At 37.9% G+C, this 133,141-nt stretch overlaps 1 pseudogene; it reads left to right on the forward strand.

Moving 5' to 3' along the window:
* The first annotated feature begins 21,557 nt into the window (after positions 1 to 21,557).
* Positions 21,558 to 119,593, forward strand: LOC114900453 (annotated as a pseudogene).
* Positions 119,594 to 133,141: the final 13,548 nt, after the last annotated feature.

Below are 133,141 nucleotides of genomic sequence, written 5' to 3' on the forward strand. Positions count from 1 at the left end.
GTATGAAAACTTGATCCAGTTAAAAATTGGTTTCCCGTCCACTTATATTTTGCCAAAGTTTCCTACGTCATGGAGCTGGGGTTTTCTTGAGAGGGGCATAAAGGGGGTTGTGAGGAGGAGAGGGCTGGAGAGAGCTTGGAAATTAGGCTAGATTTTAGGCCTCTGGGCTGATGTCCTCTTAACATGGCCCACGTTCTGCTGCGGCAGAAAATGGTGCACTGAAGGGTTGGCAATGGGGCTTGAGCAAGCTCACTTTTCACGCTCAACAAAGCCTAACGTCATTTCCCTATACAATCTGAGTTATGTGTGTGCTTTTAATAAACCGATCTTCACAAAAAATAAATAGATTTGTTCTGCTTAAACTGGCATCCAGAGGGCTTGGGGGAAAAAAATGTCTTTAACACCTCCTGGGGATTGGAAGGGAACTTCACACGCCAGCTTCACGTGGGGAACGTGGGATAACAATTTGACAGGAAAGGGGTGGATCCCTTCTAAGGCCCTGGAAGGAGACTTGACCCTGAGCAGAGTGGCTTGAGTCTCAAGGCCTGAGCTTCCCGCCCAGCAGGGGGTAGCCAAGCTCCGGCAACTGGGAAGGAATTCCACTCACAGGACCCTCTCGTCAGCCAGCAGCGCAGCCCCGGGACTCTAGAAGCTGGCGCTACTTGCCTGGGCTTCGGTTATTTACTCCAAAAGGGGCCGCTCACCCGGGGCCTTGGCCCCAGAGCTCGGACCCCAGCGACAGGTTCTGGCAAACAGGATCCCAGTAAAGGGGTGAGAGGGTGCCTTGAGCTGCCTGAGGCTTGGGATGAAAATTGGTGGATGGGGAGGCAGGTTTGACTTTTCCTTCTGACTCTTTCTCCTTCTCTCCCAGAGGGCAGAAGCCCAGAGCTCCCTAAGGAAGGATGGAGAGAGACCAAGCAGTCGGGTCAGAGTGTGTGTGTGTGTGTGTGTGTGTGTGTGTGTGTGTGTGTGTGAGTGTGTGAATACATGGGTTGGGGGTGGGGTATGTGTGTGGTATGTGAGTGTGTGTATGTGTGTGTGAGTGTGTGAATACATGGGGTGGGGTATATGTGTGGTATGTGTGTATGTGAGTGTGTGTATGCGAGTGTGTGAATACATGGGTTGGGGGTGGGGTATGTGTGTAGTATGTGAGTGTATGTGAGTGTGAATACATGGGTTGGGGGTGGGGTGTGTGGGGTGTGTGTATGTGTGTGAATACATATGTTGGGTGTGTCTGTGTGTGTGTGTATGTGGTGTGGAGGGAGCCTATGGACAGAATCCCCGTAACCTCCCCTGAGAAAACCTGAGGTCCGGCAGGTGAGGCCAGGGACGGCTGGTGAAGACGCGTGGCCTGGGTGGAGGAGAGTCAGTGATAAACTGCTGGGCAGCTGGGGAGAGAGACTCGCCAAGCTGAACTTGCCCGTAGGGAGGAGGAGGGAGGCGGGAGGGTGACAAGGTCACTACAGAAAAAATATTTTGAAGGAAGCCCGTGTTCCTCACTGTCTGCGTTAGAAGGAGCTGCAGCCTGCAGTACTGCTGGCTCCAGGCGAGAACATTCCAGCCCCAGGTCTCCCCAGCCTGCTTCACCTTGTTGCTTCCTGCTCAGGCCATTTTCAGTTGATGCTGCTTTTCTTTGTTCTGTTTTCTCCCAGTGCAATGAACCCTTACATTATGGGCTTCTGTTGTAGTTCTAACCTCTAATACACAACCATTACATCCTAGCTCGTCTTCTAAATTACTCTAAAATCCAATTATAAACGCCCCTCTCCTTCAAGAGCACACAACTTGCCACATTACTGAAATGCTGGGCTGCTCTTTTGTTTTCCTAAATTAATAATAACCACCATTTTCCATCTGCTCTTAGCATGGGAGTCTTTTATATCACCACACAGCTTTCCAAAATGCATATTATGATTCTTTTTGCATCTTTGCTGGGTTACAAAAGAGCTAAGGATGATTTTCCAAATATTCATAAAAGATCTGTCAGTTGGTTTTTAGTACCGAAGCATTTGAAACTCTGCAATCCTTAAAAGAGAAAGCATTTTCAAATTTATCAGTTAAAATTGCACTATTGCCCTGTTTTGTGACAGTGAAACGCAAGTCCACCACTTTAAAGGTTTTAAGAGGTTAGAATGGATTTTGTTTGTTAACATTTTTATGGATTGAAAACCCTTAGTCCTACTAAGGTTTCAAAAGCACAAGTGATTTTTTCAATCCAACACACATTGGGAGTTTCTAGAATCTACGGGAGGGAAGTGACTATCTTAAAGACAGATTCAACTTCTGTTTATTATAGAATGTTTCAGTAAAAGTGAGCATGCCAAGAACATTTTCAGGAAAACTTTACCTAGAGTATCCTCAATTACTTTTTCTCATGGAGGGGCAATTGTGATTTCTAATAGAAAATTGTTCTTAAGGAAAATATGGTAAATTCAGATCTGATATTACAAGAAGAAATCTGACTTATTTTAGTGTTTATAATCACAGGCATGTAATTGAACTGTAACTGCTTTTTTTTACTTGCAAATTCTTACTTTAGTCTTGGGAAGAAAGTACATTGGACATACCTAAGCCATCTGATTATATAACAACAAAATATGCTTGATGTGCAATTATTAAAAATATGTGTGTGGCTAGTCAACCACTATACTTTTCACTTCACAAGCTTGAGCAATGTTCAGTGGAGGTTTTCAATGTAAAGTCTGTACTTGTGAATCCTTTCTTATGCTCAGTCTTTAGCTGCTTAGGATAAAATATTATAAAGTCTTGGGGAGATTAGAAAAGTTCTAAAATGCATGTTAAATTTCAATCAAACATTTAAATAATAACATCTCTAGTTAGATAGTTGGTATATTTGTTGTGCCCTGAAGTTAAATCTTTATCCCCTTAAATATTAAATACATGAAAGGCTGCTTACTCTTCTTTAATAAATTGACTCTAGTTAGGCGTTTTCAGAGGCCAAGGTGAAAGCCAAGGGAGAATTCAACAGGGTGCAACTGATGGGGCACCACTTGGAATTTATAGGCTAAGTGAGATGAACCAGAAGGACATGCTAATCACTAAATAACATCATCAAATACAGAATATAGGAACCTGACTGCTGTCATGAGCAAAACGCGGGGAAAATGGAGATCAGGGAAAAGAAAATCATAAACTTATGTAAAAAACACAAACATTATAGTTTTTTAGTCATATTAATTATATATTATGTATACAATAATTATACATATGCAAATATTTATTATATATTGTATGTTTTTTTAATTGTCTTGAACAAATAAATGCCATAATCTTAATTTAATTATGATGGAAGCATCATACTGTCACTTAACATTTTAACAGTACTAGTAAAGTTTCTTTCCTTCCTTCCTTCCTTCCTTCCTTCCTTCCTTCCTTCCTTCTTTCCTTCCTTCCTTCCTGTTTTTCTATCTTTAGAATTTTCCAGTAAAAATAAAACATAGACAAGTTTATTTTTCCCTTATACTTCTAAATTCTGAATATTATCTTCTAGTTTCAGTGTAGCCTAAACACCATCTACTCGTTTTGTTGGACAGAATCTAGTACAACTTACAATTTCTTTAACGTTCATATATTTTAAGCATTGACATTATCTATGTTTTGCTTAGAAATACATGTACTGAAGCATTCTACTAATATGTTCTTTAAGTCTCTCTGAACTTTTCTTGCATTCCTAATTTTTAATGAGTTTTAAACCATCTGGACGAAGCAGATTCAATTCAAACAATTCAGGTATCTGGGTAGCCCTTGTAAAAATTATTTTTTAAATATCAAGAGTGCATTTCCTAGCATGTATGACTACTGAGTAGCAAACTTAAAAAGAAACATTTAAACTTATAATTTTATTATTTTGCATGCATCGTAGGTTTTCATTTTTTTATTTTAAATGAAGATTGGGGGACTTGTTGTCAGGTTAATACATGGACTATACAGTCTCTAAGCTCTTTAAAATAATCTGTTATTTATACTTTAAACAAATCAAAAGTGACTGTAATTTGTGACATTTAAAAAATAGTATCTAGAAGATAAACCATATTTTCCTAATTTATAAGCCACCTCTAGCAGGTCTTTGAGGCTTTGTGTCGATTTGGAGATAGACCAGGCCTTGGGCTGCAGGAGCACCATTTGGGGTGATGTAGCAGTAAATTACTCTGCAGGACCCCGGGGGCCCAGAAGGGTTAATGCAGCTTCCAGCAAAACGGAACACCTGGCCAGTAACTCAGGCAGGAGGACGGCCTGATTGAATCTGTCACAAGCATGTCTCAATTGTGATTTTTTAAACAGTGCGATGCAACAGTGCAGCCGAACTTTTCCCCTCTTCCTTCCCATCCTCTGTTTCTAGGGGACTGAGCATTGGTGTCCCTCCCTGCAGTGTTGCAGCACTGGGAGATTATGATGGTCTTAAAAGTGAAAGCCTATAATTTAAAGTAATAATTCCACCTTTAAAATGGAGATTGAAACACAGTAATATAAAATACATAAGGCATCAAGATGGAGCAAATGTCTTCTCCCATTAGATTTCTCTATTTACAAGGTGGACAGTAATATGAAGTGTATTTTCCATGAGATTGTGTAGCTTCTCCATGCAAAACTGAGCAAGTGTTTTCCGCTAGACCCAAATTTCTTTCAATGCCTACTAAATGAAATTTCCTGGCCCTAAAATAAGATCAAATACAATAAAATTTAAAAGCCCAGAAAAGGAGCCTCCAATTTTCTAAGATGTGAAATATTTCTTAGAAAACAGTATCTTGAAAAGTTGGATGTAAATGAACATACAAATTTTATTTCCCTATGCCAATAGTTTACCAAAATATATAAAATGCTAAGTGTAGAAAGGATGCCCATTGACTTCGGAAACAAAGGAACTCAAGACATTCAGCAAACCCAAAATATCTTCTCCCCTGCCTTTTATAATCGTGTTTATGTCTTTATTTCTACAACACTTCAAAGCCTTTTCAGGATGCTGTGTACTGATTTGAAAACACCAGTTTTGAATACTAAATAACAGTGAAATGAAAAATTTTCTAAGAATCAATTTTTCAGCCACATGAGAAAAAAATACTATATAGAAAATGACTCTGCTTCATAGGGAAGGAAATGTCATGGGCCTCTGAATTGGGGGGGAAGAAAATCTTTGCAGTGGTACCTATTCGAAATTACACTCAGAATAAGCATCTTTTCTTTTTTCCCTTGAAATAAAGTTCAAGGTAACATTTAAATGAATAATTATTTACCATTTTGTTACATGCTGGCATGTATGGCAGGAATCATCTATTAGTACAAATGCTTTTTCTGCTTAGAATGGCTCATTAGTTTCTTTGTAGGCTGCACTGGTTTTAAGATTCAAATTCAAAATCTCCTCTGATTTTGCTGTTCCATTTCTGGCAGCTGGCCAGCGGCAAATATGCATAATATTTCACTGTTAGACCTTGCAAACATTATATCCTGCTGTGCTAAAGAAAACATTGTGTTTCTTACCACATGAAAATAATCCATCACTTTTCAATCAGCACACACACAAAAAGCTCTACCTGTTTTTTCCATCAGACTCAAGAAAAATTAATGGCCCCAATGTGAAAGGTGGACCCTCCATACATGATCCATTAAAGTACAAACTAATCAAAATATATCTAGCATCTGATTTGCTAAGCAAGATGGAACAAAAGAGGTGTGATGAAAAAATAGATCCTTCTAAGACCCATACAAACTTGTTCTATCAGTACTAACCTTATTTATTTTAAATGTGGGAAGACAGAAATATAAGATCATGAAGTGGATCTGCTGAATTCCATCAATTCAAATAGATACTCTGTATTTATCTGGAAAAAATGGCTATAGACACCTACTGTGGAATGGAGGAAATTTTATAATAAAAAAGTGTTTTGAAAACTAAAGAATGATAAATTATAAGTACTCCCCAAGTTGGTAACTAGACCACATAATATATTAAAGTTTTCTTTGAGAGTAAAAATATCAGGGCTCATGCTTTTAAAAATAATTTCATGCCTTTAGCAATGCTGATGTTATAGCTAGTTTTGAGTGAGGCATGAGGACTTTTCTCTCTAAGGCCATATGACTTTTGCTACAATATTGTAATCAGCAAGAGAGCAGCCATCTCAAAGGAGTGTTAATTAAAAAACAATCTATTTTAAAACTTTTTAACAGTTCCACTGGAATTTCTTGGATTTCTTTGCTACCACTGGGTTTTTGTTAGATTTTTTTTCAATCTTTCTCTCTTTCATTGTCACTCTCTTTTGGTATGACCTTCTCTTATAGTTTAATGTATTAATAAAAGTATATTAAGAAAAATGCAATATAATGCTAATACTAAGAAGGTATGCATACTGGTAAATACTTTTACACATAAAGTATTTTTTCTTTCGTATTCTTCTTATAACTTTGCGTTTAAAATACCACTGATGGGGAGGAAGGAAGAAATTTTCCTCTACCCTTCTAGGTTCTTCTGGCTGGTCCAAGAATTAAATTGACATGAGACCAGTTAACAGGAGAAAATCAAACAAAAGTTTAATAACATGTATATATAGAAGATACACAGGAAAACTGAGGAACTTGCCAAAATGTCTGAAGCCCTCACCTTAAATGCCATCTTCAGCTCAAGACAAAAGAGGATGTTGGGGATAGTGGTTTGGGACTTCAAAGGAGAGGAAGGCAATTCACATGGAGACAGAAAAGCAAATGTTTGGTAAACAAATGTTTGCTTGGCTATACAGAGACAGCGGGACACAGAGTGGACTCTGCTCTCCAGACTCTGTCGAGTTTCCTCCACCACACTTAGCCCATGTTCTCTGAAGATATATCTAGTGATAGCTCAATTCTGGGAACAGGCTCTTTATCAAATTGTATAGGCAGCTAAGGGAAAAGTAAAAAGAGAAAAAAAAAAAAGACTTACTGAGTCTTCCATTTCTTGAAAGTAATCAGCCTAAATTAATCCACATGCCAAAGAGATACATTTTGGGGTGACAGGTTTTGCCAACATATAATCCTGGCTTCTGCAATCCAGAAGCTGAGTTGGTAGATTGCTTTATGCCTCATTGAGTCTGTCTCTTACTCCTGACAAAAGGTAGTTCAGTTAACTCTTTTCAGGAGGCAGTGATGCAGGTGGGATCACAAAGTTAGGCTTATAAGGTACAAGCAATCAGGTATTTGATAAGAGGTATTTCTATGGAGGCAAAGGAAAACAAAGGTTAATGGTTGGAGTAAACTAGAAACCCAGTGTCTGAGTCCTGAGAGCTCCCAGTCAAGAATATTTCTGGGTGTCAGGTTCAAAGCATCTTCAGATGGACTGAGGGCAAGTAGTGACAATCTGATGAATTTTCCTGGTCTGTAGTTTGAATATCTCTGATGATGTCATCAAGTGATCAGGTAAACTTTCTGAGTGGCTCACACAGCAACGGGCATGAGAATTCTGTAAACATGGGCTATTGTAGTGATGTCTCAAGTTTATAACAAGTTGTTCACCTTCCATTTGGAGGGCTTCAGGAAAAGAGCAGCTTTAGTTCCATATGATCCCAAGTCAAAAGTGGGAGAAAAACTGGAAATGTTAGTTTGGAGAGTCGTAGCCAAATATTTGAAGAAACCCATAAGAATTCAGGATCCAGTCCAGTTCACAGATGGAAAAAAAAACCTTCAAAGACAATTAACAGAACTAGAATCTAATATCCACAACTGTGTATAATAGTTTCTATTGAAACATAATTTTTCTCTCAAAAATCATCCTCATTTTTATCAAAAATAGCCAAAATAAGGCTAACTTGTTCACAAAATAAGGCTAGTTTCCATAAAATTAGCTTGATTATTTACATAAGTCCAGCAAGAATAGCGATTGACAATATAGGCTCTTTTAAGTCTGCTTTGCTAGAACTTTTCATAAGGAATCTCCAGATTGAATTTTTAAATGCCTCTTGAGACCAAGAAGCCAAGCCAAAAAAGTACCATCAGACTTGCTTATAATATCTTTAGATTTGGGTGAACACCTCTCCTCTTGAGGGCCCCAAAATATCCTGAGGTTCCTGAACCTGCCAGGAAGTGGCCTTCCTTACTCACCTGGTAAGGCTGCTGGAAACCCTGTAAGCAAGGCACCAGTCTGTTTTTCCAAGGGGCTTCATGGCTCCATAAAGTCAGTCTTAGATCCTTACAGCTACCTGGTCATATCTGATTTGATACACCTTCTCAAATATGATATTCTAATCAAAGCCTTGGTAATATAACTGATATTTCCAATTGTGTCCGGTTACAAGGAGAACAGATTCTTAGTGAACTACTGTAAAACTATATTGCCATGAAAATAAGAATACTCTCTAAGGGTTTCCAAATTCTGGAGTGATTAGGTAGGGAGAAAATGGTAAATTGTTCAATACTGATACAAAGATATAATTTAAGAAATTGCCATAAATCATAATTAGCTTAAGATAAAAGCTTTCCTTATACCTGGAAAGAAAAGATTAAAGAGCCAGTAATATTTCAGACAAAAAATCATAAGAATTATAATTATGTTCATCAGTTCATTCATTTCAATGTAATTAATTCCTGTTGATCTTTTGTTAGCAGCTTTATGAAGCCATCAGGTTTTCCATTAGAGTTCTGTAATTTCTTATTCAGTTCAGTGGTATGATCTGAAAGTTAGCAGAAACCTGTATCTGTCAAAAAGTCTTTTCTATGAATGTTTTTGAAGATGAAGCATTTTTGTAAAAAATCTGATTCATTATAGTGAAATTGACAAAGAAATTTCATTATTTCTGTGACACATAAAATTTTAAGATAACCTGAATTATGACTAGTAACATTTTACCAGGAAACATCAAATTTTTAGGAATTTTATATAAATTTTAGAACACATATTAATAACATTCATCCATGCAATATAATCTAAGGCTTATCACCACTTACTTCACAATGCTTCCCATATAAATTAACATACCAAATAAGCCTAATTAGTTTAATGTATCTCTTTGAGATGTTTTATGGGCCTCCTGAAAAATCTCAAAGTTAGCTAGAAGGACTTCGTTTAGAATTTCATTTGGGGAAGTCTGTCAGATATCAAATGGTATAAAAAATTCTTGATCAGGATGAGGCCTTCAAGATGGCAGAGGAGTAAGACGTGGAGATCACCTTCCTCCCTACAAATACATTAAAAATACATCTACATGTGGAACAACTCCTACAGAACACCTACTGAACACTGGCAGAAGACCTCAGAATTCCCAAAAGGGTCTTGGTGCTCTGGCCAGGTGTCAGGCCTGAGCCTCTGAGGTGGGAGAGCCAAGTTCAGGACATTGGTCTACCAGAGACCTCCTGGCCCCAAGTAAAATCAAATGGCAAAAGCTTACCAGAGATCTCCATGTTAATGCTAAGACCCAGCTCCACTCAATGACCAGCAAGATAGAGTGCTGAACACCCTATGCCAAACAACTAGCAAGACAGGAACACAACCCCACCCATTTAGCAGAGAGGCTGCCTAAAATCATAATAAGTTCACAGGCACCCCAAAACACACCACCAGACGTGGTCCTGCCCACCAGAAAGACAAGATCCAGCCTCATCCACTAGAACATAGGCACCAGTCCCCTCCACTAGAAAGCCTACACAACCCACTGAACCAACCTTATCCACTGGGAGCAGACACCAAAAACAACAGGAATGACAAACCTGCAGCCTGAGAAAAGGAGACCCCAAACACAGTAAGTTAAGCAAAATGAGAAGACAGAGAAATACACAGCAGATGAAGGAGCAATGTAAAGACCCACCAGACCTAACAAATGAAGAGGAAATAGGCAGTCTACCTGAAAAAGAATTCAGAGCTATGAGAGTAAAGATGATCCAAAATCTTGGAAATAGACTGGAGAAAATACAAGAAATGTTTAACAAAGACCTAGAAGAACTAAAGAGAAACAAACCATGATGAATGACACAATAAGTGAAATTAAAACTGCTCTAGAAGGAATCAATAGTGGAATAACTGAGGCAGAAGAATGGATAAGTGACCTAGAAGATAAAATAGTGGAAATAACTACTGCAGAGCAGAATAAAGAAAAAAATAATGAAAAGAATTAAGGACAATCTCAGAGACCTCTGGGACAGCATTAAACTCACCAACATTCTAATTATAGGGGTCCCAGAAGAAGGAGAGAAAAAGAAAGGGACTGAGAAAATATTTGAAGAGTTTACAGTTGAAAACTTCCCTAATATGGGTAAGGAAATCATCAATCAAGTCCAGGAAGAGCAGAGAGTCCATACAGGACAAGTCCAAGGAGAAACACGCCAATGTTTCTCCTTGGATTTATCAAATGACAATGAAAACACGATGACCCAAGACCTATGGGATGCAGCAGAAGCAGTTCTAAGAGGGAAGTTTATAGCAATACAATCCTACCTCAAGAAACAAGAAACATCTCAAATAAACAACCTAACCTTACACCTAAAGCAATTAGAGAAAGAAGAACAAACCCCCCCCAAAGTTAGCAGAAGGAAAGAAATCATAAAGATCAGATCAGAAATAAATGAAAAGAAATGAAGGAAATGATAGCAAAGATAAATAAAACTAAAAGCTGGTTCTTTGAGAAGTTAAACAAAATTAATAAACCATTAGCCAGATTCATCAAGAAAAAAAGGGAGAAGACTCAAGTCAATAGAATTAGAAATGAAAAAGGAGAAGTAACGACTGACATTTCAGAAATACAAAGGATCATGAGAGATTACTAAAAGCAACTATATGCCTATAAAGTGGACAACCTAGAAGAAATGAACAAATTCTTAGAAAAGCACAACCTTCCGAGACTGAACCAGGAAAATATAGAAAATATGAACAGACCAATCACAAGCACTGAAATTGAAACTGTGAGTAAAAATCTTCCAACAAACAAAAGCCCAGGACCAGATGGCTTCACAGCCAAATTTTATCAAACATTTAGAGAAGAGTTAACACCTGTCCGTCTCAAACTCTTCCAAAATACAGCAGAGGGAGGAAAACTCCCAAACTCATTCTAGGAGGCCACCATCACCCTGATACCAAAACCAGACAAAGATGTCACAAAGAAAGAAAACTAGAGGCCAATATCACTGATGAACATAGATGCAAAAATTCCTTAAAAAAATACTAGCAAACAGAATCCAACAGCACATTAAAAGGATCATACACCATGATCAAGTGGGGTTTACCCCAGGAATGCAAGGATTCTTCAATATATGCAAAGCAATCAATGTCATAAACCATAGTAACAAATTGAAGGAGAAAAACCATATGATCATCTCAACAGATGCAGAAAAAGCTTTTGACAAAATTCAACAGCCACTATGATAAAAACTCTCCAGAAAGTAAGCATAGAGGGAACTTGCTTCAACATAGTAAAGGCCATATATGACAAACCCACAGCCAACATCATTCTCAATGGTGAAAACCTGAAACCATTTCCACTAAAATCAGGAACAAGACAAGGTTGCCCACTCTCACCACTATTATTCAACATAGTTTTGGAATTTTTAGCCACAGCAAACAGAAGAAAAAGAAATAAAAGGAATTCAAATTGGAAAAGAAGAACTAAAACTGTCACCGTTTGCAGATGACATGATACTATACCTAGAGAATCCTAAAGATGCTACCAGAAAATACTAGACCTAATCAATGAATTTGGTAAAGTAGAAAGATACAAAATTAATGCACAGAAAAAACTTGCATTCCTATACAATAATGATGAAAAATCTGAAAGAGAAATTAAGGAAACACTCCCATTTACCACTGCAACAAAAAGAATAAAATACCTAGGAATAGACCTACATAAGGAGACAAAATACCTATATGCAGAAAACTATAAGACACTGATGAAAGAAGTTAAAGATGATACAAACAGATGGAGAGATATACCATGTTCTTGGATTGGAAGAATCAACATTGTGAAAATGACTATACTACCCAAAGCAATGTACAGATTCAGTGCAATCCTGATCAAATTACCACTGGCATTTTTCACAGAACTAGAACAATAATTTTCACAATTCGTATGAAAACTGAAAAGACCCCAAAGAGCCAAAGCAATCTTGAGAAAGAAAACCAGAGCTGTAGGAATCAGGCTCCCTGACTTCAGACTGTACTACAAAGCTACAGTAATCCAGACAGTACGGTACTGGCACAAAAACAAAAGTATAGATCAATGGAACAGGATAGAAAGCCCAGAGATAAACCCACACACATATGGTCAATTAATCTATGACAAAGGAGGCAAGGATGTACAATGGAGAAAAGACAATGTCTTCAATAACTGGCAAATGGAAAACTGGACAGCTACATGTAAAGAATGAAATTAGAGCACTCCCTAACACCATACACAAAAATAAACTCAAAATGGATTAAAGGCCTAAATGTAAGGCCAGACACTATCAAACTCTTAGAGGAAAACATAGGAAAAACATTCCATGACATAAATCACAGCAAGATCCTTTTCGAGCCACCTCATAGAGAAAGGGAAATAAAGACAAAAATAAACAAATGCGACCTAATGAGACTTAAAAGCTTTTGCACAGCAGAGGAACCCATAAACAAGACAAAAAGACAACCCTCAGATGAGAGAAAATATTCTCAAATGAAGCAGCTGACAAAGGATTAATCTCCAGAATTTACAAGCAGTTCATGCAGCTCAATATCAAAAAACAAACAACCCAATCCAAAAATGGGCAGAAGACCTAAATAGACATTTCTCCAAAGAAGATATACAGATTGCCAACAAACACATGAAAGAATGCCCAATATCACTAATCATTAGAGAAATGCAAATCAAAACTACAATGACACCAGTCAGAATGGCCATCATCAAAAAATCTATAAAAAATTAATGCTGGAGAGGGTGTGGAGAAAAGGGAACCCTCTTGCACTGTTGGTGGGAATGTAAATTGATACAGCTACTATGGAGAACAGTATGGAGGTTCCTTAAAAAACTAAAAATAGAACTACCATATGACCCAGCAATTCCACTACTGGGCATATACCCTGAGAAAACCATAATTCAAAAAGAGTCATATACCACAATGTTCATTGCAGGTCTATTTACAATAGCCAGGACCTGGAAGAAACCTAAGTGTCCATCGACAGATGAATGGGTAAAGAAGATGTGGCACATATATACAATGGAATATTACTCAGCCATAAAATGAAACAAAATTGAATTATTTGTAGTGAGGTGGATGGACCTAGAGACTGTCATACAGAGTGAAGTAAGTCAGAAAGAGGAAAACAAATACCGTATGCTAACACATATATATGGAATCAAAAAAAATAAAAGAAAAAAATGGTTCTGAAGAACCTGGGACAGGACAGGAATAAAGACGCAGACATAGAGAATGGACTTGAAGACATGGGGAGAGGGAAGTGTAAGCTGGGACGAAGTGAGTGAGTGGCATGTACATATATACACTACTAATGTAAAACTTGGTAAAGTAGAAAGATACAAAATTAATGCACAGAAAAAACTTGCATTCCTATACAATAATGATGAAGAATCTGAAAGAGAAATTAAGGAAACACTCCCATTTACCACTGCAACAAAAAGAATAAAATACCTAGGAATAGACCTACATAAGGAGACAAAATACCTATATGCAGAAAACTATAAGACACTGATGAAAGAAGTTAAAGATGATACAAACAGCAGAAACTAACACCACTGTAAAGCAATTATTCTCCAATAAGGATGTAAAAAAAATTAAAAATTAGAAAACAAAAACAAAAACCACTTGGTGAAATAGGACCACAGATCACTGCAAAACAATACTTAGTTATCCACTTAACCAGTGACAAGAAAAGATTTCAAAGGCAAATACAAAAAGTTAACAGCAGAATACTTATAATTTGTTATAAAAAGCAGATCAATAGTCCAAGAAAAGTTTATTATCTTAACAGAGAGAGAAAATCAAATTCTAGGTTTGCACTAGCTTACTTTTGGTATTAAATTTCATTTACTCAATTAAATTCAATCTAATCTTAGTCAGTTGTGACCATGGCTCCTTTTCCACAAACTTTCTATAGCTTCCTTTTTTAGTATGCAGATTTTGTTCTATGTTTAACCTCTCTTTAGGACAAAATTACTTTTTTTCCCCTTAACAATATGCCTTTCTTTTCCTTATCCAGTTTAAAAAATTTTTCTTCCATACAAAGATGTTTTCCTTATTAATTTAGTAGTTTTAATTACATAAATTAGAATTCTTAACCCTTATAAACCTTAATTTCTAGTGAAAAGTAAGAAGTAAGCAATTGTAAACTGTTTGTTATACCACTATTTTTGATTGGCAAACATATACATTTCATAATTTCTACACACATGTATTTACTTATAGCATAATTTTTAAATGTGGTACAGGATTTGTTTATTAATAGGCCCAAACCTCTTTAGTTTTTGTATAATAAGAAAAATGCAGGTAACTTAGACTTATTTAGCAATTAATGTTCCAGTATTTTATCTTATTTGAAAATGATATAGATATTCAATGAATTTCCATCATTTAAATTAGGAAAACTCTAAAGTTTCAAGTTACCAAAAGATTTTGGAAGATATTTTTAAGTCTTATCCCACTCGCATCTATTTAAATCACTTGTTCCCAACAACTGTTTTGATTACCCATGAAAACTTCATGGGATATGAGACAAAGTCAGCCATCATCCCAAGCTATTTTTCTTGCTGACCAATTTTGTAGCAGAGATAACATAAACTTTTCTGACTTTTGGTAAACCTAAGTAGAGTACAAATTTTATATTTCATGCTGATAACTCTAAAGACTCACCTATTTTAATGAAACCAACAGCTTTAAATTTACTAAAGATTAATCCTAGATCACATGAACTTGAAAAATATTATGGTTAGGTTCTACTGTGTATTTGAGAATTTTTATATAAGTACTTGTTCATTTTAGCCAATTAAACATAGCTCTTCATATAAATTAATTTTTGCAATACCATATGAAGGTAGAAAAATACCATATCTATAGTATACACAGAGACATACAGACAGACACAGAGATCTCATAGCTTTCTTTTTAAAATTTTAGTCGTGAATCAGGAATAACAATACAAATCTTACTGATTTATAAATAACAGTTAGTTTAAGTTAAGTTTATTTGCTTAGGTGGGTAAAGTCTTTTTACTATTCATGGAGAAGACTTTTAAGATCTACATTTGCCTTAGACAAGTAATATTTAAGGAGACTGTTAATTAGATTTTGGGTGAGGAAGCCTTTCCAGCAGTTTATATTTTTAAAAGGCCACTTGCCCTCTTTTTTTTTCTTTCCTTTGGTTTCAGGCTTTAACAGTTGAATTAAATGGGCTCAGTTTCAGATGACTGTGGGCTGTGTTTACATCTCTGATTTTGTAGAGATTTGCAAGCCAAAGACAATTGCTTCTGTTAGCCCTTGAATATTGGCTTCCAGCTTTTACCTTACACTGTGTGGTCTCAGGCTACCATATTTGCTCCCTTTAGCATGTTCAATTAACATTGCCTGCAGGGTGGATTTACATGCCCTGTTTTACAGTACCAGGTAAGGGGAAAGGTCCCCAGTGAGATACAGTGTCCATCCCTACAGTGCATTCAGTAAAAGAGATGTAACCACTTTACATAAAACCTGTTCACCAGTGTTTCTACAAACTTTCACCTCAGTTCCATCAACTATTAAACCTCTAACCATAGTCTCCACTAGGATCCCATCAACAAGACTTGGTCTTAGTATTTCTCCAAAGAAGACATATAGATGGCCAACAGGCACAGGAAAAGATGCTCAACATCGCTAATCATTAGAGAAATGTGAATCAAAACTACAATGAGGTATCACCTCACACCAGTCAGAATGGCCATTATAAAAAGTCTACAAATAATAAGTACTGAAGAGGGTCTGGAGAAAAGGGAGCCTCCTACACAGTTGGAGTGAGGCCCGTTTATCTAATAAGCTCCAGAGTATGGCACATGACATGATCCATGTGCCAGACCTTTACAGTATGATAGAAGTTGGAAAACTGAGTTGGGAGATAAGTGACACATGATTTACATGGTTGTCCATAAAAGATGATTTTATGGAAAAATTAATCAGATTCCTTGCTTTGCCCAGTACATCTCCTCACTGGCCTGACCCAATTTCTCAAATTTTTTTCCCATTACAGTTATTTAAGCTGTAATTAATAAGGTTCAATACATGATTCAATAAGTCCTTCTCTTTCTTGGTTTAGAATATAATATTTGGGCACCATCTATGATAAGGATTGGAAAACTACTATAGGCATGCCAAATTTGTCTGGTACCTTTTTAAAAAAATTAATTTATTTATTTTTGGCTGTGTTGGGTCTTCGTTGCTGTGCTAGGGCTTTCTTTAGTTGCAGTGAGCAGGGGCTACTCTTCGTTGCGGTGCACGGGCTTCTCATTGTGGTGGCTTCTCTTGCTGCGGACCATGGGCTCTAGGTGCACAGCCTTCTGTAGTTGTGGCTTATGGGCTCCAGAGCACAGGCTCAGTAGTTGTGGGGCACAGTCTTATTTGCTCCGCAGCATGTGGCATCTTCTCGGACCGGGGCTCGAACCCGTGTCTCCTACATTGGCGACGGATTCTTAACGACTGTGCCACCAGGGAAGCCCTCTGGTGCCTTTTTTTTAAAATAAATAAAGTATCATTGAACACTACCATGTCCGTTTATTTGTATGTTGTCAATGCCTGCTTTCCTGCTACAATGGCAGAATTGAGTAGTTGTCATAGAGACCACAAAGCCTAAAATACTTAATATTTGGAACTTCAAGAAAAAATTTGATGACTCTTGACCCATGACAATCCACAACCTTCCAGTCTTTGTTTTCTGCAATGGGCCTAGACATATTGTCATAATTAGATGTAGTAAAAGAAAAGGATGAAAATCTTTTATTAATTCTGAGATTTTCCACAGAAATTTGTTTCCCTTTCCTTCTGTAACTTAACGTACCTCATTCTCTCTGCTGCTATGTTGTTTACTCATACATTTGTTTTGTTCTTCTGTCCAATAAAGTTTTTACATAGACTTAATTAGCTCCCAAGGAGTTATAGAGATGATCAGAGGAAAGAACAATCATTTTATATTTGATCACAAGGAAGTCTGCATGGAGAAGTCGAGATTTAAGTTTGTTATTAAAAAAAAAAAAAAGTAGACATTTAATTGCAAGAAGCAAAGAGAGGTAGAGGGAATGAATAAAGAGATTGAAGTTTAAACACTCAAAAGGTATTCAGTAAGTATAAACTAGATTGGAGGGTTCATATAGACTAAGGGAAAATAGGACTAGACTTCAAAGGACCTTGAGGGCTGGTCTAAGAATTTGACAAAGTTCTTCAATTCTTGCTGCTCCAGTGCAATCTCCAAACCAGCATCAGGATGCTCTGGAACCTTGTTAGAAATGCAGATTTTCTGCCCAATTGACAAAAGGGCCTGGGTGCCTTGGCTCAACCCCTCACCGGAGAGCCAAGAAATCTTACACAGGAATGGGTAAAAGGGCTAGGGGATGGAGAGAAGTTTCTGGGACTCCTTGATGTGAGAATTCCATGAGCTGTGGTACCAAAATCCATTGGTGGAACCCTGACATGGGCTACAATTAGATTGAGAAAACATAAAAGTACCAGGGTTAATAGGACTATAACTTTTGGAAAGTTTGAGAGGATGTTATGTGAAGAGGTTATGTCAATGTTGCCTCTGTGTTTTATGGGAATGGATGTTATGTCTGGCCAGGAATGCTTCCCCTACCCAGTATTGTAAGACCAAGTCTTTTTTTTTTTAAGTTATTTTAAAAATATATTTTATTTATTTAATTTTTTAATTGAAGTATAATTGATTTACAATGTTGTGTTAGTTTCAGGAGTACAGCAAAGTGACCAAGTTATACATATGTCAATAAAATGGTATGATGACTATTTTATAATCTTAGCAGTTGGTGGGAAGGTTCCTCTTGTGGATATCATTGAGGCTGTTTGGGAGAAGCTTTTGATAAGTCACTTGAGTGCAGAAGATTGCAAAGGCAAGCTCAAATAACAACGTGGGGATTAAAATGTTTTCTAAGGGTGGAGAGACATATTAACTGCGTGGCCTTTTGTTTTTGTCTGTGAGTATACAGGTTTGGGGTTGAAGTGAGTTGCTCTGTAAAACAAAGGTGACAGGAGCCAGCATTGTTTGAAAGAAAAGTAGAAACAAAAAACCCTCAGTTGCAGTAGGGGACACAGTGCCTTGAAGGAAGGCAAGTGTCACCTGATCTGGGGGGGGTGATATAAAGTACTTTGTCTGACTCCCTGAAATATCATCAGCTATCTCCCCTGCTTACTCTGATTTCTTTTTCTTATTGCATTTTATTTAGAAGTAGGGAGTGGAGTGGGAAAAGAACCAGAGGGATGCCAAAGGTGAGTCTGTGTTGATGTGGTAGAAAAAATGGCAAGGGAATGAGAGGTCACCTGACTTCAAGGTTATATCAATATCTGAAGAGAAGATTAGGGCTTCCCCAACACTTCTGTTATCAATTTTTCACATTTAATTTTTTAGTCCTGTCCTTTTAAGACAGGGTTTTCAAATTCCTCTCTGCACTGAAATCACTAGTCTCTGGCACTACTCTCAGAAATTCTTATTTAGTTGGTCTGGAGGGAGACCCAGACATTAAAAAGTTTTTCAAGATCCCATGTGAACCTGAAATATGCAACCAAGATTGAGAACTAAAGTAGAGAATATAAACGTATCCAAATAGTGCATGTAGTGTGAAAAAGCATATACAGGTAAGATTTCTTTTTCTTCTCTCTCTTAACATTCCCTTCCTTCCTTCCTTCCTTCCTTCCTTCCTTCCTTCCTTCCTTCCTGCCTGCCTGCCTGCCTGCCTTTCTTCCTTCCTTCCTTCCCTCCCTCCTTCCTTCTTTCTCTCTCTTTCTTTTTTCTTTTTCTTTCTTTCTTTCTTTCTTTTTCTTTCTTTCTATTTTTATCTCTCTTTCCCTCTCTATTTCATCACTGAGATAATTTTAAACTATTGTTTTGATAGTTTTTATTATGTAAGCACTCAGTACCTGTGTTGAATTCCTAACAAAGAGAATAACATTAAACTAATCAATCAGTACAGACAGATGCATCTACATTATTATAATCTACATAGTTCCTGATTATTAAAGAGCATCCATGGATAATATAAATTTAGTAGTAATATATTATAAATATATGTACATCTGATTTGACAGTTATATGAATATATATCAGTGAAAGTAAACTACGTGAAGAAGGGATCCATTGGTAATAAAGGATTCATTAATGGATTGGCTCACTGAAATCAGTCTATGATTAATTGACTTTGTTCTGCTAAGGCATTGGTCAGGGGATGATAGGTAAGGCATTAAAGTTGGATTCTCCAGAAAAATCTCTCTTCATAGGCTCTTCTCAAATTGGAGAAAATAATTAGAAAAATAATCTAAGTCCTTAATTTAGCATGAAATTACTGGCTAGTTATTCAAAAGAACCAAAACAGTTAAGAGTTTACCACAAGCATATTTATACAGCTATATTTCTATTACTATGGTTGTTTATTAAAGACAAGTCTTCTCAGTATACTTAATCATGTCTATATGTACATAAGGGCATTGGTTTTTTTGAGCCCGTCTCTTTACATAAGATTAAGCCTTTAATAGAAAAAAGTTTGAATCTCATCTGAGATTAATACATTATGCTGGGACTATTTCAGAGACAAATCCATTCCAATCAGTAGTCCCATTAGCACAGATATTATGCTCAAAAATTTTCAGCTGATTTGTTTATTTCTTTATTAAAGCTTTATTAAGGTATAATCTATATTCAACAATCTGTATATATTTAAAGTCTGTGATTTGATAAGTTTCCATATGTATACACCCCTGAAGCCATCACCTCATTCAAGATACTGAATACATGCATCACCTCTGAAAGTTTCCTCATGCCCCTTTGTTATCTCTTTTGCCTCCTACTCCTCTGCAGCAACGACTGTATGTCATAGTTTTGTCTGGCTTCTTTCACTGAGCATAATTATTTTGAGATTCATCTCCGTTGCTGCATGTATCCATAGTACATTCTCCCCTCTTGCTGAGAAGTATTCCACTTTAGGAGGAATGCACAACAATTTGTTTATTTGTTTCCCTCTTGAGGGGCATTTTGGTTTCCAAGTTTTGGCTATCGCGAAGAACCTTCAACGAATATTTTTTATATGTCTTTGTATGGACATATGCTTCCATTTGTCAGGTTAATGCCTCTGAGTAGAACGCTGGATGTGTAGTAGTTGCATGTTTAACTTTTGAAGAACGCACAGACTGTTTTCCAAAGAGGTACCATTTTACACCTTTAAAATGTAATATACATTACAGTACATTGCGTGAGAATTTCAGTTCCTTCACATCTTCAACGACACTTCATATGGTCAGTATTTCTCATGTTCTCCATTCTAATGAGTGTGTAGTTATATGTCAGTGGAACTTCAGGTAAATTATCTTAAAGATTTCCTTGCTAGGGAAATGGGAAGGTAACCACATAATTTAGTTTTCTTTTGCTTTCTGCCCTGTGCTAGATATTTCAAATGGAGCATCTATTTTAAAATCTTTCTCTCTGCCCTACCATGGTCAAAAAAGTTCATTTACCTTTCCCCTTTGATTCTTGGAGACAACTGTGTGCCCTTAAAGAGTTACAACAAGAATTAGAACTGCCCTGGAGGCAAAGTACAATTTGGCCTATGTAATCAATCATATCTGCTTCACTGAACTGTAATGACTCTGTGTACCAGAAACATCTTCAGAGTCACAGACTTGTTTCCATAAAGTCCTTAACATTTGGGGGGATAGAAAGCATTTTCTACATTTAGCTCCTACCTGGCTCAGTCATATCTGCTCTTCTCTTCTTGGGCATATAGTGAATTGTACTGGTGCCCAGTTATGGCAGCATATCAAAATATAAGGATAAGTAGATCAGAAGATCACCTAACCTGTTTCTGTAAATACTATCATTAATAATTCAAGCTAAGGAAAGGGATCACTTGTGTAATATCCAATGTCACAACAGCCATTTACAAATAGTGAATAGTGGCAGCTGCCCTGGGTTGCATCAAGATTCATTCCCCCCAAATCAAGTAAATAAATGACTTGGATATAGAGACATGACCTTGAGGAACAATTTCCAAGAGACACAAAGGAAAACAATTTACTAGTGCCAGCATTAGGAAAAGTAGCTATAATGTTGTAAAGACTCACCCAGTAATAATAGTGGCCAATAAAGCTATTATTAATCCCAAGCACATACAGCTTTATGGGGGAAGTCACTTTATAATCCAGTTTTCTGGTTTCTGTTTTCATTGAAGTTCAGATACCAACCTAGGATTTTATTTAGCTACTGAGGAGCTGCGATTAAGCCTTTAAGATACGTGAGTTTCTTTGTGCACATTTCCCATAAGTCATTCCAGACTATTCTCATACTACATAAAGGAGAAATGGGGAAAATCTCTGGCCAGCCTTCACACTTCAGAACATTATTCCTGAGTTAGATGTGATAGAGTGCGCATCATGCCCGCTAAGAGACTAATCTACTTCTACTCTAAGTGTCTAATTTTGACCAAGATGATGGTTGTGGTGCGAGTGATGACGTTGATGATGAGGATGAAGTTAATGATGGTAACGGGAACCCTACTAATGATAACGGCGGCTAGCACTTTCAGAGAACTTACTCTGGACCAGCACTCAGCTAAGTGCATTGCATGCACTGTCTCAATCTTCGCAAAACCCTGCCAAGTCGGTACTATTATTACCACCCTTTTACAAAGAAGTTAGTGAAATAAATTACATGGACTGTACACCACTCTGTAAGCTCTCTCCATTCTAGTCTTGTCTTCCTGTTACTACAAAACAATGGGACTTTGCTCTTATAGCTGTTATTAGCAGAAGAATTGGGGGACAGACAATGTACAGCTTGGTTGGAGGAAGAGCTTGATAATGTTCAACCTGGGTAACAATCAGTTAATGGATATAGATATCAGGAATGAGGGAGAGGGCTCCTCAAGCAGCAGATCAGTATGCAGCAGCCCAGCGTGTTTATTAATCATCGTGCACAATTAAAATGCCATTTCATCCCTCTAATTAAAACAAGTAGTTCCCTGAGGCTAGCACCTGAACTAATGAAGCCTGGTTGCCTCAGGATCTCACTCAGAGAAGGGAATTAAACAATGGAGGAGCAGTATGTTTACCAAGTTGCCCAGACAACGTCAAACTGTATATGACATCACGAGGTAGTGGACCAGTTGAGACGGGGATTTTAAAGAGCTAGAGATGCTTCTGTTTCTGAGCAAGGGCTGGGTTTAAATTTTGAAATGATTCCAGCTTTTGAATTCATCACATCCCATCTTTTGTCATCTTGTATATGTGACAATTAAGTTTGAATTACCTTCCTTCTTGGTATGTGGAATGGGAGTCTTGATGATCAGAGGAAAGAGTGCCAGGGGTTGTATGTTGCCATCTAGGTATTTGGGGGACTGCAGGGATTTCTGGAATTGGTTGATTCTGCAAATCAAAGGGAATATAGACAGATCATGGAATCACAATCTAAAACCCTGGAAAGATGAATGGGCCAGAAGAAGGAAAACCTAAGATTCAATCCAAGCATTGTCACCTCAACTCAACGACCCTGAACAAGGCACTAATTTCTTTACTGTAAAATGAGAAGACTGGGACAGGTGATTATCAAAGATTCTTCTAGCTCTAAAATTCTATGGCTTTGGAAGAATTTGTGATAAACAAAGAATCTCGAAGGGTTTTCATCGTGTCTAATGCCCTTACAAATTTGGCTGAATCAAGGCTTGCTTATTCTTCTAATTTCTGTTTAATTTACTACGCATCTTTTGTGTCTGGTATTAGATCTTGCATAGAGCAATTGTTCAATTAAATATCTGTAGAAGACACAAATCAGGGTAAATCCACAGATCACAGGAACTTAGTGGTTTCAGTGCTCTGCTCCTAAATATTCGGTACCACAAAGAGCCGCCTTACATAGGGTTCTGCATGACTCATCTGGGGAATGGCAACTCTGAGGATTATGAGAGTTGCTTCCATTCCAGCCAACCTGCCAATTCAGTTTCCTACAATTCTGTGCTTGAAGGTTATGGTCCATGTTGCCTTTATTTGCAGTAGGCAAAAAGTCAGGGTTCATGCTTCTTCTGCTTTATCTGTTACCCTTCTGGTCCTTACAGTTTCCTGGTGTCCCAGAAAAATATCCATGCCTAGAAGTTTGAAGAACGTAAAAGTATTTGTTCTTTTACTTTTTTTATGGGCCACGGAGCTCTGTGAGACTGATAGATCTTACGGAACCTCTCACCAGAAAAATGCAAAAACAATTTTGCAAACAATTATAGTATAAGTCCACTGACTTCCTAAAATTTATCTATGGAACTTATATTAAAAATCCTATTGTAAACAATCACATAGGAATTTTCAATAGTTCAATAGGAGGCCTGTGTCTAACTAACCGCCTCTCTTGACTCCCTCCAGAAACTGAATTAAGGTAGCCATCTAACATATGAGTTGGTATTTTTTTGGTAGAGAGAGAACCAGTAATGCCAATGCTTGCCAATGATGAGTTGTCTTTTACAGTGTGACTAGCAGGCCCCAGAATAAGATATCGTGATTTCAGTTATTACCTCTTCTACTCTCTTTACTTGTAACCAGGCAGCTGGCATCTATGTCTTTATTTTAAACAAAATAAAAAGACAACAACGAGGTGGTAGGAGCCACACTAGTAGAAAACAAGTCAATTATCGAAAAATGTTAGGGCCTTAATTTTCTCATACTATCTATCCTGTTCTTAGGGCCTGGAGGAAATTGGTAGCTGGAAATTATAAACTCTGATGTTATGATCTAAGAATCTAAGAGTTTAATCTTTCTGATTTGGGGCAATTATTCATATGTTGACCCTAAATTTTTCTTTCAAAACAAACTTAGTCTCTCTTGTACGTCATAGTAGGAAATATAATTTTGGTCAATAAGATATCCAGAAACTAGCAGAAATCAGCCAGTAAGTCAAATTAAGTGGCATGATAATTGGGTTTCCTAAGCATTTTTGAGTATTCAAACAAGTTAATCAACCATAAAACACAAACTCATCAGAATCCAAGGTCTTATTCAATTAACTTCTGGCCTCAGATACTTAAGTGTTGTTTTTTTTTTTCTCTTTCTCTCAAACCATTATGTCATATTTCGCCAAGACAGAAAGGATTTCTGGGTTGGGAAATTCCAAAGATGGAATGAGAGCCAATTCTTTTAAAGTATATCATTTTACCCATAATTATTATTTTTAGTAAAAATGAAAACGAAAGTTTTCTTCTTGCCCAGAAGGGAGATAAAATCTTGAACTTACAAGTCCAAGCAGAGAGACTTGTATAGATTTTTGTTTGAAGTGACCCTTCTATTCTTATATGATATTTACTCAAAACATTGGATAAACTAGAAACTTGGGAGGCAAAATAACTATTAATATAATACCACCAACACATGGTTTTTTGCCTAGATGCTTTGTTTTAAATTGATTTACAACTTTTTAACATCTATTCTTGAGAGTAAGGTCACAGATTCATAGTCAAACTAGGCAAGTGTAAACCTTTACTGGGTCCCAAATCATAGCTGTAGCTTTAGCTTTTCTGAATGTGAGGCTTTTGAAAGGAAGCTTGAGCCCGTATGCTGCCAAACTATTGCGGTAGAGTTAAAAGAGCAGAGCAGCTTCCTTTTCTGGTCAGACAAAACAGGTTAATATCCCATATGTCACATATTTATCTATGTGATGCTAAGTTGTTTAATCTATGTGATTTATAGTTTCTAACTGTATTTGAGAGGAAAACATTTCTTTCATAAGTTCTATGGTAGGCACACCCACAAAAAATCAGTCCTTCCACCATTCCCTGGATCATCACCACGTTTGGGTAGTGTCACTATAACTTCAAGGGTAGTAGGAAAGACGCAGATGGAGTAGGAAACAATCAGAGATCAGGAAACACAGTGGCTCAAAATTTTGGTCGGTTACCTGAGGGTAAAGATGTAAGTAACTGGCTTTCAGATGTGAGAATGGACCACCGGTCAAGAACACAAGTAGTTTGGTCTATAGTCAGGATTGGCAAAGGGAAATCCAGGGGGCTGAATACAGTGAGTGAAGTATCAGAGCATCATCTGGCCAACCAGGGAAGGGACAAAGGAATCAAATTTTCATCATTTCTTTGCTCAAAACTATATACTGAGAACTTGCGGTTTCTGGTACTGGAGTAGCTCATTGTCTAGTTGGGGAGACAGACAACATACACATAATAATTATAAGTGCTAGTGATATTAACACAGTCCTTTGGGAATAAAGAAGTAGAGCAATTAACATTGGAGGAGTCGAGAAATCTTGGTTCACTAAATGTTTGTGGAATGAGGAAGGAATATTTGATGTGGGTACTAAAAGATGAGTAGAAGTTCGTCAAGGTGAAGATGCAGGATAAGAACATTCTGGTTTGAGGGAAATAGAATGGATCTATCCTGAAATCATGAAGGTCTGATATACAAAGAGGATAATCAAAATTCAATGGAGTCAAGGAGGTTGCATAGGGAGGGAAATGTGCTCAGTTTGGGGAGTCTTCAGATGCTGATTCTACTTTTATTGTGTAAGCAAATGGAGAGCTGTCAGAGATTTACTGAAGTGTGGAATGACATGACAGTTTTGTTTTTTAAGGGAAATAATTCTAACAGCACTTTGAGGACGGACTTAGACTGAGGGTAGTCAAGTCACAAAAATATCAGGAAGTTCACTGATTTAACAAATACTTTAATAATTGTTAAGGGATGGAGACTAGTCATATTAAGCATGTACATCTCTAAATACCTTGAATTTTATAGCATTTCCAGTTTACAGAATATTCTTATGTCCAGTATTTCATTATTCTCTGAAGAGCTCTTGTGAGGTAGGTATTATTCGTAGTATTATTCACATTTCATAGAAGAAGAAAGTGAAACTTTGAGAAGATGAAAGATTTACCCATCTTCCAGTTACTAAGTGAATGTTAGGTTTAAATCAGGTATTCGATCTTCAAGGTTAATGTTTTTTGCCTACCATGCAGATGCTCAGTAGTCAACTACATTTTCAGCTGAGCATGGACATTATATTGTTGCAAAAATAGCGGCAATAATTAACCTTCCTGAATCAACACACTTGGGTAGTTCCCTCCCACCTTAACTCGGGACTTAGCTATTTGACTTCCTTTGGCCAATGGGACAATACAAACATTACCAAACTGGAGACTTGAAAAATATGTGTGCAGTGGGGCTTTCCATCTCTTGCTGCTCTTTGGAACCCTGACCCTGCCACGTGGAGAAGCCTTGGCTTCCCTTCTGTGTAAGAAACATGTGTCCCAATCATCCCTGCTGCCCTAGCTGACTTCAAGGCAACCACAACACGTAAGAGTAAGGCCACTGTAGGTTATCCAGCCTCAGCCGAGCCAACCCAGCCCAGAAGACCCACCAGGTGACTCACAGACTTGGTTTATTGTTATAAGGAGTTAACTTTTGGAGCTTTTATGCAGCAAGTGCTAATCAGTAGTCTAGTATAGGGTATTTCTGTAAATACTCTTCGATACTTATAGATACTTATAGATATCTTGGCAAAGCAACAAAACAGTATAGCTTTTTGTATCAATTACAGCAATGATTTTCATACTTTATCATATAAGAGTTACCTGGACAACTTGTTAAAAAACTCAGACTTGGGATCACTGCAGATCTATTAAGTTAGTATTTCTGTTGCAAAAGCATAGAAGGTTGCATTTTTAACAAGCTACCCTGTGATTCTTACATTCACTAAAATTTAAAATAAACTAGCATATTATTTCCCTTATGTTCTCAAATACTCTCACATAAGTATCTTTTAATTGTTTGACAAGTTACAAGAAATTAACTTTTAAACTGCTATAAAGTAACAGGAATCTCTGAAAGTTCTTTTTTTTTACTTTATTTTTACATAGTGTCATTCTCTGTAGAGTGTCTACGGATTTATTGTATAAGAAGAAACCAAGCACTTAAATAATATAGATAGTGACTGAACATCAAATGTTACTAAAAACTGGCAACATGTGTAAGTTCAATATTTACCAGAGGAAAGAAAAGGGGAAAAAATGAAGAGGGAAATGGTAGGTATGAATGCTCCGCAAGAGAAGGGGAAAGTTAATCATTGAGGTGTATATAGTTTCCCAAAGTAGAGGGCAGACAGAGAGAAATAGAGGGGAGAAGTGTCAACAAGAAAAATAGGATAGATGTGTTAAGACTTGACCCCCATATAATTTAAGGTGAACACCCACTGTAGCCATCTCAAGTTTCTTCTGTGAGTTTATACAGTATCATAGAGACAGCAAGATGCATGAAACAAAAAACAATGCCTGCTAAAGTACTGGTGTCTCCTAACCAAAGGAAAGGGGAGCTAAGAGCCAACTCCCAGTAAATGAGGGGATCCAGTTACACTATGAGCTCAGTTAAGAGAAAATCAACCAGCTCATTATTATGCACAAGGACATTCATTCTTCTGAGCGAGGAGGATGATTCCAACTTGAATAGGAAAGCCACAGACCACTAATCAGGGTATCTCAGGTTTGACCTATTCAAGTATATTCCAAATTATCCAATTAGCTGGATGGCCAATAAGTTCCTTGTAGCAGTTATATTGGCTCTGATGATACCACAATCAGTTGTCTTAATCAAACCTTTGAAAATAAAAATGATGGGCTGAATATACTCATAACTAGGACTGAGAAATCAAAGCCACCAGGTCACTGCTGCTGGGTCACTCAGCATTCTGTTCTGGCAACTGCTCTCAGAAGACTGTGTGAATTTTATTCGGTTTGGATTAGCACCCACCCACTCATCCTCAGGCTATACACCTATTTCCTAATCTTCCAGCCTCCCTTGAAGGGGCACCATTGCTACTTGGGTGACCCTTATAGCCCTTTTCCTGGTCCTGAATCCACTGGACTTCTTGAGCCGTATCTTAGTAGCCTGGATTCGTATCCTACCTGTTTGCTACCCGCCAGCCTATACCTAAACTGCAGAGGTTGGAAAATGAGGGCCCCTCCTCACCCCAGGCTTTTCTGATGACGACAGAGTACCTCATATTTTTTGGACGCAATACTTGTTTGAGGGCAGGGACAGTTCATCGCTGTAGCTCCAGAATACGTCCCTGACACATAGTATATATTTACAAATGTGTGATGAATAAGTCAGTAAATAAACGGGAAAAAATTAAATTAGTCATAACACTGCTCCAACAGAGGTAGGGCATAGCATTTAAAATAAGTCTGACCGGGCTTCCCTGGTGGTGCAGTGGTTGAGCGTCCGCCTGCCGATGCATGGGACATGGGTTCGTGCCCCAGTCCGGGAAGATCCCACATGCCGCGGAGCGGCTGGGCCCGTGGGCCATGGCCGCTGAGCCTGTGCGTCTGGAGCCTGTGCTCCGCAATGGGAGAGGCCACAGCAGTGAGGGGCCTGCGTACCTCAAAAAAAAAAAAATAAATAAGTCTGACCACAGGAACCTGTCAGTCTTACTCATTTTCTGCAGAACCTCTTACGATGTCTCAAACAGCATTTATCTTCAAGAATAATAATTTTGAATGAATGAATATCAGTGGTGCTTTTTTTCCCTTTCTGGTGGAAATCATGTAACTGGTCTGAGTTCCAGATATGGGTTAAGGCCAGGGTAGAGATAAAGGAACAGCCACAAACAATTCAGCCTTCACTGGAACTTGGAGTCAGAGATTGTAAAATTATAAACCCCCTGGAAATCAAGGTAGCCTTGGGGAAATCAATGGCCTTTCTACTGCATAAGGAATGGGGGATGGAATCAGTCCTGTCAAGAGGTTAACAAACAGGGGCACTACAATGGCCAACTGGGTTACCCAATTAAGATAACAGTAATTGCCACAACAAAGTGCAACACTGTAGAAACAAATGGTTGAACAATTAACTGTGGGAATGTTGAGGAAAGATCCAAAGAGTTTACATTTAGGCTGTTCTTTTTAAACATTATTGGTGAATATGGACGCAAAAGTTCAAGAAATGCTTCCTGTGCTGGTTTGGGTTCCTCTGAGATAAGCATTCAAGTATGAGTGGTTTCTTTGGAAGGTGGTCCTAGGAAACCTGGTAGGACAGTGGGGAAGTGAGTTGGAGAAGGGAAGGAAGCTAGTAAAAGTGATGTATCAAGTCATTTACCCAACAACAACTGGAGGTCAGCCTCCTGAAAAATTGGTGGACAATATAGTACATTCCTCAGAGTCATTCCAACTAAAGTGTCGAGAAGCTGGGACATTTTTCACCAACTCCGTGCCACTGGTTAAAGGCCTGCTTCTAGGGACATTAACTCTTCCCCTGTCCTGCAGGTAGGTCAAGCATGCTTCCTGGGCAGAAAAGATCCCTGAACAGATGATCATGTCGTCGCTATGGCCTCTGATTACAATGCAATCAAACTAAAGTCAGTTCAGCATCAGCATAACTTGATTCTGTTTTTGCCTTTGTAACTGCTTCCCTTTCCCTGTCCTCTAACCAGGGCTCTATAATAACAAAGCATAGTTTAAAAGAAGGCATTGTCCCTTTTTGTTCTTGCGCAACTAAGACCTGAAGCAGAGTTGGATGACTTCCACAGAGTGGGGTGGTTGGATTTCACACACCAGGCCAACTGGCAAAGTTTCCTTGAGGCAACACCTTCACTGATGCCCCCTGCATCTTCCTTCTTCCCATCACCTGTACAGAAGAACAGACACCAGAGAGTTCAATTCTCTAGACCCTTGGGTCCTTGGTTTATTCTCTTTGGAGTCTTCTGCCATTTCTTAAACTTCTTCTATATCCTGGACTCTAATTTCTCTGCCCAATTTGCTGGAAGCAATGTCATTACATTGTGAACTACTTAAGTTCAAAGTCTGATTTCTTAGTATCACTTTGCATTCTTTCTTGCCTCTAGCATTGCACCTGGGACATAAAATGTGCATACAAATATTGTTGGGTGGTTAGATAGATAAATGATAAATGAGTGAAGAAGTGAATGATTGATCCATGTCTCCTATAATATTCTGTTGACTAGCATTGGGTGTCAGTTTGCATCACCATCCTGATCCTTGTTCAATTTTTCAAGTAATTCAACTTTTCCCCAAATAAGGTGCCTTCTCTTTCCAAAGACGTTCTAAGGTGTTACTGTTCAGGAAACTGGCGTTGGCAGAACTGTGTCTTGAACCCCAACTTCCACCCTTCTCCTTTCCACATCTCACCCTCCCAGCTCTTCATTTGTTCATTTGCTTTCCCTTCCCCTTTGGTACACAGGTCCTTTCAGGGAGGCAGGGCACTCATTCACAATAAGCTTTAGTAAACTATTATGATAACCACTTTAGGAATATTTTCATTTAAAAAGATGATGCTAGGATTTACTTAAAATATGCTATTGCCAAGTTCTCAAATAAGCAGGACATCTACTTTAGAGCTAGACCCCTGACTATGCCCTAATTCTGCTGTATCATCACCTCCCTCCCTCTTCCACTGGCAAAGATGGGACACAGCGATATTGTTTTCCTGCCCTATCAACTGAGAGTAAATTATATTTTTCAATAACTATTACCTATCTTATTCCCATATTTCCTAACAAGAAAACCTAACAAGGACCTAGTTTGGGGATTTCAACGCTCAAGCTAAAATCTTGAGTAAAAAATAATGTATTAATGAAATCTGCACATTTAAATTGAAAAGCAAATTCCAGTGAAAGCTGAGAAATGATGCAGAGGAATATTAAGAAGTAAGATATTGGATCAGGAAAAAGAATAAAAGTTAGATGGAAATAAAATAAAAGTTAGAAGATATATGTACATATATATATGTGTGTGTATATATATGTATATATAGAGAGAGAGTTTATCTTCTAAAACCACCATAAACAAAACAAATATATTCTTTTAGAAGAAAATCTAGAAGGCAGTATATGGAGCAATATTGGAAAAGATTTTACAAGAGCATGGAGCAGGAATTGCCTTTAAGGGGCGCATGGCCTAGGATGGTCACATAGAGCAATAAAACATCCATTTGGTAGGGAACTTGGGAAATCTATTTTTTCCCTGTCCCAACCCTTCCAGTCTCATCTCTCTGTCCTTCACACACACACACACACACACACACACACACACACACACACACACACGTGCATTTCCTGCAGGGAAAGAACAATTTTTTTAAGGGTTGGGCATTTTTTGATCAACTTGTATTTTTACCAGTTACTGCTACTGTTGGAAAAAAAAATGTTTTCTACGTTTACACTAGCTATAGTCTTTAGAAGTAAAGTCTAGGGAATTTGATTCAATATAGAACAAGTCAAAATTAAATTTCTCAAATGAACTAAGAATGCTACCAAACATACTACATTTTCTTGAATCTTCCCCTTTCTATATAAGCCAGTCTTTCTCAAACTTTTTCATCTCAAGACCCCTTACACTCTTAAAATTACAGAGAACCCTGAGGATCTTTGATTTATGTGGGCTAATAGAGCTATCAATATTTACCATATTCGAAATAAAAACTGAGAAAATTTAAAAATTTATGTTATTTTACTTAAAATAGCAATAAACAGTATATCACATAACATATTTTATGAAAAATAATTACATTTCCCAAATGAAATAATTAATGGCATTGTTTCACACTTTTACAAATCTCTTCAATATTTGGCTTAATAGAAGACCACTGAATTCTCATATCAGCTTCAACAGTCAGTCTGATGAATATGTTGTCTTTGTTGAAATATACGAAGAAAATCCAGCCTTGCACAGATATGTAGCTGGAAGAGAAAGGATGATGCAGAGCCTCTGAAAGAGTCTTAAGGAACCCAGGACTGGGGTCTTGATTTCAAACTTTGAGAGTCCTACTCTAGGTCAAAGATTAATTATAACACTCAGAGTCTATATGTGCTGAGATGAACACTCTTAGTTAATAAATAAATCACATTTTTTATCTCCAATTTGCATGGAATAAACCTTTGATAGCATGGAAAGATTTAAGTGCTTGGGATATGCAGTGAGGTACTAAGAACACTAGCAGATAGATGTAACATAAACAATTTAACAAAGACACAATTGCATGAGGTCAGACCAGAGAGAATTTTCAAAAATCAGCTACAACTAGAAAAAGCTCTTGGTTTTTCCAGCTTACCAGCTTGTTTGCATATGTTTTACAGAGTCACTTGCATCATTACCAATAGAAGTGGAAGCATACCATTTCCAATGTTGAATGCTTCATTTTAGTTAACGCCAATATGGAGGCTACAAAACCTGAAGGTCACCCAAGTATAATCTCTGGAACGTAAACCACCAAAACTTGAAGACTGAGTTGTGTCACTGAAGGAAGTCCAAAAGCACACAATAACACTATTCTGTAGAATTATAAGCTCAAAGAAACACTTTAAAATTGTTCGAAGTCAGACCGTTGGGTCACCTTTCAGACTGAACTGGCCAATAAGTTTGGCAAATATTTTTACTGCTCTGATAAGTAGTTTTAATGACTTGACCAAATAGTTGTTTTGGCATTCACTATAATATTACCAAAGTATTCAACATGAAATTCTGATTATGTAACTACTTTGTTTGCTCAGATTTCTTCTAAAGATTTCACTTGTGCTGTGGTCCAAAAATCACATAGAGGGATTTTTTTTTTTTTAATGCAGAATCCCAGTGCCCACCTCAGGCTACTGAACTAGAATTTGGGGGGAAGTCGGTTCTGGAAATACATATTTTAATTTTCTCCCCAAGTGAGTCTTCTGGTGTTCAACTTACAGATGAAACTCTAGTCTTTGTAGGATTAAGTACAACATTCTTTATGATCAGTCTCTAAACTTCCTAGCTTAATTTAATATTGCTCAACTCATAGACTATCCACACCAACTACTTATAATTCCCCACATGTGCCCCATTTTCTTTTATCTCTTTGCCTTTGGCCCAGCTGCTTCCTTAGCAATGTCTTCACCTGCAGTCTTGTGTCTATTTGGCCAACTCGTATTCCTCTTTCAAAAATCACGTCAGTATCACTGTGAAGTCTTCCCTGACTTACCCAAGGAGTGAGGCTTCCTCTTTTTGTGCATTGCACCTCAACTCAGCCTTATATGATTTATCCCATTGTAGAATAAGTGTCCATTTTCTTAACTACATCTCTGTTGAAATGTTAGCTCTTCAGCAGCATAAGCTATAATTTTTTCACCCACAGATTCCCAAACACTTGGCCTAGTGACTAGAACTCTGTTCATGCTAAATAAAAATGTTTGATAATGAACATAGTACTTCCTAGAAAATATAATGATAAGGTGAAAATTCTGAGAGCATGCTTTCAATTTTTTTTTTAAATGTTCTTTAGTTGTAGAGGCAGAAAGTTAAAAACACAAGGAGAGAGAAAGAGAGAGAGAGAGAGAGAAGTCATTGTATACAAAATCAGCTAATATAAACCACCTTTATACAACTAACATTGGAAAAATAGGGGAGTGCCACACAACTTTGAGGCAGAAAGCCTCATTAGTATGCAATGGAATAAACAATGGATTCCAAATTTAACTCAAAACAGTAACAAATCAAAGCAATAAGGTGAAAAGTGATGGTATCAGCAACAGCAGTGGCTATTAGCATGTGTACCTGCTGTGAGACAAAGCAACACAGGGAGATGCTTGGGAAAAAATTCCGATGTTAGACCAAAAGCAAAGATGTAATTTTGAAATGGGTGAGAGATGAAGCATAGGTTCTGGATATTTTAACATTTTTGCAAGGTCAGGATGGAAAACTGAACTGCCCAGGAAGACAAATGAACTCCAGGTAGTATTTTTAAAGGCAAGTTGGTCAGTATCTTCTGAGGATTTCTAATGGAGTGGGCTACTGTTTGACTGCTCCTCTTGGTTTTGTTGCTATCTGGTGATTCAGGAGAGTTAAGGTAATAGAATTACCCCTGGAGATTCTTTTGACAAAAGAGTTAATAAAATGTAGATTGTGGTTCTAATAAATATTGGGACATTAAATTATTGGCTATTTGTCACCAATAAGGTTTGGCTTTAAATAACATGGTGAAATATTTGTAAAATATTCAATTTTCCAGTACCCCCCACACACTAAAATCAGTTCAAACTCATCTTCCAGCAAAACAAAAAAAAAATGAACGAACTTATTAATGGCAAAGCCTCTTAAATAACACAGGTAGACATATTTGCAGCTCACATTGGGTTGGTGGAAGCTCTTTCTGAATTCTGGCAAAAAAAAAAAATGTTTAGCATATAGCCAGGAATAACAATAGCTAACATTTATTAAGGATTTACTGTGTGCCAAGTTCAGTAGTATTCTTATGATCCCCAGATGAATAACTGAAAGAAAGTGAAAGCATTGAAAAGGCAGCAGCATGTCCCAAATCCAAGAGTCATGAGAAAATAAAGCATGTTCATTTGAGAAATGAGTCTGATCTACTTTCATATAACTTGGAAACATGATTTCCCCATAAATGCCATTTCTTTGGCTGTTACTTCCGTATAAGAGTCAGGCTGGGCACTGAGGAAAACAGTATGGAGGTTCCTCAAAAAACTAAAAATAGAGTTTCATATGATCCAGCAGTCCCACTCCAGGGCATATATCTGGAGAAAACTGTAATTTAAAAAGATACTTGCATCCCTATGTTCACAGCAACACTATTTATAATAGCCAAGACATGGAAACAACCTAAATGTCCATTGACAGATGAATGGATAAAGAAGATGTTGTACATACATACAATGGAATATTGCTCAGCCATAAAAAAAAGAATGAAATAATGCCATTTGCAGAAACATGGATGGACCTAGAGACCATCATACTAAGTGAAGTCAGACTGAGAAAGACAAATACCATATGATATCACTTATATGTGGAATCTAATAAAATGAACTTATCTATGAAACAGAAACAGATTCACAGACATAGAGAACAGACTAGTGGTTGCCAAGGAGGGGGGTGGGTGGGAGTGGGAAGGATTGGTAGCTTGAGATTAGCAGATCCAAATTATTATATAAAAGATAAACAACAAGGTCCTGCTGTATAGCACAGGGAACTGTATTCAGTACCCTGTGACAAACCATAATAGAAAAGAATATGAAAAAGAATGTATATATTATGTATAACTGAATCACTTTGCTGTACAGCAGAAATTAACACAACCTTGTAAATCAACTATACTTCAATAAGAAAATTTTTTTAAAAAAGTCAGGCTGGGGCTTATGTCTAATATCTACAGCATCGCTTCCTTTCACCAGCTGTTTACTAGTCCCTAGTGATGCCTTTTGTCCATCCTGAACAGATAGGTTCAAAACCTACTGAGATAGATTACTTTCTTTCAGTTCTTCACTTCTCCCGTCTGGCTGCTAATCTGATCTTCACCTCACCTCCTTGCCCCTCGCTGCCGCTGCTTTGATCCTGGAGCCCTTTCACCCTGGCCACTTCGCAACAACCACAATAACAACAATAACACAACAGATTGGCTAGAATGCGTGGTTCGGTTCCAGGCAGTTTTCAAAGAACAAAACATAAACAAATAGGTAATGAACTGAGTCTCTCCGTGGTGATTAAACTTAGCCGTCAGGGATTTCCTACATGCGAACCACAGTGCTAGAAAATAAAGTACAGGAGTGGAACATAAATAACAAAAAAATTACTTAATGAATACTGTGAAGAAGCTGAGACATCAGCTGAATCAGGAGAAAGCATTGCTGATTGCAAATCATTAGACTGCTACTCAGCTGAGCAAATTATTATATAAGCCATAACTCACAGCGGGGAGTACCTGCAGTGCCCAACTCCTGCATTTACACCCCGAAGGGGCCGAGGTTTCAGAGGTGATGTATTGCCTGACGAAGGTCCACCTATGGTTAAGCAATGCACGTACATGTGTGTGTGTGTGTGTGCATGTATATGTATATTTCTGTGTATACTTATAAATATTATACTTATCCCTTAGTAAAAGAACATTTACATGGCTCATTGAAAGCAAAGTTGAATATTGTTACTTAAACAGCACTATTCAAATTGCTAATAGCAGATTTCTGCTTTCATTGATGATATTTAATTTTAGAAGTAAGAGCTCAGAGCCTTGGGTATACACTTAGGGAATCTAACACTCAATAAGAAAATTGCTAACCTAAATAAATCAATGAGAGGAGAAGAATCTCCCTTTTATTTAAAATTTGAAAGTTCTGTTTCTAGTTGAGATTCACCGCATGTTATGACTCCTATCAGGGGTTCAACTCTTTGCAGGGAGTGGGTGTGTTCTCTGCTATAACCAAATAGTGAGTAGATGTGAAAGGGACCCAGGGATTCAGGGATGCACATCTCTTGTCTGGATCTGCAGCTCACAGGTATGTATGATGTGGGGCGTAGAGCTTGTGTTGCCCTTGGACCTCATTCCCCAGGCATATATGATGGTGATGTTAGGACCAAAGGGAGATGTGTGTAAGATGAGAGAGGAGTTACCAGGGGACTGAATATATCAAGGCATGCAGGATGGCATTTAATTAAAACAAAACAAAAAAATCTCAAAAAGCAATTCTACATTCCTCTTTGGAAAGAGGGTTCCACAAAGCCAACTGCCGTGTATATTAGATCCTACCAAGGAGAGGGAAGACAGGCTCCCCGTAGCTTTTGGGACTGAACATAGGAGAGGTTTAAACAGGGACTTGGAAGAAGCTGACGAGACATATTTGGATGTCTAACAGAGCCCGTCTTTTTACACATTTTTTGCCGGATGAAGGACATCAGAGCAGATGCTTCAGTGTCAGTCACTTACAGGACATGTGCTTGGGAGAAAATCATGGCTGGCAGATGCTGGCTGGAGCTATTAATTGACAACAGCCTACACTGATCGAGTGTTCACTATATGCTGGGCGCTGTGATTGATGATTTATAAGGAACATCTCATTTAACCTATTTACTTTTTAATTGAAGTATAGTTGATTTACAATGTTGTGTTAATTTCTGCTGTACAGCAAAGTGATTCAGTTATACATATATATACATTCCTTTTTATATCCTTTTCCATTATGGTTTATCACAGGATATTGAATATAGTTCCCTGTGCTATAGTGTAGGACTTTGTTGTTTTTCCATTCTTCATTTAATCTATATAAAAACACTATGAAGTAGTTTCCATCATTATTTTTATTTTCAGGAAGGAAAATTAATCCAGCAAACTGCTAGAGCTGGGGTTCTCACATAAGCAGTTTGGTAGTACAGCTGACCCCCATAAGCAAAAAACTGCCCTGCCTCCTGGATTAGTGTGTGGCTATGATCTTTTGGGGGGTAGAATGATACTATCCCTTGTTAGTCTATGGCATGATCTTTCAGGCTTCCCGTACTATCTACTTTATGCTTAGAGTCACAGTATTATTATCTCCTACATATGCCCTGGTGTCTCCCACCCATTGTTATTATTTTTACTGATTTCACAGCTCTAGCTGCACGAGGGGGTAATATGTGGGCACTCAGTTGCCTCTGGCCAAGGGACTTAGTATATGGAGGCATGGTGACAAAATGCTCTGGGAAGATCATTCAGAAGAGAAAAAGCTATGGAATTGTGTAAAAAGATTTGCTGCCTAGGAAACAAGAGACAAGGGGATGGACAAAAGCCAGGGATTTGTTCTCAGATAAGCAAAGCAGATAGGCAGCCTGTTGAAAGGGGGGAGCAGTAAGTTCCCATTATAGTTTCAAAAAGTGTTAGATCTGTCTGATAAGCCTTGTGCCACATATTACTTTAACCATCATCACATCATCTATATTATTGAAATCCAGTAAGTACTAGTCTCTCCTCTTCCCTTAAGATAGGGTAATACACTCTTTTAAGCCAATTTGAATCAAATACACACACACACACACACACACACACACACACACACACACTACATCTCCACTGAAGGAAAGACAGTAATACAACATATTCAAGTCACTCCGTATATCAACGTAACTTACATTCAGACAGGAAAAAAAAAAACACTTGTGAAAGCAACATTCTTTAAGGGGTCTGGGGACTTTACAGAGTTGGACCTGCTTGTCCCCAGCTCCTCTACACTGTGTCCCAGAGTTTCCCAATGGATCGAATTCCACTAGCTCACAGAGGAAGCTGGCTGATAACCCAGCTTGGATTGGCTCCCTCCGTTTTCTCAATTCCCCACTCCTTGACTGGGTTTCCTGTGGTCATTTCCAAAATAAACTACTTACATTCAAGTTCTTGTTCTGGGGTCTGCCTCTGGGATACCAATCTGAAAGAACATCAGAGACACGTACTTGAAATATGTCGATATGTAAGTGGATAATGAAAGCATGGACATCAAGGAGATCACCTATGGAAAGAATATGAAGGAAGAAGAGAAGAAAGTAAAGAATCTTTCTTGAAGAGCACCAACATTTAAGGGTCAGGAAGTAGATACATCAGCAGAAGGAGAGTCAGAGGGAGTTGCAGAGAGAAAGGAGGAAAAACCAGGGGAAGGGTTTCAAGGGAAGATTTTTTTAAGACCAAAAGAGACTTTTGAAATTGCTTACATGTTGATAGAAAGAATGTGGTAGAAAAGAAGAGTTTGAAATGCAGGTAAGTGAAAGGATGAATATAGTCAGTCACTGGGGTCAGATTCCCAAGGGAGTAAGATAAAATTAGATCCGGATCTCAAGTAGAGTGATAAAGTCTGTAATGGACTTGGTGGGTTTGGTCATGGAAAACAGAGGAAATTTCTATCCGATGTTTTGGATAATTGGGTATTTGGGAACAAGAAGATAATAAATTGACTTTCCCTCCTAGTTTTATCTGAACATTTTACAAAATAAAGATCATTGGCTTGACCAAAACTCAGAACGAAATGAATTTCGCTTTTTTCCTGCTAGACTACTCTGTCATTTAAAAGAACAAATTAGATGGACATGGAATTTGAGGAGAAGATTTGTTTTATTTAATATTAAATTAAACTCCCTTTCTCTGTTCATCAAATTGAATTGGAATAAGGGTCTCTAATTACGGATTCCCAAATAGGGAAATTGTTTAGTCATTCTAACAGGTTTCATGTCCTATGTGGGTATAGAAAATTTCAGATGACTCTTACTGAATTATATTATTTTAAAATATTTACCTGAAGCCTAAAATATTTTGATTGGAACTTTTTTTTTTGGTCCAACTAAAAATGACATCTGATCTATATGATTGTAATGGATGTTCTTGCAACCCTAATAGAACTCTTGATCTCTGGTCACTATTGAAACTAAAATTACCGTGAATATACAATGATTATTTACCTCTTAGTTCCAGATTTTTCTTAAATATCCAAATCTTTCTGTTAATGTTACATTCCTTTCTATTACACAGACTCAATCTATGTTGAGCAGGATAATTGTAGGGCTACTTAAACTCTGGTCCATTAGCCATGGTCCATTAGCATCCACATCATGGTGCTAGGGGTTAATATGATCCTGGCTGGGGGATTAGATTAAAAATTAAATTTTTAAATGTAGTATGAAACACTAAAAATTGTTAGAAGCATTAAAAATATAAGTTCCTCTATATGGGTTAGAAGACTATGGCCTTTACTTTGATCCTTGGGCCTGCTAGGCAGTAGCAAAATATATGCAAGGAGAAGAAAGTGTGATCATGGTCTCTGTCTCTAAGATACTTGTAATTAACTCCAAATAGCCTCTCCATAATAAAAAGATGGGCCTTAATTATTCTAGTATAAGCACTGCAATATTATAAAGATTGAAGATCTATCAATACAATCAAATGTATAAAAGGAAACTATTTGAAGTGGCTTGAAATTTCACATAGAAATCTATTTATTATTTCACCAACAGAGTTTAGTAAAATCAGATGGCAGAACATTGTAATAATTCAGTTATTGAAACAAATGGATTTTGGAAACGTTTTTTCTCTCATGTGTCATGTGTATGTGTGAGAGAGAGAGAGAGAGAGAGAGAGGGATTGAGATTGAGAGATTGAGAAGATTATAAAAGCAAAAGGGAGGAGGTAGGTGGGGAGGAAATCTGAATGTTTAAACTGTATAAAAATGCTAGAATAAAATGAACATTCAAAACTCCGGTTGAATTTAATCTTTTGTTCAACTCATTCGCCAAGAAAGTCTGTCTTCAAATGGTTCATATTGCAGAATATGATGACACCAATCACCTATCCTAGAGTCTACATTTCTTATAAAGACTACTGCAGCTTGATGATAGATGAGGAAATTTACTCCTATCGTCTGCATGGGAGTGAAGTGCCAATAATTTAAGACTTTCAGTGATACAGTACTAACTTTATATTCTAAGCAATCACAGCCTGTATTTATCCACCTGCTGTTTTTATGGCTTAGAAATCACACTATCAGTTTGCGATGGTAATTTATTGTATTTATATTATAGAAGAAGATTTTCAAATTATAGACTTGCATTGAGTTAGGGAAGGAATTAAAATACTTTGCCCCACTCCTGTTGATTAATAAAAATAGTCCATTCGATAGATGGAGTGTTCTCAAGGAAATGGGACTCCTGGTCATCTTTAGAGTTTTCATTTGGGAACAAAATCTGTGGGAACATATTTAAGTTTTAGACAAGAGAAGCATGGAAATCAGTTTTTAGTAAGTAGAGAAGGGTAGTACCTATAACTCTTTGAAGGATTTTATCATGTGTAATATCTTCTCATTGGATTTTTCAAAATAATGTTTGCTAACTACCGTTAAAACAATATTTCTCTTACTTTAGGCATTTGACAGCTATCTGTATAATTTCAACCAGGCTGTGTTACATATATACTATTATTTGCCTGATTTTTCTTCATATACACCCATTTTATAATTATTTATTGTAGAAGCCAATACTACTAGTGATATACCTCCTATACTTGGGAAAACACCGCATTAAAACATAATTTGCAGCTAAATTCATTGGCACTGTTCTATCCCCATTTTGCCAGAATTTGATAAGACCTAAAAATGTTTTGCTTCTTTTTTTCTCAATATCTCAGTGATGGCTGATTTCAACTGAATACTATTTGAAATTGTACTTGAATCATTCTACCATCAGTAATATGGATCCATCCATAGCTAAACTATATGTTGCTAATAAATTTCTCTCCATCTTCCTTTAATTTAAATAGTTTTTTATAATTTTGTTGAACTCTATGCCCAGTTGCCAGATATACTTAAATGTCTGTGAACATACATCTTTCTCTTTCAGTGATATTACTTACATAAAAAAAAAATAGATGGCACACTTCACAGTTTTTTTTTTAAATACCCCCATGTAAGTGGATATAAGGGTGTTCACTGTAAAATTATTTCAACTTTTCTGTATTTTTGAAAATTTTAATAAAAAAAAAACATTGGGGAAAAAACCCAACTTCTACTCCATGAGAACCGAAAACATGCACCTTTGAATTTGTTCTGTAGTGGTTAAAAGCGAGTGAAATATGCAGTAGCTAAATGAGAATATTACCAAATTTTCTTCATATAGGTTGCGGGTTCTTAAAGTCTTGGTTTAAGGAAGGTCAGAAACACCTATGGATGGTTATGAATTCCTTGAGGTACTGACAGTTATCCATAAGTGAATATATTTGGTTCGTTTCCTCTATCAACAGCTGAAGGTAAGGAACTTCAAATATTAAACTCCCTTTTTTTTCTTTTTTCTTTTGATATTTGTGCAGGATATTTATTATAGTGTTAGTCACATTGAACAAAAATGGAAGACAAATTTATTTATTTTATTTTTTTGTATTTTTGTATTTTTTTAAATTGTTATGTATTTCACAGTTGATAACATCACCATTTTATTTTATTTGAATTATACTTGATTTATGATATTATATTAGTTTCAGGTATACAGCATAGTGATTCAGTATTTTTATAGATTATACTCCATTAAAGGTTATTATAAAATAAAGGCTATAATTCCCTGCATTGTACAATGTATTCTTGTTGGTTATCTATTTTATACATAGTAGATCATATCTCTTAATCCCATACTCCTCTCTTGCTCCTCCCCAGCTCCCTCTCCCACTGGAAACCACTAGTTTGTTTTCTACATATGTGAGTCTGTTTCTGTTTCACTATATACATTTGTCTGTTTTATCTTTTAGATTCCACATATAAGTGATATCATACAGCATTTGTCTTATTTTAACATTTCACAAAGCATTTCACTAAGCTAGGTCCATCCACATTGCTGCAAATGGCAGAATTTCATTGTTTATGGCTGAGTAATATTCCATTGTTATATGTGTGTATATATATGTGTGTGTGTGTGTGTGTGTGTGTCTATATATATATATATCACCATTATATATGTATGTATATATATACCACATATATGTATTGGGTTGGCCAAGAGGTTTGTTCAGTTCTTTCTGTAAGATGGCTCTAGTAGCACTTAGTTGTCTTTAACTTCATTGGAAACAATTTTGATAGATTGTATGTGATAGCTGTCATATCAGTGTGCATTTTTAAAAAAGACATAAAAATTGGTGAATTTTTGTGTAGCCATTTTAATATCGAAGATGGAAGGAAAAAGCAACATCTTCGGCATATTATGCTTTGTTATTTCAAGGAAGGTAAAAATGCAACTGAAACGCAAGAAAATGATTTGTGCAGTGTATGGAGAAGGTGCTGTGACTGATCGAACATGTCAAAAGTGGTTTCCGAAGTTTTGTGCTGGAGATTTCTCGCTGGGCAATGATCCATGGTCGGGTAGACCAGTTGAAGTTGATAGCGATCAAATTGAGACATTAATTGAGAACAATCAACGTTATACCACATGGGAGACAGCCGACATACTCAGAATATCCAAATCAAGTGTTGAAAATCATTTGCACCAGCTTGGTTATGTTCATCACTTTGATGTTTGGGTTCCACATAAGTTAAGTGAAAAAAACCTTTTTGACTGTATTTCCACATGCTATTCTCAACTTAAACGTAATGAAAACATTCCGTTTTTAAAACAAATTGTGACAGGCGATGAAAAGTGCATACTGTACAATAATGTGGAACAGAAGAGATCATGGGGCAAGAGAAATGAACCACCACCAACCACACCAAAGGCCAGTCTTCATCCAAAGAAGGTGATGTTTTGTATACGGTGGGATTGGTAGGGAGTCCTCTATTATGAGCTCCTTCCGGAAAACCAAACAATTAATTCCAACAGGTACTGCTCCCAATTCGACCTGATTGCAGCACATGATGAAAAGCGTCCGGAATTAGTCAACAGAAAACACATAATCTTCCATCAGGATAACGCAAGACCTCATGTTTCTTTGTTGATCAGGCAAACTGTTACAGCTTGTCTGGGAAGTTCTGATTCATCCGCTGTATTCACCAGACATGGCACCTTTGGATTTCCATTTATTTAGGTCTTTACAAAATTCTCTTAATGGAAAAAAATTTCAATTCCCTGGAAGACTGTAAAAGGCACCTGGACCAGTTCTTTGCTCAAAAAGATAAAAAGTTTTGCGATGGTGGAATTATGAAGTTGCCTGAAAAAAGGCAGAAGGTAGTGGAACAAAAGGGTGAATACGTTATTCAATAAAGTTCTTGGTGAAAATGAAAGATGTGTCTTTATTTTTACTTAAAAACCGAAGGCACTTTTTGGCCAACCCAATATATATATGTATATGTATATATATATATATATACCACATCTTCTTTATCCATTTCTCTGTTGATGGATACTTGGGTTGATTACACATCTTGGCTATGGTAAAGAGTGCTGCTATGAATGCTGAGGTACATGTATCTTTTCAAATTAATGTTTTGTTTTGTTTCAGATATATACTCAGGACTTGAATTGCTGGATCATATGGTAGTTGTATTTTTAGTTTTATGAGGAACCTCCACACTGTTTTTCCATAGTGGCTATATCAATTTACATTCCCACCAACAGTGTACTAGGGCTCCCTTTTACTCCATTTGTCATTTGTGGTCTTTTTGATAATGGCCATTCTGATAGGTTTGAGGTGATATATTATTGCGGTTTTGATTTGAGTTTCTTTGATGACTAGCTATGTTGAACATCTTTTCATGTGCCCGATGACCGTCTGTGTGTGCTCTTTGGAAAAATATCTATTCAGTTCTTCTGCACATTTTTAAAAATCAGGTTGTTTTTTATTTGTATATTTTTTTATATTGAGATGTATGAGTTGTTTATATATTTTCGGATATTAACACCTTTTCAGTCATATTATTTGCAAATATTTTCCCAGATTCAGTAGGTTGTCTTTTCATTTTGTCGATGGTTTCCTTTGCTGTGAAAAAGCTTTTAAGTTTAATTAGGTCCCATTTGTTTATTTTTGCTTTTGTTTTCTTTGCCTCAGCAGATTGATCCAAAAATCCATAAATTGGTACAATTTATGTCAAAGAGGGTGCTGCCTGTTTTATCCAAGGAGTTTTATGGGTTTTGATCTTACATTTAGGTCTTTTGAGTTTATTTTGTATATGGTGTGAGGAAATGTCCTAATGTCATTTTTTTACATGTGGCTGTCCAGTTTTCCCAGCACCACTTATTGAAGAGATTGTCTTTCCTTCATTGTATATTTGTGCCTTCTTTGTCATAGATCAATTGGCCATAGGTGTGTGGGTTTATTTCTGGGCTGTGCATTCTGTTCTATTGATCTGTGTGTCTGATTTTGTGCCAGTACCATGCTGTTTTGATTACTGTAGCTTTGTAATACAGTCTGAAGACAGGAAGTGTGATACCTTCAGGTTTGTTCTTTTTTTCTCAAGATTGCTTTGGGAATTTGGGGGGTTTTGTAGTTCCATATAAATTTTAGGAATTTTTCTTCTAGTTCTGTGAAAAACATCATGGGTATTTTGCTAGGGATTGCATTAAATCTGTAGATTGCTTTGCGTAGTATGGCCATTTTAACGATACTAATTCCTCCAATCTAAGAGCCTGAAAGATATCTTTGGAAAGGGATATCCTTCTATTTCTTTGTATCATCTTCAATTTCATTCATCAGTGTTTTACAGTTTTCAGAGTATAGATCTTTTACCTCCTCAGTTAATTTTATTCCTAGATATTTTATTCTTTCTGAAGCAATTTTTAAATGGGATAGTTTTCTTGATTTCTCTTTCTGATAGTTCATTATTAGTGTATAGAAAAGCAACAGATTTCTGTATATTCTGTATATATTCTGTATATATAATTTTGAATACTGCAACTTTACTGAATTCATTTATTAGTTTGAATCATTTTCTGGTGGAGACTTTAGGGTTTTCTATATATAGTATCATGTCATCTGCAAATAGTGACAGCTTTACTTCTGCTGTTCTAATTTGCATGCCATTTTTTTTTTTTCTTGACTGATTGATGTGGCTAGGACTTCCAATACTGTGTTATTTGGAAGTGGCAAGAGTGGGCATCCTTGTCTTGTTCCTGATTTTAGAAGAAAAGCTTTTAGCTTTTCACCATTAAGTATGATGTTAGATGTGGACTTGTCATAAATGGCTTTTATTATGTTGAGATATGTTCTCTCTGTACCCAACTTTGATGAGAGTTTTTATCATGAATGGATGTTGAGTTTTCTCAAATTCTTTTTCTGCATCAATTGAGATGATCACATAATTTTTATCCTTCCTTTTGTTAATGTGGTATATCACATTGATTAATGTGTGAATATTGAAATATCCTTGCATCTCCTGGAATAAATCCTGCTTGATCATGGTGTATAATACTTTTTATATATTGATGGATTTAGTTTGCTAATGCTTTGTTAAGGAATTTATTCCCTATATATTCAACAAAGTATTGGCCTGTGATTTTCTTTTTCTTTCTTTCTTCTTTTTTTGGTATTATCTTTCTCTGGTTTTGGTATCAGGATAATGTTGGCCTCATAGAATGAATTTAGGAGTGTTTCATCCTCTTAGATTTTTTGGAATAGTTTCAGAAGAAAAGGTATTAGTTCTCCATTTATGTTTGGTAAATTCCTCTGTGAAGCCTATCAGGGGCTGTGTCTGATCCCAAGTTGCTGGAGCAGAAGCCCCCAGAGTCAGGCCAGACTCTGTTCCCTCGAAGTGTGTGTTTCACCCTCTCCCAGCACTGGGACCTTTTCCCCAGAGTAGGGGAGTGGTGAAGCAAGGTAGGCAGGCCTATACAGGTTTTCAGCTCATGTTGGCTACAGACAGAGGTCCAAACTGTCTCCAATGTGCTGTCTATGCAGGTGCCCACAGTTGTTTCCCTTGCTCTGCTCAGAAGCAGTCTTAGGTGCAAATCACCTTTCTCCCTCGGAGCCAATCAGTGCCCCAACCCTCCACTGCCCCTGCCTTGCTGTGGAGCTACACCATAGGGCAGGTAACGCCCACATGGCCTCTTGGAGTATATCAGACAGCTGTGATGGACCAGCTGCCGTCAGAGTTCTGGGCTCCTTCTGATGCACTGCTTGAGTGAGCACCAACAATGGCCAGGTCTGCCCCACTCAGAGGCTGTCCTGGGACCTAGTCACCTCTGCATCCCATGGCTGAGCTTTCTCCCCAGTTGTGGCAGCCCTAAATCCAGTTCCACACTGTGATGTGGAGTGAGTGGGGCTGTAGTGTTCACTTGGCTCGGGCTGGGGCACACATCAAGGCAGTCACGGGAAACCTAGCAGCCGCCAGAGCAGACTTCCCTCTGCCCTCTCCACACTGCCTGGGGGAAAGCCAGCATGTGTTCCTCATGAGCAGAGTCCAGGCTTCCCATAGCCCTCCTGTTTGTCCCAGCGGTCCTCCAACCAGCCAATGGGATTCATCTGCCCTTTGTAGGACCCCTGGACTAGGGCACCCAGTCTTGAACTGCTCACTCCCTAGGGTAGGTCTCCACCTGTATTTTCCCTTTTCCTCTAAGTCCTCTCCCAGGGGCACAGGTCCAGACCTGATTGCTTCACTTCCCTTCCTACCTGATTACATGTGTATCTTTCTCACAGCTTGGTTGTACAGGTGTCTTTCTGCCAGTTTCCTGTTAGTTTTCAGTGAGATTGCTCCACGTGTAAATGTATTTTCGATGTGTTCATTGGGGGAGCTGAGCTCTGCATCCTCCTACTCTGTCATCTTGATTAATTCCTTGCTATCAAGGAATTAGATTTGAGCTAGCCTGCTGTATCCTGCTCAGCCACCTTGCAATAATCTTTTTTTTCTTTTTAAAATCTATGGTCCATATTTTTGTTATAACAGAATTTTCCCGATTTTATTATTGGAAAGATACAAAAGGTAATATTCAGATATAGGAGAATATGGACTTTAACTAGTATATAAGCATTAGCAGTTCATCCCTCTCTGTTCCTTCTGTCTCAATTTACTTGACATATCCTCACAAGGAAATATTTCAGTCAGTTTATTACTTGATAAATTTTTACCGTAATTTCTAGTGGTAAAGGTTCACCCAAACTCATATACAACTGTATATGGGGAACATTTAAAAATCTTTGTGGTGATTTTTTGGAGACATTTTTAGTATGATATGGAATATTCTAATACATAGCAAGCAGTTTCCTGAATACAGAATAATACATATGACAGTTCTGTGGTGTGAAGAGTCCTCATTATCTTTCAACAAATAATAGTGAGTCATCAAATAAAAATTAATGACTTTAGTGAAGAATCATTGGAACTCACTGTTGTTAAAGAAAGACAGATGAATTGATTGATGCACGTGGTAGCATGCCCTGAAATATGACTACACTAGGGCTTTAGTCTTCTCGACTGATATGCAAGCTGTAATAAAGCTTTACTGTTATTCAATACCAGCAATGGCATTAACAATACAATTTGAGTTGCTTGGTGGAGAACAAGCCAAAACAAAGATAACTGAATATTGTTTAATTTCAAGTTTTAAGACCTTAACTTCATTCAACTCGGTCACATCAAATTCCTAGAGTGAGAAAAGCAACTGAGCGAAGGGAAAGAAGCAGAATAACTGAACGAAGGGAAAGAAGCAGAATATGTGAAATATATTCACATGCATTTTTATGATCACAACAGCTTTTCAGAAACTGAGATCTCACTTAATTATTTGCAACAGGGCAAGCACAGAACATTCTCTGACAAGTATTTTAAGTCTAGTACTAAAAAAGCCTATCTAGACAGGCAGGTCATGCAGCATCCTTTAAAATTTATTTCATGTTTTTTTCATTATAATGATTAATCACAAGTGCTATGGTTAAAACAAACAAACAAACAAAAACACCTGCTCTTTGTAATACCCAGTACCTTAAACCAGCATTGTGTAGTATATATAAGTAAAGATTGCAGATGTTTGCTGGGACAGCACATCCTTCCTCACCCCTGAAATTTCTAATCCTTGACTCCTGGTGTAAAATGATCCACTGTCCACCTGGCACACGGATTGCACCATATCTTGAATTTTAAAGTTTCATGGAATTAGCTTAACCCACAAAGGTTCTCAAATGTTTGAACTTCAGCTGACATCCTTGAGGATGGATGGTTTTAAGGAAGTATGGTCATGGTCAACCCCAGAACACACTGAATTTGTCTGTACCTAAGCCATTTGTCTCCAGATTTTTGTTTTTAATTGAGAAAAGTCCAGACCATATAATCTATGGGTCACCTACCTGAAGGTGTTGTATTTGTTTACCACAGTTATTTTTACTCCCAAACAGTATAGTTCAACATGCACAAATAACTTTTTTTAATGTATACCTTCTTTTTTAAAATATTCTGTCCCATTATGGTTTATCACAGGATACTGAATATAGTTCCCTGGGCTATACAGTAAGACCTCGTTGTTTACCATTCGCTATATAATAGTTTGCATCTGCTAATCTCAAACTCCCAATCCACCCCTCCCCCAACATGCACAAATAACTTGGTACTCATTAAGTCAAATGAATTTTGAAGCAAATAAAAAGCAGTATGGCTTATGATGTGCACTGATAAATGCCATTGATAACCCTTAAAATCCTTATGCCCATTTGAGGACAACATTACAACATATTCCAGAATTGTTTACAGCTTTTACAAATAACCAGGGAAGTTGGTTATTAACCAACTGCATTATAAAAGTGTAGATGGAAAATGAGGAAGTTTTGCAAGACTGAGAATAGTTACCATAGAATTCTAGACTCATAGAACTAACAGGAATATAATAGAAATAATAATAATGCCTGGCTCTTCATCTCTTTGTCCAATCCACAAACATTTATTAAGCATCTACTGTATGCCAGATGTTGATGATAAAAAGATATGCTTAAGAGCACAGGGTTGAGGAGGAGAGATACGTACACAAAGACACAATAAAACAGGGAAATTGACAGGAGCTTTGCAGACACAGACAAGAATACAAATCTGTTTGAGGGCTCCTTCCTCCAAGGTCTATTTATTTCCTTCTCTTCGTCACATCTAAAGAGTACGTGTCATCTACTTAATTTTTATATGATTATAATTCGTTGACAAAGGCATTGGATAGGAGCTTGCTATTTATGGTAAAGAAAGACAAAAACTTCTCATTGTGTGGTAATTCACATTAAAACATATGCATTTGACAATTTTTAGTAGGAAATTCTTGACCAGGAATGTATTAAGGATAAAAGTATATGTACTCTCTCTCATTAACTAGATGATTGTTTTGAGTTAGACTGTTGTCCTCAATCCTGGCTGCATATTAGATTCATCTGCAGAACTTAAGAAAAAAGAAAAAACAGTGGTTCTCATCCCAGAGAGTCTGATTTAATTGGTTTGAGATGGACTGAGAGAATCATTATTTTTACATAGTTCTGCAGTTGATTTTGTTCTGCCAAGAGCTGAGAGACTTTGGTTTAGAGTAATAGTCTTTCCCAACCCATTCTCAACTTGATTTGAGTAAATCCTTACACTTTCCAGTACCACATTAGTGGGACACACTGCTTATTTACTAAGATACTCAAGATACACAGCCTGAATTAACCACCTCTGCTGTTTCTGGCACCTCAGAAGAGCTGGTATTCTCCCTGTTCTACTGTCTTTTCCTTGAACAGCCTGTCATAATTCTTCCAGTTTCTAGTGTACTTGCCTTATTCTTAGCAAGTTGCCTCATCTAGTTTTTAGATGCCTTTTGGTTGTGAACTGCCTGCAATTTTCTCCTCTTTTTTTTGGAAAATAATGTGATTTTTATTATAAATTATGTGTTTTTATAGAAAATTTATAAACTATAAGCCACAAAATTAAGAACAAAGATTTTCCCCAGTACTACAAGAATAGGCAACACTACAGTGGCACATATTTTTTTTCTGTGTTAATAGACATAGTAACACTTTATTTATAAATTAAGAATCCTACTGTATCAAAATATCTTTTGTAATCAGTGCTTCACCTAAAAAATCTTATCTTGAAGTATTTCAATATTTCTAAATTATCTGGTAGATTGTAATTTTTCATAGTTGCTTGGCATTCCATTGACTATATAATAACATATTTTTAAACAGTCTCCTATTTGGGGCATTGAATTGGTGTCATTTTTTCTTTTTACTTGAAAGAGTCTACAGTTGGATTTTGGGTTTTGATGCCAGGTTCGAATCTTTGGAGATTTTAATCCATCCATGCCAATTTTAGTATTTTGCAATTTTAGTCTGCTTTTATGTCATTTCCTCTTTTCTCCCTCTTTTTAAGAAGCTATCTTCCCTGATTTCCTTTTCCGTCTCCCTCATCATTTGGCCATCAGTGATGAGGTGATTTGGGCTGGGAGCAAACACCATTGGCAAGCTCCTTGCTCATTGCTGGATTATCCTTTGCGTTCAGCTCACCTTATTCCAGGAAATATTAAGAATATTCTTCTATCTGTATTTCTTCCTCCCTTTTCGTAGGCCATATGCTCTTTCCTGTACAGGTCAGAACTGGATTTACTTCAATGTGGTCTATATCTTGCAGAATTCTTAGAAGTTTCTGCTGTTTGTGTACCATATCCCTGGTTCTGACTGCTGATATAGGTTTTCCTATATCACATAAAGTGTCTATTATGTCAGTCATTAAAAGTAGTGCTATGAGAGATTCCAGACTCAGACATAAATGAATACAAATCAAGTGTCCCTCGTTTATTCATTTTAGGTGTTCATGAAATAATTTAACTCTCTAAGTCTTAGTTTTCTTATTTATAATAGGTAATAGGACTTGTACTTAGCTCATAAAATTATTACAGGGATTAAACAAAATAGTGCTGGTGGTGTGTGTAGCACAATTGTGTAACACGAAGACGTGCTTAATAAAGGTTTGTTGGTGAGGATGATAATGATGAGAATGAGGATTTCAGGGAACACTTCAGGTTGCCATTGTGCCCAGAACCCATTAATGAGGAATGAGTAAAAAGTAACCTGATTCTTTTATTAAAAGCACATTGTTTCGAACGAGAATGAACGTGTTAAATTACAAAATCAATTAATAAGTTATTGAAAGCAGATTTTTTTTTTTTTTTTTTTGCAGTACGCGGGCCTCTCACCGCTGTGGCCTCTCCCGTTGCGGAGCACAGGCTCCGGACGCGCAGGCTCAGCGGCCATGGCTCACGGGCGCAGCCGCTCCGCGGCATGTGGGATCCTCCGGGACCGGGGCACAAACCCGTGTCTCCCGCATTGGCAGGCGGACTCTCAACAACTGTGCCACCAGGGAAACCTGAAAGCAGATTTTTTAATTGTTTTAAAGTTGAATCACTCTGTACCTAAAAATTTTTCTTAAATACAGGTATGTTTCTAATATTTATAATCCCCAAACTTATGCTACAGCTTAAACCACCTTATGGGCTGAGTTGTGTCCCCACCAAGCTCAATTCACATGTAGTTCTAACTCCTCATACCACAAAATGTGACATATTTGGAGATAGGATCTTTAAAGAGGTGTAATTAAGGTTAAATGAGGTCATCCGGGTGGGCCATAACCCAACGTGACTAATGTCTTTACAAAAAAAGATTAGGACACAGACACATACAGAGAAAGCCCACATAAAGACACCAGAAGACAGCCATTTACAAGCTAAGGAGAGAGGGCTTAGTAGACTCCAACCGTACTAACACATTGATCTTGGCCTTCCAGCCTCCAGAGCTAGAAAAAAAAAAAATTTCTGTTGGTTAAGCCACCCAATCTGTGGTTCTTTGTTATGGCAGCCCTAGCAAACTAATACAGATTTAATTTTTGCCCTCTGTAGAGTTTAAAAATTTGTGGGCTAACCTGGCTTTTTAGAACATATCATCATTATCATCATCACCATATTGCTTTTCAGCAAAATAGCCTTAGTTTATATGTTTCTCATAAATTCTATTTTTTAAGTATTTTGGCAAAAGCTACAAAGATACAGAAAAGAGTTGCTTCAGTCTAGATATTTATTTTCTTAAAAATAGTATTTCTTGTTTAAGTCTTACTGAATATCTTACTAAGATACTCTTATGCTGAAAAGTTGATCCCAAAGCTTTTTTGTCAGTTTACCTTTCCTGGTTAGACCACAGAAGGATCTCTTAAAGTGACTAAAATATACATATCAATGGATTTTTTTCCCTTAGAATCTCATCTAAGAGCTCATTGTCTCTCTTAAATCTATAGAGATAGTGTATCTGAGAGCTCAATAAAATTTACTCGTTTAAGTGAATGTATAGAAGAGATTCAATGAGCAGATGAAGTTGCAGCTGTGCACGGCCAAAAGCGCCAAAGAAGGATTATACCTGATTGTTCAGTGCTCTATAGTCCACAAAGCTGAATTTTTGTATTTTGTTGGAACTTATCTCAGTTAGCAGCCTCTGAAAGATAAACTAGCTTTATTTACTTATTTACTCATCTCTTCACCTAGCAATGAAAAGGAGTCAAGGAAGCACTATCTCTCTTTTCTCATTAAAAGCGAGCTCTTTGAGATTAAAAAAAGTACACACTGCTATATTTAAAATTGATAACCAACAAGGACCTACTGTATAGCACAAGGAATGTGCTATACAGTACAATGTTATGTGGCAGCCTGGATGGGAGGGGAGTCTGGGGGAGAATGGATACATGTATGGCTGAGTCCCTTTGCTGTGCACCTGAAACTATCACAACATTTTTAATCGGCTATACCCCAATATAAAATAAAAAGTTTTAAAAAAAAGAAATTAGGCCAATTAATAAACCTACAGTGGGCTCTACATGTTCAAATAAAATAAAATAAAAAAAGTAATAATATACCCCAGTAACTATCCAGAATTCAGACCATGGAGGGTGTCCATTAGTGGGTTTTCTTTTTTTTTCTTTTTCCTGGTTGAGAGATTTGCCAAATGTGAGACACTATTGTCAAGAACTGAAAAAAGTGTGGCCATTATAAGATAATGTCTCGGCTTATATACACTACCAACTGTAAAATAGATAGGTAGTGGGAAGCAGCCGCATAGCACAGAGAGATCAGTTCGGTGCTTTGTGACCACCTAGAGGGGTGGGAGAGGGAGGGTGGTAGGGAGACGCCAGAGGGAGGAGATATGGGGATATATGTATATGTATAGCTGATTCACTTTGTTATACAGCAGAAACTAACACACCATTGTAAAGCAGTTATACTCCAATAAAGATGTTAAAAAAATAAAAGAGATAATTAGTTAAAACAAATAAATAAAGAATAAGATAATGTCTTGGGAATCTCCTGGCGGTATGGTGGTTAGGAGTTGGTGCTTTCACTGCTGAGGGCCCAGGTTAAATCCCTGGTTGGGGAACTGAGATCCCACAAGCCACACAGCACGGCCAAAAATAAATAAATAAATAAGATAATGTCTCTCTTCATCTAATTGTTAATAAAGTTTCTGAAAATGGGGGGTGAGTATTCTTGAGACTTTCATGCTTAGCAGTTTCCTCCTTAGAATCAGTAAATAGGTGTAAACTTCCAATTAATTTAAATATTTCCTATTTTACAGTGTTTTCCAAGGAAGGTGTTTTAGAAGTATAGAATAATTAGATAACTAGATGCTTTCTTAAGAGCCAATTTTGTCTATTTTCCAAAGTTTTAGGAAATATAACCAGATCATCTTGGATGAATTCTTATCTATAAGTTTTAAAAGAACTTCATAAACAGTGATTCTACAGCCATCCATAAATTTTCGTTTCATGTCTGTACTTGAATTATGGGAGGAACTGGGAAACATTACATTGCTAGAGTCTTAAAAATGTTAGAAAAAGAAATCCATATAGGAGGTGTCTGCCCCCTAGTTTTTTCCTTTTTTTTCCTCTACATATGTGAATATAGCATTTAAAAAAATTTTTATTTTATATTGGACTATAGTTGATTTACAATGTTGTGTTAGTTTCAGATGTACAGCAAATTGTACACCTGAACTGTGTGTATAGGTATACATATACACATATGTATTCTTTTTCAGATTCTTTTCCCATATAGGCTATTACAGATTATTGAGTAGATTTCCCTGTGCTACACAGTAGATCCTTGTTGATTATCTATTTTTATATATGGTAGTGTGTATATGTTAATTCCAACCTTCTAATTTATCTCCCCCCTACACCATAGTTTTTCTATTCAGGAGATCTCATTCCCTGAGTATGGTATATAGTATTTTATGTTTTCTTCCTCCTGTCTCCCAATTGCAAGATAATTATTCTTAATTTGTTTTATTACATGTCTGAGTAAAAATTAATATCCCAGTTTTAACTGTTTCTTATCAATACCATACATCCTTCCCCATCAATTTTACTCTTACTACTGGAGGCTCTACAGTTGGGTATGTACTTCTATCTTATCAAAATTTAACATACTGGCCCACTTCTTTATCATATTTGAAGCTTACTGTGTTCTGGGGTGTTCTCACCGCCATGTTCACTAGATGCCTTTCCTTTAGTGTAAATTAAGTCACTGAATTCAGTTATATTCATTTCCTGGCAGAGAGAGGCAATTAAACTGTGTGGGTCCAAAGCTGGTAATGACTTCACAATTTTAAAGCAACCACAGACCATGGTTTCCATATAAATGATCACAGTAGACCAACATGGCTTTTCATGTAAAAGCCTGTACCCAAAAATGTACAGCAAAACTCTTGTAGCTGACTGCATCTTTTTAGCTTATGTCTCTTGACATTGGAATCCTCTTTGTTAAATTTACGAGCAAGGTTCCTCTTCACTGGAGCACTACAGAGTATTTTAATTCTAACCGCATATTGATTCATCTAATTTCATACTTGAATAGTCATAATTTATCAAATTTATAGAGTTTTAGATATTCAGTTTGTGTTGTTTACTTGTTTTTGTGGTTGGATTCTTTTCCTCTTTTTGAATGGAATTTCTAACTAAAATCTCAGTTCATATGTCCTGACACTGCCACAGGACACTCTGTGTGCAACAGCTTTCGGTGGTTTTGATTTAATCAAGAGGAAGATGAGAGTGGGTGTCCATTTCCTTCAACTCCTCAGTTCTTTCGCCATCCATTAAGATGTGTGGTTACTCAGGACACTGCCTTAATGATAGCTGTCAAAATAATATTCTGTGGGTTACAGGTCAAGAAAAATATGTAAAAGGCTTCAGGGTGAACTGATGATAAAGTAATTAATTCATTTAGTCATTTAAATGCTAGACTAGCCTGGCCTTGGTGGGATCAGGAGTTAGTGGGAGCAAGGAGAATAAATGCAGACATCTCCCAACTAGTTTACTCTTGTTAAAAGGAAGAAAAAAAGATGATAATAGCATTACCCAACAAGCACGCTAGAGGCAATTTTCTTAATTATAGTGCTGACCCAGCAGTGTACACAGAGTGGTCTTGGCATGAAAGCTTTTACTTTCAAATATTAACCCTTCTTGGTACTGTATGTCTAATTAAGATAATTCCTGGAAGTGCTGCCAGCGTCAGCAGTTTTCTGTTTCTGTCGGTGTTTATAAGCCATTTGTGAAAGAACTGAGCTGGGCTCCTGGCACAGAGTCCAAAGTGAGTTACTCTAAGTAACTTTTTTGAATGAATCTAAGAGAAAAGTTCACAACATTCTGTTTTATTAGATTAGTTAGTTAATAGCACAGTACACAAATTCCTGAGAGAGAGATGAATTGTTGTCTTGGTCCTGTAAAATCTTCTGGAACAGCCAAAACCATGCCACATGATCCATACAAAAAATACATTATTTGATTTTAAATATAAAATTGGCATTTATAGTCTTGCAGTTCAATTGTTGGGTATTATGAATTATAATATTCTTATTTATAGTGTATAAAAGTACTAGAGGGCTTCCCTGGTGGCGTAGTGGTTGAGAGTCCACCTGCCGATGCAGGGGACACAGGTTCGTGCCCCGGTCCAGGAAGATCCCACAAGCCGCAGAGCGGCTGGGCCCGTGAGCCATGTCCGCTGAGCCTGCGCGTCCGGAGCCTGTGCTCCGCAATAGGAGAGGCCACAACAGTGAGAGGCCCGCGTACCGCAAAAAAAAAAAAAAAAAAAAAAAAGTACTAGAGCAATTGTAGTAAATTATACAAGGAAGAATCATTGAAATCTCATTCTAACATCGGAGAAACACTGGGTTGATGTAAGTTTTAACACATTCTTTAAATACATTTCTTTATCACTGCAGGGCTCCAGGAAGGAACCTTTGACATTCCTCATAGAAGCACTGTAGTTGATTCATGGGTACTTGAAGAATTGGTTTTGAAAAGAGAACTGTGATGTGTAATGTCTCTCCAAAGTATGTTTTTCTGATTTCTCTACATGGAAATGTGAAATTTGGCCTCTGAGAGAACTCGTGGTTCATGTAAATAGTAGGCACATCAAGAATCAAACAAAAGAGAAACTGAATACTGTTTGACAAATTTGAGTTCCTGAGTGTTCTAGAGTGGGGAGGTATGCATTAACTACTCTATGGACCATAGCCAAGTCCTCATGTTACTTGACTTTGGTTAGAAAGAGGGATAAAATTTTCCCACGGATTGATTTAGAGAGACTAGACCTATTCCGTTTTATAAATTTTTCTTTTATAAATTTATTTATTTTTTATTTACTTATTTTTGGCTGTGTTGGGTCTTCACTGCTGTGCGCGGGCTTTCTCTAGTTGCTGGGAGCAGGGGCTACTCTTGATTGTGGTGTGCGGGCTTCTCATTGTGGTGGCTTCTCTTGTTGCGGAGCACAGGCTGTAGGCTTGCGGGCTTCAGTAGTTGTGGCTCTAGAGCACAGGCTCAGTAGTTGTAGCACACGGGCTTAGTTGCTCGCGGCATGTGGGATCTTCCTGGAGCAGGGATCGAACCCGTGTTCCCTGCGTTGGCAGGCAGATTCTTAACACTGAGCCACCAGGGAAGTCCCTATAAATTTTTACTATGGTTTCTTTAGATCTCTATTATCTTATAGTGATGATATTACACTACATTGAGTGCAAGCCTATTTTCAAACTCTTGTTCAGTTTATCAGTTTTTTTCAAACTTAACATGCCAAATATATCAGCAAATCTTTTTTTTTACAGTCTATGTTATGAGAATATGAGATAATGCAAAAATACATCAATTATTCTGTTGAAATGAATTTCTAGGCCAAATTGGAGCTACTTCTGCTTATGGGTGCCAAGTTGGCAAACTGAGCCTTAGATAACTTATATGTCCCTGTAAATGCTCCTCTGGACCAGAAATGCAAAATATCCAGTCAGCCAATCTCCAAATGTCAAGCCAACTCTGGGCTCTGTACTTATTTCTTTGTCCCTTCTCACCCCAAACAAGGTTGACTAGGTGACCCCAGCCAATCAGATATTTTGTTTCTCTACCTTATTCTTTGTTCTTTATCCTAGAAAAGCTTCCTGGCTTCTGCCCTTTTTTTCAATTCTCAGGCGAGTCTCCACTTTATGAAGTGTTAAGTAAAGTTTGTTTGTATCACCTAAGTTGTCTTCCTTAATAATTTAAAATAATTCTTTTAGTTGTTTTATGTACAGAAAATGCCTACTGTAAAACAATGTTTTTCAGCTTCATAAAAATGATTTTCCTTTGGTAATTTTTTCCATGGGGCACTAAGACTCAAGTATTGTCCTATGAGTCTCCCTTTGAGAATTCCTTCTTTCAAGAGATTACTTGATGCCTCTGGCTCTCTAGTAACTTTTGCAAATGACATTACAGCCATGGGAGACCTGCATTGGCTCTTAATAATTGTATAAGGTTCCCAGAAGCCAGGAATGGCTACAGAATTTGGTAATTGAAAATAATGAAAACTTTCCCCTTAGTGTAAATATTCTCACTTACAAAACTCCCCAAATAAATGAATTATAACTAATAAAAGAATAAGTTCTTTATAGTTTTTAAGACTATGATTTTTGTCCATATTCTAGAAAAATCTTGGTAGTGTAGACAGTTTACATTACATAGGTGGGAAAAAAATCAATAGTACATTTTTTTTTTTGAAATCCAAATAAAATAAATACCATGGTTGTTAACCACACTTAGCCATAACTTTTAAAAACCAGTCAGTAGTTAAGACGTGCTTCTACCTTCCTTTTTTTTCCCATTTCTTATTGATGTGGGAAGTATTACAGTATCTTATAGCATCAGAATTCCAAAGGGAAAAAAAATCTACATTTCTCTTAGTAGAGGTGAGAAGGAGAAGGCTAAGCAGATGTGATTATAATTATCATTTTAAAAATGAATACTATAATAATGGGTTAAGTACAAAAACAAGGTCAAATGTCTCCAAAGATGATAATCCAAATTAATTTAGGGCCTCTTTGGACTATTTGAACAGTAGCAAAAATAAAATCTTATTTCCATTTCATAAGACATAGGGTGATTTAAATCACATGGACAGAGTGTTTCAGTGAAATGTAACGATCTCAGGGGGATGAAATTTTAGTGGAATGGGATGGAATGTGAGAAAGGGTCAAATGTAAGAATGAGGGAATAGGAAATGACTTAGAAACATTAAAAAATGTAGCTAGTAACGAATTTGTAGTTAGTAGCAAAAGTCATTTCTCTTCTTCAATTATTTATTCTATTCATTTCTTCAGTTAGAATTTACAGAAATTCTATTCTATTTCTAAGTTTTGTATTTTGGAAAAAATGCTTCATGTTTATAATTAACAGAACCTCAGATGTTTCTAAAATGTTTATTTAGATAGAAAAGAAGAAAGATTTTAGCAATAAAAAATATGGAGAAACAGTTAATAGTTAATCAATGTATTAAATATATGTTCTTGAGCAAGTAATAACCTCTCTGGATCTAAGTTTCTTCCTCTGTAAAAATGAAGTAGAAGTAGATGAAATTTACTATCCATTTAAGCTGCATTTGTCAATTATGAGAGGAGCCGGACTTGCTGGTAGGCTGGCCCCCTTTCTGAAAGTCGCAAATTCTCCGTTTTTCTGGCCAAATTATATCTCAACATGTCTACTGCTCTGTGAAGCTGTTAGAATAGCCATAGTCTCAAACCTTAGAACAACCTCCAGAAATCTTAATAGAAACTACACCTTGAGCGAAGTCTTCCTCTTCCAAATTGTAGCTTGCTAAATTGATGAACTTGACTCATTCTGACTCATTCTGACTCAGCTAAGGGACCCAAGATCTCAAGCCTGTTTTCTCTTCCATCCAGAGAGTGACTGGGAAACACTGGGAGTCTCTGTCTACATGTGTGGTGGGGGAGGACAGCAGACACCTCCTTTTCTGGCTTCAGGTTGAAGGACAGAGAATCATGAATAAATGACCCTGGGGACAAATACACACTCTGATTTGGGGATGCTGGAAAAGGTTGCAAAATAGCTGGACTGTGACTGTGCTATAAATGACCTGGTTAAGGATAGCTTAAATGTGAGAAACACCAGACCTGTCAAGGGACCCTGGATTTTCTGAATGAAAATATGAGTTACTATGAAATGTTACTGTTTTGTACCAGAACGTTGGGTCCAATAGACAAAATCATAAAGCCTTTTGGAACCCCAAACAGACAAAATTCTCTTTAGAGAATTAAATTTGGGGCTATGAATAAAAAGTAGTGAAAATCTCTTCTCTGTGATTATATGTCCAGATTCCTGTAGTCCTTCCCTGTGATTATGCTTTTATCTTCATCTTTTAGTCGCTAAATTCCTTTACATCCTCCCCCTCATACTTCCATTCTGCCCCCTTGACATGGAGTTAAGGACTTGACCTGGTTTCCCCCACTCCCAGACTTTCTTGCCTGTCCCCAAATGTGATCTATTGCAGTTTGGGACTCATAGAGCCAAAAACAGGACTAGAAGCGTTGACAGAAATGGTATTTTCCAGAAACTGGAAAAGGAAACTAATTTGGCAAGGGTCTCAAAGCTAGTTTATTGGCAAAATGATAACTAGAACTCAGATCTCATTTCTAGTTCAGTCATAGCTACTCTTACTCTTCCTCTCTGACATCTGGCAACTTCCAGAAAATTGCATGACTCCCTATATCCTGGGTTAGCTTTGTAGGGTTACTATAACAAAGTACTGCAGACCTTGTAGTTAAAACAACGGAAAAGTCTTCTCTTATCTCACAGTTCTGGAGGCTGGAAATCCAAAATCAAGTTGTTAGCAATCCCTGCTCCTTCTGAAGCCCACAGGAAGAATCCTTCCTTGCCTCTTCCTAGCTTTTGGTGGCAGTTGGCCATTCTTGTGGTTCCTTGTCTTGTAGCTACATCACTCCAGTCTCTGCCTCTGCTGTCATATGACCTTCTTCCCTGTGTATCGGTCTTCACATCACCTTTCCTCTTCTCATAAAGGCAACAATCAGATCAAAAGCCCATCCTACTCCAGTATCTCCTTATCTTAACTACTTACATCTGCAATGACCTTATTTCCAAATAAGTTCACATTTGGAGGCACTGGGGGTTAGGGATTCATCATCTTTTCCTTGGGGGGTGGGTACACAACTCAACTCATACCATACCCCATAGCATGTAGGTTGAGACCTACAGAGGTCCAGAAAGGCAATGGAGAGGCAAGGAAAGCGAGTTCTTCTGAGTGTCTCTCATTTGCTTTCCTTGGTTCCATTTGACATTCAACTTGTGTTCTGTTAACAAGCACTGGCAGGAAATTTGTAACCAAGAAAATGGATGGATGCTCATCTGTTTCTCTCTTATTCTCTCATTGCAAAGCAATTTATAGTCTCTGTTTGGAGAAACCAAGGCAGTCTTTGCCCACTGCTTCCTATCACAAAAGGCAAGCCTCACTTCCTCCGCCTGGTTCACAGTCATTACCCGCCAACCAGGCAGAGAGCATCACAATGGCTAATGGAAACTTTCTCCTCAGCATAAACTGTGCAGTTCTCTAATTTGTTTAGCTAAACTGCATTAGTCATACTGAAAGTTTTATTATCAGAGTCAAATACAGGAAGCTGGAGTGGACATGCTGTATTTAAAAAACGTTAAAGCATTTTTAAAAATAAGCTTGGCATATTGATTAGTTAATTTTCTAAACAAGAGGCTCATTCCTTTTAATCCTCAGCATTACTGTAAATTCTATTTCCGCCTTTTAGATCATACTGTTCAAAATGGGATTTAAAAAAAAAAAACCTCCAACAACAACACACACGTATTTCATGTTAGGTTTGCTCTAAAGTATTACTGAATTGGGTGGAAGAGGTATGGCTCTGGGTTTCTACCATTGTAAATTTAGGAGAACAAACTGTGATTCTTTGCCTGAGTTGAAACTAACACTTTATGTCCATAAATGTGATGTTTTCCCAGTGGTCTAAGGCAAGCAATTTTGGGCAATTATTCTGTCATTTCTATAGCGGTCACTTCATTTGACCTGGTTTTTTAAAAATTTCTCCCAGCGTTTTGTAGGAGTGGGCCCTTAAGTACATCTTTTCTTCCCCTTACTAATTGTCCTTGTTGTTTGTTTATAACAGATAAAGTCCTTTGTTAAGGACTCAATCAATGCTACTGGATAAGTCCTACTATTACCATGTCAGATATATTACTAGTGGACTAGATCCTGTTAGGTGAGTGAGCTTTTCATCACAGCGCACAGTTTTATAGGGACTATTATTCAGATCTTGCGGATACACATCATAAAAAGCCCTTCCAGTATGATATCATATTGTGAGCCCACTTGAAATCTTTCCTTCCAAATGAGCCTGACTGATGGCAGTCTTCATTTCATCAGATTCACTATGACTGTTTTCAATGCCTAACATGGAGCTCATGTCGTAGTTAAGTCTAAATAATCTGTTCATAACAGTGAAGACAACTGTTCATAACAGTGAAGACAACTGTCTCTTAGTCTACATTAAAAAAAACAGAATTTCTTACTCTTGGTCTTGAATTAAGTCGCTCCTACAATAAAGGTTTTCCTAGACCCCCATGTTGATTCAAACTGCTTATACAAACAGAGCAGAGGAAAAGTCCATGATTTGAAAATTCTCAGATAAATCATCTTACAGGTAAATGTTTTAGGTTCAGTGGATTTAGTAGATGCCAAACAGAGAGAAATTCACTTGAAAGAAAATGGTGAAAAGGTTTACGTATTTTCTTCCAAAAGTTTAACTAAAGTAATTAGATTAGGAAACCAATAACTTTATGTCTGCTTCTGGAGTTTATTTGGGATAAGCAATTTATTTAGTAGATTCTGCATTGCCAAGTTAATTTTTTTATGACATTTGCAAATGGATCAGACAGTGTAACATTTCCTCTTTTTCCTTGCAAAAAGAGAAAAAAGCAGCACCAAAAATAGGTGTCCTAGGCATATCTCTCACATAATTCAAGTTACCCAATGCAGTGTTTGAAGCCAATCTAAATGGCTTTACCCATCCCTACCACTGCCCTCCCACACTGGAAATATGCCCCCCTGTAAGATGTCTTCATGATGAATGAGCTAATGTTTATAAAGTACTTTAGAGATCCGTGGGCAAGACACTATCTAATTACAAAGTATAGTTCTCTTTATTAAATGGAAGCTATTTTCCCCCTGTGTTTTTCATTATCCATACCATTTCCATGCCTTACCTTCCTGATGGTTTCCATTGCAAAGTGCAATCAGTTTCTTAAAAAAAATGGGGGGCGGAGCTCAATAATTTTAAGTCACAGTGCATTGCACATACCCAGAAAAACCTAGATCACTTCCAAATTCAAGGACTAATAAAAATTGGAAGCACTCCAGTAATTTTAAATTGATTTGCACATTGAAGAGTGATTTAAAATCACTGGAGTGATTCAATTTTTTTTTATATATGCACTTCAGTTTAGAAGTGAGTCAGACAGACAGCATCATAGTGTAGAAGAGAAGTCCAAGACACCGAGTTAATGTTTAAAAAGTTAGGAATTAGACTAAAACATAACTGGAGGAACCAAGATCAAACAATCACTAGAGTCAATTGAGCCATTAAGCTGAAGGACCATGGTGAATGTCTGGACGCATTTTCCAAGGCCTGTCTTCACCTGGTCCATGGCCATCTCTTCTTCTTAACTGATGATATTTACAATCTTTGTTGCTCATTTATAAATGTACTACATATGCCCTTTAACGTTTCTCAGAGGTGTTTTTCAGTATTGTGTATTATTTTTGTTTTGTCATTTAATTTTCATGTGAGTGACAATTTAAGTAGAAATATAATGTGAGAAATGTAATTGTACAGATGCAATCAATGTATATAATTTAAATTTTCTACAGTCACATTAAAAAAGAAAACTAAAATTAATTTTAATAATATATTTCATTTAAGCTAATAGCTCCAAAACACTGTCATTTCAATATGTAATTAATATATACAAAATTATTGAGATATTTTACTTTTTTTTTTTTTTTTTTTTGGTCTTTGAAGTCTGGTGTGTATTTTACACTTACAGTATGTCTCAAATTGGAGTGGCTGCCCTTCAAATGTTCAATAGCCTCATGTTGCTAGTGGCTACCATATTGGACAGTGGAGCTATAGTCTTGAAGGTCTGAACTGTGTTTTCTACTTTGAAACTTCAGTTATGCTTCCAGTTTGCATTTTTCATTGCATTTACCATCTCACTTTACTTTGTGGCTATTGAAGTCAACAGTGCAGGTTTATTAGCATAACAAGAAAACCAAATAAAGCAAGACCAAACAATCCAGTGATTCTTCTTCAGGCCACATGCAGTTTGACAGCACGTATTCTACCTGAGCTGCATATAGCATTGAAACAGAAAGCTGACATATGGAGTTTGCTGAAGGCCTAGGGCTAAATTTCAGCATCTATGCATTTATGCATAAAATTCAAATATGGCCAAGGAAAAGGCTCTCTATTAACCATGACAGAAAGAAGAAAAAGAAAACACAAAAATAACTTTCAGTGGTGAAATTGAACAAGAGTTTATTAACAGCTACCAAAGAAGGAGCATCATTTTCCCAGTAAAGGCTCTGGCCAGTAATTGTCTACTGTCTCTAGTCTCTGCTGGAAAAGGCATTCCATGCTCAAGGGACAGATTTTTCAGAGCCTCCAGGGCAGCACATGAGGATATGAGTATAGGTAAAAAAGATGGCCCCACACAGTGGATGCATTGTCGGGAAAGCAAATGATTTTACATGACTCAGAGCAAAGAAAGGATGTAAAAGGCCACAAATGACAGTTTGATGGATAGAGATGGATGGCCAAAGAGAAACCTCACTTAAAATTCTTCCTTTGAACATTCCTCCACTGAGGAATTTCATAGAACTACGGTGTAGTTTTTCTCCTTTTAATTTTTTATTTGCCTGATTCTGAAAGTTATGTATGTTCTTTATAACAATGTTGAAAGTATGAAAAAGAAAAAAGAACAATAAAAGATGACCTCTCTTCCCACCAGCCAGAGGAAATCATTATTAACATTTTGACTTAGTTCCTTCTAGTCTTTCTTTTTATAGATTTTATATAATTGAGATATTATTGTGCTTTCTTCATTTTACATTTTAATGTGAACATTTTCTTTTAGAATTAAAATTTTCTTAGACCACAATTGACTTTGTCACTCTGATAACACTTTTTCCATTATAAATGATGCTGTGATGAGCATCTTTTCACCTAAATCTTTTTCTGCATTTCAAACTTTTTGTTTAAAGTAGATGGCAAAGAAAAATTACTGGGTCAAAAATATAAACTTTTGTAAGGGTTTTGAAATTATATTGCTATGTTCTCTTCAAAAAAGGTTAAATTTTCCTTCTGAGAGCTATTTCCTACCATGTTTGGCACACAATATAAAACCAGATCACTTGACACCTTTATTTCTAGTTTTGTTCCAAAATCATTGGAACAATGATTCTCCTTTTGTAGTTTTGTTGATAATATTCCATAAGTTGTTGTCAATAAATAACTTGGTGAAATATCCTCACCCAGCAGCAACTTGTCTCTAGCACCTACTCAAGCTATTTGTGAACAGACAGTATAGAGAGGAGAAGCTTTGGAGATATTTGCTTCCATTAAAAGTATTACTGCTTTAATTTTAGCAGATAGATTAGTAGCAAAAGATTTTGGGGAAAGATTTCCTTTCCATGTATTCTAAGAGAGCACCATTTGGTAAATCTCACTCTTGTTGCCTGGTGAACTAATACCTTTTAAAATTTGTAATAGCCTACATTTATTGAGAATTTACTATACTCCAAATATTTTATATTTTGGATTTTGTCATTTCATCCTCAAAGTAACTCTATAAGGAAGACACCATTATCAGTCCCTTTTTACCCATAAAGGGTCCTTATCCTTAGATTGTCCCTAACTTAAATTACAATGCTATTAAATAGCAGAGTCAAGATTCAAACCCAGAATCTAGAGAGTCTATTTTGAGAAGGGTTGCCTGTTCTTAAATACTACCACTATCCAGCCTCAAATTTTTGGAGAAATTTCCCAGTTTGTCCTATAACTTCTGTTTTATTTGCACCTGCAACTCTTCATTGCACATATCTGTTTACTAGTTGACTGTAAGCTCCCTGAGGGCAGGTTGGTGCCCTGTTCACTGTCATAAGTCTACCGTTTAACACAGTGCCAGGCACTTCATAGGTACTCAGGAAACATTTATTGGATACGTAGTGTGAGTCAAAACGCTTAGAAGTGAGTCATAACATGATAATTTGTGACGTTATTCTTTTTTAAAATTTTTAAAATTGAAGTATAGTCAATTTACAATGTTGTGTTAGTTTCAAGTGTATAGCAAAGTGATTCATTTATACATATATATATTCTTTTTCAGATTATTTTCCATTATACGTTATTACAAGATACTGAGTATAGTCCCCTGTGCTATACAGTAGGTCCTTGTTTTTTTACCTATTTTATATATAGTAGTATGTATGTGTTAATCCCCAAATCCTAATTTATGTCTCCCCCACCTCCTGCTATCCCCTCTGGTAACCATAAGTTTGTTTTCTACTCTTTAAAACGTTTTCCAGAGTAGATGGTCTTGTTCAAATGAGTGCAATTTAAAATAATCACCCAAAAAGAGGAACTGAATTGTTCAGTAATGTGAGAACTTTTAGCTACTAAAATGACATTTAGGGTACTCTGGGTTATATTTGGCCTGTAACACAGAGCAAAAATTTATCCAATACTCTTTCAAAGAAAGATTCCCTAACTGTTGTAAACTGAAAGCCTATTTTTTTTAAACAAGTCTAAATTGATGTGTAATAACTTAGTTAGAAGTCATGTGAAGTTTCACGGTTTCAATTGTTTTACTTTGATTTTCCTGCAAAGTGCAGCTCAGTGGGTGTGAACCCACACAAACCAAAACAGAAAGAAGGGGGTTTGCACAGAATCTTCAGAAACGGAGATGCATGGTACTCACAGCTTTATTCAGCAACTTAAGGGGGACAGCATGTCCAGCATTGCAATCTATCACATTAACAAAAATGATGACTCCTCAGGGAGTTGGAATAAAATGTTTAATAACGAAATGGTGAGGAAACCATTTAACGACTCGTGTGTGTTTATGACTTCTGTGTTTACAACTTCTGTGTGGTTTTTTTTAACAAGGATGGATGTGTTCTTTGTAAAGAAAAGAAGTTGTGTAAAACCCCAAATGCTCAGGTTAAGACCCAAGGATGAGAAAAATGTCTTCCTCACAGAGCATTCTTACATTTAAAAAAATGATTTTGAGTACAATGACTGAGAAACAAGTTTCCACTTGTCTAGATAATGCAGTTTTGGATGGAATGATACATCTTTAGCAGAGTGTCTATTTCACTCTTGTTATTTGTTTAATATTTTTAAAAGGGCCACTTTGGAGGTTTTGTATACATTGTGTTTGATTTTATGTCTGTTTCAGGGACAATAAAATTTGCCCTATTATTTGCAGTTAGTACGTTTCATTTATACATGCAACCTGGCTACACCCAAGTAAAGAAACATTTATTGAATTAGGGGTATGGTTAGGGTTAGGAACTTTGTATGTATGTATTATAGAAGCACATTTTATATACATATATGTATATTCTTTATATATGTTTATGCATATGTGTTATGTATATGTATGCCTGTATCTCTATCTCTATATCTTTAGTGTACTTAAAAGCATACTTACGAAAATTTTCTGAATCATCTCCATGTAGAACTTCCCCCATCTTCTGTCATAACTCCACTGCATCCTATACCTCCTGTTTTCAGAAGTATACTGATACTATCTTCATAGTATACTTAGACAAAGAATAATTTTTTTTCTCATACCATTTTTCATGGACTGTTGATATGTTGGCAATAAGAGAAATCAGCTTTTGTAGAAATATGAAGTATTTTTCTAATCATTCATCATAGGAATGCTCCACAATGACGTAATTTGAATGCTTGGGGTAGTTTAATGAGGTGTCTGTGCAGAGATGGGGAATGTATGGGGTCAGTCCTAGATAAAAGGTGAATGGCCAGCAGATACAATTTGTGCCTAAGTAGCAACATTCAGAAAAAAAAAAAGTGACAACTGATATCGCAAGTTCACGAAACGGTACCAAGAAGATGTTCTAAAAATTGTAGTTCAATGACAAATTGAAACTGAAAGACAAAATCTTGGTTGAATATCAGGGAACTGGCTTCAGACACCCCATGAAATTTTTTCTTAAAGACTTTCTGTTGTTATTGCACTGTTTTTATCCAGATTTCACTACTTTGATTGGTCTGAATGTACACACATGTTACAATTGGGTCTCAGGGTAAAATCTCTCCAAATATACTGTGAATTTAAGGTCTAGCTTGGCACCGTGAGAAGTCTAGTTTAATTCACCTCAGAGTAGTGTGGGGTCAGGAGCCTGGTTTTTAATGGAGAGCAGGATCCCACCCTGGTGCAGGGTGTGTGCTGTAGGTGAGGTGGGGATAGGACACTAGGAGAGCAAAATCCAAGATGGAAAACCATGGATGGTAACAACAGTGGAGCAAATGGTTTCTAGGTATCTTTGTTCTTCTGGGATAGACAGATGAACCAGAGATAATTTCATCAGACTTGGTATTCCCCCTGAGGAGGTATTGCTTATAGATAGTAAATATTTCACCAGAATTCATCTGCTGAAGTAGAGTCAGGAAGGTCAACTGGAGCTTCAAGCAATGCTAGACCAGACCTAAAGTTTCTTGAAGTGCCCCCAGGGTATCTCTAGCAAGGGGTGCATTGGGGCAGGAGGATAAGAACCCAGAGGAAGTGCTCTGCATCCTGCATCCCTTCTTCAACTAGAGGAACTCCACATAATATTGCACTTGAATAAAAGGCTTTACCATTAAAAGTACTCTAAGGACTTCTGCTTTAGATACCTATTTATGTGGACATGGAAGCAGTGCCACATCCCTTACTGATAATAAAACCCGTCATTGCTGATTACTGCTTTGAGATTTCACAGGTCTGTTGTAGAAGAATTGTATGCTGGTTATTAAGAATGATCAGCATCTCCTGTGGTTGTCAGCAGAACTGTCCCTGTGCAACACAAATCTTGTTGGACCCTGGTATCATCTTTGTGAGCAACTGTGACTCAGTCAAGGTTAAAATGAAATGCCAGTGCAGGTTGTTAAAAGAGGCGGTAGTGGGCTTCCCTGGTGGCGCAGTGGTTGCGAGTCCGCCTGCCGGTGCGGGGGGCGCGGGTTCGTGCCCCGGTCCGGGAGGATCCCACGTGCCGCGGAGCGGCTGCGCCCGTGAGCCGTGGCCGCTGAGCCTGCGCGTCCGGAGCCTGTGCTCCGCAACGGGAGAGGCCACAGCGGTGAGAAGCCCGCGTACCACAAAAAAAAAAAAAAAAAAAAAAAGAGGCGGTAGTCACTGAGGATTGCAGTTGTTAAGGGGGTACAGGTATTGAAAAGCATGCAGTGAAGCCGAACTATAATCCAAGCAAGTTGGGTGGTGCTGCACTTTCATATTCCAGGAAGCTTTAACCATTTTATAACATTGAACTCAGTAGAAGATAACTGGATTTCTATAGCACAGTGATGTGCTCTAGGATATTGATTTAGCACAAACTCAAATTCCTCAAGCTGCTTACATTTGAAAGTTTTGGTACTGCTTCCCTGAATGAATTGGTAGTTTGAGGCTGGGTTAAAAAAAATAGGCCCAGGGATATTTTCTCCAGTCAGAAAGAAAACTCTATTCTAGTACTTCTGGAAGAGAATGGGATAGTGGCATCACAGGACACTGGTATTACGTCTGTTATATCAACTTATACTCACATAGTAAGTTTGTGGGTCTTGAGTCATTCAGGGGATACCTAGTCCTTGAGTGCTGGATCATCAACTTAATGTGAAACTGTGCTTCTAAGAGGCTAATCAGACTAATTGGGTCAGAGTTTTTTGTTGCCATGCCCCAGCAGCATAAGTTCGCCTTGAATAGGGTGATGGGTGCCGTGGTAGAGTGGTCAAAAAAAGCCCAAATCATTGGACCAAATCTTGGTTTAGATTTCAGAAGGCTGATCATTTTATACATTACTGCTAAGTATATAGTGAAAAGCATGGAAAAGTATTCTATATTGCTGATGGGTAATTTTAGTGTTCATAATTCTATTTCCCAAAATGTTTTGCAGTGACTCTGGATTACCTCTGTGATCAGAAGCATAATAAAACCATAAAAGTGTTAAGCTCTCCTCTTGGTTCAGGTTTTAAACAGAACCTGGGTCTCTTCTAAGTGATACAAGAATACAAGGACGCTCCATTGGCAACTTACTGAATGAGAAAACTGAATGAGAAGTTTTGGACAATTCTCATAAAACTTCTCTGGTTACCCCAGGAAAAGCAGCAAAGACGTGGATCAGTTGTTACGATGAACTTATCCTCCTGAGTCAGGAGCTGTATCTATTTGCTCTAGTCTAGATTATTGGCCAAAAGGAGCAATTTTTTTGTAAGCAGATCAAAAACATAGTGAGCTAGCTGCGAAGGGGAAGGTTTTGGTAGTCAGAAATATGGTGGCATGCTTAGCACCACATAATTCAGCAATAACGTTAGGGACACTGTCAATAATCTCTCACCAGCAGTAAACAGATACATTTTGCGATCTGAAAAAACAGAGCTAGACAGAAAATGGGAAGTGAGTACTGAACCTACTGAAATCTAATGCAAAGAAAGCATTGAGGTCAATGAAAGGACTGTGTATTCATGATCATCATCAAAAAATCTACAAACCGGAGAGGGTGTGGAGAAAAGGGAACCCTCTTGCCCTGTTGGTGGGAACGTAAATTGATACAGCCACTATGGAGGTTCCTTAAAAAACTAAAAATAGAACTACCATATGACCCAGCAATCCCACTCCTGGGCATATACCCTGAGAAAACCATAATTCAAAAAGACACATGTACCCCAATGTTCATTGCAGCACTATTTACAATAGCCAGGACATGGAAGCAACCTAAGTGTCCATTGACAGATGAATGGATAAAGAAGATGTGGTACATATATACAGTGGAATATTATTCATCCATAAAAAGGAACGAAATTGGGTCATTTGTAGAGATGTGGATGGACCTAGAGTCTGTCATACAGAGTGAAGTAAGTCAGAAAGAGAAAAACAAATATGTATATTAACTCCTATATGTAGAATTTAGAAAAATGGTACAGATCAACCCATTTGCAGGGCAGGAATAGAGATGCAGGCATAGAGAATGGATGGGTAGACACAGAGGGGAAAGGGAAGGGTGGGATGAATTGGGAGATTAGGATTGACATAAATACACTACCATGTGTAAAATAGTTAGCTAGTGGGAACCTGCTGTATAGCACAGGGAGCTCAGCTCAGTGCTCTGTGATGACCTAGATGGGTGGGAGGGAGGTCAAAGACAGAGGGGATATATGTATACATATAGCTGATTCACTTTGTTGTACAGCAGAAACTAACATAACATTGTAAAGGAATTATATTCCAATTTAAAAAAAAGATGGAAGCATGAGTTCTTTACAGAAACATCTCAGCAAATTCTGCCACGTTACTTTCTGCTTCCATGGGATTATCATTATTCGATTTCTCTCATGCACAGAAAACTTTTGTCCCATGGCATCGCTTTTGTCCCCAAACACTCCTTAACCTCAGACACCTATAATCATACATGTCCCAGGATCACCAAATTAAGGGATTTTGATGCAGTCACAGTGAATACAGCCATGTTCAAATATGTCCTATCATGTACGTTTATAAATACTGTTGTATATTTCCTGTCACTCTCAAAGTCCCAAAGGCTTTTATGATATCTTTTCTTCCTTTATATCATATTACAAAAGAATTGCCTCTCAAATACTATCATAATTACTGACTTCCCTAATGGCCACTTTAATTGAAATCATTTGGGATTTCCCAGTGGTATTCATTCAAGTGCCATATAAAAAAATGACCTATTAAGCAGGTTTAGAATGCTACCCATTATTAACAAGGGGAATTCCCCTTTCATCCATCTTCCATCCTAAGGATTATATCATTTCAACAAGAACAAATCTGTTTCCCATCAGGATTCCATCAATTAACACCTACTACACACTGTATTAATTAACACCTACTACACACTGTATTAATACACACCTCATGCCAGGGTTCTTATTAATTCAGAGAGTTTGTTTGTGAGCTTGGTTATTATTCACAATAAGAAGATTAATTATTCTTAGAATAGGAGATTGTTAATGAGCCCTAGAATTCTTATCTAAATCCCTTACTTCACAGATAACCCGATGAATTGGCAAGCATTGTGATCCTAAGTGTGATGTTATAAAAACATTCTTTCTTTGGTACGGAGGATTTAGAGCTAATTACCTTAAAATACCATTAGCTAGGAGTTTACTAACAAGGATAATAATTAACTGCTTTTGTATTCAACTTATATGGAGAAGCAATACTTAATAATTCATTCATTCTCTCAACATATTTATCAAAAAGTTTTTTTTATGTAAAGTACCGTTCTAGATCCTAAGATCAGGACAATTTTTATAAAGAAATAATTTCAATATATGTCCTAGTATTTGGTACACATCTATTTATATTCTCTCTCTCACTAAGTGAAGATATTAAGCTGATTTATATTTAGAAAGAATTTCAGTGACAATATTGAAACAGAAAGTGATTACTCTGAATTAAAAACAGCAACAACAAAAATAACCAGAATTCCTGATGAACAAAGTGTTCCATCTTGGATTGTGATTTTACTTTATTTGGTACCCAAAGACCTAAAATTATCTGTGGACTAATTGCAAGACTTACAGTAGCTAAGTAAAATGAAAGAGATGACACTGGAGTTGATAGATACTGAAGTAAGCTACTCAAACCTCCAGAGATATCGGAATTGTTATAATATAAAATACATTACTCATTATTCAATTCAGGGATCTTCTACTTCATCAAGTTCTTCAGTGCTAGAATGTCTTCATATGCACAATTCCTACTGCTCAATATATTGCTAAAATAAGCCTTTCTAGAGCTTAGGTGAGGTTTTAAACTGCATAACATGAATGAACAAAGTGTCTTTTAGACATTTACTGTGTGATATATTATTTAGGATCCTATTTAACAATTCAGAAATTTATTTTACTTTTGAGTATGTGTTCAGCTGAATTGGCCGCTCAATCACAAGGGGCTTATACACAATGTATATTTGTCACCACCACTCTCTATACAATAAATAATTTGCAAAGTCGAACCAAGTTGACCAATGTCTTCAAAATAGTGCATACGTGCTCCTAAATAGTTACGTCTACTAAATCATCTATTACTCAAAGACCTTGAAGTTTCAGACATGTTTACCAGACAGAAAATCATAAAAAACTTGAACTCTAAATTTTCCAAGATTTATCAGCATAAACTCACTTTGTGACACTATTTCAATTTAATTTTCTGAATGTACTGTGTATTAGTTTTACCCACTTGAGACTGGAACTATATTCCTTGATCCATTGTGAGTATATTTTTTAAAACAGTAATAGATAAAAACTCTCACCAAATAAGAAAGAGAAGCTTTAAACCTATATTAGTTTATTGTACTGTTATTTTGTGTGTACCTCTCATTAGCTCTTGCTATTCCTATGGTTGTTGATTATTCTTATCAAGTAGCATAGACTTATGCTTAAGTTTCTGGCAGTGTTAACAATGAGGGAAGGAATTACCTCCAAATGATCATTTGTAGCGGGTTGCGCAAAACATTACATTCATGTTAACAATGTATATGCCCAAGCTTTACACATTTCCTGTAGCTCTAATACTGATTCTAACTTTATGCAGGGGACGGGGAGAATGATAGAATAATTTTTTAAAATATAAAATATGAGTCTTCCTAAAGACCTTCTTAGAAGAAATAAGCAAACATTACACAAGCCCGTATATAATCTTCCTTTGCAAACTGGGTCAGGAAATGTGTGTTTCATTTCAAAAAGGAACACTTAAATTTGGAGAGAAGGATGAATATGCAAAAATTAACACAAAGCTTCTTTCAAAATGTTTTGATTATGTGCCAGAAGAGAACAGTATTAGAAGTTTCAATTGAACAAAAGGGAGTAAAATGTACTTTTTACATCAAATGCCAAATTTAAAAGCACATTCTAGGCAAAGCATCTAATTCAAATCAAAAGAGTTTGCTTAGAAAAAACGGTGGCAGCCTGAATCTGTGGCTCTCTACACATCCTCCCTCCAAAATGAGTAAGATCAACAGGAGTACAAATCAGACAACACAGGACCCATACTTTCAGCATTATTACTAGGAAACCGAGAATATTATGAACTTTGCATAGTATAGAGAAAGTGTGTGACCCTTAGAAATATGGAAGTGAAGAGAAAGAATAAAGTAGGAGAAAAATTAAAGACCCTGATGACAAGACAGAGAACCTTAAGATATGACAAACTTTCCCTTTCTCCCTAACCAACAAAAACATCCATTTAAAAATTGCATTTTTTCATACTGACAGAAGAGGGAGCTTTTGAATGAGGGCCCCTGTCCAACTGCCTAGAAATAGGAACCAACTTTATACAAAACTACGTTAAGATGAAAAACAAAAACTAAGAATTGGGATATTTCAGAAGATGAAAATTTCACCTTCTGAAATCATGAAGCAAGAGAGACCTACTTTAACACAATACTCCCAACCTAATTAAATATTCTCAAACATGCAGTTGGAGATATATATGTAAATAATATATGGGAAAGAAATTAAATAAAATAATCTTAGCATCATAAAAATGAAGAATGAATTACAAGGTAATCAAGGGAGAAGAGATTCAAATAAAAATCATGTAATAGACATTGAAGAATAGCAGAAAAGTTATGAAGAGAATGCAAATAACATAAAGAAGTAAAAAAGGTCATAGAAGAAGTGCTTGAAATGGAAGACATAAAAAGAAAAAATAACATCTGTATAATTGAATCCTGGAGAAAGAAAAACAAAACAATGGCACACAAATAATTAAACTATAATCTCCCCAATATTTCCAGAAATAAGAAAGCAGACGTGCATATTAAAAGGACCCACCATGCATGTGGGAAAACCTATCTGATGTGATCAACTCTAAGACATAGGCTGGTAAAACTGCTAGAATTTAAAGACAGAAAAAAATATCCTCAGGGTCTTCAGGACAAAGAAAAAATTATTTAAAACTTTAAACAGTTAGGCTGATTTCAGATTTCTCAAGAGTAGCATACAAACATCACAGCAATGGAGCAGCAATGTAAGACATTCAAATAAAGAAATTCATATCAAGGATTTTATATACTGCTAAGCTGTCTTTCAAGTACCAATATTATAGAAAAAAGAAGTTTTAAACATGTAAGAATTGAGGTAATAATTTACCCATAAACTCTTCCTAAAGAATCTGCTGGAGTTAGATCTTTATCTGACCAAGAAATGACTGGGCAAGCTTAGGTAAAAGGACAAATGGTGATTATTTAATATACACAATTATAGATGCAACCATAAAATAAGAGTGGGAACATCTGTGGAATAATAGCATGTAAATGTTATATGCTCTAAAAAATAGAAAGAATGCAAATTTAAAATGTGAAGAAAAGGGAGAAAGAAAGAGGAAAGTAGAATAAGGTCATTAATTCTCCTTTATGGAAAATAAGTGGAGTCAGAGGAAACAATTTAAAACTGAGAAGCTATTTAGAAAAGGGTTAAGATGGGGGGTTAAAGGCACTGTAAAAGGTACAAATACAAAAGTAACCAATAGAAGAAAATTAAATCCTTTCTTAATGACAAAAGAAATAAAAAGGAAAAGAAGAAGAGAAAAAATTAATACCACATAGAGAAAAAAACCCACAATAAATATAACAATATGCACAGTAATTATGACACAAAATAGTATGACAAAGTTTAAATAAAACATAAAAGTCATATAAAGAAAGAGAATGGGCTGTATTAGCTCACTAAAAGGAAAAGACATACAAATTGGTTCATAAGGCAAAACCTAACTCTATGCTGACACAAACCTAAATAGAATGATTCAAAAAGGAGGGGAAAAAAAGCAAAAAAGTGTAACTGGCAAAGGAAACAAGAAGAAAGCAGGGGTTGTAATCCTGACATCAGATAAAGAGAAATCATATAAAGAGAATCAGGCCAAAAAACATGAAGCATGACATCTTTGTAGTCCAAAAAGCTGTAATTCATAATGTAGATTTAACACTTATTAATATCTCTGAATCAAACAAAAATAGAAACATAGATAATAGAATATCCTGACACACCATCCTTATTGTAAAACAGGTCAACTGGATTAAAAAATAACTAAGAATATAACATAAGTAAGCAAAGTAATCAATAATAAGATCTTAACGGATTTGTATCAAACACTATACCCTGATAATGGAAAATGTACCCTGTTGTCAACTGCACACAAAAATCGATCATAAAGCATAGGGAAGTGTCTTTATATAATTTAGGTTTAGGGGAAAGCTTTAGAACTATGATTCAAAAATCCAGCAATAAAAGATTAAAAATAATTAAAACATTTGTATGCATTTGTCTAAAGACAAGTGACACATTCAGAAACAATACTGCAAGACACATTTTAGCTAAAGGGCTAATGTTTTACTATACAAAGAACGTTTTAATTTTCTTTTTGGCTGCACCTTGTGGCTTGTGGGATCTTACTCCCCCAACCAGGGATTGAACCTGGGGCCACGACAGTGAAAGCGCCGTGTCCTAACCACTGGACCACCAGGGAATTCCCCAAAGAATATTTTAAGAATGAAACGTCCATTGACGGATGGATAAAGAAGATGTGGTACATATATACAATGAAATAATAGTCATAAAAAAAGAAATAATGTCATTTGCAGCAACATGGATGGACCTAGAGTTTATCATTCTAAGTGCAGTAAGTCAGAAAGAGACAAATATCATATGATATCACTTATATGTGGAATCTAAAATATGACACAAACAAACTTATTTACAAAACAGAAATAGATTCACAGACATAGAAAACAAACTTATGGTTACCAAAGGGGAGAGGGGGGGAGGATAAATTAGGAGTTTGGGATTAACAGATACACACTACTATATATAAAATAGATAACCAACAAGGACCTACTGTACAACACAGGGAACAATACTTAATATTTTGTAATAACCTATAGGGAAGAGAATCTCAAAAAGAATATATATATATATTCAGTTATGCATATAACTGAATCACTTTGCAGTATACCTGAAACTAACAAAACATTGTAAATCAACTACATTTCAATAAAAAGAAAGAATGAGGGAAAAAATTCAAGATGAGCAAAGCACCTAAACAAATTTTTTTTAAAAAAAGACATTAAAATGGCCCTCAAATCTATTAAAAGATGCTTAACTTCTTTCATAAAAGGAAAATACAAATTTAAAACTACACGGAATACTATTTTTACCTGGTTAGATAGGCACCAATTTAAAAGGTTGACAATATACTGTTGGAAAACAGCCTTTCTCATTCATCACGGGTGGCAATGCAAAATGGGACAACCCTTTGAAAGGGGGATCTGACAGTATCTAGCAAATTTACAAATGTCTTAGACCCTCAAATCCCAGTTTTAGGAATTTAGCCTGAAGATACACTTCTAACAAGCACCAATCGTAATTATAAACTACTGACAATTCTAAATTGCCTAAGTAAAGAAGACTGATTGAATAAACTATGGTACATCCACACAGCAGAGTACAATACAACTCTAAAAAAGGATGAAGACGATCTCTATGAACTGATAGAGACTTATTTGAATATATATTGTTAAGGGGAGAAAAGCAAAGTGCAAAAAAGTTTCTATAGCATGCTACTCTTCATGTAAGAAAGGAGAAATAAGAAAACATACTTATTTTTGTTAAAAGAAACATGGGAAAGGATAAACCAGAAATTTATGGGACTGATTTCTTATGGGAGAAAGTAATTTTCTGAGTAGATTTTTTGTATAATTTTGACTTTTGAAATCAAGTAAATATTCTGCATATTCAAAGGAAATAAAATAACATGAAACTAAGAGTAGGGGATAAATCCCTAAAACTGAATGCAAGGAGAAATTTTAAAATTCAACTTCTGTTTTTAAAAACAGCTACACCTGGGGGCTTACCTGGTGGTGCAGTGGTTGAGAGTCTGCCTGCCGATGCAGGGGACGTGGGTTCATGCCTCGGTCTGGGAGGATCCCACATGCCGCGGAGCGGCTGGGCCCGTGGGCCATGGCCGCTGAGCCTGCACGTCCGGAGCTTGTGCTCTGCAACGGGAGAGGCCACAACAGTGAGAGGCCCGTGTACCGCAAAAAAAAAAAAAAAAAAAAGAACAAAACAGCTACACTTAAGGGGGAAAGAACTAATGTAGGTAACTTTTGAATGTAGTACTTTGACTATACACCCTTAGTCTCAATAAAAAAGAAAAAAAATTAAAAAAAAAAACCCTGCAGACAAATCTTGAACTCTTGTAATACGAAAGTTTGCTGCAGAGGTACCTTAGCCAAGGAATCAAATTAACATCATTGATAAAGGGCACACAGCCATCATATCCCTCCTGATAGAATAATCTGGATGGAAACATTGCTTATGTAGTATTCCAGCTAAAACTCACAAGAAGGAAACATCAGGAAAACCCAAATAATGAGATCTTCTGTAAACAGCCTGTATTTTTAATTAATGTCAAAGGCATAAAAGACAGAAAAAGTCTGATGGACTATTCTAGATTAAAAGATACTAAAGAGAGGGCTTCCCTGGTGGCGCAGTGGTTGACAGTCCGCCTGCCGATGCAGGGGACACGGGTTCGTGCCCCGGTCCGGGAGGATCCCACATGCCGCGGAGCGGCTGGGCCCGTGAGCCATGGCCGCTGAGCCTGCGCGTCCAGAGCCTGTTGCTCCGCAACGGGAGAGGCCGCAGCAGTAAGAGGCCTGCGTACCGCAAAAAAAAAAAAAAAAAAAAAGATACTAAAGAGATCCTGGATTGCATCCTGTACTGGGAAAGATAGATATAAAGGACATCACTGGGACAATTCAAGAAATTGAAATATAGACTGTATATTAGATAACAGCATTATATCAGTATGAAAATTTCTGGATTCAAAACATGTTTTGAGGAAACAAACACTAACAGATTAGGGGTTAAAGGGCATGATGTATGCAGCTACTCCCATATAGTTCAGAAAAAAATAGGATATATTACAGAGAGAATGATAAAGCAATGTGGCAAAGTGTTAAACCTTGGAAAATGTGGATGAGAACATTCAGAAGTTCTTTATACTATTCTTAGAATTTTTCTGTGAGTTTGAAATTAATTTGAAGAAAAAGTTAAAAAAAAACAGAGAAAATAAACTGTGTGTGCATCCTTCACTCAGGCAATATTTTCTGTAGTATTGTTACTGATAGTAAAGATTAATATTTGGATGGAGAGAACTATAAAGTTTTCAAAGTCATCCTAAAAATTGTTGCTTCTACTGTGATTTGGGTCTTTCAAAACAGTTGACCTAAACATGATCCTTTACCGTCCTCCCACCTTAATGTGAATAGTTCACTCATGACTAATATTGAGGATTTCTTTTATAAATTTCCACATGCATAGCATTAAATTGTGAAACAATTTGAAAGGTATTTTAAAAGATTATACATGTAGGTATCCCTCCAATTTTAGAAGTAAAATATACTTTCTTAGAAAACTTGGAAACACAGGGTTGTGGCTCAGTGGTTAAGGTAATGGACTAAAAAACCTGAAAAATGTAGAAAAGTATATACAATAGAAAGGAAAAATCACTGAGTAATGATTTCATGAAGAAGAGAGTTTTAAAATGTTTTGCATATTGTTTAAAAAAGGGTCACAGGCCTTTGCAAAAAAAGACATATAGGAAAGATCAGAGTAGATGAAACGTTGGTTTCTTAATGAAAATAAATCCACTGCATTCCAAAAATAGGAAATTTGCACTTGAATTCACTAAATTTTCCTTCCAGAAAGTGATCTCCCTTATAAAAAATGAAAAAGAAATTGCTGATATTCAGTTTCATTAGGTAGAGAAATCAATAACTGCATAAAGCCTGAGTAGCTTGTTGGCACAAACTTGCGTGACCTTATTTTCACTTAAATGTATCAAGATTTGTTCTGGCATTTAAAAAGAAACACTTTTAAGTTGTCAACAACAAAAAATCTATACAAACAAGTGAATAATTGAATTATTCACTTTCTTATGCATATAATGATAAAAGGGGGAGCATAAAAGAGAGAAAGAAATAGATGAGAATTTTCCAGGGAGCTGGTCAAAGCTGAAGAAGACGGCAACTGGGAAACAACACAGCACTGTCAAGATCTAAAAACGTGCCTCATCTTAAATCAGGCCTACGGCCAACTGCGGATTTAAGTGTAGAGGACAACCAGGTCACTTTCCCTTGAGCTCCTTTCCTGTCAGACCCTCTCCCTGGTGTTCACGCTTTTACTGCCATGGGGTGAATTGGAAAAGGGGCCAGGACTTCCCTGCCCAGGGCCTCCTAAGAAGTACATCTGTCATGGATCATGTTATAGAACAGAAATGTTTGGTTTTGATCCTATTCATTTCAACTGGCAGGCGGTTATTATTAGAATGAAAAATTAAGCCATTATGCTGTCGAAGCCTTGCTGGCTCTAAAAAATTTATGGAGTTAATACAACAAAATTATCTTTTATAGCTGATAAAACAGCTGTATGTAGACGGCTGGGCTTTTCTTAAATAGGAAGAAACACAAAATGGCAGTCTTGTTGGGATGGACCACACCAAGACGGAGGTGTCAGTGATATTTGCTGGTTTGGCAACACATGAAAAGGCACACCATGAATGATGGCAGTCTATCCCAAGAGAGGGTTTTATTTTTATTAGTCTTCCTGTAGGAAGGAACCAAAAACCATACCTTCATGTTTTCTAAAAATAAGCCCCTGCAGTCCTTAAAGTAGCATTGTTATTTAAAGGCCTGCTATTTTTCTGTTGTTTAGTGAATGTTTCAATTAATATTTCTGCTACGCAAATATTCATGCAGCAATTACAATTTTTCCGAAACGAATGAATTGCAAGTATAGCTACTTCCTATTTATAAACCACTCTTCTAATATCTTTAGAAGCTGCTCATCTCTGGTAAAAGATTTGAGTCATAAAAAATGCAAAGTACAGTAAGTACTGATGGGGTGCTTTTCATTCCAAGAGCTTTATAGTGATGACTTATTCAGGCCACCTCTGTAAAGGTCACATTGATGATGGTACACACTAGACCAGAACAGTATTGCATCCTTTGGGGGAGGGGGGGCAGGTCTCTGGGGCACGCTTGACTGAACCAGCACATTAACACCTGGGTATTTTTCAAACCAAATTCTTGAATCTTTTCTTACCACATGTAATAATACCCAAATGCCAACAAAAGCAATATTTTAACCTTATCCTAAAGACTTAGGTTAAATGTGTCATAGAGTCTCTTAATATCTGTGTGTGTGTGTATTATATATGAATGTCTATTGTTTTATTATTTGTTGAATTTTTTGAGCTGTTTCTTTTCCAGGTTCCATTAAAATGATTTTATTGAAACACAGCTTTCCTTGGTTGTCAGAAATTTGCTTAGCTTTTTGGAGAGAGGACCTAAGTCCTGTTTTGTCCAGATTGTGTATATGAATGGCCATTTTTGGCCTTTCCACTGAGGTTAGAATTAAAAGGTAAGTACATTGACGCAATTACTAAGTTCTGATGCAAATCTAACTGGTCTACCCTTTCTTTCTTCTTAAAGATGTAATAGATTCGGCTAATTGAGAATAACAGTCTTAAAGTACAGGGCCATGAAGTAGGAGGGAGGATCTTTTGTGTGTATGCTTTCTTTTTCCTTCAAAGATGAACTTACCACCAGAAAAGGAGCAAAGGTGCTAGTCCTAGAGGCAGTGGAAAGGCTTTTTTAATAACAAAAATAGGTAGCGGTTTTAGAATTGTCTTCTGTGCTATACTTCATTGTTCATATTCCATACACATCACTTCATTTCAGTGTTTCATGCCCATGCACAGGTAAGGAAACTGAGGCACTCATTAAAAGTACTTGCAGGGCTTCCCTGGTGGCGCAGTGGTTGACAGTCCGCCTGCCGATGCAGGGGACACGGGTTCGTGCCCCGGTCCGGGAAGATCCCACATGCCGTGGAGCGGCTGGGCCCGTGAGCCATGGCCGCTGAGCCTGCGCGTCCGGAGCCTGTGCTCCGCAATGGGAGAGGCCACAACAGTGAGAGGCCTGCGTACCGCAAAAAAAAAAAAAAAAAAAAAAAGTACTTGCAAAGGTCATGCAGATAATAAGTGATGGATTGAAATTCAGATCCAAGCAGCCTGGCTCCAGACACCTCATCCTTAAACACTATGAAACTGCGTCCCCAGGACCAGGGAACCTGTTGAAAGGAGCCCTCACTTCGAGGTGGCCAGTTGGCAGGCCAAGGTCTTAGCCAGGGCAATGTGCTGGTCTCTCATAAGAGGACTGGCTCCATAAGCTCCACCTTTATTCCTTCCCTTGCCCCTCTGCTTCTTCCATCAATCTTGGACCTGTGTTGCCCTGTGGCACTATGGGAACATTTCTGCAGTGGCTCTTGTTCCAGTTGGAGCATGTCACTGTAGCAGCTTCTCTGCCTGGAGGTCCCCCCTGATCCAACACTTTATTGATTAATTTCACCGATGCATCATTTCACTCCCCATGGGCTTACAAACCTAGTAAATGTGAAAGTGCTAAGGTCAGTAAATGAATAAAGAAGTGATCATATCAAAAGCATTCTTCTGATCAGAAATTGTTTATTTTATGATTACTCTTGATATGGTAAAGAGATCTGTGGAAGCCATTTTATATGTATGGTGTTTAAAAGATTTTAAGGCTGATTGATGTTTTAATCTTAATTAGAGATTTGAATTCTGGTTATGCCACTTTCTGGTTGCATGACTTTAGGAAACTTATTTTAACTTTTCTAAGCCTCAATTGTATCATCTGTGAAAAGGGGATGATAAGAATTGCATGGAGTTGTTAAATCTGTTCTGATGTTAGGTAAAGATTAATTCTCTCCCCTCAGATAATCCTCAAATGAATACAGATGTTTAGGTAGAACATAGACAAGAGAAGGAAAATATTTAAAAAATACTAAATTAAATTAAAAATATTAAATCTAGACTTAAATTCTTGGTGATTGTGTATTTTTTAAAAATTTTGTTGACATATAGTTGATTTATGATGCTGTGTTAGTTTCAGGTATACAGTAAAGTGATTCAATTATATATATACATATATATAGTGTATTATTTTTACATACAGGGTAAATATTAGGATTGCTGACAAGAGTAATGTTTAAAATTTGAGCTGAGCGTTCCATCCAACAATTGATTTGTCTTATGAATTAAAAAGGATTTCCCCATTCAGTCTTGGAAGACATTATGGAAGAAGCAGGAATTGGGGAGTCATTTAAATGACTCTCTGGAACTTTTATTCAGGCTAGAAAATTCCAATTGAGTCTCAATCCTGGTTTTAAAAATATGAGTTTTAAAAAGCTGATATAACATCACCTATTAAAGGTAATTATTTTTACTTCCAATGAGGCACGGTATGATTAAACTTAACATTTTTTTTTCCAATGAGTGTTGATTGGGTATAAATGAGAACATGATGTCCCAGCAAATGATAACTTTACATTTAAAATGGGTACAGCATCTTCACACTGTATATAATGGATAATGGTAACAAAGAGTGGTGATCAATTACTCTATTTTTTAATAAAATATAGAAGCAGTTGAAATGAAAAGTGGCATTACTATACTTAAGTAACATTCTCTGTGTTCCTAAAAGATACACTAAATCTACGGAAATAACATATAATCTAGAAAAAACATGGTTTCTGTTTTCAGGCAATTAATACATATACACACAGACACAGAGACTGCATATCTCCATGAACTGGAAATTAGGTCAGTCCCCACAGCAATAAAAAAATTCAAGAACTTAGGTGTATATAAAAATAGGTTGGAAAAACTCAGAATTTAAACACTAAAGGACATATTGTACAAAATGGTTCTGTTTTCAAAGACAAAATCAACTCTCTGCATTCAATATGAGAATCAATTTCATTTAAAAAGCCACACTTCGATTATTTATATCCTGCCAAGAGCTGGTATGAACAAACTTTGTACTTGTCAACCTTATTTTGTATTTGTTAGGTACAAATATGTGTATATTCATAATATATATGTCCATGTATGTGTGTATATATGTATATCTGACTATACACATACACACATGGGCATGTGTAAGCAGAGCCACTGTTTTAGTCTATACATCCATACCATCCAGGGTAAACAATAATCCTTGCTAATACCAAGTGTCAACAGAAAGTGATTTAAGAAGGGGGCTAACATGAGAAAAGCTTGCTTTTACAGTAAAATTTTAACAACACAACTCTTTGGTCGCACCGTGGAAATATGTGGCTTTGTTTCCATGCACACTGTACTGAGAGATTCCATCTGGTCAGCAACGCTCATGTGTATACTTTGGAAGTTTTGTTCAAGTTTCATAAATCTTGTCATATATCAGGTTATCCTCAGTACCAGCCAAAGTAAATAATCTACAGCCAGAAGAGTGAAAGATCATTTATGCCCTAATTACGGATCAACGTTCTTCCTCAGCCAATGCCACGGCTCTCCTTTCATTAATCAGGCTTTTGGTGACTAACATCAATTGATGTTAGAAGGAGTATTCTGCGAACAAGTTTCAGAACATAAACTCTTCTGGAATTACAATATTTAATTGTTTGAGTGACAGTCAAAATAACCCTTGTGCGGCTGTTTCTTTTTAATAATTGCAATATTGAGAAATGAGGGAAACCTAAGAAACTTCTGAAAGAAATGTCAATCTCGGGATCTTGGGAATGCTTGTAAATCCTCTTGCCCCCGTTACCCCTGGCTAAACACGATCCAGCTTCATGCTCGAGTTTGATGGGCCCCCCACCTGCCATTTTCAACTATTAATCTCATTGTGCTTCTCTGTCTTGACACTAAACCACTCAAAACTTAACATTACTCAGACTCTAGAAACACAGATTCTTTGTGTTTTTGTGTGAAAGCTGCTTTAATCTAGACATTTCCTTTACAAGCCTGTAAAACTGAGATGGAATTATGACCTCCTATAGGATGGCTTTAGGGCTCTGATGTGTTCAGTGACTCCCGTAGGGTCCATCTACACACTGGTTTGGCATTTCAACTGCATCTACTTCTTGTACCTGGGATGTGTTTAGTGGTACTCACATCCCAGGTTTTGTTTCTATGGCCGTTTCTTTCTCATTACCCTCATCGAGGAAATGTGTCCGAGGCTAGCACGTGTGTCCCTCTTTGGCTAGTTTCTGTTTCTTGAATTCCCGAGGAGAAGAGCTTGCTTGTTCCTCATGGCCTGTATCACCTTGTTTGAACAAAATTCACTTTTTTTTTTTTTTTTCTTGCGGTACGTGGGCCTCTCACTGTTGTGGCCTCTCCCGTTGCGGAGCACAGGCTCTGGACGCGCAGGCTCAGCGGCCATGGCTCACGGGCCCAGCCGCTCCGCGGCATGTGGGATCCTCCCGGACCGGGGCACGAACCCGTGTCCCCTGCATCGGCAGGCGGACTCTCAACCACTGCGCCACCAGGGAAGCCCCAGAACAAAATTCACTTTAAGCGATACGATAATGAGAGTAAACAAGCCTGATGTAAACAGACTTGAGGTTTTATACAAATTCATTCATTCATTCAGTAAATATATATTGGGTCCCTACCACCTGCCAGCATTAATGCAGTGGTGACTGAGACAGTGTGCTTGTTCTCCTGGAAATTATATTCCAGTGGGGAACGATAGGTAATAGACACATCTATACATAACATAGTTTCTGATATTGGTGAGTACCATGGAGAGAATAAAACAGAGTGTGTTTATTGAGAGAAAGGGTTTGGGGAGCGACAGTTTAATATGAGGTAGAATGATTGGGGAAGACCACTCTGAGAATATGACATTTGAATTGAGTGATAAGAAAGATCTAGGTGTGTGAGGGTGTGGGGACGTTGTAACCCAGGGAACAGCAAGTACAAAGGCCTGGCATCAGGAAATTGGGGTATTAAAGAAAACTCTATAAAAGCCAGTGTGGATTTTGCACTGTAAACATAAACTCGCTGGATAGCAGCTTTGGCATTTCCACTAGTGGAGACCTTTGATGAGGAGCGTGTGGGCACACCAGTGTTTTGAAGGCAACATCTAGACCCTGTGACATCTAATTCTGATTCTCAGAGTGGCCAGGGTCCAGCTAGCCAGGTACTTAGCTATTGGCTTTCTCTGATTACTTCCCCTGCATCTCACCCAGGACCTGATCATCAAGAAAGCTAAAATCAAAACTGAGCTTCTCCCAGATACAATCTATGAGTCAGAAGTCAATGGCTCATTTATCTCCTATAGCAAAAGACCAATGTATGGTGGAAAGAAAGGAGCTGGTTTCCTGGTAGCAGTTTTTCTTCCAATCCTTTCCATCCCAACCCTTCCCCCAGCTCCCTGCCTTCTAATAATTTGTCTTTTTGTCATAATTTGGTACTTTCTTTCCCTGTCAATGCTGTTCTTTGTGCTTTTAAAAAATATTGTCTACTGGTATAAAATGATTGAATTAATACAATAATAGAGTTATTTTCCATTGACGTCTCTAACACTCCTAGTGTGTGTCTCTAATTTGGGAACACAAGGACTACTCCTGTTGATCCAATCTTTGACTAAAATTGACAGAGAATTGTGCCTTTAAAAAAAATTAACATTGCATTACTCATCCTTTCATTGGGGCTGCCAAAGTTTCAGTTCCTGGGCTACGTGAAGAGGGATGAACCCACTGTGGTCCTTACCATCATGGCTCTCATGACATACGGGGGACAGACACACAGAAAGTGACTGCATGGTAGTGTAAAGAGGTATGTGTGAAATCTTAGGACAGCTAAAAGTCAAGTCATTAACCCTGGAGAAACGGCAAGGCAAGTTAGAGAGGAGAATTAGAGAGCAGCTAGAGTAGCTGACTAGCTTCCAGCCCCTCAGACACTTCTGGTTCTGGCTCACTACCAGGAGTTCATTATTAGATCCAACCTAACCTTGCAAGCTTATGGGAAGATGCCACATTCTTTGGTATTTACATTAATTCCTTATCAGTCACATAATTGATGCCCTTGCTTTCTTGAACCACTGAATGATCTATGGCTGCAGTTACTCAATTATTATTTTCAACACAACTGATAACACTACTTTATAATTTCGTAGTCCTTCAACATGAAGCCTGGCTCCGGGTTATGACACAAATTGATGTCACAAGTTTTATTATCTTTGCTTTCTGACTAAGCCGTCAAGGACAGGTGAGGAAAGACTCCTAAAGATTTAGTTGATGTTTATGATGGGCAGCTGAAACATGAATGCTGGAAAACGAAAAGGCAATTACAGACAAGGTTTCTACAGGTCCGATGTGGAAAAGAAGCCAGAAATTTATTTAAATCCTTCTCACTCAATACCTGTTTTCACCTAAGGGGTTCATTTGAAGAATGAGAGAAGGTTTCATCTGGTTAGTACAGACTTTGTTCGTAGTCTCTAAATATCACAGTGTTAATAATTTTGAACCAAGAAAATAAAAAGATGATATCAATACATTTAGGGCCTGTAATTTTGCCAACCCACGACAACAACAGAAAAAGCAGCTAAAAAAAGTCATTTGTAAAGCTTTTTTCAAAACATTTTATTGCATTCAGCATGTTAGTAGCTAGTATAAGTAGTGAATAACAAAATCCACTTCTGTGTGTAGATGCAGCCATGGGAAGTAAACAACATCACAGAACATTTGTAGAAAAATAGTAAGCTAAAAGGTATGTATTTGTAGTGCATATCCTTTCATCTAAGCATTCCACTTATGAAAACATATCCGTCGGCAGGGGAAGGTGGAAGTGTGTGGGACAGATTTAGCTATAAGAAGGTTTATGGAAGCAATATTAGTAACAGGAAAAAAATGAAAATCTAAATGTCCAATAAGAAAGGATCAGTTAATAAATTCCACATAATGGAAAATTATGCAGATATTATAGCAATTTATTATGGAAATATATGCATGATATATTTTTAAAAGGAAAAGAAACAGACTGAAATATAGGATGTACGGATTGCACCCTATGAAATTCTTGTTTTTGTAGTTTAAGGTGGTTGAATATAAGTAATCTGTTATCAAACTAAAATACGATCCCATTTTCGTAAATAATAAAAATAAAACTATTGAATATATGTGTGTGAATGCACGTAATTCTGAAAATATATTTGCCAAGGTTTACAATAGTTACTTCAAGATAATAGGCTTAATAGGTTTATTATAATTATTAATTTTTATTATAATTATTATAATCTTTACTCTTTCATTGTTTTTCAGACCTTTCTTTAAAAGGAATAGTCTTTTATAATAAGAAAACAACAACGAAATACACTCCAATTTGAAAAAATTTACAAAGGAAGAATTTGCTGCCACAAATTTGTATCCTTTTCATTCAGTGATAACGCCTTCTGCTATTATCTTTCATTCAGCCTTGATTCCTCTTCATTTTACGATAGTAAAAGGACACATCCTTCATCCTAGTGAAGGTATTCTAAAAAATAGCCAGCCAGCAAAATGTGAACAAAGAAGAAAGAATGCATGGTCTGAGGCCAGTTAGCTGACTTGTACCTTCAGTGAACCAAAATATTCTCTTCCCAAGCAATATCAAGAATTTGGTTAACACACACACACACACACACACACACACACACACACACACACACACATTGGTCAAGTGCATGTTTTGAGGTATTTTTAGATAATTGCTAGTTGGTATAGTGTATAGAAGTGCTAGGTGTCTTCTAGGAACAACAAACTAAGGGCAAAAAATAATCTATTTATATTCCAAATTAGTGGGAAACTGGGTTCAGCTCCCAAGTGCCATGGCATCCTTGCTCTCACCTTTTCTTCCACCTAGTTCTATGACTTGACTGCTTTGGGGCTTGGATATCTTGGCAGAAGCTCTGTGTAGCCCCATCCACATACTCTATGGTTGTGGAAATTCAGACTGCAACTCAATCAACTCTTTTGATACCTACTGTTACCTCCCTGAAGCCATTTGCTCTCTAAGAATACTACAGACTTCAATTTACATTTAGCCCAATTCCTAGTGTACTTACACCTACTGTTATGACCGCTGACAAATGTAAAATGATGATCACAATTATGGCCTCGAGAAAGTGCAAGCTCTTCAATCAGCGAGGAAAAATTAGATTATCTTCACTTGACTGTTCATCCTACCAAGATAGTAGGTTCATATTAGAGAAGATTTGTTTAAAACATGAACCAAAATATTTTTTGTAATTCTGATGACAATTTCCTTTTGACCACATGGGCTGATTGTTTGGGTACCATAAAAATTAGTCAGCAGAACTCAATTATTTCACTGATTTCCACAAGAAACCCTTGCCCATCTAGCGTTTCATAATTTGAGTCAACTTTATTGAAGATATTGATGTAGTCACATTGTTCCAGTGTACCTATTTCTTTTCTCAAATTCCCACCTGACATCTCTGTTTTTCTGATTCTAGTAGTTATCAAACCTTTTTTTAAAGTATAGTAATCACCTGTGAAGTTTGTCGAAAATGAAAATTGTAAGATTCATGTCTTGAGATGTTGGTCCAGTAGGTCTGGGGTAAGTTGAATAACTTGCATTTTGATCAGGCACCCCAGAGATTTTGATGCCTTGTCAAACTGGGAAAAGAATGCTTACAGTCCTTCCTCTACCAAATGGCCCAATGACGTTTTCTGCCCTCTTTCACCCTGCCTCCAAGTGACCAACCTTTCTGGACCCTTTAGGACACTAGATATCCCTCCATATCCCCCAATATTAATTCTTATTCCTTTTATTATGAAGGGCAAGTTCACAATCACCTTGGTTTTCTGAGAGTTTTCTTAGCCACTATCCCAAGAACTTTAAGGGGCAAACCCTTTCCAAGAGAGTGTTTCGGTGTCTTACATTAAGTTACATGAAGTTACAAGCTCCCTTAATCAGATAATTAACAGATATTCTAATTCAATGAGTAACGGATGTATTGGGATTTTTAACCTCAAAGGCTGATTTCAGTGAGGTTCACTAATATCTGTGACTATATCCTTAGAAACCAAGAATTAGTTTCATCAGTTTTGTATTCAGTGCATTTTTTGTCAGTATTTACTCCAAGACATAAACAGGTAATATCAGAAATCTAAACTCTCTGCTTAAGATTTTTTATGCACTTAGAAAATAATAGCTGTGGCAATTCCCTCCACCCCCTACTGCTTAATGAAGAATTTGGCTCTATGAGTAAAACAATGCAGAACATGGAGTCCACCTGCTTCTACCTCTCAGCCAGAGAACTTTCCCTCTATTAAAGTTGAACTGCAGAGTTCTCTGTTTCCCAGGATTCAGAGGTCACTGGCCCAGCTGTGATATGCAGTCTCAAAACACAAAACATCTGGAGAGAAGATATGAATAGTTCATCTTTACTTATTTATGTTTGAAAGCTGAGGCAATGTTTATGGAATAAAGAATTTGTTTAAATGAATGTCCGAACATTATGAATTCCTTGTCACACTTTATCTGGCTTCACAACTGAGGTAGTGAACCAGAACCTCTCTATACATATACTCATAGATATATGCATATACATATAGCCATAGAGCTATATAGCCATGTATGTATGTATGTATCAAGAGAGAGATTGATTTTCCTCTGTTATGTACTTAGGGAAATCTCTGAACACATTAAGGTCACTGTATTCATTTTTCTCAACTCTAAGGGTAGACTGGAAGAATGGGATATGAGTACAATATGAAAGTAATATTTTTACAACATCATGGCTATTAAGAACCTCACATTCTTTGAGTGGAATGTACAATTTGAAATTAAAGTCTTAGAACTGAATAATCTTCTTACAAGAAAAAATGTTCTCATAACTTTGTTACCCAAAATGCTTTTGACATTCTGTGTAAATAAATTTGGTGCCTTTAATTTAAAAAATTCTTTGGAGGAAAATTATTGTTCTCTAAACAAATTTCAAGCTTAACTTTTAAACTTATTCTGTATTCACATCTTCTTAAGTATCTAGAATATTTTAATTTTAATTATGGTTGAGTAAATACATAAATTTTAGACCAATAATTAGGATGTAACTATAAATAACTAGGCCTATCTGTTTAGACTTATATTAATTTATTGTCTAATTAGCTTAAGTAACAACCAATAACCTTTCAATAAATATTTATTAGACACAAAAAATGCTTTTGAAAGACAATTCACCATTTTTTGTTCAACTTAAAATCATAATTGCGAGGGAAGCTCTGTGCAGAGCAGTTTGGGATACATATTGATGAAAATATAGAGAACTGTGTTATGTTCCTGGAAAATTGTGGGCAAACAGCTTTGACCAAATTATTGTCTTGACCTCTCTCAATCTGGTTTATCAAAATAACTGAACATTCTTTGTAAACTGTATTCCTAGCCTCTGAATTAATCATGACTTGTTCAGAGAAATAATCTGCAATCCTGACTGTCCTGACTGAAATTTGGACCATCAGAAGCCTCAGAGCTTCAGTGCATTTGGTTCCTGGTAGTCTTTGATGTACCTTCCCTCCATGCAACGTTTGGGTGGTGGGGAGGTTCACTTATTGACCAGCCTTTGACTGACTTTGGGCCAGTGAAGTACACAGATGCAAGGGTGGTCTGCAGAGGACCAAATCCTCAGCTCTCAAAGCCATTCATCAGTGTCAATAGATTATTTCTTGAGAGTCGTATCAAATTTATTTGTATTTCTTTTCATCCAATTAAAAAATAATTGAAATGGTCTTAAGATACGTGTCTTAAAACTTTGATTTAAAAAATGCTAAACTCTATTCCTAAGTTTCATAGATATTTACTTCAGTATCTCATGTGACATCAAGAGATCCAGTAACCAGTTCCTTTTGTGACTCCTATTTGTGTATCTTTGTTCTCCTGTTTAACTCTAAATTAACATATTTATGAGTATCTGTGTATATGCATGTGTGCACACGTTTGTGTGAGTTCACAGTGATTACTTTGATGAATGTTAATTTATATCAATTGAGGTGAAATAAAATGAGAAAAATCACATTTTGTTTTCCCATTTAAAGTTTTATTTTTGGTACTAACTACTGCATATGTTTGTGCATTAATTTATTCTAGGTTTCTGTGTTTTATTTGTCTGAGTGATCTTTGCTACCTTAGGGTTTAGAACAACATGGCAGGCATTAAACATTTTCATGTTATATAAAGAAATTAATTAGTCAAACAAATGAAAGCTATACCTTATAAGATTATTTGTATCTTACAAGTCTAATTTTGCTCAAGGACATTCAAGTTAGGGCAACAGTTTGATTTGATTTGATTTATTAATGGCTCTGTATCTACAAATAACAAAAGTTTGCCTTGACAACTAAAGTGCAAGGACTATTACAAATATTTTAACCTTATATATTCTTTGGCATTTAAGTGCCTTTAACATTATTAAGATACACAGTGTTTTTATATACATATCTCTACCCCAATTAATTGTAACTTTTTAGAATTAGCCCTTAAAAATCTACATGAATAGGAACAAAGTCTTCTATCATTTTATAACTCTCACATTGCTTTAGATAATGCCTTACACACAGTTTTTATTAAACGAGTGTGTGTCAAACTTCTCCAGCCATGGTTGGAAAGATCAGTCAATGATTTAGAGATTATAGCAAGAGTTCGGTAGATGGTAAAATGCATAATGAAGATAAAAAATTCATTGCACAATAACAATTTCTGCTTCCAGCGATGGTGGACTAGTTCATCTTAGTCCAAAACTGCTTATGGCAATAAAAATGCTGGAAAAAAATACTAAAAAAATCTAGCTGAAGACATCAGAGAGATACCAAGGCAGGACAGACTTGCTAACATGCAGGAAAGAGTGGATCTCTGAGTTTTTTATGGCTGGGAAGGAACCCTGATTTAAGACTCAAATTTCTGACTATGATAGAGTAACAGAGACTAGATTTATCTATCCACCTAAAGCAATCAAAAACTATGAAAATATATAGTACAGTGATTTTCAAGACACTGGATACAGGCAAAAATATCAGTAATCCCTGAGTGATGAGAAACAGACAAGGTGAACTCTACAAGTGCCCAACTTTCTGCCTTGAGAGAATTTCCAGTCTGTGGGACAGGAAGGAGAAACAGGCAAATCCTGGTGGACTCCCTGAGTTGGGGAAATAGAGCTGAGAGTGTAGGGAGACCAAGGCAGCTAGATTTCAGAGAATAATGGAGAGAAGAAACATGCATAAAGAGAGAGCCATAAATAAATAAAAATGCATCCTATGTTCTTGAATTGGAAGATTTAATATTGTTAAGATGTCAACAGTACCCCAAATGATCTACAGACTCAGTGCAATCTCTATCAAAATCCCAACGATGCTTTATGCAGAAATAGAAAATCCATCCTAAAATTCATATGGAGTCTCAAGGAATAGCCAAAATAATCTTGAAAAAGAACATAAAACTGGAACTCACACTTTCTCATTTCAAAACTTACTACAAAGCTACAGCAATCAAAACAATGTGGTACTGACATAAAGATAGACATATAGACACACAGAATAGAATAGAGAGCCCAGAATTAAGTCCTCACAAATAAAAAACCACAGTGAGATAACACTACACACCTAGCATAACTGCAAAACAGAAAAGAAAAACATGCAATACCAAGTGCTGATGAAGTTGTAAAGCCAGGGGGAATTTCATACATAGCTGGTGGAAATATAATATGTATAGGAAAAATGTTCACTATATGCAAAAGTACAGTATAAAGTGTACTATGGACAAATGTGGCAACTTTTGAAATGAAGTTAGACATGCATTTATAATTTTACCCAGAATTTTCACTCATAGTTGATTACCTTGAAGAAAAAAGTAACTTAGGTTCACAAAAGTACCTGAATGTGAATGCTTAGCTGTAATTGCCAAGAAACTACTCAGATGTCTTTCAACTGGCGAATGGATAAAAGCACTGTGGTGCATCCAAACAACTGAATCCTAACTACTTAGCAATAAAATGGAACAAAATGTTGATTCACACAACAGTGGATGAACCTCAAATTCACTTTGTTTAGTGAAAGAATTGAGGGCCGAAAGGTTACATATTATGTAATTTGATTTGTTTGGCATTCTGGAAAAGGCAAAACTATAGTGAAATTACAAAGCAGTGGTTGCTAGGAGTTAGATGTTGCATAAAGTTGATTACAAAGGAGTAGTTGGAAAAAAGTTAGGGAATAATAAAACTGTTCTATATCATTATGGTGGTGGATAAAACTTTATGCAATTATCAAACCCATAGAACTATCACACTGTTTTCCAAATGACTGCACCATTTTATGTTCCTACGAGCAGTCTATGAAGTTTCTGATTTCTCCATATCCTGATCAACACTGGTTATTATCTGACTTCTTTATTATAGCCATCCTAATGAATATAAAGTTGTATCTCACTGCGGCTTTGATTTGTATTTTCTTGATAACTAACGATGTTGGAAATTTTTTATGTGCTTATTGCCAATTGTACATACATACGAGAGATATGTGTATCTGAGTGACTAATAATAAAACTTACTCTCTTTCCCATAAATATACTGTACCAGCTTCCTATCATGATATTAAAGATCTAGTAAGAAAGAACTAAATATTTATTCTGATCATCACACTCTTCCAAGGCATTGTTGGAAGACATTTCAAGATTAAAGGATATATAGGGGGAAAACTATACATAAAAGCTTCTAATCACACTAAAGTCTTTACGTGAAGGCATAGGGAATGGAGAAAACAATATTGTCAATATTCAGAACTTGTTACATTAAGACGCAAACTGGAAGATATAAACAAGTTCAACAATATGGAAAGTATTTATATTACTGAAGACACTTTATTCAAATGTTGATCAGTCCCCCTTGAAATAGTATTTATTTACTTAGTTTATCAGTGTATGTGAAGTGGTTGGGATCTTGATTTTTGAAGTTTGAATAGAATTATTATGCAGACAAAGGTTCACAGAAGTGTGCTTTATGTTGGCTAAAAGCTTATTTGCATATTATGCATTTCCTAGTAATGTCTCCTATTGAAAATAGACTCTTGTTTTCTCAAGGCAATATTTAGAAGTCATATCTTCAGCTTTTAATACAAAATCATTAAGCCACTCAAATAATTTAATATTTTAAGTCCTCCCATTTCAGACCAAAGGATGGGAGGAGAAACAAATAACACTGAGAAGGGTTATGATCAAATTCTTTTTTCCCCTCAATGTAAATAAAAAGTCCAAGTCACACAGGGAAGTTCTGGTATGCCACTCTTTTGACTGCCAAAAGGAACAACTAATTCTTCTGATAAATGAAGGTCGGCTTTAAAAAGATTATTTATAACTAAATAAAGACTTAAAACATATACTAAGTGTCTCATGGGATCAATTTTTTTTTTTTTTTTTTTTTTGCGGTACGCGGGCCTCCCACTGTTGTGGCCTCTCCCGTTGCGGAGCACAAGCTCCAGACACGCAGGCTCAGCGGCCATGGCTCACGGGCACAGCCGCTCCGCGGCATGTGGGATCTTCCCAGACCGGGGCACGAACCCGTGTCCCATGCATCGGCAGGTGGACTTTCAACCACTGTGCCACCAGAGAAGCCCCGGGATCAATTTTTTTTTTTTTAAGGAAAAGCAGGTAGATTTTTTTGAAGGTTACAAGTAAAGCAGTAGGATGTTTCCAGGAACAAACGCTTAAAATCACTATTTGGAGTTAGAAGAAGCATACCCTAAAAAGTTACACAATGCCTTATGGCTATCTTTGGGTTGGAAACTTTTATGTTTCTGAGTGTATATTGCAGGCAAAGAGTTAAGTCCAGGGTCCCTTTCAGCTTCCTCCAAAGTTCAAACAGGCTTACCTTGTGCTAGTATTAGCCTTCCATTATTCACAAATATCTCAATGGAAATTAATAGACAGAGACTTCCTGGTGGTCCAGGGGTTCGGACTCCATGCTTTCACTGCCAAGGGCTCGGGTTCAATCCCTGGCCAGGGAACTGAGATCCCACAAGCTGCGTGGCACAGCCAAAAAAAAAATAGATAGACGTCCAACAAAATGAGGATAATGGTGAGATGTTTACTGCCGAATGATCTTTGGATAGCAAATAGCCAAGATTTCTCTAATTTGTTTTAAAACCTATCTGTTCTATATAACTTTTGGTAAATGATCTAACGTACATCTAAAGTATAAACCAGCTGAAATAGTTCTCTTAAGGACAAATATAGAATTTCTTTCAAGAAGGAAAACAAACAAAACCTCGTTCAGTAAATAAATAAAAACATTTCTCTCAAAGTAATACTTTTTGTAGAAATATAGTAATTGAAAGAGCATGGTACTGGCATAAAGACAGACAAATAGATCAGTGGAACAGAATAGAGAGCCTAGAAATAAATGCACCTATGGTCAATTAATTTACAACAAAGGAGGCAAGAATACACAGTGAAGAAAAGACAGTCCCTTCAATAAGTGGCGCTGGGAAATCTGGATGGCTACATGTAAAAACAAATGAGATTAGAACATTTCCTCACACCATATACAAAAATAAACTCAATATGGTTTAAAGGCCTAAATGTAAGACCTGAAACCATAAAACTCCTGGATGAGAACAAAGGCAGAAATCTCCCTGACATCAATCATAGCTATAATTTTTTTGGACCTGTCTCTTAAGGCAACAGAAGTAAAAGCAAAAATAAACAATGGGACCTAATTAAACTTAAAATGTTTTGCACAGCAAAGGAAATGATTGACAAAAGGAAAAGACAACCTACTGAATGGGAGAAACTATTTGCAAATGATAAGTGGTCAATATCCAAAGTATGTAACTAGCTCATACAACTCAATATCAAAAAACCAAACAACCCCATTAAAAAAGTGGGCAGAAGACCTGAATAGACATTTTTCCAAAGAAGACATACAGATGGCCAACAGGCAAATGAAAAGATGCTCAACATCACTAATCATTAGAGAAATGCAAATCAAAACTACAATCAGGTATCACTTCACACCTGCTAGAATGGCTAACATCAAAAAGGCCACAAATAACAAATGTTGACAAGGATGTGGAGAAAAGGGAACCTTAGTGTACCAATGTAAATTGGTATAGGCACTATGGGAAACAACATGGAGGTTCCTCAAAAAACTAAAAATAGAAATACCATATGATGCAGCAATTTCACTCCTGGGTATATATCAGGAAAAAATAAAAACACTAATTTGAAAAGATACGTGCACCTCAATGTTCATAGCAGCATTATTTCCAAAAACTAAGATAGGGAAGCAACCTAAGTGTCCCTCAACAGATGAATGGATAAATAAGATGTGGTCATATATATACAACAGAATATTACTCACTCATAAAAAAAGAATGAAATTCTGGCATTTGCAGCAATGTAGATGGACCTAGAAAGTATCATGCTTAGTGAAATAAGTCAGAGAAAGACAAATACTGTATGCTGTCATTTATATGTGGAATCTAAAAAGTAAAACAAATGAAAGTATATAACAAAACAGAAACAGACTCAGATATAGAGAACAAACTCATGGTTACCAGTGGGGAGAGGGAACAAGGGAGGGGCATGATGTGGGTACAGAATTAAGATGTATAAATTACTGTGTATAAAATAGATAAGCGAAAGGATATATTGTACAGCATAGGGAAAATAGTCGTTGTTTTGCAACAACTTTAAATGGAGTATAATCTATAAAATTGTCAAATTCCTATGTTGCAAACTTGAAATTAATACAATCTTGTAAATCAACTATACTTCAATAAAGAAATAATAATTCTGAAGTTTTGGTAGAGATCAACATGATTTCTAAGTATATCTTGGAAGGGAGAGTGAAAGAAAATAAAGGAGAGTGAAAGAAAATAGATTGAACAGTGAAAGAGGGTGATTTGAATTAGTATGATAGTCTCTCAATGTAAATGTAATATGTTCTTCTCCAGAGACCAACTCAAAAGTCCTCTTATGGCTCCACAGTTCAAAGGTTCTATTCAGGTTTTCCTTCAGCAATTTCTGCTTTTGATACTCACACTTCTAGTAAGGCTGAGGCTAAAAGTGTTGGCCCTGGGTAGCTTCTTCTATTTCACTTTATGTCTCTCTTTTTTTCTCTGTGTCTGTCTCTTTATCTCTCTCTTTTATATTATTGCTCACTTTTTTTCTTTACTTCCTTGAGAGGTAAAGTCTTGCCCATTTTATACTAATAAGAACTAAACCATTACTATCTACCATTCCTCCCAGCTCAGATGTTTGTGATGGCATACAGAATCCTATTTAGAAATATTTCCTTTCTTCTTTCTTCCTACTCTTTCTTCCCTCCCACCATCACTTCCTTCCTTCTTTCCTTCCTTCCTTTCTTCCTTCCTTTTTAATCAGAAACTTACAGACCCAAGAGAGATGGGAAGGTAGCATTATGGCACTCAAGCAAGGAAGCACTCAACAGATTCAGATGTTTGCTACGTGCAGGGACTTGTACATGTAAATAATTATGTTGAGGATGCCAGGAATCAGTGTTCTCACTGTCAGAGATAAGAGATACAAATACAGAAAGGGGGAAGTTAAAACAGACCCTGTGGTTTTGTATTGGTGATGAAGAGATCAGTATAAACTGTATATACTATGTATAATTTCCTAGTGCTGTCCACTAAGGGAGACTAAGGTAGTGGCAACCCAGTAGCAATAGCAACACTTATCACCAAACTATTGGTTTCTATTTACCATTCTCCACTAGAGGAATTAGGACTCCTTGGGAAAATGGCTGTCTCCAGGGAAAAACAAGATGGACTGAAATAACTTTGGGGGCCAGAAAGTAAGGAAGGGCCTAAAAAAATGATAGAATCATGTCAAAAGAATGCAGATATTTTCTTGAAGGAATTCTCATTGCCTAAATCTGGGACAATTTTAGCATTACAATAAATACTGATAGTAGTGGACAATAATAATTGTAACAAAATAGGATTCTGCCGGTTTACACTGATATAAATGATAAATAGCTTCACCTTACAATAAAATGTCAACTAATAAATGAGATCAATATTATTATTTCAATTTTACAGCTAAGGAAACTGAAGCAAACTGCACCTTGGAGAGGTTAGTCAACTTTCTCTTTGTCATACAACTAGTAAGTGTTATAGTCAGGCCTAAACTCAAATCTGTCTGACTCTAGACTCCAAGTTCTTAGCCAGTACATTTAGTTTTCTATTTCTAATCTTATGACTTTCAAAGCAAGTCTAGACCTCTTGGCATGATTGCTGGCTTTCTCTGAAGGTTTGGCAACAAGCTCAGTAGTTGTAAGCATGTAATGGAGCTGTGGGTCCAGTAGCCATCATTATAAACTAAACCCACCTTTCATGTTTCCCCAAACACTCCTTTGTGTCCTACTCTTTACACAACCTTCCCCAACTTGTGACCCAAATGCTGTGACTGAACATTCATACCCATAACATTTTCCAGGTTTGGATTTTGCTTTTAGGAGTTGGAATTACTGTTGATATAATTTCTTTTTTAAGAGCTCAACAAAACCTTTTTTTGAGAGAACTCAGTTAGCAGAGACCAAATTCATTCCCTACTCTCCCTCGGCTCCAAAAGAGTAGAACCAGCCAGCAACTCAGACGAGAGAACATATTTTGTAACAGACCCTCAGCAAGCTTTGTATAAGACACCAGATGCCAGCCAAAGACAACCTCTCCTCATGTCTCCCATGCTAGAACTTTCCTTTCTAATTACAGTAAAAGGTTTGCAGGCATACAGATGTTAAAAATAAAATTAGACTTGTTCGAAACAGGTTCACTCTTGAAATAGGGCAAATTAGATGTAGTCTGGGTTTTTGATACCATTTAACTGGTTGGCTAGCTAAGACTTGGTGCCTACACAGCACAATAGTGCTGACATTTAAGAAAAGGTCTTTTAGTTTGATCACATGATCCTTAAACCCACTAATTGACACACAGCCATATGCCATTCTCCATAACACAACTTGGCAATAGCCCGTATTTCCTGCTCTGAAATATTGAGATTCTAAGCCAAATACGTGAGAGAATTAGTCATGGACTTTGTTCCCCTTTGACTTCATAAGTTAAAGGTAAGTCTATGAATGTTAATAATCACAATTACAGGTCTTGGTGCACAACATTAATGATACAGTATCGTATAGCCTAGCTTTATAACATTACAAGGTAAAGTTCTCAGCCAAAACCCACCACCACTGGATTAAGAACCTGTGGGGTGCTGAGCACTTAGGAATTTGCCAGTTTCCCCTTCCTCTGTTCCTCTTTTCAACTACATAATAGGTTCATTTTTTGTTTTTTAATTTTTATTGGGGTGTAGTTGATTTACAATGTTGTGTTAGTTTCAGGTGTACAGCAAAGTGAATCTATTATACATATACATAATATCCACTCTTTTTTAGATTCTCTTCCCATATAGGTCATTACGAAGTATTGAGTAAGGTTCCCTGTACAATACAGTAGGTCCTTATTAGTTATTTTATATATAGTAGTGTGTCTGTGTCAATCCTAATCTTCAAATTTATCCCTCCCCCGCCCTTATCCCCAGTAACCATAAGCTTATTTTCTACATCTGTAACTCTATCTGTTTTGTAGATAAGTTCATTTGTAGTCACTTTTTAGATTCTACATATATGATATCATATGATATTTGTCTTTCTCTGTCTGACTTACTTCACTCACATAATAGATAATTCTTAAAAGAAAAAAAATATTTACCATTCACAGTGTAAAACCAAAATAAATACAATGCAAGTAAAGTGTAAATCACAAATCAGAGTGAAGTAGGTCAGAAAGAGAAAAACAAATACCGTATGCTAACACATATATATGGAATCTAAAAAAAAAAAAAAGGTCATGAAGAACCTAGGGGCAGGACGGGAATAAAGACGCAGACCTACTACAGAATGGACTTGAGGACACGGGGAGGGGGAAGGGTAAGCTGGGACAAAGTGAGAGCGTGTCATGGACATATATACGCTACCAAATGTAAAATAGATAGCTAGTGGGAAGCAGCCACATTGCACAGGGAGATCAGCTCGGTGCTTTGTGGCCACCTAGAGGGGTGGGATAGGGAGGGTGGGAGGGAGAGAGACGCAAAAGGGAAGAGATATGAGGATACATGTATAGGTAGAGCTGATTCACTTTGTTATAAAGCAGAAACTAACACACCATTGTAAAGCAATTATACTCCAATAAAGATGTTAAAAATAAATAAATAAATAAAGCCCTATTCAGCTTTAAAAAAAAAAAGAAAGACGTATTCCATGTTAAGCTCTACTGATTCTCATCTTTAAGGTTTTTCAAAAATGCATTTCAAAAGGCATTTCTTAAACTGTAATAAAAAAAATCAAATATAATTCTTCCACAGAAGATCTAAAATGAACATAAGTGATGCATACCTTAGAATGTAAAGTTTGTTTATGGGTTAAATAGAAAACTTTGGTTTTTCACTTGAACCGGAATACTATAAATATCTCAAATAAGTGTGACTTGTAAGTTAAGGTGATATTCTTTTTTCACACCTGATGGGAAGGTGACCTAGATGATGATTTCTATCTCTTTTGTGTATTGTGACACGCGGGACCTAGAGCACGTGAGCTTCGGTAGTTGCGGAGTGAGGGCTCAATAGTTGTGGCTCACGGGCTTAGTTGCTCCATGGCATGTGGGATCTTCCTGGACCAGGGATATAACTCATGTCCCCTGCATTGGCAGGCAGATTCTTAACCACCGTGCCACCAGGGAAGTCCATGTCTCTTAGATTTAACATTTATAAAATGAGAAGGCATCAAGATTTCAACTGCCATATCGTTTATTTGTTATATTAGTAAATACACTAGCAATTACTCTTTTAGGAATTGATCCTTAAATATACTTGCACACATGGTGTATGTATAAAGTTATTTATTGCAGTGTTATTTTTTAAGACATAAAGATGGGAGAAAACATGAGAGCCCATTAAAAAGGGACAGTCGAATAATGTACATTTATACACTGGAATTGTGTGGAGGCATCATAAAACAACTCAGGAAAAAATTGATGTTGAACTGATAAGATTTCCAAGGTATTCTATTAAGTGAGAAATCAAGGCACAGAAGAGTTTACATAGTCTGCCATCATTTGTAAAATATATATATCAATTTTTTCTTTTATGTACACAAAATAGCTCTCTGGAAAAGTAAGCAAGAAATTAATAACAATGGTTTAGAGATTAAAGTTTGTTGGACCCTTATGGGGTGGATCAGATCCATATATATTAAATTTTATGCCCTAAAAACAGAGAAAACACATTTTAGTTTCCTCTAGTACCTATGAAAAAAGTGACTATGGGATAGCATTTAAGAATAGTAAAAATTAATGCATATAAACTATTTTTATGAAGCAAATATATCACATCAAAGCCTTAAAATGCATAAAAAGAACAGAGCAGATCAATATGCCTATGAATATAAAAGTAAACCCTAAGTAATACACTATTAGAGGGAATCTAACAGTACGTGAAAAGAATACATATACCTGACCAAGTGGGGTTTATTGCAGGGGTGAAACAATACTGCTCTGTATTAATACATTAAAAGGGAAAAATGATAAGCATGTCTACAGGTGCTGACAAGGCATTTGAAAAAGTTTTATATGAACTTTTGACTGAAAAAATGAACCTGGAATAAGAAAAGAAATACACAAATATTTTAAATAAAATAGGGAAAAGTAATACTTCCTAACAAAATGAGAATTGACACATATAAAATTTCAACTCTAAAGTCAATATATGCCTAATGGAAAAATACTAGATTCATTACCAGTAATATCCAGAACACCACCAAGTGGTCAATACCACCATTATTATCTGTCACTGTTTTTGAGGCACTAGCCATTGTAATGAGGAAGGAAAACAGAGGTAAAATTGTTCAAGTTGGAAAATAGAAGGTAAAATTATTATTTTTGATGTTGTGATTGTACACATGGAAAATCCCAAAGACTTAACGATATATTGCAAACAGTAAGATAATGTATAAATGTGGATGAGTACAAAACTAATATCCCGGGACTTCCCTAATGGTCCAGTGGTAAAGAATCCACTTTCCAATGCAGGGCATGTGGGTTCGATCCCTGGTCAGGGAACTAAGATCCCACATGCCACGGGGCAACTAAGCCCGTGCACTACAACTACTGAGCCCAGGCGCCTCAACTAGAGAAAGAAAACCTGCACGCCACAACTAGAGAGAAGTTCACGTGCCGCAACTAAGATCCCGCATGCCTCAACTAAGAGCCTACGCAGCCAAATATAAAAATAAATAAATAAAATAAATATTTTAAAAATCTGATATCCCAAATCCAGGACCTTCCTATACAGGAAGAGCAACAAATTACAAGATATCATGGAAGAAAAGATCCCAATTACAATAGCAAAATAGTAACAATAGAAGATATAAGGAAAAAACTAGATAAGCAGAATCTGTGATATTATAATCTATAAAAGGAAAACATTAAAAATAACACTGAAAAGCAAAAGGAAGGCTTTAATAATTAGAAAAGATATATTTATTCAATAATTTATGTCAAGGCTACTGAAAAGCTATTTTAAAAAACTGGATCCCTAACTTATACCATATGCCAAAATAAATGCCAAGTGGATCAAATATTTTATCATAAAAGATTAACAAAGAGGTAATAAAAAGAAAACATGGAAGGTTTAAAAACCTGATAAAAATATCTAAAATATATATCATAGGCAATGTGATAAGTTCTTATCTATATAAAGAGCTCCTAGTATCAAATAAGGAAAAAACAAGCCAATAGAAAACTAGGCAAGCAGCATGATCAGATAATTGTTAACAAAGAAGAACCACATGTCTTTTAAAACATGTAAAGTTAACCCCACTCAATATAAGAGTAACATAAAACTTACAACATAAGATGTCATTTTTTTTCACCTAAAAGTTTGACAAAATCTGAATGATTGATTGCCAATGAGTTTGGCAAAAGTGCCAATGAGTTTGGCAAAAGTGGCATTCTCATACAAGGCTGGTGGAAATATACATTTGCACAACCTCTATAGAATACAATCTGTCAAAATCTATCGAAATTTAAAATGCTTATTTGCTCTGACCCTGTAATTTGACGTCTAGGAACTTAGCTTGCAGATACATTGACATATATGCATATATTTGTATGAATGATTGATGCTGCACTGTCATTAACAAAAATACAAAAATTAAAATAAAACAAACCAAAATCTCCATTAATAAAGAGTTATCAGTTAAGTAAATTATGGCAAATTCAAATGATATAAAACTATCCAAGTGTAAACAAGAATGAGTTAATTATATGCACTGAAGTGGAAGGATTTCCTAGATAGAGTATTAGGTGAAAAAAATAAGGTATAAAAATATTTATTGGGCTACCCTGGTGGCGCAGTGGTTAAGAATCTGCCTGCCAATGCAGGGGACACGGGTTCAAGCCCTGGTCCGGAAAGATCCCACATGCCGCGGAGCAACTAAGACCATGCGCCACAACTACTGAGCCTGTGAGCCACAACTACTGAGCCCACGCGCCACAACTACTGAGCCTGCGCTCTAGAACCCACGAGGCACAACTATGGAAGCCAGGCGCCTAGAGCCCATGCTCCGCAACAAGAGAAGCCACTGCAATGAGAAGCCCGTGCACTGCAACGAAGAGTAGCCCCCGCTCCCTGCAACTAGAGAAAGCCCGCGAGCAGCAACGAACACCCAACGCAGCCAAAAATAAATAAATTAAATAAAATAAATAACTACCAGGAATCGCTTGCCATGAATAAAAATATTTTTTAAAAAATTTATCATTTGGGTGAACAAATACATAATGTTATATGAAAGTGTATGAATGTATGTTGGCAGATAATGTATGAAAGATACATAAGAAACTGATATGAGTGCTAGCCACTAGGAAGAGGAACCAGGAAACTTACTTTTCATTATTTTGAGTTTTTAGAATTATGTACCATTTACATGTTTTACCACTCCATAAATATAATTCTTTTAAAAATTTATCAGTCAAGAGACAGAACAGTGAGTCAGTTGTGGCATGGTTGTCATGGAAGCAATCTGTTCATACCATTCTTACTTCAGCTGAGTTATTCTGTATTGGGGACATTAATGTTTACTTCAAGTATATTCAAAATATTACACTGTAATCCAATATTGAAAGCAAAGATGATTGTAATAGCAAAACAAAAATAGGCATAAGACAGTTAAGACAATTAAAACTAGTAGAAATTGCTGAATCCTTTGAAATAGAACCTAGGATTCCCAAGGTGAAGAGTTTGATGTGACTGATATAAATTTCACAAGGACCATCACTTAAGTACTCAACAACAGTCTGCCAAAAGCTTCTGACTGATATTCAAGAAAAGCTATTTAACTTTTGCATAAACCAGAGTAGTTTTCAATGTACATTGAAATCACACTGCCTGAAAGGTGCTAAGGAGGTCAAGACTTCCAGCATGAGGTATGAGGAGCAGACTGCCACCCAGACATAACAAACACTGGTGATAGAAAGTGATAGTGAAGATTAGGAGGAAGGTTTATACACCAACTTAAACCACGCTACTGAAGAACTAGTATGTAAATTTTGGGGGGAAAAAGTGCATGTTTTGTGAGCTTTTTTGGCCAGCTGGATCCAGATCTTTGGACTCCTGCACACTGTCTGGTCTCCTGCATCTTTGGGGAAGAACCGTGGTCTCTAATTCTCTCTTTAAGCATTTGCCTTGTGCACTTATTACATCATCTCTTGAATTCTTCTCTTCCTTCTTGCATTTTCTTATCAGTCCCTTGACCCAACCCATCCTCTGACCCATACCCACTGCTCCCATATCACCTCAGAGGTAGAGAATAGGCTTCCAAACCTTATTAAGTCAAGTTTCTAGAAAACCAGAGCACCTTATTCCACACTATGAATAAAATGAAAATGTTTATCAGTGATCACTGTGTTACAGATACAGTCAGACCAATACTGGGACAACAAAGAGCAAAAATAGACTTGGAGAGGAAAAAACTGTGAAATACATACACACACACACACACAACACTCGGGGAAGGACTTCCTCTCAATCATGCTTCCTTAAACGATAATTATTCACCACCAAAAATAATTTACTATTGGTTACTAGTTTTTGTTTTAACTCTTTCAGAGGTCCTTAAACCCATTCTCACTTCCTAGCAAAACCCCCTAGGAAAAAGATGTAAACTCAAATCAGATTTCCTTTATCCAATCACTGTCTGAATTTCTTCATTGTTTTATTACATCAAATAAGTCCAAGTGTTTCCAACAAGGTTGTTTCTGCACCCTTTGACCATACAGGCTTCAAATTCCCTATAAAGATGGCTTCCTATTGAATTCTGCTTTAGTTTCCTAACATGGCAAACCCTCATTTAGGTAAATAGCTTAATATAGAGGTGTCTCCTGTTATTATAAATTAAGAATCCTTCTCAATATTATGTAACATTTATCTCCACTAAGACCTAATGAGCATTTATTTCCTATTTGCAATGTCATACACTTGAGAAAAAAACCTTTAAAAAATATTCCTAAGCCTGGGAATTTCCTAATATCTCAATATTTGATATGATACTTAAACACCTAAAACATTTGTCTGCTGCTGCTTTTATTTGAATTTGGGATCCCATCTTTTTATGGAGATGCTTCAAATGGTCCTTTGAAGGTAAACAGATGATATTATTAACTATTTCCATTATGGAGTGATTAAAGGCCGGGGAAGTGAGAACTAGAATCTCTCTCCAGAACTCCAGACCTGAATGTACACCGTCTACAAGGTATTTTCACCTGGCTGCCCCCAAGGGTTCTGACTTCACAGGAATTCCTCAAAAACCAGTTCCTTCTCCTGACAGATTCCATTCAAGGACTGGCATCCATCTTGTAACTCCTCTGGTCTTTTTTAGCTCTTTCCTCTCTTGCCTAATAAATCCAGTAAATCATCAGTCTTGTTTGGAAAATGGTACAATGCACACATCCACCCCTCACACACTTCCACCCTACCACATACACATCCCTCTGTCTCTTTCCAATGAGATATTCATAGTCAGCCCAACAGCTCTCAGCTTAATTAATGATTTAATTTCCCTCTCAGACTCCAGGTTGCCCCCTCCAAGTTATTCTCTACATTACAACAGTCATCTTTCTTTCTGAATACATGCTTGTAATAAAAATAAAGCAGTGCGTTCTCTACATTTGAAATCTGATCACGTAATTCCCCCACTTAAAATCTCTAATACAATGCATTGTCTTCAAGAGCTGAGTGAAAATTCCAGCAGCTCTAAGGCTGTTCCTGAACAAGCCCCTGCTTACATCTCCAGCCTCATGTTTTATCCCTCTGAGTCCCAGACACATCCAGCTATATTAAGTCCCTCTCAATAGTCCAGACACTCTCTCCTGCCTCTAACCCTTGGCACATGCAGATACTCCTGTTTAACTGTCTATTACTCAACATTCAGGTCTCAACTTGGATTTCATGTCTTCCAATGGCTTTTCCCAGACCCTCCCAGCCTGACATCTCTTTCAAGACTGGGTCAATGGGTCAAGGTCCCACCTATATGCTTCTGTAATAACCTATGTTTACCTGCGTCATATGAGGTATTACCTGTATTACAAATTTCTTCTTTCTTACTCTGATTCACTCAGTAAATAACGAACAACTTGAACATAAAAAATAGCCACAAACCCAGCGGAATTCTTAGCTTACAGTAGAACAACAGTCTCCTCCTCACTGATGACCACAGTCTTGACAGGCACCTTACAAAGGAAAATACCTCTTCACTGATGCCAAAGGGGTTGGTAGGCAGTAAAATTCAATGACTCCTAAGCCTTGTACTAGGATCTTCGCTCAGTATCTCTGGAAATGCAATGCCACAGGTCTGCGTGTAATGAACAGAAGGCAATCAGTGGGTGTCCCTGTCAAAAGGACTATTTCCAGTAAAGACAAGAAATGACGAGGGGGCATTTCTCTCTTTCCTTCTTGCCTTTTTGCACTCCTTCCTTTCCTCATAGAGTTAGGATTCAGGCACGCGTGCGTGCGCGCACACACACATGCTTACAGATTACCGCTTGCACATTTGCAGCCTCTGGTCACAGAGGAGTGAGGCAAGTACCCAAACAGGCCATGTTTCACGATATCTAAGGTGGGCTCTCAGTTGCATTAAATATCAGCTAGTGTCTGCCCATAACAAAAGGACTTATACCATAAATGTATATAGCAGAGCATCCTGGAATCACCTATTCTCAACTCACCCCGTTGACGCAAGGTTAGGAAGGTGCTCCAAGGCTCAGAAACGTTCTGAGCATCTGTCTGCTTCATTTTGCATCAGGAAAACGAAAGAGAATAAGAAAGGAAGAGTTGGTAACTGTGGTATGAATCATTTGGTCTTAAAGGCTGATTCACCCCTAAAAAGAAAAGGAATTCAGCCTCAGGCCAATCTGACAGGGTGGTGGGGGGAGGACATCAAGTTTATTGACACTGTTCATTGGCGGAAGGACTGGGACGGACCTAAGAGGGTGTCTAGCTCCTCATTTTCCTAGGGCAGCTGAGGCCCCTAAAATGGCACCAGTAATAAGATGATGTACTTTCAGTCAATGATGTGGGTGGTTTCCCTCTCCTCCCCCCAGCTATTAAAGCTGTATTCAGTGGGAGACACATAGTAATTTGCTGAAAATCACGATTTGCTAAGAAAGTCTCACAAAACCCCAAGAGCCCATTATATTAACAGAAGTGACAAGAAAATAAATATTTTTGACAAGGGAGTGCTCCTATCTGGGGAAGATGGCTGCAATGTCGGTGATTATTCAGCAAATCAAACTTATTTAAACACACTGTCTCTAATACTTAATAAATGTTATAGTGTGGCTAATAAAACTTGGTTTACATTTCACCCCGTGCCTTCTATGATTCGCCTCCCTGGGCTCACTTAAAGTGCATTAAGAGGCAGCAAGCAAGATGAGGGCGATTTGCTGCAAAACTTAAATAATTCATTTATGCACCACTGCTTTCAGACTGTGTTTTTACAAATGCTGTAATGAGACAAGCTGTGAAATGTTCTACATGGGGTAAAAGGCAGGAAAGTCCCTGGAAGAAAACCCCCTTCCCATGACTTATTCCTTTGAGGTGCAGGACAGAAACAAGGGAATCATCCTTACAGAAACGTCTGTGCTATTTACCTACTTCTCATAAATAGGGCATCAACTAGCTATCACTTATACTTTTCCATTAACTAGAATTAAAGTCATACCATATTGGAGAGTCTTAATTCCTGAGTTAATTTGTAAAATTGATATGTCTAATTAAACTCCCAAAAGGATATTTGGGGAGAAAGTCTTGACAAAAATTTTTTAAGTTTCTCTGAATAAATAACTGGGCAAAAATATCCAATAAACATTGTAACCAAAAAAAATGATATACACTTGAACTGTTAGATAATAAAGCATATGATAAAGCAATGATATTTAAAAGAGTATGGCCCTAATCACAGAATAAGTAGGCAACCAATGAAACAGTCTAAAAAGAAATGGGTGAAAGAGATAAAACAGTCTAGAAGCAAGTGAAGAATCACAATTCAATTTACAATAAATGTAGCACTGCACATCAGTGAGAAAAGAATATATATATATATAAAATTCAACATTTCCTAGTTTCTTACTTGAAAAAGAATTTACCAACCGACATTCCAAATAGAGTGATGACATTCATTACAAGTGCTATTGAAAAGATCTATAAAGTACTTATAAAAGATCTAGAAAAAATATAAATGAACATTTATATAATTTTGGAGGAGAAAAGATCATTCTAAGGTACAACAAAGAGATAAACTGCAAATAAAGAGGTTACTATATTTTGTTACTGAGAAATATAAAAATGGACAACTGTACATAAGAACACTATTAACAAAATTAAAAGACAAATAACAAATTTCTGAAATATCTAAAATGTATTGGAAAAGGGGTTAATATCACTATTACATAGGTTTCTTACATATCAAAAAGAACTATTTTTTTGAAAATGAGCAAAGAATATGGTTAGAGAAGACAGAATATGAGATACATAAAATAACAAAACACCCCTCGTTTGCTTTTGCTTGTCACAATAGCAGAGATAAAACGTTCTGCTAATGGTGAGGGAATGGGAAAAATGTCATTCTCCTAAACCGCTGATGAAAGTGTTAGTTGGTTCAAATATTTTCTACTGGAAATATTCTCCAGTGACTACGTATCACAAAATGTTTTTAAAATACATCTTTTGAACCACAAATTTTTCTTCTAGGAATTTATACCAGAAATCAACCAAAGAAACTTACAAAGATGTATGTATAAAGAAACTCATTACAAGGTTCTTCCATAATGGTAAAACTCTGAGGAAAACAAAACTCTTTTCAAAGCAGGATGCTTACGTGTTTTGGGATACTATGTAGCTAGTAATAATATTCATGTCAGGCAAACTAGTCTCTAAGGGAAAAGCATCACTAGAGATTAAAAAACAAAATAAAGAAACAGACTCACTACATCTAGATAATGCTGAAGTCACCATGAAGTGTCAACAATGGAGATGGGCAGAAATAATGAGAAGGTAGGGAACGAACCAGGAAAATAGAGTCTAAGACCTGGGAGTAGAGACTTTAATGAAAAGGGTAGTTGACACCATCATATGCTAAAGAGGGGTCAAGATAATGAGGATGGGAAAGAATCCATTAGATTTTATATCTGAGGCATAATTGACAACTTTGATAAAATAATCTTAGGCGAGGGCTCAGGATAGAAGCCTGTGGGGACTTGAGATGTAAGTCTGAAGCAGCGAAACACTAGCTCTAGTTGCATTGGAGCTGGGAGACGAACCAGGAGACTGTGGGAAAATACAGGCAATAAACTAAGAAAATCTGCACTAAGGCTGCAGCAGTGACAGTGGGAGAGCATGGATTGTCAAGTATTGAGGCGCATATCTGAGGTGGGAACAAAGGGATTCGTTAAGTGACTAGATTGTAGGGCTTAAGGCTGAGGGAGCCAAGGAGAGAGACAAGCTGAACGTGTCTTTGAGGTGTCTATCTAGTTGAGAAATGGGGATAGATGATGCATTAAACAGAGTCTTGAATACATGAGGGAGAATGGTTTGGGGGGAAATACAGTGAATTCCATTTTGGATATGGGATGTATGAGATGACTGATGTGTAATATTCTATTAGAAATATCTAGAAGGCACGTGGATTTACGGATCTTGAACTTATGAAAAAGATAGAGATGAAAATATAGATTTGTGATTTATCTACACACAGAAAGATAAATTCATATGACTAAAATAGTGTAGTAGCAGTATATAAGAAAATCCTTAGAGCTAAAACAGAGGAGAATACAGCAGAAAGGCTGAAAAACCCAGGCATGAAACGTGATGGTAAAGGAGCCAGGGAAGAAGATACAATGCAGAAAATAAAGAATCCAATTCCTTATGAAAGGGATGCTTCTGTTCTTATAAACATAGAAGCCTGAAAATCTTCTGTCTTCTTTCAAACCAGGATGGAAATAGTTGCAAGGAAAGTGGAAAAATTCTGGCTGGAAAGTCCTCCTACAGATCCAAAGTCCATAGCTATAAATGAACCACAAGACAGGGCCAGACGTGCATTTTGTAAACAAGAAGAAACAGTTCTCAGACAAAAACAAAAAAAAAACACTTGCATTTGGCTCTAAAATTAACATTCATGAGTTTGATAAATTAACTTTTTTTTCTAGTCCAGTCTATCTGGCTTTCTCTGCTTTTGTATGTTGCCTCTGAGTAGAGCATTCCATTAAGTGTTTTCTATATCCCGCTTCACCTATGCTACCTCTCTTGAGCCCTCAGGCCATCTCTCCTCTGCCCTTCATAAAAGCAGACTGGAACGTGATTTTTTGGTTCTGCTCCTCTAATGGAAGAAACTGGCTTGGCTGAACTAGATACCAGATCCATTTTGATAGGCTTATATTCTTTTGCTTGGGCTGCCATAACAAAATACCATAGACTGGATGGCTTAATAGCAGAAATTTATTTTCTCACTGTTCTGGGGGCTAGAAGTCGTGATCAAGGTCCAGCCAAGTTGGTTTCTGATGAGAACTCTCTTCCTGGCTTAAAGACAGCTGACTTCTAGCTGTGTCCTCACGTGGCTTTTCCTCTGTGGCACATGAAAGGAAGAGTGGGGGTGGGGGGAAGAGCTCTTTGGTGTCTCTTCATAGAAGGACACTAATCCCATTAGATCAGGGCTCCACCCTTATGACCTCATCTAATTTACTTACCTCCTAAAAATCCTATCTCCAAATATTACACTGGGGGTTAGGGCTTCAATATATAAATTGGACGGGGTGGGGTGGGGGTGGGCACAATTCCATCCATACCAGGGCTTATTTTGCTGAGATAATTCAAAAGGCAGAATATTCCAGAGCCAAATGGCTGTGGGTTTTGAGTACCTGTTTAAGCTGTTAAAAGAGTTCTAGAGAATCTCATGAGAACTGAAGATTGCTGGTTGAGTTTTCTTTTCTTGATATTCAAGAGAGTTGGTCTCTGTAAACACTCTAAAATTGTAATACCTAATTTTTTTTTAGTTACTGTAAGTAAATATTTATGATTTACTGATATAAGTAATTAACTTGTAAATTTATGTAAGTCTGACCATCTCTCCATCATGGTGAGCTCTGAATAATAATATGGAACCATGATAAGGAATATTTACATGGAATGGATGCAAGAGTAACAGCTTAAGCTATAAAATCATTTGAAAATTGGGCATATCAGAGTGTGGAGGATTATTTCGGCAGGCTCTTGGAGTTTGTGGCTCATCTCCAGAGAAGATCCCAGAGAATCATATGATAACTCTCTGGACACCCTGTCATTGGGAAGGTGGAGGCCATTGGATTGTGGTGGGAGGTTCAATAGGAGAGCTGATATTGGCCACAGCCATAGCCCTGGCCTTGCTGCTTGAATTTTGTCCCAATCGCACCATCTGGCATTAGTGATTAACCCCAAGAAGAAGGGAAAGGACACAGAAAGCTGAAAGGAGGAAACAATAAAAGGTACTTGCCTCTAAGAGTACTAAAGAGGCTGAAAGCACACAGCTTCCCTGTTTGCACTTCAACAGTAAAGATGAAACACCAGTGGGAAGAGGGTTTTTCTCTTGCCTCCACGCAGCAGCTATAGGAGAACGTCCAGTGAGATTATACCAGTGTTGCTGAAGTCATGAGAAACATAGGGATGTACCCATAGCCAGCAATGTCAGGCAGTGGCGGAGGCCGGGAACAATGAGGGGCGGCAACTAAGGGAGGCCCACAGAGTCCCCGGGAAGACTCAAGCGAGATCTCAGGGGTGCTTGCAGCCAAACAGAAGAATTAATATAGCTGAGCTCTTCATTGTTTCCCCAGTGGGCTGTATGCCTACAACTACTGCTAACATGGCCTAGAGTGTTCAATTTCCTTAAGGTGGCAAGGGCAAGGATGTAAGGAATGCAGTTGCCTTGTGTCTGCGTAGCTGACTGCAATGTTGGTGCTATGGAGGAGCATAAGTCTCGAGAAGGCAGGCTACATCAGTTTAACTGTCCATCCACAGTGCCTAAAAAGTACACCACCCAGCGCAGCAGGAAGATTAGGGAGCAACTCTTTGATGGCCTGAGCTAATCGATAGTGGCAAGGCTGTGACTCTTGAAGGCCGTAGAAAGAGAGAAGGCTGTGATCAGCCCCTGAGGCAATGAAAAGGTCTTGCTATTCAGATGAATGCAATCATCTAACACAAGTCACTCCCCCTACATACACACACACACACACACACACACACGCACACACACACACACACACACGCAAAGTCGTGCCCTTCTTCTTTTAACTGCATCTTTCACCTACCCACTCACCCCCCGCCAATATGTACACAAACTGTGGCTGTAAACCATCTTTGTTCTTTTAAGGTTGATTTTCACTTCAGCCTTACTTCACTTGGAAGTTGATATTAGGGTGAGGAGAAATCCTCACACATACGGAGAAGGGTCAAGGAAGGAGGAAGTTGGGTCACACGATGAGGCACCCCAGTCCTAACACCTCATCCCCACCCTCTCTCACCACCAACAGAAGAATATACTTTTTGCAGATGAAACCTCGATGAAAACTCCCAAGTCAGGATTCAATTTGGTTTCCAGTGTGGGAAAATGAGTGAACTCCTGTGGGTTCTTCCTGAGCATGAGGGGAAAATACAATAGAAAATAAACATGTAGACGCTCTCAGGGCACCCGTCTAAAAATGTCATGATTGGAGCCCAGCCTGAAAGCTGCATCAGCTGCTTTACCTCAACTTTTTGCCCTTTTCCCAACATGCACATATTTATAACCTGGGTTTCCCAAACAGACTACTCTGTATTTCCGCCATCTGGTTCATGGATGTTTTTCTAAACATGCTACAGGCTGCCAAACGGTAAAGCTAGTAAGATTCTTGTTGGAGAGAAAGCAGCTCTGGCAGAATGTTGTAAAATAACATCACATTAGCTACTTGGAAGCAGTAGCAGAGCTCCAGAGATTCGAGAACTCTGGAAGACTTTGTGAGGCTTTAATGAGGATGCTACCAGACCACTTATGTTTTTTGGCAGAATATTAAAATATTCTCTTCTATACGGATACGGAGAATCTTACCAAAGAGTAAAAGGTGAAATGTTGTTTTAATTTTGCCATCATTTTATGACTGTGTCTCCACTGTAGAAAAATGGTGTGGTGGATGGACCTAGAGATGATCATACTAAGTGAAGTAAGTCAGACAGAGAAAGACAAATATCATATGGTATCACTTATATGTGAATCTAAAAGAAGGTACAAATGAACGTATTTACAAAACAGAAACAGACTCATAGACATAGAAAACAAACTTATGGCTACCAAAGGGGAAAGGTGGTAGGGGGAGGGATACATTAGGAATATGGAATTAACAGATACACACCACTATATATAAAATAAATAATCAACAAGGGCCTACTGTAGAGCACAGGGAACTCTACTTGGTATTCTGTAATAACCTATATGGGAAAAGAATCTGAAAAAGAACATATATGTATATATTTATGTTTATATATACATCTGAATCACTTTGCTGTACACTTGAAACTAACACAACATGGTAAATCAACTATACTTCAATTAAAAAATAAATTATTTTAAAAAAGAGAAGAAAAAGAAAAATGGTGTGGCTTCATTTATGCAGAGACCCAGCTATTGCGTTTTTTGCTTCCATTTCTGCCATGAAATAGCAACCAGACAATGTTAAAACAGGCCTCCCTTGTTCAATGGAAGGTCCCATAAAGTTCATGTCACAGCAGCATTTTTGTTAAGTGAATCCTATTACACTGTTCAATTCCATTATAAATGTCAGAGCTTCAGTCTACGGGAAAGCAGCTGGCCCTGAGTACAATGAAATCACAGGTCAGAATGTGAAAAATATCCTCAAAACACTTATTTAAAGGAACAAATCATAACGGTTGGAAGATATTATCATTCAAGATATGTTTAAAAGTATTCCGCACTCAAATAATAACGTAAGAGGGGCTTCCCGGGTGGCGCAGTGGTTGAGAGTCCGCCTGCCGATGCAGGGCACCAGGGTCGTGCCCCGGTCCGGGAAGATCCCACATGCCGCAGAGCGGCTAGGCCCGTGAGCCATGGCCGCTGAGCCTGCGCGTCCGGAGCCTGTGCTCCGCAACGGGAGAGGCCACAACAGTAAGAGGCCCGCGTACCGCAAATAATAATAATAATAATAACAATAATAACATAAGAAATAAAAATACAAGGGTGAGAAATTCTGGCAGCCTTCTCATCTTCTTCAACCTGACTTCTACATTTCAACTAGTGTTAAGAAAGCAATTCCTAATGATCAGAACATTTGGCTAAGGATGTTTTATTTTGTTTTAATCCACTTTAATTACCTGAAAATTTCTGAATTGATATTCTAGGTCTTTTTTGTTGTTGTTGTTGCGGTACGCGGGCCTCTCACTGTTGTGGCCTCTCCCGCTGTGGAGCACAGGCTCCAGACGCGCAGGCTCAGCGGCCATGGCTCATGGGCCCAGCCGCTCCGCGGCATGTGGGATCTTCCCGGACCGGGGGGGCACGAACCTGTGTCCCCTGCATCGGCAGGCAGACTCTCAACCACTGCGCTACCAGGGAAGCCCTCTAGGTCTTTTTTTGTTTTTTTACAGGGGGTGGTGATGAGGTGGAGTACACTTTTTCCAGACTTTTATGTTAATCTCTCTGAATATCTTTATCCTTATACAAGGGCAACAAAGAGGACAGTGTAAAATACAATACCCAAAGTGTGCATTTCTTGTTTCCCTGGGGAGTTCTGCTCTAGTGTGTGCAGAAACAGGTGTTATTTAGCAAATGGCTTTGTGGCTTTGACAAGGCAATGGTTGTTTGTAGATTTTGTGATTGTTTGGGACTTAACGTCAGAGTTGTTTCATTTAGTGGATAAAGTTTTTCTCATTTGGTGCTGTTAGCATATCAAGTGCTATTTTTTGAGTTTAGAAAAATTTTGAACACTGACTAGATAGATGTATTCATTCACTCATCCATTCATTCACTTATTTTTTTAATATATATTTATTGGAGTATAATTGCTTATACTGTGTTAGTTTCTGTTGTACAACAAAGAGAATCAGCCATATGCATACATATGTCCCCATATCCCCTCCCTCTTGAGCCTCCCTCCCACCCTCCCTATCCCACGTCTCTAGGTCATCGCAAAGCACCGAGCTGATCTCCCTGTGCTATGCGGCTGCTTCCCACTAGCTAACTGTTTTACATTCAGTAGTGTATATATGTCGATGCTACTCTCACTTCGCCCCAGCTTCCCCTTCCCACCTCGTGTCCTCAAGTCCATTCTCTATGTCTACGATCCCACTACTGGGCATATACCCTGAGAAAACCATAATTCAAAAAGAGACATGTACCACAATGTTCACTGCAGCACTATTTACGATAGCCAGGACATGGAAGCAACCTAAATGCCCATCGACAGATGAATGGATAAAGAAGATGTGACACATATATACAATGGAATATCACTTATTTCTTAATACAAGATCAGATACAAGGTGACTTCCCTAAAGATACCCATAGTGCCAGAAAAGATTGAGTGTATCTAAAATGTTGAGCACAGTATGTGCAACCTGTCATTTAATCACCACTCTTAAAAATATAGGAATTATTCTCCCCATTGTAGAAACGTGTAAACTGAGATTCAGAAGGGGCATGTAATTTGCCCAAGGTTATACTAGTATTAAGTGACAGAGTCCAGATTTCAACCTGGGGTTCCCTGATGTAAAACCCCAATGCAACTTCCACTACAACACCCTGCTGTTTAAGAATGTTTAGCAGTTTAAGAATGAGATCATCAAATTATAATGATGAAACGGGACTCCTAAGTTTTGCAACCATAACCATATGCTGTTCCCAGAATGAAGATGTTTTCATTCAAGAATTCCTTCAGTTTAGAGGTCTAGGAGGCAACTGTTCTATAAAGGAGAGGAATACCAGTACTATTTAAAATAAATTTCCAGCCCTTCGCAGCCTTTTGATAACATATTTACTGACAGCTGGAGATCCTCCTGACATTAGTTTTATGGGATAAAATCTACCATCGCCCCAGCTGCAGGAGCTGCAGGTCAAGCTCACCGAGAGAGAGCGCGTGCTCACGGAGCTAGCCGACAAGGTCTCCAAGCTGCAGGTCGAGCTGGACAATGTGACGGGTCTTCTCACGCAGTCAGACAGCAAGTCCAGCAAGCTCACCAAGGACTTCTCCGCTCCGGAGTCACAGCTGCATGACACGCAGGAGCTCCTGCAGGAGGAGAACCGGCAGAAGCTGAGTCTGAGCCCCAAGCTGAAGCAGGTGGAGGATGAGAAAACTCCTTAAAAGAGCAGCTGGTGGAGGAGAAAGAGGCCAAGCAGAACCTCGAGAGGCAGATCGCCACCCTGCACACCCAGGTCACTGACACGAGGAAGAAGATGGAGGACGGTGTGGGGTGCCTGGAGATAGCCAAGGAGGCCAAGAGGAAGCTCCAGAAGGACCTGGAGGGGCTGAGGCAGCGAAGCGCTATGCAGAGAAGGTGACCGCCTACGACCAGCTGGAGAAGACCAAGACGCGGCTGCAGCAGGAGCTGGACGACCTGCTCGTGGACCTGGACCACCAGTGGCAGAGCGTCTCCAACCTGGAGAAGAAGCAGAAGAAGTTCGACCAGCTCCTGGCCGAGGAGAAGACCATCTCCGACAAGGACGCAGAGGAGCGCGAGCGGGCGGAGGCAGAGGCCCGGGAGAAGGAGACCAAGGCGCCATCTCTGGCCCGGGCTCTGGAGGAGGCCATGGGGCAGAAGGCGGAGCCGGAGAGGTTCAAGCGGATCTGCACGGAGATGGAGGACCTCATGAGCTCCCAGGACGACGTCGGCAAGAGCGTCCAAGAGCTGGAGAAGTCCAGGCGGGCCCTGGAGCGGCAGGGGGAGGAGATGAAGACCCAGCTCAAGGAGCTGGGGGACGAGCTGCAGGCCGGCGAGGATGCCAAGCTGTGGCTGGAGGTGAACCTGTAGGCCATGAAGGCCCAGTTGGAGCGGGACCTGCAGGGCCGCGACAAGAAGAGCGAGGAGCTGGTCAGACAGGTGCGGGAGATGGAAGCCTAGCTGGACGATGAGAGGAAGCAGCGTTCTATGGCCGTGGCCGCTCGGAAGAAGCTGGAGATGCACCTGAAGGACCTGGAGGCCCACATCGACTCGGCCAACAAGAACCGGGACAAAGCCATCCAACGGACCAGGACGAAGCTGCAGGCCCAGATGAAGGACTAGCCTGCGGGAGCTGGAGGACACTGGCGCCTCCCGCGAGGAGATCCTGGTGCAGGCCAAGGAGAATGAGAAGAAACGGCAGAGCATGGAGACCGAGATGATCCAGCTGCAGGGGAAGCTGGCAGCTGCCGAGCGTGCCAAGCGCCAGGCCCAGCAGGAGCGGGGCCAGCTGGCTGACCAGGGGGCCAACAGCAGCGGCGAAGGTGCCCTGGTGTTGGAGGGGAAGCGGCGCCCAGAGGCCTGCATCGCGCAGCTGGTGGAGGAGCAAGGCAGCGCGGAGCTGGTGAGCGACAGGCTGAAGAAGGCGAACCTGCACAGCGACCAGATCAGCCCCTGTCTGAACGAGAACGCGCGGCGGCGGCTGCAACGCCAGAACACGGAGCTCAAGGTCAAGCTGCAGGACATGGAGGGCACTGGCAAGTCCAAGGCCTCCATCGCCGCCCTCGAGGCCAAGATCGCACAGCTGGAGCAGCAGCTGGACAACGAGACCAAGGAGCGCCAGGCGGCCTGCAGGCAGGTGCATCGGGCCGAGAAGAAGCTGGAGGATGCGTTGCTGCAGGTGGATGATGAGCGGAGGAACGCCGAGCAGCGCAAGCACCGGGCGGACAAGGCGTCCCCCCGTCTGAAGCGGCTCAAGCGGCAGCTGGAGGAGGCCCAGCGGGCTAATGCCTCGCGCCGGAAACTGCAGCGCGAGCTGGAGGATGCCACGGAGACCTTGGACGCCATGAACCGCGAGGTCAGCTCGCTCAAGAACGAGCTCAGGCGTGGGGACCTGCCGTTTGTCGTGCCCCGCTGAATGGCCCGGAAAGGGGCCGGCGACCGCTCGGACGAGGAGGTGCACGGCAGAGCCGATGGGGCCGAGGCCAAAGCTGCCGAATAAACACCTCTTCTCCTGCTGCCCGAGCCGGACGACAACGACGACTCCACCTCCCCTTCCCAGCCTCCGCAGCGTCCCTTCCTCCCTGCCGGGCGGCCCCACTATCACCTTCCTGATTCTGAAATGTCTCAAGTGCAGTCATGACCCCTTTCCGTCCTTTGCCGAGGGCAGCCCGCCCCTGCCGCAACGGGACTGTCTTCTCAGCCTGTTGGACTGAGAAGACAGGGCCCAGGGGCCAAGCTGGAAAGGCCAACACCTCTCCCAACACCCTCGGGGACCAAATATATTTAATGGTTAAGGGACTTGTCCCGAGTCTGACAGCCAGAGCAGTGGAAAGGGCCAGGTGATCTCGAACCTACTCCAGGACTGGGGCCCGAGGGTAGTTGATCCGCACTGTTGACAGATCAGTATAATTCAAGACTGCCATCTGCACAGATATTTTTAAAAGAAAAAAAAGTTGTCTTTTCTCCCTCTAACTGTAATAAATGGTAAAATTCCAAGTCTTTATCACTGCCTTTCCTTTGTAACCATGTCTAGAAGAGAGTAGCTTGTCCTACACTGGTCTACACTGGTGCCTGAATTTCCCTGTATTCCTAACTTTTGTATATGCTGCATTTAGACTTACTTATGGCAAAGAAGGTTTATTTTTAAGGAAACAAACTCTCAAGAAATCATGGATATATAAAAGCTACATATGCCTAAAAAGCTCTGAATTCAGGTCCCAGTTGCTGTCACAAAGGAGTGAACAGAACTCCCACCACGCCCGTTTTTTATATAATGAACGTGCCTTAGCATGGTTGCAGCTGTCAACACTACAGTGAGCTGGTTTACAGATGTTTTCCACTGAGCATCACAATAAAGAGAACCTTGTGCTATGAAAAAAAAAAAAAATCTACCATTCTGGGATCTAACATGTTGCTGTCATCTGCACAAATTTGGAGAGGAAGGGGAAGATGGGAGGGAGGTGACCAGGCTAAAATCTCCTTGGGGACAGTCTCAGAATGCAGGAGAGGTAGAGGGTGGGAATGAAACATTTCAAGGGGTCCTCTTGCTTCTCCTTTTTTCTCGCTTGGGACCAATTTTAGCCCGCAGGTTTTAGAGGAGAGAGAGGAGAGAAATTCAGCAGGGAGAGGGAAAGAGAAGGAAGGAGTATAGGTGAAAAACACGGCATGGAAACTCACAAGAAAGGTTATCTATGCACTCAGAAATACCAAAATGAAATAAAGCCCTCAAAAATGTCAGGAATATGATTTCGTATTTTTTCAATGAATTTCAAAGTCCTGGATGGGGGAACTTTCCTCCTTAATATGAGTGAGTACATGAAGAACGGAGGCTCTCCAGTGGGTCAGCATGCTACACTTGAAGTGGCCTCTGTGGTCACAGCCTTCAAATACAGTTTTATGGTGTACTGACATCAACACTTTAAAAATATATATTTTAAAAAACCTTGTATTGAAATATCAATATATTTGACATATAACATTGAATAAGTTTAAGATGTACAACATGGTAATTTGATTCATTTATATATTATAATATGATTGTCATTGTAGGGATAACTAGCTTCTCCATCACATTAGGTAATTATCCTTCATTTTTAGTGGTTGGAATAATGAAGTTCTAGTCTCTTAGCAAGTTTGATGTTTGTAATACAATATTGTTGTCTACGTTCACAATACTGTGCGTTAGATCTCTAGGGCTTATTTACCACTAGTTGTAAGTTTCTACCCTTAAACAACATCTTTATTATTCCCCACCCTCCATCCCCTGGTGGCCACCATTTTATCCTCTGTTTTCACAAGTTTGGCCTTTTTAAGTTCTACATATACGTGATATCATGCAGTTCTTGTCTATCTCTGTCTGACTGACATCAACTCTTCTAGCTTAGAAAACTCTGGTTGAATCCTCAGGGGGCTCCCTTAGAGGGTATCTCAAGTCTCTGATTCGGTCTGTGGTCTCTAACGTACTTAAAGGGACCCAGGTAAGTTGATTTATTTTGGAAATCCATCTCACCTTCTCACTCATTCTCAGACATGGAACCTAATGTGAACTCTGTTCTACTGCAGAAAGGCGAAGTGAGCTAAGCAGAGGATTTGTGAGATCTTTCATAAGCAGACTTAGTAAACATTCAGCAAACCATGAGACAGTGGATTTCCAGAAATATTGCACCTGCATCTCTTACAATGATGAGCATTGCTGAAGGAGAATGAATTGATTAGTTCGTTTTAGGATGGGGGTGAGGGAGCATTCAGAGGTAAACTGTGGAGACAGTTACTGGTTTGCACATGAGGCTTATGAGAGAAGGACGCTGACGGCTAGTGAGGAGATGAGAAGACCGAAGGTCAATTTATTATTTCCTGTAAATGATGGGTGATCATCATGAAGATACTGTTTTTCTGTTTCAGTTCAATTAAAGCAGTCTTCAGTATTGTGTCAATAAATGTTGGAGGACAGTTCTAGTTATCAACAGAGAGAGAAGTGTGTCAATCACTTTCTTCTCTGTCCTTTCCTCTCTTCTTAATCTTTTTTTTCCAGTTTTATTGAGATATAGTTGACATACTGCACTGTACAAGTTCAAGGTGTACAGCATAATGATTCGACTTACATGTATTGTGACATGATTGCCACAATAACCTTAGTTAACATGCATCCTCTTGCATAGGTACAAAAACAAAAAGTAGAAAAAAAAAATTCCCGTGCTGAGTGACGAGTACTCTTAGGATTTATTCTCTTAACGACTGTTGTATATATCATACTGCAGTGTTAACTACCATCATCAGGTTCTACATTACATCCCAGTACCTAATTATCTTATAACTGGAATTTTGTACCATTTGACTACCTTCTTATGAGTCTTAATTTTGTGCCAAAATGAATACTGAATTCAGAGAAGCCCTAGGAGGGAACGGGTAGGCACTGAGAAGCAAGATGTAGGATAACTCTGGGAAAAGTTTCTGTAGAGCTATGACATTTATCACTGAGACAGGGAGAGCCACCATTCACCAAAATGCACATTCTTCTATTCTTTCTAAGCACATAGCCACAGCCATGTTCTCCGTCCTCCCTTGCAGCTAGGTTCACCATGGGACAGAGTCCTAGGCAATGCCATGCAAGGGGAAGTGATAGAAACCACTTTCAGGCAGAGTTTGTTGAAATCTTCTGCACATGCTTCTCCAAGCTCTTCTGGATGACTAGGATGAAATAGACCACAGATGCTTCAGAGAACTTGTGTTGACAATGTTAGCACCTCATTCAGCCTTGGTTGTGGAACCACCAAGTGGTTCCACAGTTGGAGGAACATCACCGTCATGAACAAAGAACATCTGCCTTGTCTGTTATGTGAGCAAGAAAGAATCTTCTAGTGTATCTCAGTTGTTCTACACTTCAGGTTCTGTTTGTTTCAGCAGCTGTTTCCCTGATAGTCACTAAACACAATTTCATAGGAGAATATATGTGTAATTTAATTTTATAATTTAAAAAAGAACAAACTGTTAAAAACCACTCTGCAGGTGTCTAACATTTTTTTTCCTGTGTCTGGACTTGTTGACAGGAGGCCTTGCAAAGGGGAGCGGGATGGGTGCTTACAGTTTTCCGGGTTCCCATAACACCACAATTCCAAGATCCCATGACAGTTGGGGGCCAGAGCATGAATTGTTTAGATTTCTAAAATGGATCTGGAAATTTTATGTTTTCCTGTTGGGGAAATTCTCTTGATTTATGATCACCATGTTTATATGTACTAAATCATACTGAAGTGTATTAAATATTTTGTTTTTTAATTTTGGTTGAGCAGGGTACTGGTCATCCAAATGAATGACTATTCACGAGTGGCATAAATTCCGAGAGGCATTTACAGTGGGTGTGCATTATTTGAATGGCAGAGGCAGACTGATGGTCTCTGGATCCCACGTGAGCATCAGGCAGTGCAGCAACAGCTCAGCAGGATTGCTCTCCAACCATAAACTTGAGTTGTTATGATTGCTGGTAACAGTTGTACTTTAAAGCATGAAGAAGGGTTGTTTTAAAATTATGATCCATATTGTTCCCTGATCACTATATTGAAAGGCCTTGATGCTTCTATGATGTCATGGCTAGAGCCAACGCATGCCCATGTAACTGATGGAAACGCTTCAGTGCCACATTAATATCTATCTGCATGACCATCAGAGTAAATTCATTTATTATTTGAATATCTTAGCTGTCACCTGGTTAAAAATAACCGTTTACTATTCTTTTTGAAAAATGTTATTCCAAGGTTGCTGTTATATTGTTTTCACACAAACGAGAAGCCCTCTACCCTCAATCATTTATCGATTTTACTCTACTCTCAGGACAGTGTTATGTACCAGAAACGTGGGGAAGAAAGAAGAGATGTGTAACATGGGTTCTACAGTCTTAGGATGGACACACTTAACATAAGAAACATTTTTGAACAGAGGTAGAATTTCATATTAGATTTGCTCAAGAGGACCTTGGGTGTGGATTTGAATCATGTCCCTGGTATCTTCTAGCTGTATAACACCGAACAGATTATTTAATCCGTAGGGGCTCAGTTTTTCCATCTGCAAGACAGTTATGCTACTATCTTCAAACACTGTAGGTCAGATGAAGGAGTAGAGCATCTCATATGGTCCTAACACCAGTCCTGGGAGAACAAGAAAATGGCTCACAGTTATCAGCCAATTCATCCAGCAGTAGATGAGGGGTCTTCACAGCAAAGGGAAGGCTTAAAAAGCAGAAAATTATTAAGGAAGACTCAAAAGAGGCAAGAAATAAGGACTCTAAACCTACAAGTGTAGGTGAGGGCCAACCAGGTCTAAGTAAGTAGGATTAAGAAAACAGAAGTGTGGCGGTTTGAACATGATTCCGTACTATGTTCTGTATCTGCTGGAGCATCTTATATGTGTGTTATGTCTCACCTCTGGCTTAGGAGGACACTCATAAATCGGCCACCGATTGCCAGTTCTTGTGAATTGAGTTACACTTTTAAGATCACTAGATTTCACAAAACACTTCCTGTCACTCAACTGACTTATTTGTTTGTTGTATACCATCTCCCCCTCCCCGGGACTGTAAGCTCCAAGAGAACAGGAACATATTGTTTTACCACTGATAATTTTTTTCACTTATAAATCCTTAGTCCTGAGATCTGGAAAAGAATAGGCACTTGATATACATGTTAAATACATGACTGAATTAAATAAATAACTGGGTATCCATTATGGACAAATCACAGTGTTTTGGTCTGAGGCACCTACAAAAGATGCTCAAGGCAGGTCCCTGCCATCAAGAGATGGGCTCTGTTGGGTCAAAGTCAATTATGCAGTGTTTTTGCTTGCAACTGACTTAGGGATGGGCTGAATTAAGGCAATATTGGCCAGTAAAACAAATGAATTTGGCTTCCAGAAGTTCTGAGGGAAAAAATTCTGGACTCTTGAGAGAAATCCAGGTCCCTCTCTCTCTCTCTCTCTCTCTCATCTGTCTCTCTGTCTCTCCCTCTCTTCCCCCCTCCACTCCTTTCCCCACCTTAGCCCTTGATGACCACAGTCATCTTGAGACCACAAGACAAGACGAGCAGCATAGGAAGCAGAGTAGAGCTGAAAGAGTGGAGAGAAATGAAGGTGGGAGGCCCGTCACTTGATACTCCACCCAATTTTGGACGCTCAGTTCTGTGAGTCCTTGAGCATCCTTATTGCATAAGCCACCGGGAGCTGGCTTTTGTTACTTCAGCCAAAGCATCACAACCGATACCACCTGTTACAATTTCTTGCAGAGAATTGAGTAAAAAATATATGTGGTCAACAAGAACCTGCCAAGTAGTCTCGCAAATAATCTTTCAAAATACTCCATGCCAAGAAGCATCATCTAAGGCTTCCTCAGATACAGGAAGACAGTAAGAAAGCCCAGTTTGATGGAATTAAGACTAGAACCTAAATCTTGCTGCTTTCGCTAAGAGAAAAAAAAAAAAAGAACTATTGTACAGAAAAGGGAATAGGAGTGCTTTGTATCCTTTGAGACTCTTAGTAACTGACGTGCACGTGGTAGTACAATATTTTCATCTATACCCACTTACCAGTTTTGTTTTTAAGAGGTGCTGGGTAATGGGTAGTGAAATAGGCTGACCTGGTCACTCAACATCATCTTGGTTATCCTGGACTGTTGGCCATTCTGCAGCTCTGTCCCCTTGCAGGTAGAAAAGAGCGCAGCAAAGAGATGAGATACAAATGGATCACTTCCAGTTCTAGTTGTAATCATGGCTAAAAGGTGTGAGAGAGAAATTTAAAACTATTGACCACTGGGAAATATTTCAAATTTAAATAATTTATAAACTCCTCCCACCCCCCATACTCAGTCCAGCACTCTCTAGACCCTTCCCTGCTTATTTTCTCCATAGCATTTATTGTCTCGGCAGACTACATATTGTAGTTACTTAGTTGTTATTGTTCAGATCCTCCTACTAAATTGTAGGCTCCACGAAGGAAGGGATTGCTGTTATCTAGTTCACTGCTAATTGCCAGCATCTATGAGAGTACCTGCTACATAATAACTAACTAATCAATTTTCGATGAAAGAATGAATGGATTTTTCATTTGCACAAGTATAAAACAATTGACATATTTTATAAATAAATTACAAATGCAAGGTTAAAACGACCTTCTCTGGTGTCTTCTTTTAGCTAACAAACAATTTTTAAACATGAAGTGACTTCTTTTAAAACTCAGATCCACTCAAAACATATTTAACTCAGGGAAGAGTATGTTAAGGAAAATGCAGATTCACTCCATCAGGGAGCAAGGAGAGAATGTGAAGACTTTTGGAGTACTGACTTGCTTTACATATCTGAAAATTACAAAGATATATTGTTTTCCTATGCACTTTTAACTAGAGATGACCCATCCTCTATTGAGACTAGGATTACATATATATTAATTTTGAAAGTGCTGCAGTAAAAAAAGTCAGTGTTTTCAAACTTTTCCCTGGAAGAAATATGAGATAGAAATATACCACCTCTTAGGGTAATGCATGGTAATTTTTGCTTCTCTTCACCAGGTGGTTCTTTCTTTGCCTGGCAATGTTGCGCTGCCTTCCCTGGGCTGCAGCAACTTCCTTGGTTTCTCACCTCTCTGTTCCCCTTGCTTCTGCCTCCTCCCTCCCCTATTCTTTGAGAAGACATTGTGGTCCAGTGATCTGCAAAACGTTAACAAGTGCTGAACAAGTGTGGAATCCATATGATCCCTTGGGTCCATTTGTTCCCCTAGAGTTAAATATACAGTTTCTTTCAACAAGTACCATCCACTTCTTGTTCTAGGAGGAGATGCTTGTGAGTAAAACTCACTTCTGCATGGCTCACCATCAAAGATGGGCTTGTTAAACAGGTCATCACAGGGCTTCCAGCTCTTGGTTGCTGGGGTACCATATTTCCTAAACAGAAGCAGGTAGTCAACCAGGGCGTTTATTTACTGAAGGTCAGGCTTTTTGTATTATAAAGCTTCTAGCAGATGTGATAAGCAGTAAATTGCAGATCTATCACTTTTTTTTTCACCCCAGAAAGTGCGGGTGTATGAAATCAGCAGAATCCTGCCTCTCTGTGATTTATAACCCACCTTTGACCACATCTTATCAGGTTCCCACAAGCCCCTTTCTGAGGCAGCTTGTGTCTGAATGACAATAGACAAACCAGCACCATTATGCACCCAAATCTCTCTCTGCATTCTAGACACCAAGATTACATCTGGAGTATTGATTTATTGCTGCTTTCCCCCCACCCCACCCCAGGGACCAGTTTGTTCAGCCTGAACAAGATCTACTATTATTAAACAGAGTCAACAACTCTATGTGAACTTGGGAAAGAAATTATCATTGGCTCTCACCTTTCTAGCAACCCGGGCATATAAGGAAAAGCTTGCATTTATTTATTTATTTTTCTTATAAATGTATTTATTTTGTTTATTTTTATTTTTGGCTGCGTTGGGTTTTCTTTGCTGCGTGCGGACTTTCTCTAGTTGCACTGATCAGGGGCTACTCTTCGTTGCGGTGCGCAGGCTTCTCGTTGCGGTAGCTTCTCTTGTTGCAGAGCACTGGCTCTAGATGCTCAGGCTTCATTAGTTGTGGCTCAAGGGCTCTAGAGCGCAGGGTCAGTAGTTGTGGCACACAGGCTTAGTTGCTCCACGGCATGTGGGATCCTCCTAGACCAGGGCTCGAACCCATGTCCCCTGCATTGGCAGACGGATTCTTAACCACTGTGTCACCAGGGAAGCCCAAAAGCTTTCATTTAAATATTTAGACTGTTTGCTTGCCTCTGTTTTTCTCTTTTTTAAGTATGTAAAATAAGATAAAACAGGCCTTGGGAAGAAGGGAATATTTGTCCTTTCTCAGATGTTGAAACACAATGTGCTTTCTTTTACGAACCACCCTGAAATGATTACAAATCCCTGCTTTGGTGTGTACTTCTGAAGCACCTACTGTATCTGTAGCAATGAGGTTTTATGACAGCTTTAACATTTTCTGCAAAATATATATGTTCTACCAGTAGATCATTTGGGGGAGCAATATAAATTTTACAGCACATCACAGTTTTATATCACTTACAAACGCCTGATGTAGGATTCACATTAAGCGAGCCCCACATCCACGCACAGCTTTCTATTCTTCAGGGTATTTATGTTTGCCAGGCAAAAGGGCCTTTCAACACTTTTCTCTTTACAAATGATCATTCCTACTCCCTGGTCACCTCTCAGTTTAACATCATTGGATCTGACTATTGTCTATGGGAGATTCACCCCCATTCTCATCAATTTACATAGCAGACAATCTCTGCATTACGTCTGCTCTCTAACTCCCACAGATGGGGGTGGGTGGCCCCTCTGGGCTTGCTAGAATCTCTGAAGACCTGAGTAAGCTAAATGAAAACCAAAGAAGAAAATCTTTTTTATAGGGCTCTTACTTTCTGAACCCCCAGTTGGTTCCTATGGTCTGACATATGCTAGAGAACTTAAAAGTGGCCACGGAACAGAATATTTTCAACCATAACTGCCTTAAGAGGTCTGGGCCCATTATTGCTAAATCTGTGGGAAAATTCTGGGGCCACGATCCCAAGGATTTAGACACATTGAAATTAGGAAAGAAGAGAATCAAATTCAGGTTCAAAGTGGTAGCCAGTCCTTTTGTTGCGGTTCTTACCAGAATGCCATTTTTGGAAAATTTTCTGCCACCTTTGTTCATTGGGTCAGGAACTGGCTGTCTTTAATATTTCTCATTTATATAAGGCCCATTCTTGGTGCTTGAATACCTGGAAGTTTCTCATGGAGGTATTTATCATAATGGATGAAGAAAAGTATTTGTGTTTAGAGGCATAGTGGGCATATAGAGTTTGTCTGTCTCACTGGGAAATTATATTCCCCCCTCCCAACTTCCGCACCCACGCCAAAAAAAAAAAAAATTCTTGCTCAGTCCACTTGGTTTGAGTAGAAATGGACTTAGAACTTCAACTCAAGGTGGTAGATTTGCAACCCAGGCCCAGCCAATTAGAAAGATTCTCTCTGTGTCTATGGGATCATGAGCTACATAAATGATACAGGCTCAGGGCTACCAGAGGTCATCATGGAGCCACACGGAGAAAACCTGTCTGAGACTGAAACGAAGCAGATGCAAACACAGCCCAGAGTTGGAGACAAAGTTCTAAGACCTCAACTGCTCTGCCTACAGTCTCCTTCACCTCTTGGACTATTCATTTAGGTCAGTCAGTAAATCCCCCCTTTCAACTTAAGCCAATGCAAAGGGAAGGGTAAACAACAACACATAAGGAGTCCGTTCAGATAAATCACATCATACATTGGGTACTTCATGGTCTATGTTTTTCACACAACAAACAAGGTCATTTGTCTTTTTATGTCCTGTACTATGGTCATTCATAATTTATGACATTGTTTGGAACAAGAAGTTGAAAAGTATAGGGTTCTATTAAAGCAAAGCGTTGCTCCATCCTGGTGCCAATTTCTATTATAATTGGCCCAAGGGACCAGTCCGGACAAGGAGGACAGACCAGAGTTAACTGGACTTAATCCCCAAGCAATAGGGAGCCAAAATAAGTGTTTGAGCAAAGGAGTGACAATTACAGATTTGCTTTCCAAGAAGCTAAAACTGGCAGCTGTGTAAAAAGGGAAGACAGTGGGGAGAGATTTGTAGAAGGCATAGCGCATAGCTTTTAGGCCAAGTAGAGAGTAGCTGAGGCAGTGCAAGCAAAAGGGGAAAAGAGAGAGTGAGTTTGGGGAAAGTTTCTGAGGCTGATGGGCAGGACTCAGTGATTGAATACATGGGTGTAGGAATGGAGGTGTCAGAATTCTAGTAAAGATACAGGTAGATAGTGATGATGTTACTGATCTTGAGGAGGAAAAGAAGCATTATTGAACAGGTAGGAGGAAGAAGAGGTGTTAGTTTTCCATGGTAATTTCAGCTTTGGTTGTAGTTTTACTGCCTTTGGGATAATCAGATGAGTTTGGAAGTGTAGCGTGATATTAAGGCTGAAAACATTAGTGGTAGGAGATTTCTACATCTGATGGCAGTAGAGTCATGAAAATGAATGCATTTATTCATAGAAAACAAGCACATGGAGCTAAGGGAGAGAGAAAACCATGCCCACAGGGGCCACCACCATTCAGGGGCAGATTCAGTCTAAGGAGCCAGGGAAGGAGACTGAGAAGAAGCCATCAGACGTGAGGCAGGAGAGACAGGTCCTCAGGGCTTAATGTGGAGGACGTTTTCACAGAGGAGAGTAGTCTACGTTCACTTAATTTACAAAACTCATGGACATCCCTGGACTTCTCAATTTACTTACAAATGAGGTGAAAACATCATTTACTGGAGAGCTCAGATGGGAAATGGCGTTACCATAGCACTGGCTTTTGTTGAGAGGAAATGTCCCTTCCCAGTGATAGCGGTAAAGGTGAGAGCTTATTCAACATCAGCTGAAGAAATCTTATGTCTTTCCAGTTTTAGAACGTTCTTTTTCCTTCCCATGCAAATGTGATTCACCCTCTGGATCATGCTGCATTTCTGATCACCCAATACCTCTTTTTTTCCCCTCGTATACATATACATGTCCTTTCTGAACAACTAATACTACTGTATATTAATGCTGACACTCTTTACATGCCGGGCACTGTTCCAAGCACATTATACAATTATTATACATATTAATTATTGATTATTATATGTTAATTATATAATACATAATAATTATATGCTTATTAATTGACTTAATCAACCCCAAAAGTCTGTGACATAGATACTATTATAGTATTTGAGAGCGCTGAGATACTGAGATGTTAAGTAACTTTTCCAAGCTCATACAACTAGAAAGTGCGAGAGCCGGGATTTGAATGTGGGCTATATGGCTTTATTATACATGGGTCACATATCTGTGCTCTGTTTTGTGGATGTGCATGTGTGTATGTCTTTGTGTTTTGTTGTTGTTTGGTTGTGTTATTTAGTGACTTTCCAAATAGCTTGCAAACCTTTTGATGGCAGTGCCAAGACCTTATGCTTATTTGAATTTTTCTTGGAAGTTAGTAATAATAGCTCATACTTACCAAGCACTGACTAGGTTCCCAGCTCTTGCTAAGTACATGTACTGTTGGTTCTTGAACAACGAGGGGGTTGGGGGGGCCGACACTTTGCATTGTTGAAAATACTCATATAACTTATACTGGGCCCTCTGTGTATACCTGGTTCCTTGGCATCCAAGGTTCTGCCACATCCGTGGAATCAACCAACCACAGGTCATGTAGGACTGTAGTATTTACTATTGAAAAAAAAAATCCACAAATAACTGGACCCTTGCAGTTAACCTGTGTTGTTCAAGCATCCACTGTATTTCATTTATTCAGTCAACTCAATGACATGGATGAGGTTATTATTATTTTTCAATTTACAGATGGGGAATTTGAAGCTTGAGGAGATTAAATAACTTGCTTAAGGTCACACAGTAGGTGCAGCAGCTAGGGTTTCAACGCACACGAACACTAACCTCTAGACGATATTTGTTCACATACACTTGCTTCTATGAGTAAGTTCAATAAATAGAGGACTTACTGATTGTCCGTAATCATGCATGAGACTGCAGGGGTGGAAATTCACTGTCTTCATGCAGTCCTGCTTAATGGTCATGTCCTATTTCCTGCCTATTTTCCACCTGATGGAGAACCTCTAAGCAGGGCTATCGTCAGGTGTTAGATTCAAAATTATATGGGGATCTCAATTATCCAAACAAATCAGAGCTCAGAAGTGTTCAGTTTGAGTAATAAAGGTTGAAGATTTATAAAAAAAAAAAAGGAACAATGAGTGAAATTTTCAATTTCAGCATGTCAGAGCATACAAGGTAAAGGAAATTGGCTTCAGGGAGTCATTTGAATAATGGGACAGTTCAAATAAAGGTTGTTCAGATTACTGAGTTTGCACTGTACTTAATCTACCATACAGAGTGCAGCCCTCCAGAGCATTTGCTTCGGCACTAGGCAACTCTCTCAAGATTCAGCTCAGCCATGCTCCCCTCTCCAGCTCGTCATCAGCCCTTGGAAAGTCTTGGATTTTTTAAAACTCACTTTTCAGTGAGGAAATTCCTTGAGCTGTTATTATTATTTTTGTAACATGTTAAATTGTACAATAGCCAAAAATAAATTCCTTCCAGCTGATCTCCTTCTCTAGGTTGGGACCATATTGTCACCTTCTTTCAACAGCAGTCCTAGGAACGGTAACAGCAAGACGAATGGAAAGTTTGGCTTCCAAGTCCTCTCTCAAAGCCTTAGTATCCCATTGGGTATTTTGCCTGGAGCACAGTCCAGACATTTGACCTGACCAAGGTCTATCAAGGGAGATTCATCAGGAGGAGAGAGGCGAAAGAAGTGCTCTGGCTTTCCTGCTGAGGAAATCTAGGATTTGATTTATTCCCGTCCTGTGAATGCCCCACCTCCAGGGAATGTCATATACCACACTCAGGGCAGCAGAAGAGGGAGTTTGATCAGTCCTCACTTGAAGAACCATGTTGATTATTCAGACACTCTTCTAGTACAAGATCATTTGTCAGGATGACATGTCTGATTGTCCTGTGAATGCTCCAACTGCAGGATCTGAATAGTCCCCCCATCAACCATCACCCAAATAAAATGGAATGGCTGAAGCCTAGGAGAAGAAGAACAAACCCTGAAAAAAAGGGAAGGGAGAAAGGAAAACAACTCAAGGAGGAGCCATAGAGACAGAGGATGGCAGGTGAGCAGGGAAGGTCCAAAGAAAAGGGAATTGTTCTTTGCTCATCCCAGCAATATTGGCTACTTGGGGCTTCTTAGGTCATAGGACCAACCCACATACACTGAGGAGCAGAAGGGGCCAGTTGAAGTGGACCCATTTTCATTCCTTCATCTCTACCCTGCTTATTGTAGATTCTATGGCTTAGAAGACATGAAGAAGGGAAGGGAAGGGAAGGGAAGGGAAGAGAAGGAAGGGAGAGAAGGAAAGGGAAGGGGATGGGAGGGGAGGGGAGGGGAGGGGAGGGGAGGG

This window comes from Monodon monoceros, unplaced genomic scaffold (genome assembly GCF_005190385.1).
Source record: "Monodon monoceros isolate NGI ecotype Baffin Bay Population unplaced genomic scaffold, NGI_Narwhal_1 Super_Scaffold_19, whole genome shotgun sequence".
NCBI classification, from domain to species: Eukaryota; Metazoa; Chordata; class Mammalia; order Artiodactyla; family Monodontidae; genus Monodon; species Monodon monoceros.